Raw genomic sequence first — 135,698 nt, 5'->3', positions numbered from 1 at the left:
CAGCCCAGCTTGCTCAAGGCCTCATCCAGCCTGACCTTGAGCACCTTCAGGGAGGGAGCAGCCACAGCCTCCCTGTGAAACCTGCCCCAAACCCTCTTGGGTGTTTCTGACAGGCAGGAAAGGAGCTTTGGCTGGATGCTGGGACCCACCAGAGAACAGGAGCTTCAACCCCAGTGTTCTGCTAGGGTCTGCTCAGCATGGGGTGATGCACAGCCCCCTGTTTCTGGACCCCTGGGTCAGCCAGACTGGTGAAAGTTCATCCCAATGCCCACACACAGCTGCCACGACTGGAGGCAGGAACGTGAGCAGAGCACCCAGCATCCCTCCTGCCTCCCCACATCCTCCTGCCTCCCCATTCCCTCCTGCCTCCCCATTCCCTCCAGCCTCCCCATTCCCTCCTGCCTCCCCACATCCTCCTGCCTCCCCATACCCTCCAGCCTCCCCATTCCCTCCAGCCTCCCCATTCCCTCCTGCCTCCCCACATCCTCCTGCCTCCCCATACCCTCCTGCCTCCCCATTCCCTCCTGCCTCCCCACATCCTCCTGCCTCCCCACATCCTCCTGCCTCCCCATACCCTCCAGCCTCCCCATTCCCTCCTGCCTCCCCACATCCTCCTGCCTCCCCACATCCTCCTGCCTCCCCATACCCTCCTGCCTCCCCATTCCCTCCTGCCTCCCCATTCCCTCCTGCCTCCCCACATCCTCCAGCCTCCCCATTCCCTCCTGCCTCCCCACATCCTCCTGCCTCCCCATTCCCTCCTGCCTCCCCATACCCTCCAGCCTCCCCATACCCTCCTGCCTCCCCATACCCTCCTGCCTCCCCATACCCTCCAGCCTCCCCATACCCTCCTGCCTCCCCATACCCTCCAGCCTCCCCATACCCTCCTGCCTCCCCATACCCTCCTGCCTCCCCATACCCTCCAGCCTCCCCATACCCTCCTGCCTCCCCATTCCCTCCTGCCTCCCCCTGTCCCTGTGGGCACCTCAGGACCATCCTGGCACCTTCTCCCTGCACGATGAGCTGGAGCAGAGTCCAGCTGAAGCGAGTCAGGCCATATGAACTCGTTCCTGGTTTAAGCCCAAAGAAGGCCTACATCTTGGAGGTGTTGAGAGCAAGCCATGCAAAACAGAGTGAGATTATCCAAACTCAAGGGAGCAGGCAGAGGAGGGAGGGAAGTCTGTCTGGAAAGCAGGTGTGATCTGTTCTGAGAATATGAAATTCAGCATTTCCATCAATTCTGCATCCCCAACTAGCTCAAGCTACCCAGAATCCAATCCACCAACCTGCCTGAGTGCCACTGGCCAGAGCCTGGCTGCTTTCCACTGGCTGTGCTTGAGCAGTTAGGGCAACAACCAGCATCAGAAAGCAAGGACCTGGCGGGGAGGGACCATGCCAAGCTTCACCCTCGTGGAGCAAAGAGGAAAAGCCCAGTTTGACTCAAGAGCTGGCAAAGCTCACATCATGTGCAGCCATCTGGAAGTGGAGCTGCACACAGCTCATGGCTTTAATACATTTTCCATGCAGTCCTGCTCCGAGGTACAAAGGATGCACGGCAGAGCTGGGAGCTCTCTCCTAGGCTGCTTTATTGCTTTCCCAAACAGTCAACATCCTGCAGGCAGCCAGCAAATGGATCTCCAAAGAGCTCCATGGGCCAGGTTGCTACCCTAGAGAGGACACCGTGTGCCTTTGCCCCAAGAGAGCTCTCAGCCAGCTGGCAGTCACCAAGGGCCCGGCTCAGCCCTGGGTGCTGCTGATGCATTTCCTTTCATCCCTGTTTGAAGAATTCATAATAATTGCTCTAAAGCCTCAGTGCTTCCCAAGCAGAGGTCCTCTGGAGTCTGAAACACAATCCACAGCCACTTTGATGCACGCTGTGCTGTCCCCATTGATCCCCTTTAAGCTTTTAATCTCATGAATTCAGGAACTTAATTCAGCAACCAAAGCAAACAAAGCCAGCAGAATGTGCCCTTTAATAACAGAAGTGGTGAGGACCAGGGCTGTCTTGGGGGATCTCTGCTGAGGCAGAGCCTCCCTTCTCAAGGGCTGATCTGAGACTTCATTAAGAGCTGAGGGAGCAGCACTTGGTCATCAGGCTCCTTCACCCACCTCCCCCGAGGGACAAACCCACTTCAAAGGTGATGAACAGCTTCACACAGACGTGGCAAGGCCCGTGGGATGTGTCTCTTAAACCAGGCAGGAGACACCTCCTCTAGTAGAGTCCTCCAGCTCTGAAGATCCAGACCCAAACCACCCTCAAATCAACAAGGAAGCTCCCTCAGCCTCAGCAAGGCTGGGCTCAGACCTCCAGAGCGGTGCAGAGCAGCAGGCTGCAGAGCAGCAGGCTGCAGAGCTCCCTCTCTAGAAGCCTGAACTGCACCAGATGCTGTCTCAGGAGAAAAGCAGCTCCCCAGGGCGTAACTGCTCTGCTGCCTCCTGCCCCAAGGCTCTGAGCTCTCCTTCCCCTCCCAGCCCCTGAGTGCATTGGCATAGGACTGAACAACTTGCCTTTGAACTCTGTGAGGAAGGAATTCCCCAGGACAGCTTTCCAGCAGGATCCCTGGAGCTGTGGGACTCCTCCAAGCTCACGCTTGAAATGCAGACACTGCAGGGGGGTGAGCAAGGCTCTGCTTTTCTCACCACACACCTCCTGCCCGTGGTGTTCCTGTGCATCAGTGACTGCATGGGGCACAGCATCCTGTGTGGTGGTGATTGCTTGTGGTCTGAGGGGAAACTGAGGCAGCTTCTCAGCTCCTTGTGGGTGTGATGCTGAGGGACATGGTTTAGTGGTCACCTGGCAGTGCTGGGTTAATGGTTGGACTTGATGAACTTGAAGGTGACTTCCAAGCAAAACACTTCTCTGATTCTGTGCTGTTAGCTGAGAAAATACCGTGCCAGAGACTGGAGGTGGCACAAAACTGCTCAGCTGCAACTGGACCAAGGAGCAAGCACCCTCTGTGATGGCCAGTGGGGAGCAAAATCATCCAGTGCAAGGCTCTAGACTGGATCTGAAGGCAACTGGTAACACATCCAGTGCAGGGGGAGCGTGGTGGAGAGCGAGGAGTTAAAGCTCTGGCTGCAGAGAGGGGCTGTGAAAGTAGACACCAGCCTGGCTGGGAAGCAGGCTCAGCACTGAGGACAAAGTGGCCTCTTTCCCACTCTGCAATGGCTGAGACATCAACCCCCCAACAGGACACGAAGCTGAGCAGCCAGGGCCTGACAGCTGCAGTGCTTGAGCAAGGTGTGGGCTGGGGAGGTTGGGGAAATCTTCCACCCCCCTCTGCAGCAGGGGAGCTGCAGCTCCTCCTGGCTCCTCTGCCTTCGTTTTCCCCAGACGGTGGAGTCACCATCAGCATGTGGGGTGAGTGTGGGTCCCATTGCAGAGGGGAAAGCAGAGGGAAGCAGCCCAGCAATCCCAGAATCCCAGCAAGGGGGGGGTTGGAAGGGGCCTCTGGGCAACATCCAGACCAAGTGCCCTGCTGAAGCAGGTCCATCTAGATCAGCCTGCACAGGAATGCAGCCAGGGGGGTTGAAAGTCTGCAGAGAAGGAGACTCCACAACCAGCCAGTGCTCCAGCACCCTCAACGGGAAGGTCTTCCTCAAGCCCAGGGGAGACCTCCTGTGGCCTGGTTTGTGCCCACTGCAGGCAGAAGTGCTGCAGTGCCACCAGCTGAGATCTTGCCCCAGCTCCTCCTGTCCCACCATATCTTCCCAGAGACCCATCCCACAGCCACAGGACTTTGGATTCCCCCCCCAAGCACGGCTCACCTCGCAGCAGGGAGCTTGCTGCTGCTTTTGAAGCCCTCCTCCTCTGACAGCAGCCTCGCAAATGCCTGCCTAGGTCAGGCTTTGGCGTCTCCCTCCGGGCAGCTGCCCCTTTAGCACCTGGTGCTGGCTAAGGATAATGATCAATGAACCTGAATCTTTCTGTCACAGCTCCCTGGCAGCAGTGTTTCTACGTGGCAGATGCACCCCCAAGGGGGGACTGGAATTGCTGAGGCTCACTCTGCTACCTACAGCTGGATTCCCCTGCAGCGGCTCCGAGGACCTTCGCAGCAGCGCAGCAGTAAGTGCAGCTCTGTTCCCAACTCATTGCTAATGCTCTCACGTGTCAGCCTAGAGAAGAATGTTTATTTTAGGCCCCCTCACCAGCAAGGAAAAACTCCTTTAAATACCAAGTTCCTCAGGAAGAAAGGGGCTGAGATAAAAGCAAGGATCACACACTTCAGCTGGCATCCCCCCGGGGGTCGGGCTCAGCTACGGACACAGCTCGGAGCCTCCTGCTTACCACAGGCTGTAACTTAAGGCATCCCAGCAGCCAAGGATCTTAGCTGTGTGCCACCTGCCTGTCAGATGTGTGTGCTTCAGCTGCTGTCTTGTGCAGCACTCCTGGAAGAGCAAACATTTAATTAAGTGATCCAGTCCTTGGAATTGGGCTGAAGCCTGGTTAGAACTAATTAGCAATACAGCGTCATGAGACAAATGATTAATGGCTAATTACCCTATGAAAACAAATTCATCACTCTGCTTCCCAAACCACCATCCTCTCTCTGCACCACAGCAAACCACTTGGCACTGGTTTATGACTGCCTTGGTTTATTTCTAGGTATCCATCCCTGCCTATTAGGTGGGGAGGAATCTCCTCCCGCTCTGGGCAGCGCTCTGCCAGCTGCAGCAACAGGCAGCATGCAAAACCTGTTCCATTTCCCCCCCCTGTTTTATTGCCCTCCCCAGACATGCCTGGACCCTGGCTGGGTGGATGTTTCTTTGCTTGTGCTCTCACTTGAAAGCAGGAGCATGAATCATGCCATTATGTTCATGTGGAGGCTGAGCAGCCCAGCAGATGAGGAGGTGAAGTGTGCTCAGCCTCTGTGCCTGAAACGTTCCCCAGCCTCCAAGGGCCTCAGCCTTAGGGGCAGACTTTGCAAACCCAGTTGTTAAGCCCTGTGGGCATAGAGGGAGCACGGCAGGCTCTCTGTGAAAACAAACTCTGTCCACCCTAAATCTCCCTCTTCCTATTCAATCCACCCTCCCCTTGCCCTGTCTCAGTAAGTCCTGCTAAAAACTCAGTCCCCAGCTTTCTCATCAGCCCCTTGAAGGTCTCCCTGCAGCCTTCTCCTCTCCAGGTTGACCAAGCTCAGCTCTCTCAGCCTGGTCTCACAGCAGAGGGCTTCCTGTGGCATCTGATGGCATTGCTGTGGCCTCCTCTGGCCCTGCTCCAGCAGGTCCCTGTCTGTGCTGAGCACTCCAGAGCTGCCCCAGCACTGCAGGGAGGTCTCAGCAGAGCACAGCAGAGGGGCAGAATCCCCTCCCTGCCCCTGCTGCCCACACTGCTGGGGATCAGCCCAGGACAGGCTGGTGCTGGGCTGGCAGTGCTCAGTGCCAGCTCATGTCCAGCTTTTCATGCCCAGTGCCTGGGAGAACACAACTGACCACAGCCAGCCCAGGGGGGTGGTGAGAAGGGCACTGAGTCCACTCTCCACCAGGGTCTGCAGCAGCCAACAACAAATCTGCTGTGGACAGCCATGGGCAGGGAAGGAGCTTCACAGTCAAAGCAGCCTCAAAATTAAAGACTAGCAATGAAAAATGAAACCTTGAGATGGCCTCTAAACACATTTGTTTCTGCTTGTACCCCCAGAGAGATGGAGAACCAGAGACTCTTTAGGAGAGAATGGGCTGGCAGGAGGGGGAGGGGAGCTCTCAGGAGCATGCTGGTCACCTGGAGAAGCATGAAGCCACGAGGCACCAGCAGGCAGAACAGAAACCCCTGGAGCCCACCAGTACCGAGGGTTGCTCTGGATTTCCTGAGAGAAGACTGCAAAGGGCATGCTTCAGTGATCCCAGCAGGCAGGTGAGCTGCAGGGTCACCCATGGGTGGTGGTTGGCTCAGAGGGATCAGACACATCCCAGCAGTGCCCCGCTCAGCTTGCGCCTCCCGGGAAGCACCAAGCTGACTTCAGGCCCCTGGCTGGGATGGGCCAGGGAGCACAGCTGGCAAAACACTGCTGCCTGATGGGCAACTTGCAAACAGCTCCCAGTTCACCAGCACCAAATCCACCTGAAGCCCCTTGGCAATGAGACAGGAAGCACCAAGAGAAGCCTGCTGCTGGAGCTGGGTGCTGACACTACAACAGCACTGCCCTTGGACTAAACAGGGGGCTGACCTCCTTGGGTGAGACAGAAGACATCAGCTTCTTCTTGCTCTAGGTATGATTCATAGCAGCTTTAGTGCTTTAACAGAGCAAGTAGCTGCAGTGATGTGCTAGACATAAGGGTCGAGCCTGCTTTTCAGCTTGGCCGCCCCAGGGGCCCTGCACCATTGCCAGATTGCTTCCTGGATGAGAGTGACTCGGCCATCAAACATTTCTTTACCCTTTGTATTCAGCTTTATGTACCCAAAGCTGCTCCTGATGGGGTGCAGATGTTTCTCAGGCTGAGCTATCACAGAGCAGGGACAGGGGAAAGAACTACTGCAGGCTCTGGAGGAGCTGAAGGGAAATCAGTGCAGTGGTGAATCACCAGCTGGGCAGTGAAACACCCGTGCCTGGGGGCTTCCCAGCAGTTGTTGTCTCGGGGGAGAAAGAGAGGACAGAGGTGAGGGCGATGCTTCCTGTGGACCATTAAGGAGCTCTGAAGTTTAATCAGACTCAAAAAAACAGAAGGAAGAGGAAAGGAGATGACTCAGGCCAGGGCTCCAGCTGCTGGAGGTGAGCTGCAGCAGCTTGGGTGGCTCAACCCTGGCCCCAGTCTGTGTGTGCTAATGGCACTGATGCTGCTAATTGCAAACTGTGAGCCCTCATCCTATCACCACAGGCCCTTCTAAACAGTCCCTCCCCAGCCTTCCTGTAGGTCCCCTTCAGATATTGAAATGCTGCTCTAAGGTCTCCCTGGAGCCTTCTCTTCCCCAGGCTGAACAGCACAATTCCTTCATAGGAGAGGTGCTGCAGCCCTCTGATCATCTTTGTGGCCTCTTCTTGTGCTGAGGGCACCAGAGCTGGACACAGTGCCCCAGGTGAGGTCTCAGCAGAGCAGAGCTGCTCCCTGGAAGCATTCTTCTCCCTCTTGTCTTTCTTCTCTGCCCTTTCACAGTTGAAATGCTGGAGGGTGCTGGCAGGCTGACAAAACAGGTCACGACTGGTGCTCTCACGGGGAAGGAAATTCAGCTGTTGAGAAGGGACAAAGGACCCTTCTGATGGTGATAGAGGATTGTTTTGGTACTTCAGCGGTGCAGGGAGGCCAAGCCATGGCTTCCTCCTCATCAGATTGTAAAGAAACAGAGAGCTGCAAAGAGCATCCAGCTGCTGTGAAGCTCATCGCCCCTTCCAGCTCCAAACAATTAGCCTGGGCCCACCCAAGCCCCATGCTGGCTTTGTTCCCCCTCCAGCACAGCAGTCTGGGGACACCCAGGGGGTGCCAAGACCTGGCAGGGAGCTGCAAGATCCTGCCAGGCTCAACATCAAACCCGAGGAGAATGCAGTTTCCAGGACAGCAGCTGGAGGGGACGTGCCAGCAGGACTCAGCCTTTCCCTCTTATGTCGGATCGAGGCGTTCGGGGGCGGGGGGCTGGAGCCGGCAGGGCTGAGCAGAGCCTGAGCTGCCGCTCGGATGCTGGGATCACCCCGCGGGGGCAGCGCCGCTCCGTGCCGGCGTTCGCAGGGTAAGAGCACCCTCTGCAGCCGCCGCGGCAGCGCAAGCCGGGGCCCGCCTCGGGGCAGCGCTGCCGTCCGCCTCTCGCTCTCGCAGCCTGCCGTTCATCGGGGAGGAGCTCGCAGCTCTGCCCTCGGCCGGGTGGGAAGCATGTCAGACGTGGAGGTCCTCCACCCTGCCCAGAGCGTCCAGGCTTCCAGCTGCGCCTTCTCTGGGAGCAGCCCATGAAGTTCCAGTGGGTCCAGAGTCAGATCCCGGACCAGGACTGGGCTCAGCCTCTGAGCCACAGCCCAGAGTGAAGTCAGCTGCAGCACTGAGTGCCTTACAGATCCAGGCAAACCCCAGTGTGTCTCATTCCCTGTTGGCAGTGTCTGCTTGGAGACAAACTGAGAGCAGGATTCCAGCTCACTGCAAGCAAAGGCAGGTGTTGGTGTGCAGGGCAGAGGGTAGAGCACGTTAGCTGAAAACCATCCCTAAGGCTTCTCCATCTGTTGCACTTCAATATTGCAGCACTTTCAGGAGGTTGTGCTTTGCAAGGCTGGGGGGAGGAAAACCCAAACCACCTTTAGCTGCTTGGCTAAAAAGAACCTGAGCCTTGAGAGTCCCAGCTCAGGGGGGCTGGCTGTGCTTCTGAGGGGCAGGGGTGCAGGAAAGCATCACCTGAGGAGCTGGTGAGGGAGAGGCAGAGGTCTGTGGAGGGAGTGTGGCTGTGACAAGTGCTCAGAAAGCAGCAGCAGAGGGCATTTGGAGGCTGGCTGGTTGGTCCTGCTTCCTTTGGGTGGCACTGTCTGCACAAATATTCTCAAACCCTCAGCTGCTGTCCCAGGTGGAAATCTTCCTTTGGGGGTCTGGCTCCCTCCAGGCTGGGGGAGATCCATTGCTGCTGTGGCCTGCACAGGCTCTGGAGGAAAGCTGCTGGTCTGTGCAGTCAGGTAATTAGTCAGCATTGCTCCAGCAATTAATAGCTGCTGGGAAAACCAGAGAGCAGCTCCTAGCACCGGTCTGGGTCCTGAACTTTCTGTGGCTTACTTCCTTTTGGTAGTGGCCTCAGTGATGGGGAGCCTGGAATGACACCAAAGACAGCCAGGCATGAGCTGCTGGCACAAAGGGTAGGTTTGGAGAACAAGCATTGCCATGGGCTACGGAGAGCTGCTGCCAGAGCACCACCTGGAGCTCCTCTGAACCATTCCTAGAGGGAAGAGCATCCACACAGAGACCCAGAGCTTGCTGCTCTGCCTTCTGTGGAGCCAGCAAGGTCCTGTGCCCCGAGGCAGCACCAACCCCCAGTGTGAGGTGCTGCCATGCAGGGAGGTGACCCTTGGTGGCACTCAGGCTGCCTGCCTGCAGGGGAGACCATGTTGGGCTTGCCAGCTTTTTCCTGGCACTGCTTGGGCCAGCTTCATCCTGCCAGTGCTCAGCAGAAGGCTTGGCTCCAGGGTTTGCTTTCTCTGTTTCTGCAGGCAGCCAGAGGTGGGCAGCTCTGCATGTCACACTGGGCACCAGGGCAGGTGCCACAGGTGCCTGGGTGGAAGGGTGTCACTGCCTGAGGTGCTTCTCATGGATCCTCAATGCACAAGGATGCAGCCAGCCCCAGCCAGGGCTGCAGCACTCTTCCCTGCCTTACTGGCCCTCCAGGAGCCTCCAGAGGAGCCTTCTAGGAGTCCTGATTCATAAGGTTGGATAACTGTCACAAAGAGGTTTCCAGAGGCTGAGTTCCTGCCTCAGGCATGACTCCAGGACTTGCTCAGCACGCCCAAGGCTCCTCTCTTCACTGTCAAGTTCTCATTCTGCTGATTTTTCACACCCAAGCCCTTCTCAGATGCTGTCTTGATGCTTCCTTTCCCTGCCAGTGATGCTGGGAGTCATTCCAGCAGGGATGAGCAGGAATTCTTCCTATAGGCTCCACAGTGAGTCAATGGAGCTTAAATAGGACACTGTGAGCAGGGCAGCAGTGGCACTGAACACAAACAAAGGATGCTGCTCCCCTGGCACAAGTGAGAAACTCTCTCCCTGTGCCTGTTGGATCCAAGCCTTGCCCACAGAGGAGTGGAGTCTGCTTCTCTCACATGAATTCTCCTGCAGCTTTCCAGCCAAGCACTCTGATCTGTGCTTGCAGCTTGGAAGATCTCCTCCTGACCATCCTGGGGCCCATTCTTCCTCCTCCTGTTATTGACTGCAGAGATGTCTCCATGCAAACTGGAGTGCTCACCCTGGAGAGTTAGCCTGCCCCTCCTTCCCCAGTGCTGAGCTGCTGCCCCAGCCCAGCTGGGCTTGGAGGCCAACCAAACCCCTTCCTACAAGAGAGCAAAGGCTGTCTGGAGGGGTAAGTGTGGAGCACCTTTAGCTGAAGCCCACAAGCACTCACCTAAACAAAACTCTAGGGCTAAACCCTTCCATGCTCACAACTACTGAGATTTCCAAGGCAAGGCACAAAAGACAAGCTCCAAACTTCTGCTCATGTTCCTGGGGAGTCAGGGGCCCAGCTCCCTGGGGCTGAGCAGAGTCCTTCAGGGCAGCTCTCAGCTGCAGGGGGGGCTGTGTGAGGAGCTGTGCACTCCCCTGCTGCCCTTGCAGATGTGCCCTCCACGTGTGCACAGGAGCAGGGGGGGGTTGGCCAGGTGAAGCTGGAGCTCAAGCAGCCTGAAGGCCAAGAGGAGGAATTATTTTGCCTAAATGAGGATTTCTGTGGTGAAAGTGTGTACATCTGAGCCTGGATCACAAGCCACAGCTCACCTTAGGGGCCTAAAGCTCCTGAGAAGTCCAGCTCAGGCAGGCTGCTGCAGAAGGGAAATGTCAAGTTCAGAGAGGAAAATCCTGTCCCAAATGTTGAGAAGTTCCTCTCCATCGCTGTTCCTTTCTCCAGGACCTTCTCACCTCTCAGCCCTGCAGGTCTGTGCCTTGCTTCCTGCTCCCACCTCCTTCTCCTCCCCTGTGCTTCCATGCCTGCCCACCCAGAGGGGCTCTGATTTACTCCAGTCCTTTCAGATCCCCTCCACCATCAGAAAAGGCAGGAGAGCCATCAGAGCTGGCAGGGATTTCCTAGGGTTAGACACTTCCTTCACAGCTTCTTCCACATTTCTGCTGCTGCTTCCCACCTGGCTGAGGCTCAGAGTTTCTCCTCCATGGCCAAAGCTCCTGGCTTTCTGTTGGAAACATTAACCACTGCCCAGGACATGAAAACACAGCGAGCCTGGGGAGCTCCCACAGGCCTTTCACAAGGACTTTTGTCCACCAGGAGGTCCCCCTCGGGGGGGCAACACGTGATGGTCATATTTGAGGTGTTTTGAGGCTGAGGAAGATAGTCTGGGCAGGGCTTTGCCTCCCAAGCCAGGGCAGATTGGAGGGCAGCAAACGCAGGCTCCCTCCTGCAGCTATTTGCAGTGTCAGTACCTCGGGGGGAGGCTGTGGCAGATGCTTGGCTGAGGGAGTGTGAAGCTCCCTGAGCTTGCAGCTTGCCTGCAGCCCCCAGAGACCTTCCTGTCTCTACCCTGGGAGAAAACTTCCTGCCCACTCAGCCACTCTTTCTACCCCGTTCCAGCTCCCTCTGTGAGAGTGTGGGGGGAGCAGGCCAGGGCAGTCAACGTTTCCTAGGGCTGGGAAGGTATTTTTCCCATGACTGTCACATTGCTGTTGCACAGCACAGCCTGCACTGCTGAATTCTGCCCTGGTTGAACATCAACCTGTCCCCTGACCCCCTCGGGGGCAGCTCTCCCTCTGCTCTGCCTGCAGCAGCAGCCACGGGACGGGGGTGCCGGCAGAAGCCTCCCTTTGCGTGTGAAGTGTGGTGGGGCCGGGTTGGGCTCCACCAGCAGGCTGCTGGTGCTGCTGGTGCAGCCAAAGCCTGGAAAGCTGTTGATGCCTTTGAGCAGAGTGCTCCAGTTAGGCTCATTAGCAGTACAACCACGCGTGGCTGCCAGGGCAACTTCCTGCTCTTTCAAGGTCTTATCAATAGCTACTGTGTGGAAAATGCACCCCCGGGGGATGGGAGAAGGGAGCCTGACTCACAGCTGCCTGTCTCCTCCTGCCAGGGCCAAGGAAAATGCCTCTCCTGCCATGCTGTAGCTGCCTGCTGCAGCACTGCTCTGCTCTCAGCTTCCAGCATGTCCCTGCTGGGCAGCCAAGAGCTCCTTGGCTTGCAGGAGGATCAAGCCTCGCCTGGGCTGCAGCTCACCAGGCTCCAGATGCTGCTGCTTCTCCTACTCTCTAGGAGTTATGGAAGAGGAAGGCCTCAGTGTGCTGGAGAGGGCTGTTCATGGCCTTCAGGAGTAGCTGCTGGATTGTGCCAGGGGCTGCTTGTGGAGCATTGCTCTGCCTGCTGCTCAGCCAGGCTGGGATCTGGTGGGACCTGTTGGATGCAACTGGGGAGTCTCCTGGTCCCTCAGGGCTGAGGGCAGCCTGTCCCAGGAGGTCTGCTCCAGCATTATGCAATGAACCAGCTGGTTCCTGTCCCTAGGTCTGGAAGTACATCATGGAGCATCAGCTGCTTCAGGCACATGCCAGAGCACAGGCAAACAGGGGATGACCAGGCCATGTCCCCCTCTGCCTGACCCCTGCTGGGCCACTGCTCCTCCACTAAACCCCAGCCACGTCCTGGGCAAAGAAGGGCAGAGAAGAGCTGTGCAGCTGCTCATAGTGGGGCTGACTTCTGGTATCTTCCTCGTCCCTGCTCCATCTTCCATGCACATTCCTGCAGAGAAAGCACTTCTGTTGTGCTGCTCACAGGCAGGAGCTCGTTGGGCAGCTTCTGGCAGGGACAGCTATTTCTGCTATGTGGCCCCTGCCATGTCCCCCCACTGCCTGGATCTGTCTGACTGCTGTAGCCCATAAAGTTCTCCTCTTATCACTGCTCACACATTGCTTCAGGGTGCCTGTGTACATCTAATCGACTGACCTCTGCTCAGGGTGCCTCAGAGAGACGCCAGGCATCAGATCCCGACGATAGACTCATCCAAGACGAGGTTGGAAGAGACCTCAAGGATCATCTGGTCCACCCTTTCCTGGGACAAGCCTGGTTTAGACAGGAAAAGCCTGGTCCAGAGAAGCTGGCCCAGCACCTTCTCCAGCTGAACCCCAAGAGTGCCCAGCGTTGGGAACTCCACCACTGCCCTGGGGAGGTTGCCCCAAGGGCTGATTGTTGTCATGGTGAAACATTTCCCTCTTGTGTCTAATCCTGATCCCCCCAGGAGCAGCGAGCACCCTTGATGACCAGGGACTGGCCTCAGGAGCAGCCTTTCATGCTGTTTTCAGAGTCACAGAATCAACCAGGTTGGAAAAGACCTTCAAGGTCATCCAGTCCAACCTATCCCCCACACCATCTAATCAACTAAACCATGGCTCCAAGTGCCTCATCCAATCCCTTTTTGAACACCTCCAGTGATGGTGACTCCACCACCTCCCTGGGCAGCACATTCTGATCCCTTTCTGGGAAGAATTTCTTCCTCACATCCAGCCTAAACTGCAAAATTGTTATAGAATTGTTGGGCTTGGAGAGGACCTCAAGGATCAGCCAGTTCCAACCCTCCTGCCATGGGCAGGGACACCTCACACTAGAGCAGGTTGCCCAGAGCCACATCCAGCCTGGCCTTAAAAACTCCCAGGGGTGAGGCTTCCACCACCTCCCTCTGGGCAACCTCTGCCAGTCTCTCACCAGCCTCATGGGGAAGAATTTTTTCCTAACATCCAATTTTTTTTCCTGTTCCCCCCAGTCCTATCACTCCCTGGCACCCCAAGAGTCCCTCCCCTGCCCTATTTCCCCCCTTTTCCCCTCAAACCCACAGCACCTGGGCTCTGGTGGGGTCTCCTCCCACCCCAGCTGTGGCCACTTGGCCCTCCCCACCCACTCCCCTATTTAATCCCCCCAGGAAGGGCAGCAGCCCCAAGCTGAGCCCATCTGGGCTGAGGATCCTCCTCTCGTCCCTGGTGAGTGCCCCTGCTGCACACTGGGTGATGGTGGTGGTGACTCCAAAGGCCGGGGGGCCTGCTGGCCCCCCGGTTGTTAGGGCCAACATTGCTGACTGCTCCAATCCCCTCCACGGGTGCTGGCTGGGGCTGAGCTCCTCTGGGTGCTGTCTTGGCTGCTGAGGGTCTTGCCCCTGGCTGTGGGCTGGGTGCAGGAGTGGTGGGGGAGCAGCAGGAGCTGTTTAGTCCTGGGATATGATGCTAATTACACTGCTTTGACCCAGAGGCAGTACAGCAACATTCAGCAAGCTTCTGGACACAGCTTTGACTTCAGTTTTATTTTTAAAGAGCATTCACAAAAACTGACTTGGCCCCAGAGTCTCTGTGGATACCAGAGCCCTTTCTTTCCTCAGAGTAGCATTAGGCATGCATCAAGAACAGCGTGGCCAGCAGGAGCAGGGAAGTCATTGTACCCTCTACTCAGCACTGGTCAAGCCACACCTTGAGTCCTGTGCCCAGTTCTGGGCTCCTCAGGTTAGGAAAGAGGTTGAGCTGCTGGAAGGTGTCCAGAGAAGGGCAACAAAGCTGGGGAGGGGTCTGGGGCACAGCCCTGTGAGGAGAGGCTGAGGGAGCTGGGGTTGCTTAGCCTGGAGAGGGGGAGGCTCAGGGGAGACCTTCTTGCTCTCTCCAACTCCCTGAAGGGAGGTTGTAGCCAGGTGGGGGTTGGTCTCTTGGATCTTGCTCAGCAGCCTAAACCCTCATATGTTATTAAAAGGTTAATAGTTAAAGGGAATTTATTCCTGGATCAGCTGTATTTCCAGTGAAATGCATCCTAGCCCAGAGATCTTTTACAGCTGGGTAAGTAATGTGTAACCTCATCTCCACCTTACTCTGCCCCTGCTGAGTCACTCTTCGGTTCCCAGAGGGGTTAAGTGTGAAGCTAGCAGGAGCTATGGAGCTTGGCCCAGCCCCTGCTCTGCAGGGCTTGCCCACAGGAAAGACACTGGGGTGCTGCTGAGGAGGTGGGAAACTGCCTCCCTTTCCCCATTCTGATTACAAACCTGCTGTGGCAAGAATGCAGGGTGGACACCAAGCATCAAGTGCTCGAGATGACACCATCCCTCTGTTCCCCCTCTTGGCAGCAGGAGGAGCATTCCTCATCCTCCCTAAAGGAAACCACGCTGCTCTCCCTCTGACCAACACTTGCAGTGAGTGGCTACAAGCCCAGGCTGGGATCCAGAGCAGCACAAGGGATGGATCCCTTCCCAGCTCTCCACAGGGCACTGCTGCCTCTTATCGGTGGGAGCTGCTCCCCTGTCAGCTGGGAGATGGAGCTGCATGCACAGGGCTCAGCGAACAGCAGCCTCCGACCCTGCCAGCTGCAGATAAGAGCCGGGAGCTTCTCAGCCGGGCTCGGCAGCCTGCTAGGCAGTGTAAGGATGCACTTCTGCTTCGCTTTGCTGGCTCCCAGTCCACTCCAGTACGACAGCAGCTCGGCAGGCAGACCCCCAGTGGCACAGGTGTGCTGGTGTGGAACCCTGAGAGGTGCTTCAGCCTGCGTGGGAATGGCTCCCTCCCTCCCAGCCCCCGGCTGCCACTCGGGGGAACGAAGCCTGTTGGGCTGCAGCCACACCAGGGGCAAGCAGCAGCCCACGACCACAGAGGGGCAGAGCACCCAGGGGCCAGGTGAGTCTGAACTGCTCCCAGCTTGAGCACAGCTCTCTGCCTGTGCTGGGGCTGGCTTGCAGGTTTGTGGCCACTGCCGACAGCAGCAAGAGCCACAAGTGTCCTGCACGCTGGGGTGCTGCTGGGGTGCTGCCCTGGGGTGAGTGTGTGCACAGCTACAGCTACAAGGTCATCTCCATTCCCCTTCTGTGTCCACCACAGGCTCCCTGCCTTCCTCTTCTAGGCTAGGAGTTCACAGTCACAGCATCCCAGCAGGGAGGTGTTGGAAGGGACCTCTGGAGCTCACCCAGTCCAACCCTCTGCTCCAGCAGGGCACCCACAGCAGCTTGCCCAGGAGCACAATGGCCAGGGGGGGTTGGAAGCTCTGCAGAGGAGGAGACTCCACAGCCTCTCTGGGCAGCCTGCTCCAGGGCTCAGCACCCTCACACCAAAGCAGTTTCTCCTCATGTTTAGGTGGAACCTCCTGGGTTCCAGTTTGTGCCCACTGCTCCTTGCCCTGTCACTGGGCACCACTGAAGAGCCTGGCTCCATCCTCCTGACCCCTTCAGCTCTTGCTGAGCACTGCTCAGCTCCCCTCTGGGGCTGCTCTTCTCCAGGCTCTCAGCCCCAGGGCTCTCAGCCTTTGCTCCTCACAGAGCTGCTCTCCACCTTTCAGCTATTCACAACCACCAAGAGCTGTGTAGGATGAAGCCTCCATGACATTCCCTTTCAGTCCTTGGTTCAGTGTGGCTCAAAGACCATGTGCAGCCATTTCCCTGAGTGAGCAGATGTTGAGGGTTTGGCATGGCAGTGTGTTGCTCACAGCAGAGGAGAACTCATGGGGTTAATGATTAATGCTGCTACCTGCAGCATTCCCTCACACAGAGAGATCTTCTGGCTGTGCAAGAGCACAGGTGAGACAAGTGAGGACAGCAGCATCTCCCTGCAGAGCTGTAGATATGGAATCACAGGCCTTCCAAAGAGGAGGAAGCAAATTTATCTCAACCCCTGCAATTAACTGATGGACTTCCATACAGAGACACGTTGCCTCCAACACTCACCCAGGACCACTGAAACTCACCCTCAGAGCTGTGGCTCCTGAGGAGAACCCTCCCATGGAGATTGTGCATAGCTGTAGACACTGGAAGCTCTGCAGGTGAGGTGAGCTGACAGCCATGCACCTCCTATCAAATACCTATAAGCAATCTCCAGACAAAAGCTGCCTTGGTGCCAGAGCTTCTGCTGTGTTTGCACCCACCAAAGGGGACATGCTTTTGAGGAGAAAGATTCACTTCCTCACAGGCATTAAAATAGTCAATATTTAAGCCAGGACCTTAAACTCTCCTGTTCTCAGGCAGCACTTTGGTGATCAGGGTTCCTTGTTTATGAACTGCCAATGCTTCCCCTAGTAAGCAGACTACACAGGCAAAATACCTCCCAGCATCACCCAATCTGCTGTGGCAGGAGGGCAAACCTGGTGCCCATCTTTGTAGAATGTCTCCATGAGTGCTCCAAGGAACTGCTGTCTGCAGAGAGCAGAATGCTCTTTGGGCTGCAGCAAAGCACAGCCAGATGAGCCAGATGTGTATTTCCAGTGGTGAAGAGCCAGTGCAGCTTCTGCAGAGGAAAGTCACACAGTGACAGAAGGGTAGGGGTTGGAAGGGACCTCTGGAGATCATCCAGTCCAACCCCCATGCCAGAGCAGGCTGCACAGGATGGTGTCCAGCTGGGGTTTGAATGACTCCAGAAAGGAAGACTCCATCACTTCTCTGGGCAGCCTATTCCAGGGTTCCACCACCCTCAAAGTAAAGAAGTTCCTCTTCATGCTCAGATGGCACTTCCTATGCTCAAGTTTGTGCCTGTTACCCCTTGTCCTGTCACTGGGCACCACTGGCCCCATCCTCCTGGCACCCACCCTCAAGGTATCTATAAGCATTGAGAAGATTCCCCCTGAGCCTTCCCTTCTCCAGGCTGAAGCACCCTGGGTCCCTCAGCCTTTCTTCCTAAGGCAATGCTCGAGTCCCTTAATTATCTTTGTAGCCCTTCACCCCCCTGAAGTCCCAGAGGAGTTTTCTGGGTGGTGAGTGGTGTGGTTAGGAGCCAGAAGGATGCTGCTGGGTGCCACTCAGGTGTGAGCCAGGCTGGGCTCAGCATCAGGTATCCACCATCCCAGAGAGAGAGGGAGCCCAGTCCTCAGTGTGAATCAGAAAGGCATGCTAGGAATTGCCAGAAAATGCTTTGAGATCAGAGACAGAAGAGATCTCTATGCTCTGTGTGCCTGGCCCCTTCTGTCCCTCGTGGTCCTGGCTGCCCAGCTCAAAGCCTGTGGCTCAGGAGGGTGACAAGGAGCACCTGGCATGGAAGGGGAACTCAACAGGGAAACAGGGCTGAGGAAGAGGCAGATAAGAGAGGTACAGGGAAAGAGTGAAGGCTGTGGAGAAGGAAGGGGACAGGTTCAGTGCTTGCCAGAGTACTGCATTTGGGAATGCCTCCTGAAGAGACAATCCAGAGGTCCCTGAAAAGATGATAGACAAATGTGGGATGCCCCTTGAAAAGACAGTATGGAAACTGGGGCTGTGCCCTGAAAAGAGGACACAAACTGGAGGCACCTCCTGGGAAGTTAACACAGAACTTTGGGGTATCAGCTGAAAAGACAACACAGAAACTGGGGACACCTCCTGAAAAGAGAGCACTGGCATTGGGGGTGCCCTGGGAAGAAATGCCACAGAAACTGAGGGTACCTCCTGAAGAGATTATTCCAGTGAAGCAAATGGAGATGTTTTCAAGCTGGGTGAGGCTGGCTGAGGCACAGGCTTTACCCTTGGACTTTAATTTAAGACTTTATAGCCCCCAAATCCCTGTTTTTTCCCCCTCCATACAGACCCCCTTTCCCCGTTGCCTGGCTGCCAAGCAGCCGGGTCTGCCCCCGCTACCTGCCAGCGGGCAGCATCGGTCCCACGTGGAACACCCTCGCTGCCCCCCGTGTCTTCCCCGCCTGCCCGGGACCCTCCCCGCCGCCGCCGGCCCCTGCGCGGCTCCTTTAAGGCCGGTGCGTGATGTCACCGGGGCCCGGAGACACTGGGCGGACGGCGGGGCTGCGGCGGGGAGAGTGCCGGGGGGACCCCTGCGCTGAGGTGACCCTCTGCCCGCTGAGGGACCCCTGCCCGGCGGGGACCGGCGGCCGCCGCGCCCGGCTGGGACCTACTTACTCTGCGGCGGAGATTCTCTCCACGGCCGGGACGGCTGCCCGGAGGGGACTCCCTGCCCCGTGGGGACCCCCTGCCTGGCAGGGAGGTCCTGCCTGGCGTGACACCCTCGCCGGTGGGACCTCCTCCCCCGTGGGAACCCCTGCCCGGCTGAAGATCCTCTGCCCCCGGAGGGACTCTCTGCCCGGAGGGCTCCCCCGTGCCCTGTGGGGACCCCCGCCCGGTGGGACGGGCTCGGCGGCTCAGGATGGGCAGCCTCCAGCTGCAGGACTTCGCTGCGGGCTGGGTGGGCGGTAAGCGGCTGCGGGGGCTCGGGGTGTTGGGGGCAAGAAGGCAGCGGTAGAGTTGGGGGGACAGGAGTATGGATGGGAATAAGACCCCTCCGTGTCACCTAGGGTCCGTGTGTCACCGAGCGGCGCGCTGGCAGCAGCGGGTGCGCGGGGTGCTGGGCTCCGCTTCGGCTCAGCAGGGCACTTTTAATCCGGTTTCCACGGGCGGGATAATCAAAACTTGTGTCTCGGTAGGGCTGCTGCTGCTGTGCTGGGAGCTGGGAGGCGGCTGCCGGAGTCCCCCCCGCACGCCCCCGGCCGGGCTGCGAGGGCAGCAGCCGGGGCTGGCAGCGGCCGAAGCGGGGTGCCCTCCCCCCTCAAAGCCGCACACGCCCCCGAGGGGAGGCAGCCTCCGGCTTGACCCCGCGGTCCCGACTCGGCAAACAGGGAGGGAATCGATGCGGGCTGCGGGAAATGCTGACTGCAAACACCGGGGAAAGAGACAGCAGGGAGAGAAGGAGGCACCACCGCTGCGGCGTGTCCCGCGGAGCTGGGGGCTCCAGACCGCCCAGAAGGTGCAGGGCCGAGCTGCTCGGCTCCTACGATGGGCAGAGAGGCAGTGGTGGCGCTGGCCACCGCCACAGCACCGCTCTGCCCGGGCTCACCCCAAGGCTCAGAAGGGAGTGGGATGCAGACCAGCCAGTGGGATGCAGAAGGGAGTGGTCTCTGGGTGCAGACCAGCCAGATGAGGTTAACTGGCTCTAAAAACACCCCAGAAGCTCTGGCAAAAGGTTAGGCCAGCAGCTGATTTGGGGTCTCTGTGGGAAGCTGTGCAGCACACAGTGCTGCCTCTGCCCCGCTGACCCCTAACTCCTGGGACTGGAGCAGGATGTCTGGGGGGTGAACAGCCACCTGTGCTTGGTGTTGATGGCAGTGGTCAGCTTGCATGCACAGCCCCGGGCCTCTGCTGGTCTCAGGTGAAGGTTTAGAAGGACAGGGGGCATTTCACCAGAGGTTTTTGTGTAGAGTCATGGTGTGCTGACCGAGGACATTAGGCTCTTTTCAGTCCTAACCCACTGCCAGTGAGACACTCCATGTAGTCTCCAAAGCACCTGGGGACACTGCTTTGCACAAACCTCTACAGACACCCTGCAAACTGCTGCTCTTGTTTGCAACAAGCACCCAAAAATGCATCCTGGCACGGCACATGGATTGCTCTGCCCTCCTGGAGAGGGGGGAAACCAAGTCACCCTGTGCCCTGCCACGGGGAGTCCTGGCAGTGAGCAGTGTGGGCAGGATGCTAAGGGGGACTGAGGAACCATGGAGAATGAGGCTGGATGGAGCTGCAGGGAGTGATGCAGAGCAGGATCCTCTTCTGTTTTAAACTGAATCACCCCTGAAAGGCATCTCTGTAAACTGCCCTTACAAGAGCAAAGGATGGGGGTTCACAGCCCCCATCAGCACTCAGCTCTGGGGCACCTCTGAGTGAGCCAGGAGAAAGCACTTGCTTGTGTCTAACCTGAATCGCTTCAGTTGGAGGCCAAATGCTTGCATGAGAGTGCAAGAGGGGTTGGTTCAAGGACAGGACATACAAACACAACTCCTCCTCTTCCTCCTCCTGCTCAGATGTAAAGTTGGTGGAGTCCAGGGAAGTAGTCAAGGTTAGCTGTGCTGATGTTTCTGCCCAGCTTTTACCTGTTGGGCACTGCAGGGAGCCTTGCTCTAGCTTGGTCCAGCACAGCTGTTCCTCCTGCCCTGTACCCCCACTGCTTCCTGCCCTGTCACAGCAGCTCTTCAATGCCTTGTGCAACGCTTTGCTTTCTCCCCCAGGGGCTGTCAGCGTGTTTGTGGGGCACCCCCTGGACACCATCAAGGTAAGGCCCTTTGAACCACACTCTCACATCACCACCCAAGACCCCCCTGACGGGCAAGGAGGCCTCTCTGAGGGGCAGCTCAGCCTGGGTAGGAATCTCAGAGGCTTTCCTCCTCTCCAAAGCAGGTTTTGAAGGAGGAACTCAAGGACATGGCTGATAGGTAGGAGTTCCTCCAGTGAGGAAGACTCCTGCTGAACATTAAACCTGGCCTTACCTAATGTGTGGCTCACCAAACAGTTCTGCCAAGGCTTTATTGAACTTTGCCACAGAGGAGCATTCAAAGGGCAGCAGGGGAACTGTATTTGCTTTGCTGCAGGCACGTTTTTATGTGTTTTCCTAGTGCTGACGAGGCTGAGAGGGCAGAGTGCTGAAATTTCATCCCAAGGCTATGGGATGCAATATTTGCTATCCCTGCAAGACAATTATTCCTCAGAGGGAAAGATCTAGAGATGCAAGGAGATATGTGCTGGCATGATGCAGGCAAGCCCATGCACACACCAGCACAGCCTGCCCCAGCCCAGCTGGCCAGCCCTGCTGCTGCATCCATGGGGATGGGGGATCCTTCCCTAGGGCCAGGAGGGAACAGGACTGGAAGCAAGGCTGGGAGGGGTATGTGGCACCCACACCACAGTTCCCACCAAGCAGACCCCTTCCCTCAGCCTGGCCCCTTCCCAGCATCACTGGGTTGGAAGGGACCCTCAAAAGTCATCTTGTCCAAGCCCTCTGCAGCAAGCAGGGACACCTCCAACTAGATCAGGATTCTCAGGGCCCCATCAAGTTTGACCTTGAGTGTCTCCAGGGGTGGGGCCTCCACCACATTTCTGGGCAACTTGTTGTGGTATTTCACCACACTGCAACTTCCACCAGACCCAGGCAGCTGTTTTGTTCTAGTCCATGGTGCTGCAAGCCTCTGAGCAGTTTTCCATTTAATCCCTTTTTCATGCTCCACACTGCAGTAATTTCCCCAGGACCCTCTGCAGTGCCTGGGTGTCACCCACGAGCCCTGCTGTGCTCATTGACACGCCACAGAAAGAAGCCTCCCGAGGGGTACCTCTGCTGGTGGAAGTTGACAAAGATGTCAGCAGGGATCTCAGTGCTGGATGTGAGGAGCTTAGCTAAGGGCCATGTGCATGAGGGGCAGCTTGTGAGGACACTCAGCTGCCCTCAGTTACTCAAGGCTTGTATTAACTTGACCCTCTGAAGACCTGGTTACTGTGTAAAGGGAAACAAAACCCCAAGCCCGTGGAGCCAGAATGGAAATGTCTGGGCTGAGTGTGCAAATGAAGCCAGGAGGGAACACAGGGCTGTGCACTGCAGTTGTCCTGTCCTGGGCTGCCCAGCCTTCAGCCAACCTCCTGTCTGGTCCTGCCTGACCCCATCACCTCCAGCGTGAGCCACGGCACACACTGCTCTGCACCCCCTGCCTGGCCTGCCTGCATTGCACAAGGAGTGCTGCAGCTGCCAGCTTGCCTGCAGGGCTCACTGGGTGGCCTGCTCCGGCTGTTGCCTTCTCCACAGGCTCTGGCCAGGCTGGGAGCTCTGATGGCTGTGAGCAGATGGATGCATGGAGCAGCCCCTGGCTGAGGGACGAGCCTGGGGTTTGGTCCTTCCCACTCTCCAGCCAGGGTCCCACCACGACATCCCACCAGGGAGCCTCTTACAGGGCTCTGGGCTAAGTGGTTGTGCCACTGAAGCTTCTATTTGCTGCGCTAAAGCTCTCCTCAGGCACAGACTCCAGAGGACACAATCTCCTTTGGGCTTTAAATCCTCAAATAGACTCCCTGCTTCACTCTGATTAAGTTAGGGCTGAGCCATGGCAGGGCCTGGGCACTGTCCCTCGAGCAGAGGTGGGCACTGTTCCCTCCAGGCTTCATTTCAGCCCTCCTCCTAGCAGCAGTGCTGGTGGATGTCACCACTTATGCTGTTCCCATGCCCTAAAACCATCACAGACAGAGCACATGTGAAGGTCTTCCTGTAAAAAATGAGCTCTGGCCTCAACCAGGGTTGGTTCACAGCATCCCACCATGGTGAGGGCTGGAAGGGACCTCTGGAGCTCACCCAGTCCAACCTCCCTGCTCCAGGGGGGCACCCACAGCAGCTTGCCCAGGATCACAGTGTCCAGGTGGGGTTGGAATCTCTCCAGAGGAGGAGACTCCACAACCTCTCTGGGCAGCCTGCTCCAAGGCTCCAGCACCCTCAAGCTGCTGAAGCTCTAGGTCCTGTGGAGAGAGGAACCTTTCCAACTCCTCACAGACCTCCAAGGCCAAGAAGTGCATCCCTTGGTAGGATGCTCTGAGCAGCTGGGCTGGCAGATGGTCCCAGCAGCCCCGGGGGTGTGCTGTGTTTACCTCTGTGTGCCTGGTGAGGAGGGGGAGGTGTGCTGGCTCACACAGGCTCGGTCCTGCCTTACACCTCCTTGCTTCCAGCTGTGGCAGGCACTTTCTGGAAGGCATGCAGCCACTGCTTTCCAGAGACAAGCTGTCTGTGCTGGCAGCCATGGGAGGATGTTGTTTATTTCAGTGAGGAAGGGAGAATTTCTCAGAGGGAGCTGAGTTACTGTGTCTCCATTTAAACATTTCCATGGCTTAAAGTCCACCTTGGATCTGAAAGGGGCTGGAAGGCTCCGGGACAGCTTTCCTCTCCATCCCAACCTCCACTGAGATTCCCTAAGTGGAGGAGACCACATCACTCCAACTTCCACCTGAAGCAGGAGCTTGCCAGTGCCAGCAGCCTGCTGTGCTGGGCCAGGCTGGCTTCTCTGGGCTGGGGAGGGATCTGGCACTCCCCAGCTGCAGACGGTGCTGCCCTCGGAGGTGCTGGCTGCCCCACTGCCGGCAAAGGGCAGATGCAGGCTGGGGTTACTGCTCTGGGTCGGCTCTCCAAGCAAAGTGCACCTTGTTATGTCAGCAGGAGCCTTGCCTGGGCTGGAAGCATGCATCTGAGTGGCATTTGTTTTGCAGACCCGCCTGCAGGCCGGACAAGGCTACGGGAACACCCTCAGCTGCCTGCTCACTGTCTACAGGAACGAGTCTGTAAGTGCTCTGTCCTGCTGCCAGCCCGCTGGGGGAACGGGCAAGGAATGCATCGAGCAGCTGCACAAGGCCCCAGGCCACATCCCCAGCAGTGCTCTGGAGGCTTTCCACCTGGATGTGCTCCTGTGTGACCTGCTCTGGATGATCCTGCTCTGGCAGGAGGGTTGGACTCGATGATCTCCAGAGGTCCCTTCCAACCCTTAATGAGCTTCCACCAGAGCAGACTGCTCAGAGCCAATCCAGCTGACCCGGAATGTTTCCAGGCATGGGGCTTCTGCCACCCCTCTGGGCAGCCTCTGCCTCAGCACCCTCAGTGCAGGAAATCTCTTCCTTCTGCCCAAGGTTCCCGTGCCTTCAGCACAGCCTGAGCTCTGCACAGCCTTTACAAGCCCTGGGCAGTGGGCACTGATGTGCACTTGCTCAGGTGTGCAGGGGGCTGGTCCCAGCCGCTGCCTGGCTTTGCGCTCCTGGGCCGACAGCCCAGCCGGGGTGGACGCTGCCGGGTGCTGCCGGCCCTCCTAACTGCTGCTCCCCTCCCCGGGCAGGTGGCTGGCTTCTTCAAGGGCATGTCCTTCCCCCTGGCCAGCGTGGCTGTCTACAGCTCCGTGGTGTTTGGAGTCTTCAGCAACACCCAGCGGCTGCTGGGGCAGCTGCGCCACGGCGACCCCGCGCAGCCCCCGGCCCTGCCCGACATGCTGCTGGCCAGCACCCTGGCAGGGTTTGTCTCCGTGGGCATTGGCACCCCTGTGGATCTGGTGAAGATAAGGCTGCAGATGCAGACACAGCCACGCACCGCAGGTAGGCAGCAAGAGTTTCTTCCTCCTCCCTCTGCCGGTCCTTGCTGCTCGCCCACAGCTTCAGGACAGCTTTGCTTCAAAGCCCAGCTCTGTGCTGCAGCTGAGCTGGAACTGCTTCCCTCTGCCTCGGGCTGGGGCCCGTCCTGCTCAGCTCAATGTGATTGATCAGACCTCTGTTGGCATTTCCACCTGACTGGGATCAATAATGGACGCAGGGGCAGGTCTGCTCAGGCCCAGGAGCTGTGGAGCAGCAGCCAGGTCCCCTGGAGATCCCAGCAGCAGCTCCACAGCTGCCAGTGCTAATGCCAGCTCCCCACCTTCAGCTGCACACTCTCAGCCCCACAGACACTGCTCCATAAACCCCTCTCCGTTGTTGCCCACTCCTCTGTCCCAAGCCACAATGACACAGGGACACTGGAACGCTGCTGGCAGATTCGGGGCAGGGTCACAGGTACCCAGGTCAGGAGGGGATGCTGGCAGCTGAAGCTCTCCAGGAGCGGCAGGCAGCAGGAGCTGCTCCTGCTGGAGAGCTACCAGCAGGGAGCAAACTCCACCAGAGCAGGGGCAGGGCTGAAGGAAGAGCCTGCAGGGTTGTGGAGCGGAGCAGCCTGGATGGCAGCAGCCCCACAGCTCTCTGGTGATTGCAGCTGTGCTGTGTCACTGTGCAGCGCTGAGAGCCCTGCATGGCTTTGAGACAATGTCAGCATGGGCAGCTTTGGAAGCCTCCATTGGCTTACCAACCTAAGGGCCTTTCCAGAAGTGACTTGGTCTGCCTGGGAAGGGCCAGGCTCTGGAGATGTCAGAGCTTTCAGAGCTGCAGCTTGGCACCAGCAGTGGTTGAAATCCAGGGAAAACTGGGCACGTAGCCTTAAACTGATTTGGAAACCTCACTGGGCACCTAGTGCCTGGCAGGCATGCAATGAACTGGGGCAAATCCACCCTGAGCTGTCTAAACACCTTGCAGAATGGACCCAAATCCTCTTTTTTGTCCCCATGCTCCTCAGTGACCCCAGCAAAGGCAAATGGGTGGCAGTGATTCCTGCTGGGTGGTGGTGGGCTCTGGAGAGGGGCTCTGTGGCAGTGTGTCTGCTCTAATGGTTGGATCTTATTGGTTTATCTGTTGCAGCAGACCCCAAGCTCAAGCCTGCAGTTCCTGGGTTCCCTGTGTACAGAGGCCCAGTGCACTGCTTCAGGACAGTCCTGCAGAAAGAGGGGCTGCCAGGAATATACCGAGGTGCTGGAGCAATGCTCCTGAGGGATGTGCCTGGCTACTGCCTCTACTTCATCCCCTACACATTGCTCTGTGACTGGAGCACCCCTGAAGGAGGCCTTTCCCCCAGCCCCTCCTCGGTGTGGCTGGCTGGGGGTGCAGCAGGTAAGCAGCACTGGCAAAACACGGACAGGAAGGTTCCCAGGGCAGATAACAGGAGTGACTCAGGGGCCACCAACCTCTGGTGACCAGGAGAGGACATGGGGATGAACCTCCCCCAGGGCCAGGTCCCCTGGCAGCACAGCTGTGCTTTATGACTTGACAAACTTTACGGAAGCGTTATCAGACCTCCATCGGAGGATAACAGCCAGGACCTTCCTCTCCCTGGATGCCTGGCAGCAGCCTGCCTGTCACACTGCCAGAGAGTGCGACACAAGGCAGCCAGGATGCCTCCAGCAGAGGACTTCACCCTGTTGGCTTCCCACCAGCAGGGTGTGCAGCCTGCCTGCAGCAGAAGCAGAGCTGGCTGCTGCTGCCCTGCACGCCTGCCGTGGAGACTGACACGTGTGTGTGTGCCCCCCAGGGCTGCATGTGTCAGGCCAGCCCTGCACCCACTCCCCATGCCTTGGCCATTTCTACAGGGCAGACCCCCAAGTGCAGGTCAAGCTTTAGCTCAGCTCCTGGTTACAAAACCACAGAAGGGGTTGGGTCAAAAGGAACTTAAAGCTCATCCAGTTCCAGCCCTCTGCTATGGGCAGGGACACCTCCTGCTAAACCTCATCCAGCCTGGCCTTGAACATCTCCAGGGAGGGGTCAGCCACAGCCTCCCTGGGCAACCTGTGCCAGTGTCTCCCCACCCTCACTGGAAAGAATTTCTTCCTCATCTCCAGTCTAAATCTGCCCTCTTCCAGTTCCAATCCACTCCCTCTGGTGCTGCCACTCCAAGCCCTTCTGAAGAGTCCCTGCCCAGCCCTTCTTAGCCCCTTCAGGCACTGGGAGGCTGCTCTAAGGTGTCCCCAGAGCCCTCTCTTCTCCAGGCTGAACTCTCCCAGCCTGTCCTCACGGGGGAGGGACTGCAGCCCTCTGATCACCTCTGTGGCCTCCTCTGGACTGGTTCCACCAGTTCCAAGAGAAGTGCCCTGTCTGTTCCTCTTGCCAACAAACAGAGCCCTGGCCCATCCAGACAGGTTCTCTGGTCTGCTCCAGCCCTCACACAGACCCAGACAACCTCTTCTCTGTCCAGCTGGGCCATGACAGCGTATCACAGCTGTCTGGAGCCTCCTCCTGGCTGCAGGAGGTGACCCTGCCTCTTGTTTACCTTCTGAGCTCAGACTTTGCTTTCCCCCAGCATTATCTGAGGACTCCACCGCTCCTGAAACCATCCCGGGGGCAGCTGCCTGCAGCACCGCACGTCCCTGCTGCCCCAGCAGCCTGGCAGGAGATGGATTGGCACATCTGGGGAGCACCTTCTGGGTTGCCTGCCTTTGATCAGCACCAATAACCCCCCCAGATCTCAGTGGTTCTTCCAGAAGCAGGGAGCTTTGCTGCGTGCCTGTGCCTGACACGGACAGCCCCGCAGGAAGGATGTGGTAGATGCAGGATGAGTTTCTCGGCTTGCTGACCTGGGCACACAGAGAAGAGGTGGTTCAAATACCTCTGCATTTCCCTAGGAGCCATTTCCTGGGCAGTTGCCACTCCAATGGATGTTGTGAAAAGTCGAATCCAGGCAGATGGAGTTTATCTAAACAAGTACAGAGGCACCCTGGACTGCATCCTGCAGAGCTACCACAGCGAGGGCTTCAAAGTAAGTGATGCTCCAAGTCCAGCCTGGGTGTGAGGCGTCTGAAAATCAGCAAAGGCTGCTCCCAAGCTGCCTGTGGGGTGTCAGAGGAATGATCACTGATGAATTAGGATCGTGGCAGTAGGTAATTACAGTGCAGAGAGAGCAACAATGTGCCCTGCAGCAGTGCAGAAGTGACTGACGGGGGGTGGGGGGGTCACAGTCTGCTGGGGGGATTAACTTAGAGCACCACTTCATGTCCCTGCATTTAATGGGGGCTGTGGTTTGACTCAGCATAAATTAGCAGCCCTTGCCTCTGTGATTGCTCCTGCAACATGCAGAGGTCAGATGGTTCCCCTTGGGAAAGCCTCTGGTGTCTCTGGGCAGTGCTTTGGTGCTGCAGGCTGAGGGTGCCCACCCTGCCTGTGCACCAAGGGAGAGCCTTCTGAACCTGCTCTGAGGGCAGGACTGCTTAGGTTTCAAAGGGGAAGATGGGCTGCCTGCCAGCATCAAGGCTTATCTTCCTTGTCTGGCTGTGGCTGTCAGTCCTGTGAGAGGTGTTTGCTTTCCCTTTGCCTCGCTCAGATGTGAATGGCAGAGCAGCAGGGCTTGCAGCTTGGCTGTGCTGCCGGCCCACGGTGAGGGGAAGTGAATGATTCTGACACAGAAGTAAGCCTGTGGGGAGGGGGCTCCCAGACCCTCGTGTGGCCTTTGAGCTCTGAAGTGTTCATCTGCACACTCTGAGGGGGGAAAGTCATGAGGTGCACAAAGAGGAACACCCTGCAAAGTCACAAGCCAGCATGGCTTAAACAGCTGCCAAGCAGCCACTATGCTACGGTCAAGGAGCTTCCAGTCTGGCTCTGCTTTTGCTGGTGAGGGAGGGAAGTCACAGCCACCCGAAGCACAGCTCCCTGCAGAGATGCTGAAGGCCATGCTGGGTTGGCCAGAGCAGGGTCAGGATGCCCAGGCTCTATGCAGGCTACACATTCAGACTCAGGGGCCTGCCAAGGGAACGTCCAGGGATTTTCCCTTCTCTCCCCACCCTCATCCTCATCCTCAGCCCCTGCCCTCCTTGTCCTGCCTGGGTATGAACAGCTCTTTCAGGCACTTTGTTTTGCTGGAGCTCCAAGCTGCTTGCTGGCAGTGTTTCTGTCATGCTTGGCAACCAGACCACAGCCAGCAACATAGGATTGAGTAAGAGCTGGTGATAAGACACAGGACCCTTCTTTCATGAGGAAAAGCCTTTCAGGTGTTGGGAGACACTCAAGTGGTAACTGGCAAGCTCAGGTCTGGCTGTTGTCACCCTGGAACTGGCTGGGACTAACTGCCTGGTGTGAGTGCAGCCCTCTTCCTTCTGCACAGGCAAAATCTGTGCCCCTGTGCTCTTCTTCATCATCTTCAGGGTCTACCTCAGCTCTGCTGTTTTATGGACACTGCAAAAGCCTTCATTTCCTCCCAGGACATTTCCTCTTTCCCAGCCAAGCACAACACCCCAAGGAATCAATGCCCCAAGGGTGCCCACACTGCAGCTCCATGTTGCAGGCTCCATCCTGCACTCTGTGAGTGTGCTTTGGCTCTGTACCAGGCAGCATCATGCCCTGCATTCACTGGGTATGAGAGGTGGTGGTGGTCAGCTGAGGGCTAATACTGCTCAGACACTGAGCTCCTGGTTGTGGAGCTGAGACCTTCCAGGCTTTGTTGCAGTGGCTGTGGCAGCTTTGCCTTTGCTTTCTTCTTCTTCTCAAAGCAGCCAGCATGTTCCTGCAGTGCCAACATGTGCTCTAACCTTTCTCCATCCCCAACAGGTCTTTTTTAGGGGCATCACGGTCAATACAGTGAGAGGATTCCCAGTGAGTTCAGCCACATTTCTTGGCTATGAACTTTCCCTCAAAGCAATGAGGAGAGGCCAAACTGAGACCAGTCCTTAACTTCCAGGTCAGCACATAAAGCCCCTCTAGCTTTGTTCAAACTAGAGAATCAATCTTTGAATCAAACAGAGCTGCAATTGCATTGAGCCCCTGAAAGTCAGACAGCTTCCAGGGGTACCAAGCCCTGAGCAGCCAAATGCACTTCCCAGCTGGGTGTGTGGGGCTTGGAGCAGGCAACAGAAGTGCTGATGGCTTTTTACTTCATTCCAGAGCTCCTGGAATCTCACTGCAGTCTGCTCTGCTGCTTGTGATTGTGGTGATTAGGATGAATCAGAAAAGGAAAACCTGAAGCAAGAACCTTCCCTAACACTCTCTCAGTTTTGAGACCTCATCCCCACCGCAGTCCCTGCACAGGGTCCTTGATCCCTCCACAAGGAGCTGAAACGAAGCCCTTTCCAAGTGCCTTGGCTCTCAACCCACAGCTTGACTCTTCCCCTCCTAAACCCAGGGCTGCATTAAAAATACCTGCTTCAAGAGCCCTTGTTAGCAGTCAGATGCTGAGGATGATTCTGGGCAGCCTTTGCTGTTGTCTGCAGTGCTTCATAAACCTCCTTCTCTTATTTCAAAAGTGTTGCCAGGAGGACCTGAAAGTCTCCAACTTTCCTGAGCCCAGCCAGCAGTGTGGTGCTGGTGAGGGCTCAGCTGCTCTGAGAGAAGCCTCCTGTCCTGCTCTTCTGCCATGACCTGTGCTCTTGGAGGACCCTGTACACTGCACCAGCTCCATCACATCCAAAGATTCTTACTGAGTCTTTTGCTCCGGTGCCTAAGAGCACCGTTCTCATGCCCATGGTGGTGTTGGGCTTCTTCACCCAGGACATTTCTCCTACTGAACTGAGAGAACAACTTCCTTCCCTTCCCCACACCACTGAGATGTGCCCCAGCCCCAGCCCAGGGAGCCTCTCTTGCACAGCCCTGCACAGGATGCTCTTCTGGTTTGTGCCTAAGGAAAGAAGGAGGAGCAAGGGCTGAGCAAGGGCTGAGCAAGGGCTGAGGAAGGGCTTTCGGTGCAGGAAGGTCTGGATTCCCACCAGATCCCAGCTTGCTTTCAGGATCAAGGCAATGGATGACTCCACCTGTTCCAGGGGATCCCCAGTTTCCACATCAGAGAGCTCTGCAGTTTGCCACCCTCCAGCACTTACCAGGAAACAATGCAAAGGGCTTCAGCAGCTCCAGGTTGTCTTCCAAGGTAGACACTGAGCCAGGAGATGGGAGGATGTTAAACTCAGAGGCTCAGCTGCTCCTCCTCTTCAGAACACAACAAATCAAGTCCCCATGTCATGTAGGAGGCTGCCTGTGACTTCACCTAACTCACTGCTGTGAGGCCAGGGAGCTGCAAGAGCTGTTTCATGAGACCCTCTGATCACCCTGACGTGAAGATCCAGCTTGCAAGCTGCCAAGTCCTGCAGGCTTCAGCCTGGAGAGGCCACCACCAAAGCAAGTCTGGTTAAGGGATGCAGAGCTCATCCCAAGCTGTACCTCCAGCTCGTTGCTGCAATCCCAGTGAGCCAGCTGGGGCAGACCCAGGTCTCTTTGGCCTACCTCAGCCTTTCAGTTACTCCAAGGTTAGTTGTGTTTGTGCTGTCAAATACCTCCATGCTTCATTTTGTAAGCATGGAGCTTCTTATGCCAAACCGCAGCCAGACCCAGTTCTGCTGGGCCCAGGGGACTCTGGGGGCACTGGCAGGAGAGGCAGAGGGGGCAGCGCTTGCAGAGGGACATGTGGCACGGGGCAGCAGCCTGGGACAGCACTGTCCTCTGGGCAGTGTATGGCAACCCCTCTCCCTCTGCAGAAGGGCTCTGGGGACAGAGCCCAGGGAGGTCAGTCCCTCTGCCAAGGTTCCTGAGACAGCCTGGAGCAGCTGCCCAGCCTCCCTCCAGAGAAGGGAAGAGGAACTCCTGTGTGAAGGGAGGAGCTGGTGACACGACTGGAAGACCCCAGCAGAAAGTGCCCAAAACCTGAAGGCTGGAGCCAGTACTCACACAGGGGGTGCCTGCAGTGGGGCCTGACTTCACACCTGCAGGGTGGCTTCCCCCCAGCCTGGCCTGCACAGGGCACAGTCGGTGCTGCTTCATCTCAGGACTTGCAGGCGAGGAGGCTCCCGGTGCCTCCCAGCTTGGCAAGGGCACAGGGAGCTGGCTTGGATAAACACTGTGGGTGCAATTGATGAGCCTTCACACAGGCATTTGGTGCTGGCTCTGCCTGAGGATTCTCCCTTCCCATGTGGCCTGTTTTTATGCCTACAAGTAAAACGTGCTCCTGAGGTGCAGCACAGCTCTCATCTCCAGGGGTGACGCTGGTTTCGGTGCAAATAAAGGCTGATGCTTAGCTGCCTGCAGTATGGAAAGTGGAGCCTGAGTGAATTAAACTGAAGTGGTTCACACCAAGCTGGGCAGCTGGAGGATCCTGCTCCCAGGTGCTCTGGCTGGTGCCTTGCTGGGTTCAGTGGCACCCTGGGCGGCATCCAAAGCAGCACTGCCAGCGGAGCCAGAGAGGGGATTCTGCCGCTGCGCTCTGCCCTGCTGAGACCTCACCTGCAGGGCTGTGTCCAGCTCTGCAGCCCTCAGCACAAGGACCTGATGAAGAGGGTCCAGAGGAAGGCTAGGGGGTTGGAGCACCTCTGCTGTGAGGACAGGCTGAGGGAGCTGGGGGGGTTCAGCCTGCAGAAGAGGAGGATCTGGGGGGATCCTGAAGGGGCTGCAGGAAGGCTGCAGAGAGGCTGTTTGCAAAGGCCTGCAGGGACAGGGACAGGGCAATGGCTTCAAGCTAGAGCAGGGCAGACTGAGACTAGATGTGAGGAACAAGTTCTGCACCACGAGGGTGGTGGGACAGTGGAACAGGTTGCCCAGGGAGGTGGTTGAGGCCCTAGGGCTCTGGGCAACCTGATCCAGTGCAGGATGTCCCTGCTGGCTGCAGGGGTTTGGACTGCACCTTTGGAGGTCCCTTCCAACCCAACCCATTCTGTGATGCTGTGTAAAGCCCTGAGCCCCATGCTGGAGCTGCAGAGGGATTGGTCCTGAGATCCTTCATCTAGTTAGACCAGACTTGAGATGGATGTTGAGGATTTACCCAGACACAGCTCTTGTGCAACACACACCTGCCAGGAGCTGCTGCCAGGGAGAGCTGTGGGCTGCCAGGTGTGAGAAGAGAGCAGAGGGCAGGAAGCTTTTCCTGTAAAGCAGTGAAAAGTGGGATGGGAATGAAAAGCTTTGGCCACATGATGGCAACCTTGGCCGTGGCAGGGCACGGTCCTAGCTGGAGCTGCCAGGCAATCTCCTGTCCTGCTCCCCTCACAGAATCCCAGAATCCCAGCAGGGACCTCTGGGCATCACCCAGTCCAACCCCCTGCTCCAGCAGGGCACCACAGCAGCTTGCCAGGATCACAGTGGCCAGGGGGAGTTGGAGCCTCTCCAGAGGAGGAGACTCCACAACCTCTCTGGGCAGCCTGCTCCAGAACCTTCACAGCAAAGTTTAAGGGCTCTTGTGTTTAAGCAGAACCTCCTGGGTTCCAGTTTGTGCCCACTGCTCCTTGTCCTGTCCCTGGGCACCACTGACAAGAGCCTTGCCTCATCCAGGCTTGCCCCCCAGCCTTTAGCCCCTCTGGGGCTGCTCTTTTCCAGGCTCTCAGCCTTTGCTCCTTGTAGATGATTCAGCCCCAGGCCAGGGCTCGCTGCCAGACCAGCACAAGCTCCCTTCCCACCAGACACCCTCTCTCTGGGCAGTTTGCAGGTGATTTTGGGGTGACCTTGCCCTGCCTGTGGCTTCCCTATCCCAGCAGCATGGGAGGCAAGCCCTGGATGTTCTGCTTAATCAATGCACAGGCAGAGCACCAGTGAAAGAGAGCAGCAGGCAGGAGGTTGGGCAGACAGTGGGTCAGGCACAGCAGGGCTGGGACAAGAGGCTTTTGAGGCTCAGCACTTGGTGATGTGGTTGTACCTACTGCTGTGATCAGTCCCAGAGCAGCCCTGCACACAGAGCCCCATCAAAAACTTAAGTCTTGCTTTTGAGGTTGTGTGTGTGGCTGTCACCAGGGCAAGAGGCCCAGAGGTGGGGCTGGGTGAAGCCATGGGGGTCAGTCCCACATCTCAGAGACAAGGGCTGCCAGCTGCCCTCTGTGCACACAGAGAGCTGGCAGGTCTGTGTCCTGTGAATGATATATGAAACAGATTGGATTCCAGAGAGAGCATCAACAGCTCTGCCCATCAACAGCTCTGCCCATGGGCAGAAATGGGGAACCTTAAGGGATCCTTTCTGGGGTCCTGGCACTGGGGATTTGAAGCTGTGCAAACAGCTGCTTCAAATCCCTCCTGGTGGGCACTGATTTTGTCCCTGTCCCTGTGAGTGAGGCCAGGCTGCTCTTACTCACACAACGAGGTGGGAACCAGCAGCCCTGCTGACTGCACCAGTAAATGGTGACTGCTGTGCTTCCCTCCAGCAGGATGCAGGTGGGCTGTCAATGCTTCCAGCATAAAAAGCCACCTGTGAGCAGGGGCTGGCTGGAGTGAATGCCTCATCCTGGCTGCCTGTCCTGCATGCTCAACCTTCCTCTCCATGCTGCTCTGAGAGGCAAACCCAGCACCTGGGGCCACCTGACAGTGGGACAGCAAGGAAGGGTGAGTGGACTTCTGACCTGAGAGCTCTGCAGTGTTTCTCTGTGCTGGAGTGACCACAGCCAGGCCCCCAGAGCCCCCGCAGCAAGAGCAGTGGCATCAGGAGAGCCTCAAAATGCAAGAGCACCTCTGATCTTTGGAGCCAGCTCTTGCTTTCCTCTATTTAGCCCTGGAGAGAGCTGGCTGTGAGGTGCCCCTGCAGCGTGCTCTGCCCAGCGTGGCTGGCAGGCTGCTGTCTGTTTTGACACACCTCAGCTCTTGCCACAGGGCATTGCAACACAGCAAGCCTGCCTCACCTGCTGCACAGCCCAGGAAGGCTCTGCTGACTGCAGCAAACGAGGGCAGCCTGCAGCTCTGCAGCTCCCTCACCTCACAGCTCCCCAGCAGCAACAGTTGGGGTCAGTGAGCTTCAACGGTTCCAAGTCACTTCTGGAAGTGATGAGACCCCCCATTACCTACAGAAGGGTGCTGAGGACACCTGCTAGGCCAGAGCAGAGTGTCTGGCTGCCAGGAGGTGCCACTGTCCTCTCCAGTTCTGCAGCTGAGATGTTCCTTGAGGTCATCTGGACTTTACACCTCTGTCACAGGCAATCTTGCTATTACTGTGCCATGGTTTACCCTTTGGTGGAGCAGCCAGAATCAGCCTGCTTCCCTTTCTTTCTGCACTAGCTTCTGTCATCATTAGCTAAAGGAAAGGGGTGGTGGTGGGGGGAATTATCCCCAAGCCAGCTTATCTCTGGAAACTGAAACTGCCAGCAGCCTTTCTTGTGGTCTCTGCGAGCTCTGACATCTCGATCGGCGCTCGGAGCAGATGTAAAACCAGTGGCTGTCTTATCTTGATGGCTTTCTTCTACAGGGAATCTTTTCTCCTACATGAAAGGAAACCCCAAAGTGTGCAGAGTTTCTTGGAAACACTGCAGGGGGATGCAAATGAAACTGCTGAGTGCGTTCAGCACCCGAATGACAAAGGGCTTGTGAACGTCCCCTGCTGCGGCTGGTCATCAAGTGGAAGACTTCTCAGGCACCCAAACCAGGTGTCTGAGGATGAGATCCACAGGCTGGTGTTCTTGGTGGGGTGGCAGCAAACATTACGTTTCCATGGTCTTTGGATCAGCATCTGAACGCTGGCACAAAGCCTGAGCTCCGAAGAGAAGCCAGGAGAGACCTTCCCTGCCCCATCCGCTGCCGCTCCAACCAGTACAGGGAAAGTGCTTCCCCTGCCAGGCTGACTTCTGGGAATTTCTGATTTACTGCAAACTGGATACAGCTTCTCTGGTGACCTATTTGCCCTGGAGCAACAACAGCAGGAGACAGATCTCAGTGAGCAATCAAATAGAAATGAAAATACACGGCGATGGCACTGGCACCGCTGGCAGCTAGACACTGCCAGGAGGAACCGCAGCCTCAGCTCTGCAGTTCTGACTTTCAGCTAGTAACAAAAACACACATCTTGTCCTTTTGGGCTGTAGAGCAGGGAAGGAGTTATCTCATCTGCCAATGGTCCAGTGAACATAATTCCAGCTCCTCTAGGGCAAGGTCCTGATGATGCCTCTTGCGTGCACCTTCTGGCACCGATGGCTTCCACTGAGAGCACAGCAGCTGCAGTGAGCCATCCTTGCTCAGGTGAAGGGGCCCCACAGACCCTCCTGAGCACATCAGATTTTGGCAAGTCCTTGCCAAGGCAGAGTGCAGCAGCTGCAGGGCAAAATGTGGTTTCTAATGAGCGTGCTCCCCTTCAAAGCAAGCAGCAGCACAAACTCCTGGCCACCGCCAAGAGCCCTTTGCCCCTCTCTCCCCCTCGCTCGTTGCCATAATCCTTGCCCAGCCCTGGCTAAACCAAAGATGTTTGTGAGTTCTTGCCCTGAAACCCATGTCAAGCCAAGTGTTCCACCACTGCCACACATCTTTCATTGCCCTCACAGATGTATGCTTTGAACTAATTGCTCCAGCTCCTGCCGTGGGGCTCAGCTGGCTGAGGCAGCAGGGTGCAGCAGCACGCCTGTGGCTCTGCACGAGCAGCGAGCTGGCTCTTCAAGGCAGACCTACCGCTCCTGGAAGCCTCTCTGCTGCTTTTCAGGGAACCATGGGGTCTCCATCAGAGGCCAGTGATTTTAGCCCTTCTCTACCAGCCCAGTGCCTTGAAAGATCCCAGTGCCTGGCACACGAATGCCACCCCTCCCTCCCCGTGGTGTGCTTTGTGTGCCTGTCGAGCCGAGCACAGCCTGCTGCCAGCTTTAACTTGCCAAGGGAGGGTCTCTGGCTGCTTCTAGGTATTCCCTGGAGCCTGTGTGAAAGCCGTAGCTGCCTCATGGGATGTTCACTTCCCAACCCGAAACACCTGAGCACGACCTTCAGAGCAAGGCAGGGAGCACCCGCCCCAGCCTAGAGCTGCTGCTGGGTGTGAAGGCAGCAAAGCAGGGGCAGGAGCAGGGGCAGGTCCCCTCTGCTTCCCGGGGCACACAGGAGGAAACCAGCAAACTGCAATCCAATGTTTTCTCTTTCCAGGACAGCTTCCAGAGGGATCGTGCTCATCCCCCCGACAGGCTGGCCGGCAGCTGCTGCAGAGGACCCCGAGGGGATTTAAGGCGCAACAGGAGGGAAGCTTAACAGTCAGCCCTGGGGATCTGAAGGAACAGCTCAGCCCTAAGGTGTGCAGCTTGGGAAAAGGAAACCTGTGGCCAGAGGAAGCTCCAGCAGATGTTCAAGCTGATTTGAAGACTCCATCTGAAAGGGCTGCCAAGCTAATACCCTTTGGGTCACTTCTTAGGACTATTTTTGCATCCACTCCTTTCTGCTTGCAAGGGGTGGCTGGGATGGGACACCGCAGTCAGCTTTGGCACCCTGAGGACCCAGTCCCTGCGCGCACGCTCGCAGCCAAGGGCTATGGGATCTCTCTCTGGATGCAGCAGCTGTAGTTCAGCCTGACAGCTTCTCCAGGCACCGCTCCACCTCTCCATCCCTTTGGCTGCCTGCTCAGCAGGCTCCCGCAGCATTCCCAGCCTCCCCGGAGGAAAGGTCCTGCTGCAAATCCAGCGGGAAGCCGGCTTGCAGCCCGTCGGCGTGCTCTCAGGAGCCTGGGCAATGCTGAACATCATTGCCTGCCGGCTTTCACGGAACAGCCATTTGCATAAGCGCGGGAGACAGAGCCCCCGGCTGGGGCAGAAAAGCCTTCGCAGACTGGCAACCAGCGCTTCCTGTGGGGCTGAGATAGCGCAGTGCTCAGCTTCATCGCTTCTGAGGGAGCAGTTGTGAATTTCCAGAGTGCTACAGAAGAGTCACTGCAGTAGGTGACTCAATTCCACGTTTGGGTGCTCTATCATGCTGTCCAAGCTGGCGGGGGAAGAGCAGTGGGCACCTGGTATCGGTTTCCTAAGAGGGTTTTTCCATACTAGAATGGGAATTTTGTGAAGACTCAATTAAAAGGAGTTGCCCTCCCCTGCTCTGTCAGCCACCAGCCCGAGCTGCACACGAATGCCAGCATGCTGTCATACATACTCCTCTCTGGTTTGCTGCTCTCTGTGCAAGCACAGAACTGCACTGTCAGGGAAGTTATCCGCTTTACAAACCATCTGCTTGTAAGTGGCTGCTGGGCACCTCAACTCTGCCAAGGAATGGGCTGCTCGAGCAGCTGACAGCACACCCTGACCGCTCGCTTCTTTTTCTTGCAGAAGGAAGGTTCTCTGAGCTGCCCATGTGGAGGGACAGCTGCCAGTGTGAGTACCATGCCCCCGAGACCCCCTGGGGACTTGGGTGCTGGCTGGTGGCAGTGTGGATTCTAACGCTCACTCTTTCCATTTGCAGTCCTGTTCTTGCCTTCCCATTCCTGAGGTAAGTGCTCAAGCTCCTGCAGGTGTTAAAGAAGTTTGCTATTAACTGAGTCTGTTCCCTTTGCTCCTTGTGCAACTTTTGCTTATGAGGAAGATTCTGATGCACGAGCAGCAGCAAAGCCGAGCCCGAGGAACAGGGGTGGGGAAGGAGGCAGAAGTCTTCCCATTATCAGTGCAGTTATAACCAAGGCCAGAGCCAGGTAAAAGTCCTCTGTGGGCTTGACTTTCAAAGCAGAAGATGCAGGCTCTTGCTTTGAAAACCTCTGCAAGCCCTTCTTCAATGGGCAGTGCCTAAGCGTTGAGTGACTCTGGCCCCGAGAGGTCAAGCCTCAGAGGCTGAGCTCAGCAGCCAACACCATTTCCCTTTTGTAAGCCTCCTCAGATATGGTGAAACCCAGCAGCAGCTGAAGCTGCTCTTCCAAGAGCCTCCTTTCACAGCTGGAGCCTTTCTGAGAGCTGTGGCAGGTGTTTGCTGTGGCTCACAGGATGAGCTGCTGGTTCACAGCCCCCCAAAGCCCTTGTGGCAGAGCTCAGTAGGCTGCAGTATGCGTTGGGTTTCCTTGGGACCTGCTGCCCCGTGCAGGGCTTTGCCTTTCTTCCTTCTGTGGATGAATCCCAACCTGCAGCTGAGCTTTTTCTACTGCCTTCCCCACTGAACAGCCTGGCCACGAGCTGCCCTGCTTTGTGGAAGGCACTGAATACCTGCTGAGAAACAACTTCACCTCCAGCACAGTTGTTGAGTGGCTAAACCTCACCTTCCAGATCCAGCTGGACAGAAACCTCTGTGAAGTAAGACTTCTGCTTTTTCTATTGACCTTTCTCCACCTTTTGCAGAAGACAGGGATTTTTGAATGATGATTGTGCAAACATGTGTAGCCAAGTGCTTGAATGCTGTCAAAGGGGTTTTGAACACTCTTCTGCTGGAGTCAGAAATGGTGACTGTGACAAGCCTGGGGCAACAGGCAGCTCCTAAAATCAGCAGAGCAAGCCTGGAGATGGGTTCTGCCCCACTGTGCCCTTTGCTCTCTCCCAACTCCTCCAGCATGAGGCTCCCTGAGAGGAGCTTTATTGAAATGCCTTTCCTCTCTTTCTGCCTCAAACTGTGTTTCTACACTAAAAACCAGTGAGATGAGGCCCCAGAGGAGATGTGCAGGAGGCAGTGGCTGGGGACACCCAGGCAGGGACATCCTTCTCTTGGGAGCATTAATGCTACCTAAGCTGCACTTTCTTCAAGGATGCTTGGGCATGAGACACTGCTGTGACCTGCAGCATCTCCAGACCTGTGAGGATGCTCAGGGGGGTTCCTTGATCCCCAGATGCCTTTTGTCAGGGTTGTGAAACATCCTTCCTTGCCACACTGAGCAGAACTGCTGTGCAGCTCAAGGAGATGCTGTGGTGTCTCCAGCTCCATCACACCAGCTGCAAAGTGGCTAAGGGAATGACACCTTCCCCACTGAAACAGCATGGTTTCAGTTATTTGGGTACATTAGGAGGTTCTTCTCTCCTTCTACTCTGCACTAGGGAGGCCACATCTGGAGTACTGGGCCCAGTTCTGGGCTCCTCAGCTCAAGAGAGACAAGGAACTGCTGGAGAGAGTCCAGCACAGGCTAGAGAGATGCTGAGGGGCCTGGAGCAGCTCTGTGAGGAGCAAAGGCTGAGAGCCCTGAGGCTGAGAGCCTGCAGAAGAGCAGCCCCAGAGGGGAGCTGAGCAATGCTCACAAAGAGCTGAAGGACCTGTGAGGGGCAAGAGGATGGAGCCAGGCTCTTGTCAGTGGTGCCCAGGGACAGGCCAAGGGGCAGTGGGCACAAACTAGAACCCAGGAGGTTCTGCTTAAACACAAGAGCCCTTAAACTTTGCTGTGAAGGTTCTGGAGCCCTGGAGCAGGCTGCCCAGAGAGGTTGTGGAGTCTCCTCCTCTGGAGAGGCTCCAACTCCCCCTGGCCATTGTGCTCCTGGGCGAGCTGCTGTGGGTGTCCTGCTGGAGCAGGGGGTTGGACTGGGTGATGCCCAGAGCTCCCTGCCAGCTGCCAGCACTCTGTGATTTCAGCTGTAACTATAGGACAGACCAGCTGTCACCCTCTTGAGTCCCCCTGGGAAGCCACTCTCACACTCACTGCCAAGGAGCAGCTCGTTAGGGGCTGTTTCTGCACTCCTTGCTCAGTCCCAGAGCTGTTTGCTTCCATTGCTTCCTCCAAGGCCTTTGTTTCTTACAGCATCGTTGGTAACCATTTGTTCTTCCTTCCCTCCCAGAGCCTGGCCCGTGGGGATCAATGCCAGTACAAGACCAAGGGAAATGTGAAGGCATTTTTGGATAGAATCCTGACAGCCTACCAAGGGATCAACAAATCTAAAGATTACAAAAGGCTTTTTCAAAGCCCCAGAACCCTTCAGTAAGAAATGGGAGCAGAGAAGTTATTTATTGTATTTATTGCCCACCTGAAGCAGCAGAGGCAGAGACCACTCCTGCTGAGCCAATAAAGGCATCGCTCACCCGAGCACCCAAAGCACTCCAGAGTCTTCATTCGAGGTGGCTTGTGCTTGGCCAAGGGGGTTGAGCCAGGGGCTGCCACCATGCTGCTGCAAAGCTCTGCCCCTGCAGCCCCACTCGCAGGGGATGCTGCAGCCCCCAGCACGCTCCCTGGCCACTCTCCGGCAGGAGAGCTGAGAGTGGAGCAGATCTCTCGAGTTCTCTTTCTGCAGGGTTTCCATTGTTTGATAACATCTACACCCCATCAAGAAGCTGCTTAGCTTCCTTCTTGCAAGGTTGCAGATTTTCCTGCCCATAGCCACTGGTTTTTCTTCTCAATATTCAGTAGCAGAGAGCTCAGGAGCATCTTAGCACACAAAAGCAAGGCCAGGCCCAGGGCTCACTGGGAGCTCTTCCTGGTCCTGTGTGTTTGGAAGGTGTGCTGGGACGATGGTTTCCTTCTCAGGCTCTCAAGATCTTTCTGTAGTGTCATGAATCACAGAATTATCTCCTTTTCTTCTCAGGCTCTGAAGATCTTTCTGTAGTGTCATGATTCACAGAATTATCTCCTTTTCTTCTCAGGCTCTGAAGCTCTTTCTGTAGTGTCATGAACCACAGAGCTGTCTTCCTCTTCTCTTTCTCAGGATTTGAAGACCTTTCTGTAGTGCCATGAGCTCAGATGTGCTTCTCCATCACTTCTCTACTCAGCTCAGCAGAAACAAAAGACACAAAAGGAGACAGTTGCTGGGGGGGGGAAGCCAACCTAGAAGGGGAGATGTTTATCTCAGCCACCTATTCCAGTAGCAGTTTCTTAGATCTGTTTGCACAAGGGAAAAGCCCAAACAGGTTACAGAAGGTCAGGTTTCATCTCCTTTGTGCCTCAGAGAGGAACAAAAGCAATGAGAAATGGCAGCAGGGGAGATGGAGGATCTTAGGAGGCCTCCAGCCAGACATCATCTCTTCACCACCTCCACTGGAGTGTGGTAGATTTGTCTGCAAGGGCCAGACCCAGGCACGTCATTCCCAGTCCCATCCAGGACTGGATGACCTTTGGAGGTCCCTTCCAGCCCAGACCATTCTGTGATTCCATGATATTAGCAACCCCTGGTTTAGAAGGGGTGTTTGGAGGGACCAGGAGTGTCCCAGTGCCTCTGGCATGTCTCCAGCACCTCTGTGAGAACAAGTCTGGTATCCACCATGGGAAGGAGAGGCACTGGGCTGCCATTCAAATGCTTCCCAGCTGTAAATCACATTTAGAAGCACATTGACATATTTGTAGAAGGCAGCTGATCTTATCTGGCTAATCCTCACAACACCCTCCTGAGGCATGTGGACAAGCCTCACTCACCTGGTTTTAGAGAAGAGACAGAAACAAGAGCTTGGGGAGACACAGAGCTCACTGCTCTGCCTGTCACAGCTGCCTGGAGCCCAGCAGCCTCTGCCTGCAGAGCTCAGCACACAGCAGGGTTTGACATCACTGAGACCCAAATGACACCATCCAGAGCACCAGGAGAGGCTAAACCCAAAGTGGAGAGGCTAAACCCAAAGTAAGTACCATTCCCACTCTGGTTTGGCCCCCAGCTGAGCCTGTCCCTGCCCACAGCTGGGCACTCAGGGCAGCCTCATCTAGGTGAGGGTGCTCCTGCTTGCTGCAGAGGGGGCTGGACTGGATGACCTTTGGAGGGCCCTTCCAACCCAGACCCTTCTGTGACTCTATGAGAGCTCCCTTCCCATCTTGTCTACTGCTTTCCCACTCTGATTCAATCCAGTAAACATCCACCAGTTAGAAGTGAAAATTCCCAGGAGTTTTATGTGCACCTCTGATGGAAGCAGCCTCGGTGCTCTCTGGGCTGCTGCAGCCTCTGCAGGGTGAGCTGCACCCAGCACCACTTCACACTGCAGCCTTTTGTTGGGGACCTCTGTAAATAATCCTGAGTGTCCTCACCACTGCTGGGAGGCTCAGGGTAGATGTTGGGAGACAGAATGCATTGGGGCTCAGCAGCAAAAGGGCTGGAAAGGGAAGGCAAAGCTCCTCACTGACAGGAGCCCAGCACTGCCCTGTTGGTCTTTGTGCCTGACTCACATATGGGCTTCAAAAGCCAAAGATGTTTCTACATGAGCAGGGTGTCTGAGTTACTTCTGCTGGCTTAAACCTACTTGTGTAGGAAGACCTGAATTAATCCTGAGCTTGTCTCAGGCTGTCATTAAAACCAGTAAGTGCTGGGAAGCAGGAAACTGCAGGAGGAGACTGCTCCATGGAAAATCACAGAATGGCTTGGGTCGGAAGGGACCTTCAAGATCACCTAGCTCCAAACCCCCTGCTCTGGGCAGGGACACCTCCCCCTAGCCCAGGCTGCTCAAAGCCTCCTCCAGCCTGGCCTTGAACACTTCCAGGGACGAGAAATCCACAGCTTCTCTGGGCAGCCCCTTCCAGTTTCTCACCACCCTCACAGCAAGGAACTTCTTCTCAATGTCTAATCCAAACCTAAACTCTCCCAGTTTAAAGCCATCACCCCCTGTGCTGTCCCTGCATGTCCTTGTGCAAAGGGCATCCCTCTCCACCCTTCTTACAGGCTCTGTTTCAGTATTGAAAGCTCTCAACAAGGTCTCCCTGCAGCCTTCTCCTCTCCAGGCTGCACAGCCCCAGCTCTCTCAGCCTGGCCTCACAGCAGAGGGCTTCCAGCCCTGCCAGCATTGCTGTGGCTTCCTCTGGCCCTGCTCCAACGGGTCCAGGTCCAGGTCCTGCTGTGGCCCCCAGGCTGGATGCAGTGCTCCAAGTGAGGTTTGCTGAGGGAGGCAATCACCTCCCTGTCAGTGAGGTTTCTTCTCCCTCACATCAGAGCCAGCATCACCAGCAGGCCTCACATGAAGAGAGATGCCCCTGATTGTCCATGGAGTTCATTTGGCTGGGGCTTCATGTGATAACCTTCAGACTAAGCAGATACTTTCCAGGGGTAATAGGTCAACAAAAAGCCCAGGAGTGAGGGGAGTTCCCCCCCAGCTCCCCACGCCCTTGGGATTGCAAAAGAGCAAAATGAAGGAAATCATGAGTGAGAAGGTGCAGATAATGATCAGCTCACTTCTGCCTTTGCAAGCAGCCTGGGGCAGAGATGTGCTGTGCCACACCGACTTCAGGCAGGATATCAGTCAGCCATAGAGGCATGAGATTGTTCCATGGTGGCAGAAAAAGCTGCTCACTTCCATTGTGCTGGGCTCCCACATACCTGACAGCAGACTCTGCAGGACAGGGCACCAGGAAGGCAGGCAGGAAGGCAGGCAGGAAAGAAGGAAGGGAGGCAGGAAGGGAAGCAGGAAAGAAGGAAGGGAGGCAGGAAAGAAGGAAGGGAGGCAGGAAAGAAGGAAGGCAGGCAGGAAGGGAGGCAGGAAAGAAGGAAGGAAGGCAGGCAGGAAAGAAGGAAGGCAGGCAGGAAGGGAGGCAGGAAAGAAGGAAGGGAGGCAGGAAAGAAGGAAGGGAGGCAGGAAAGAAGGAAGGCAGGCAGGAAGGGAGGCAGGAAAGAAGGAAGGAAGGCAGGAAAGAAGGAAGGCAGGCAGGAAGGGAGGCAGGAAAGAAGGAAGGCAGGCAGGAAGGGAGGCAGGAAAGAAGGAAGGCAGGCAGGAAAGAAGGAAGGGAGGCAGGAAGGGAAGCAGGAAAGAAGGAAGGGAGGCAGGAAAGAAGGAAGGCAGGCAGGAAGGCAGGCAGGAAGGCAGGCCTGAGGGCTCAGAGAGCCCCACTGCCCACAAGGGATTTTCAGCAACACCATGTGAATAGAAATCACAGGATCAGAGAAGGCTCTGGGTTGGAAAGGATCTCCAAAGCTCATCCAGTCCAACCCCATTGCACTCAGCAGGGACATCCTGCACTGGATCAGGTTGCCCAGAGCCCTGTTGTACCTCACCTTGAACATCCCCAGGGATGGGGCCCCAACCACCTCCCTGGGCAGCCTGCTCCAGTGTCCCAGCAGCCTTGTGTGATGGGACACAGGCACGGCTCTCACCATCCTGTACCAGAACAGAGCCAAGCAAGGGAAGCTGTGCCAGCTTTGGGTGGGGAGAGATACAGAGGATGCTCTTCATGAGGTGCAAGCCACCTGTGGCTCACCTGTCTGGGCTCACTTGCAAGCTCTCTGGACTGCCTGAGTGTACCAAGCTGCCCAGGACAATGGTGCAGAGCAGCAGGGCTGTGGTGCTCCCAGGGGAGGAGCAGTGCACAACTGCAGCTAATTGCTGTCACTTCTTTAGAAGCAGGCAGCCCTAGGATGAGTTGATTCAGCACATCTCACAGTGATGAGAGGAAAGAAGCAAGGACCCAGGGATCCCCCTCAGTGGCTGGGGCAGCAAAAGGTGTGGAGCAGTTGGGGGGAAGAGGGAAGGGAAAGTGAGGTAGCTGAAAGCATGGCCTCCCTGCTCCTTACTGATGGGCCAGGAGGGCATGTGAGCAAACAGGCTCTGGCCACTCTCCTCCCTATGGCTTGGCCTTCCAGCATGATCTGGAAGGTTGGCAGGAGTGACTGCCAGTGCCTGAGTTACCAAAGGGTGAAGCAAAACCCAGCTGTGATAGCTCACAATGGGCCCACAGGAGTGCCAGCAGCAGCAGCCTGTCCCAGGGGTTGGTTGGATCCAAGACTGAGGCCAAATCAAAAGGGAACAACAACCCCCCCGGAAGCCCAACCCAGCCAGCCCAGGCTCCTTCCCTCACAGCACCTCTTTCAAAGCCAGGAGGGTTCCCTTGGCTTCCAGCTGCTGGAAACAAAAGCCAGTCCCAGAGGGAATGTGAGCATGAGGAGTGGGGGCTGGCTGGGGGTATTTCAGTGTGGGGGACAGGAGCAGCTGGACTTGGTGGTCCTGGAGGTCCTTTTGGGCCTGGCCCAGAGGTCCTGCTGGTTGGACTCGATGACCTCCGAGGTCTTTCTCAACCCAAACAACTCCCTGGGTCTGCTGCCTCTTCGACTGCCTTCAGTGTGACAAGCATTCCACTGAGTGCTCTCCAGACTGCACACGAGACCCAGCCAGATCCTGTAAAAACTCCTTTTGAATCCAGCTGTGGTGTTCTCCTTGCCACACAAGGCTTGTGAGGAGGCACAGCCATGCCAGCTTTCCTCTCAGTATTGATAAACCTCAGGAGGGTGAAGCATGTTGCCACAAGAGCTTCTCTGGGTGCTGAGTGACAAGATGCCTCTAATGACTGCACTTGGAACTGGTCTTGGTGAGCAGAACTGTGGGCTGGCACACATCCCTCTCCTTCTTCATCCTCTCCCAGATGAGTGAGGCTGGAAAATGAAGGAGGATTTTTAGGTTGGCCAGGTTTCCATCCCACACAGCCCCATGCTTCCTGCCTAGGAAGGTGCTCAGGCTGTCCCCAGGCCCCAGGAGCGTGCTCCATGGTCCATATTTTCTAGTCACTGACCCGCTCCTGGGGACAGCAGGCAGCAAGGTTGTCAGCTCTGGCCAGGGTCTCCTGCCCAGCACTTCCCTGCAGAATCTTTGCACCTTCTGGTGATATTTTAGTCAGTCTCAAGGTGTGTCTAGGGCAGGCACTCTGTGGTTTGGGTCAGCACATTTGAAATGGCTTCCTAAGGAGTTTGTGCTCAGGGGAATGACCTCTTCTGGGCCAGGTGATTGTAACAGATATCTCCAGTCCCAAAGAAGGATCAGACTGGGCTGCCATACGCCTCTGCTGCTGCTCTGCTTCACTCTGTGGAGTGCAGTACTGCCTCCAGCTTTGGGTCCCTCAGCAGAAGAGGGACATGGACCTGCTGGGGGAGGTCCAGGGGAGGTCACAAATAATGATCTGAGGGCTGGAACCCTTCTGCTGCAAGGCCAGGCTGAGAGCCTTGGGGGTGTGCAGCCTGGAGAAGAGAAGGCTCCAGGGAGACCTTACTGAAAGGTGAGGACAGGACAGGTTGTGACAGGACAGGGGGTGATGGTTGAACTAAAAGAGGGAGATTCAGCCTGGAGAGAAGGCAGACATTTTCCCTCTGAGGATGCTGAAGCCCAGGCTGCCCAGAGAGGTGGAGATGCTCCACCTCTGGGCTCTGAGCACCCTGCAGGAGCTGCAGGTGGCCATGGTCACTGCAAGGAACTTGGAGTAGATGACCTCCAAAAGTCCCTTCCAAGCCATCCTGTGGTCTCTCCTGTGTACAGCCAGCCAGGGATGCTCTTCATCCTTCTTTCATTCATTCTTCCTTGTATCAAATAAATGTCAAACAAGAGGGAGGTGGAAGTCTCTCTTCAGTTCTGCAGCTGGCATTGCCTTGCTCTCTGCTGCACCACTTGCTCCTGCTCCACTGGCCTCATGCAAAGGGAATCCTCACTTTACTACCTGGGAAACTCTGCTTCCCCATAAGCAAGACCCAAACCCAGTCCAGAACCAGCACCAGCACGTGAGAACAAACCACTTGTGGACCTGGGGGGGTCTTCACCTTCCTGAGAGTGCTTGTGCCTACATCCAGGCTGTGGTGCCAGAGGGTAAGTCCCAACAGCATGAGACTTGTCCAGGACTGTACTCCTGGCTTGAGGTCTGAACTGATGAGTTAGAGTTTGCTTGGCCTCCGTCCCAGACTTTTAACATCTCCACCAGCAGATTGTGCAAACCTTCTCAGCCCATCAAATCAGGCAAACAGAACAATAATGGTATGCAGGTGTGGTGCAGTTAAATTAATAATTGGCTTGGTTAATAACTCAGATGTGCAGACTAGAGGTAATTATTAGTTCCATGTAAGCTCCTCTTAGAAGTTTTAAGACCAGCAGCCCCTATCTACCAAGCCCATCTATCAAACTGACAGCCAGCCATGGGATCTGTGTTTCAGTGAGCCAGCTTGGGGTAGGACAGCTGCTCCCTCCTATCTGCACTGCATAAACAAGAATCATCTTCCCTGAACCTGCCCTTGGCTTCTGGAAACATCTCCAAACACCTGCAGCCAGCTCCCAAACAAAACACCTCACCGTTCTTCTAGGAATCAGCCCCGTGGCACAGGGCACCTTCCCCTGCTCCCAAGGGCCTCCAGCTCCTTGTGACACATCACTGCTCCATCTGCACCTGGGGCAGGGCCCCCAGCCGCGGGGGGATGTGCTCCATGCTGCTCTGCTGGAAGGGTAGAGGCTGTGCAGCAGGAAAAGCTGCAGGGAGCTAAGGAACTCACAAGGTCAGAGGACAGAATGCAAACTGTGCCAAATGGGCAAGACAGAGGTGAGAGGGAAACCAAGCAGGGCTGCATGCTGCAGCCCTTACCTGTGGTACAGCTCATGCAGGGGGGCTGCAAGAGCTTCACAGCCCTGGCACAGGCTGAAGAACCACAACAAGCAGTGCTTAATGAACCTGTGCTGGTCCAGTGGAGGATGTCCCTGCTGAAGGGGCTGGACTGGATGACCTCTGAAAGTCCCTTCCCACCCAGATCAATCTGTGATTCTATGATTCCATGACTGTTCCTTGGTCCTATGAATGGTTTCTCTCCCTTGGCTACTAAAAGGCCTGGCTGTATAAACATATCTAGACTCATACCTGCACAAGTGCATGCCCCTCTCACACATATCCCAACAGAGCCTCTGCATCACTCTGCAGAGTCCTCACTTTGAGTAGATAAGATAAATAACTACGAATATACGAATGTAAATAACATGGAGCTACAGAGATGGCTGTCCAGAACGGAGTATCGATAGCGAGAGCCATCGATCGATAGCGAGAGCCATCGATCGATAGCGAGAGCCATCGATCGCCAGCTCCTGAGCCGGCCGCGCCCTCTGGTGGCCAGGCTGTGCCACGGCAGCAACCCCCAAATCTATGCCTCACCCCAAGACCTTTAAAGGGGTCTCAGACCTCAGAGACCCTCTCCCCCAGTTCTGCACCCCTGTGGTGCCTGGCCAAGCGAGCTAACGTTTCAAAGAGAGAGCTTTACAGCAGCTGTGCGTGGTGCAGCCAAGAGTTAACAGAAATGTGTCTCTGGGAAAGGTTTGTCACAGGCACAGGTCAAAAGAGGAAGAGAAAGTTGTTTAAGCTAAAAGGTGAGAGGACTTCAGGGGGACCTTAGAGCTGCCTTCCAGTACCTGAAGGGAGCCTGCAGGAAAGCTGGGGAAGGACTTTTCACGAGGGTGTCTAGCAACAGGACAAGGGGGAAGGGTTTGAAGCTGAGGCAGAGCAGGGTTAGAGTGGAGCTGAGGAAGAAGCTCTTCAGTAGGAGGGTGGTGAGACTCTGGCACAGGCTGCCCAGGGAGGCTGTGGATGCCTTCTCCCTGTGGGAGGCCAGGCTGGATGAGGCCTTGGGCAACCCATCCCAGCTGAGAAGTGTCCCTGCCCATGGCAGGGGGGTTGGAGTAGATGATCTCTGAGATCCCTTCCAACCTGAGCCATCCTAGGACTATGTTGTCTGTTCATGAAACCCAGGGTCCACAGCCAAAATCAAGAGAGTGGAGGAAACTGCTCACCCCCCCTTTTACACTGGTCAAAACTGGCCAAAATCCCTCTGTCATTGTTAGAGTTTTCCTTCCTGGCAGAGGAACTTTCCCCTCCCACCAAGTGGGTGAATAGCTTTTCTCAACTCTGTGGAAAAAGTGGGCACTTGCCAGCAGCAGAAAGAGGAGACACAGACAGGGCATGAATGGCTGAGCCATGGGGCTGAAGGGCAACTCCAATAGTCACTGAAGCCCTCTGAAGCAGAGTCTGGTAGGTCTAGACCATCCTTGACCAACATTTTGCTTGCTGCTCTGAAATCTTCCAGAGCCCTGCAGCCTCCCCAGGCAGCCTGAGCTACAGCTCAGCTATAAGACTACAAAGCTGCTTCTAGTATTGACACTCCAAATGTCAGCAGCTACTTCAGCTGCCACCTTCTTATCAGTTCTTTTTATTGGCAGCTGTCTCTCTGATCAAATCCTCAGCTGCCTAGGCTGGACAGCCTCAGTCCTGTGGGGCTGGTGTGGATCAGTGTGGAGGGCTCCTCTGTGTTAAAGCAGGCTGTTATGGATGGCAGTTTGTTGTGTGCTCAACTCAAAGGCACTCATCAGAACCAAAGCACACAGAAGGTTCTGAGGTTTTCATCACTCCATGATTTCCCAGAGAGCCAACAACACAAAGAAAACCTGAGTCAGAGAATCTTTGTTTTTTCCCAGCAATGACAACCATCAACACCCAGAAACAGCACTCAAATGAGCTGGCAGTTTGGGTTTGATGCTGCTGAGATGCCATTCAGAGGATCGAATAGCCTGTGTTTGAGGGATTAGTGGGCAGCCTCCTAGGGAAAGTGTCAGGGCACTAACACATTAATCCCCTGCTCAGCATTAATGGCCCTCAGCAGCCTCACCTGGGCCCTCACCCACACCCTTGTCCCAAGGGCCCATTTAATCCCTTCCTGAGCAAGGCTGCAGGAGTGCTGGTCTGCAGACGCTGCAGGCACCCTTGTGCCCAGCCTGGCCAGGGATCTTCACCTTGGACCTGCTCCATCACCATGGACTTGCCCCATGGTGTAGGCTCTTGGTTGAGCCTGGCTGCCTTCTCCACACTTGGCTGGTGATTCCCTGGCCAGCAGGCTGTGGTACCCCTGGCTCCCAGCCAGCCCTTCTGATGCCCTGCCTGAGAACTTCCTCAAACAGGTAATGATTGGACAACTGCTCTCTGCTGCTTAGGGATGACACCTATATATATATCTATATTTCCACATTTAGAGATTGAATCCTGTTGGTCTAATGAGATTTGACTCCCTGTCTCCTACCACAGGACTACAGTGCCATGGTTTAGTTGATTAGCTGCTGTTGGGTGGTAGTTTGGACTCCATGGTCTTGAAGGTCTTTTCCAACCTGGTTAATTCTGTATTCAGCCACCTCCACTCTTCAGAACTTTATTTTCAGACAGGTTAAAGACCATTAATTTGTCTTTGTGGTGGCTCTTTCCAGGGCAGCAGCATCTGTATCAACAATTCCCTTACCCTTGCTTTGCACTTAGGCACTGCTCACTGCAGCTGTTGTCAGCTCTGTCCCAAAGAGGTCTCTAGCCTATCAATATATAAAGCAACTGTAACAGCCTCACACCATCAAACCCAAGGACAGGTTTGCAATATGCCAGGAGCTGCTCCTTCTCATGATTCCTATTGATTTCTGAGGAGATAATGTTAGCCTGTTGCTCTGTTTCTGAAGGCTTGATATAGTCTCACAAAGACCTGTCCATAAACACTCAGGCCTGGACTCTGCTATAAAGGAAGGCATTTGCCAAAGGGAACATGAACCAGGCATGGATGTCTCTAATTTTGTGTCAGTATGGATTGCAGAAAGGTTCACAAAAGAAGGTGGATGATTTCTACCCCTTGGGTGGTTTCTTGCTGCCTGCCTGTGCAGCAGCTGGTGTCCACCAGAGCACCTCCAAGGCTCCAGCAGGCATAACACACTTCCCTGCTTTCTGGGCATGGTCACCACTTGCTGTTCCAGTCTGCTCAGCTCAGTCTCAGACAGAGCTGCAGTGTCTGATCACAGAGCTTGAGTAATGAGTTTGGAACCCACAATGACAGCCTGGCACTGTCCCCTTTGTGAAATGCATGTTCCTTGCTGCAAATCAAGCTGGTAAAAGGCAAAGCTGCCACGCTTGCTGCTCTGAGCACAGCAGTACAAACACAGCAGCTTCCAGGGAGAGGCTGGACTGGCTCTGAGGATTGCTCAGCACGGCAGGGATGGTGCCAGTGAGAAACTTCAGCCAAAGCCCAGCACCAAGCTCTCTTCCAGGAGCTCAAGGTGGCAAGTGTACAACCACTCTTTGGTTGTGTGCATTTGCTGGGATGGTGGTGGTGACAAAAATGAAGCAGGGCTTGCAGCAGGGCCTCGAAGCCCTGCTATGGAACTCAGCCATGCTGGTTAGCACAGCGGGAGAGAGCTGGCAGAGGTTGGCTTGGGTGAGAGCTGTTTGTATGAGGGGGTGCTGCACAGCACAAACACTGCACCACTTCCTATCTGCTCTGACAGCAAACTGCCTTGACTTTATTGCCTGCATTTTGTTTTTCCTCCCCCAACTCTCTCCAACCACTTCTGGACTCCTCCTGCTGAGAAATGGTCACTAATCTGAAGAGGCTTCTCTTCAACTTCCCACACAGCTGTGGTGACTCTTCCCAGTGCATGCCCTGCTGATTGTGAACAGATACATGGCCATTCTTTGCCCTCAGCAAACTTCTGACTTCCTGGAAGCTTTCCTGCTGGTGAACTCAGGGGTTACTCAAACTCTGTTTCTTTATTACTATTTCAAAGCCCAGCCACTAAAAAAAAATACAAATTTCGCTGCTGACCAAAGTTCAGAACCACTGCATTAAGAAATACCCTGCAAAATATTCCTGTAGCCACCACAAACATGAGATGTGAGTGGAGTATCTCTAAAGCTGTCCCCAGGAGGAGGGCTAAGCTTGACTTTGGAGTGCTGCATGCCCTGGGCAGCCCATGGAAAGGGGTTAGACAGGGAGGGCCTGTGTCCAGCGCTGCACTTGGCCTTCAGCTTCTTGCATCTTGTGTGAGCTGAAGGACCTGGAGCCATGGGCAGCAGATCTGTGCCAGGCACCTGTTTGATCCACAGCGACCTGAAGGGAGCTTGTAGCCAGGAGGGGGTTGGTCTCTTCTCCCAGGCAACCAGCACCAGAACAAGAGGACACAGTCTCAAGCTGTGCCAGGGGGGTTTTAGGCTGGAGAGGAGGCGAAAGCTCTTCACAGAGAGAGTTGTTAGCTGTTGGAATGGGCTGCCCGGGGAGGTGGTGGAGTCACTGACTCTGGAGGTGTTCAAGAGGAGATTGGATGTGGCACTTGGAGCCATGGTTTAGTAGTCCTGAGGTGTTGGGTGACAGCTTGCACTTGATGATCCTTGAGCTCTTTTCCAACCTTATTGATTCTATGATTCTAGATGTTAGGAAAAAGTTCTATACAGAGAGAGTGATTGCCCATTGGAATGGGCTGCCTGGGGAGGTGGTGGAGTCACTGTCACTGGAGGCTTTCAGGAGAAGACTTGATGGGGTGCTTGGTGCCGTGGGTTAGTTGTTTGGGCGGTGTTGGGTTGGTTGATGGGTTGGACGCGATGATCTTGAAGGTCTCTTCCAACCTGGTTTATTCTATGTATGTATGCATTCTATTCTATTCTATGTATGTATGATACCTGAAAGAGAAGTGGACGGTAGGAGCTGCTGGTGTGTGCCCACGTTTGTGCTCATTTCCTTCCAGTGCCGACAAATCTGCAGCTGTTTGTTCTGCTCACATGAACCTGTGAGCCTTTCAGGTCTGTGTGCTGCTCTTCCCTTTCTTTTAGTCAGCTGCACAATCTCTGACTGATTAGATCCAAAGAGGAAACTCATCTACACAGAAAGCCCCAGAGATGACTCTCTATGAATCTTTCTCAAGTACATTTGAACCTGCTGCTGTGCAGCAGCCCAAAGGTTGTTGGCAATGCCCCAGAGATTTAGATGCTGGCTGCAAATCTGCATTAATCTCTGTTTACAATCTGCCCTCTCCTACTGCCTACAGATAGTGCCTCCTGAGACAAGGGTGCTTTCTGGGGCAGCATTTACTGAAAGTATCCCTTGAGAAACATCGACTTAAAATTACCTGGAACTTAACCTCCTACTTCCTTTGAGGTCTGAATAAAACAGTCAAGAACCATAGGGGTTTGTTGGTTGGGGGGTTTTTGGTGGGGTTTTTTTTGGGGGGGGGGTGGGAGCTCTAAAACCTAAACTGATTTAGTGTGCAGTGTGTTTTGTGAATGTGCTGGAGCAAATGGTGTCATCTGCATGATAAATACTCCTTCCAATCCGTTTCATTAGCCCTCCAACAGGCTCATGTTCCAGTTTGTCAGATCTGGGTGAAGAAAAACGGTATTTTTGACTTCACACAAATAGCTGCACCTTGCCAGCTTTAGCTTTTATGTAGGGCAGATATAATCTCCCACTCCAGTGGCTCATGTGTTTAATATTAGCTTTTCATTAAAACTAAAAGAGATGATGTTCTAGAGGCTTGCAGTTGGCTAATTATTGCTCCATGCAGCTCTGCCCCCCTCTGCCCCCGCTGCAGTCGCTGCTCCCTCTCTCAGGTTAGCAGGGCTGGGCTGAGAGGGAATGGCCTCCAGGTGCAGCAGGGGAGGTTTGGATTGGGTTTTGGGTTGTATTTATTTCCTGAAGCAGTGAGCAGGCTGCCCGGGGAAGCGGCGGATCCCTGTCCCTGAGCAGCTGTGTGGCCGCGGCCCTTGGGCACAGGGCCGGGCGGCTGCGGGGGCGCAGGGCTGGTGGTTGGACTCCACGGGCTGAGGCCTTTCCCAACTCCAATGGTGCTGCGCTTCTCCTCGGGGACGCAAAAGCCAGCGGGCAGGAAACAGGCACAGAGAGAGCCTGAGCAGGGGCAGGCTGCCTCCGGGGCCAGCCCCGGGGCCACCCCCGGGCCGGCCACCCCCGGGCCGGCCGGCCCCCCCCATCTTAGCGCGCGGGCGAGGCTCCGCGGGCGCGAAATGGCGGCGGCCGTCACATGGGGCTGGCGCGGCGGGGCGCCTGCGCGCGGCGGGGCCGGGGCCGCCGGCTCCTCCCCTCCGCGGGCGCTGGCGTGGTCAGGACGCTCGGCGGCCCGGCAGGCTTCGGGGCTCTTCGCGGCTGTCGCCCCCTGCTCTGCGGTCGGCCTTGGCCCTGCCACTGCGAGGGAAGCGGCGGTGAGCGGTGGGGCGGCGCGGGGGGAGCCCGGCCGGGCGCCGGGCGGGGAGAGGCCGCGGGGTTCCCGCCGGCGGAGGGGCCGGGAGGGCGGTCGCACGCAGAGCCTGAAGACCTTAATTCTCCCTGAGCCTTGGGGGAGCCTGACCTCAGCAGGCATCCCGCGTGCGTGTGGCCTTCGTAAAGCCTCAGCCCGAGGGGAGGTCACCGCCGCGGGCCGCGCTCGGGGCCGGCCGCGCTGCCCTCCCCCGGGGAGAGCTGCGGAGACGTCTCCGGGAGAGGCAATGCGCTGCGCCGGGCTGGCAGCCGCCTTCTGCCGAGACCCCAGGTGCAACGGGAGCTCGGCGCCTCGCGGGGTTTGGTGCGCTTCACGGCCGGCGTGTGCCCGCTCTGCGGCGGCTTGCTCCTGGCGAGGAGGACACCCGGCGGGAGCAGGGTGCTGGGGATGCTTGGAGCTGTCGGCTGGGGAATAAAGGTGGTACCCCCACCACCAAGCTCTTCACATGAAGAGCTTGAATGGCTTGGAAATCGGGTTGAGCTATGTCGAGAAATCCTGTAGAAATAATGGTTTAGGGTTGTTGGGTTTTTTTCTGCCATCTAAAGTTTGGGTAAGCCTCCCGGAGAAGAGCTGCGGAGCCTGGGATGTGTCGCTTAGCAGAACAGGCAGAGCCTTGGGTGTCGCTGGTGGTCCAGAAGCTGTTCAGCTGGGGCTGGCTTGCTCTGAAGGCAGTGCATCAGCAGGACAGCGAAATCTCGCCTAAGTGAGGCCGAGAGCGGCAGCGTGTTGGTGTTGGTCGGTTAGGACTGTTGCAGTCATTAGGATGTTCAGCCCAGTGCTACCTTTCTGAGCTTTTGTCTCGGGCGTTAGAAATGTGCCAGAGCCCTCCAGAGACGCGAAGGGAAAGCTTCATCTTGGAGCTGATCGCACTGATGGGCTAGATCTTCCGAGGCTGAAGATTAACATGCCTGCTCGAGTCGTGTTTTGAAACATGCTCTGCAATTGCATTGGAGGCTTGCATCAACAGTTGCAACAGCTTCCCGGCGCTGCCTTCCTCCTGTGCGGGGTCTGCTGCCCTCATTCCCCAGACGGACTCTGAGTGCCTTAAGGTTGTGGCCGTCGCTGAGCTGTGATCTCCTCAAGGCACTGCGATTAGTGTGAAACAGCTGTTAAAGGCGGATCCGTAAACCTTGTCTTCCAAGTGTTAGAAAGTTAAACGATCCCGGTGCCTGCTTTATCCCAGTGGATTCCCAACCTTAGTTATCTGACAGGGTCTTTTAATTTCTCGGGAGCTCCATTTCTGCTGGGTCCAGGGGGTTGTTGGTTTTCTCCTCTGTCGACTGGAAACCTGGGTTTACAGTGTTTTGTTTCATTAATTGCTGCTGGGTCCTGGTGCTGAGAACAGAGAGGCACGTCCAGATGGGAGGAAGCAGTTGTTTCTTTGTGGCTGAAGCGTGTGGTAGGTTGGGTTGTAGGAATGAAACCTCTGGTTTTGTTGTGTTTGCAGCGTGGGAAGGAGTGAGCAGCTGCCAGCTTCGCTCAGCTGCTGCTGACCACTTCTCAGAATCCCCTGCTGAGACCCCGTGTGCTGGGGGAGGTTTGAATGTCTTCCTTCTAGCAGAAGTTTCTGGTGGTGTTACCAGGGGAAGCTGCAGAAGCAATTATTTGACTGGATGTTTTTATTTGTTTTCCTGGATCCCTGTTGGGTGTTTTTTTGGTGGATCTGGGGTTGGTTTTTGTTTGGAGTAGAATAAATGTGCAGCTGTGCAGGATACTTCAGCAGAGGAGGCTGAAGGGTTTCTAGAGGGAAGCAGCTATGTAGCTCCAATGTTTGCTGCTTTGCACTGCTGAGGGTGTGTGAGCTCCCGAGTTACCAAAGTGTTTCCTTTCGAAGGGCTCTGCTGCTGCTGTTGGGTAACACTTTGGGTGACTCCCCAAGACTGCTGAACTGTTATTTGCACGACAAGCTTGTCTTTGGCTGCATCTCTGAACATCTCTGCTTCCATGAGCTGTGGTTTAAGCTGCTTGGAATGGTTCTGGAGACCTTAGACACTTGAAGGAAGAAGCATCCTTAGCCTGGGGGGCTAATTTAGCTGGGGCACCGATTGAGCTGGGGTGCTGCAGGAACACTCCTGCCTAATTGTTGTTTTGCTTGCAGGAACTTCCAGTGACTTTTAAACTCCAACAGCTACAATTTTGCTGCTTTCACCTGCAGTGTGGAAGTAGAAACTTCCTTCTGCGCTGCAGGGTTGTAGGCCAGGGCCCTGCGGGAGGAGCTCACCTCAGCAGGAGGTGCTCCGTGGGTAGCAGAGAGTATTCAGCTCTTGCAGGTAACCACCCCACACCTTCAGAAGCCTGCTGATGATTGTAGCTAGCCTTGAGGAGCAGCACTAATAGGCCTGTTGATGCAGTTCTTGCTACAAAAGGGTGTTCCTGTGCTTTGCTTGATTTGCAGGTGTACTGTTGGCAGTTACTTTGCAGCCACAGTGAGAAGTGTTGGGAAGGATACTGAAATCCTGAGGTTAGAAGAGCTGCCAGGGTGTGCTGTGCCCCTCTGGCCATGACAGTTTGTCATGAAGAAGAGTTCAGTAGCGTGGTGTGGTTTTTAAGAGTGATGTTTTTGGGAGGTAAAGGTTTGAGTGGTTGCTTAGGATGGGGGAAAGTGAAACACAGACTGAGCTGTAAGGCAATATTGGAAGAAGGCAGGTAGGGGACTTGTGATGTGAGCCTCCTAGATGTGGTTCGTGATGCACACACCAGGCTTCCCAGGCTGTCATCTGCCTTCTGGGAGCTCATAATGAGGGAGGAGGCTGCAGGCTGGGTGGTTTGTTGTTGCTGAGCCGCAGCTCCTGTCTCGCTCCTTGCCCTGCGAGGGTGCAGCCAGGGCTGTGCCGGGTGGGGACTCGGTGGGTGGTAGCAGGCTTTGCCATGTGGCCTCTCTGTTTTCTTCATTCTCAGGTAGCTCCCTAGGCCAAGAGCCAGCCTGGCCAGTGAAGGGAGAAAAACATTCTGGTGTGTTTTTGTTCCCCACGTTTTCCATGGCTCTTGGACTGCTTTGGTGTTTGCAGAGACTGTTGTTTACCCGAAGTTTGCTGCTCGTGGTAACGATTGAGACTGCAAATATTGACTGACTTACTGTTTGCACTGTGCTGCTGGCCAGTGCACTGCAATTGCAGCTGCAGCCCTTGCTTGCTGCCCAGCAGTGTGGTGTTTCATCTGAGCTCACCTTTGGGTGGCTGGGGTGGTACTGCAGCGTGGGATGAGCCACCTGGTGCTAGGATGGTGCCTTCAGGCTGCAGCTGTGTGAACTGTTGCCACCCTGTTGTCCTGGTGTTTTCCCATGGCTTGTTCTTCTCAAAACTAATCAAGCTTCTTGTGGCATTTTACCCGGACAGGAGGGGAAGTCAGACAGATGCTCGTGAGTGCCCCATGGCTGCAGCTGCCTCGGTTCATTCCTTTGTTGCCCAGTGTAACTTGGAAGCGTTCGTTAGGTAAGGAAGCTGCTTCAAAGTGTCTCTTGGAGTTTATAAACTTGCACTGAATATGCTTGTGTTGAACCTTGGAGTTGCGTGGCAGTGTTTCCTGCTCTGTTACAGTGTTGTTTGTGTTTTCTGTCTGTGTGTCCTTACAAACCTGCCCTCTGTGCCTTGGAAACTGACAGTGCTGCAAATGAATCTGGTGTGCCTCGCAGAGGTAGCGACGGGGCGGTCTGCTGGCCTGGCAGCAGCAGACGTGATGCTGCCAACTGTCTCTGCAGTAAAAGGCCACCATAAATTACAGGCTGCTGAGTGTCTAAGAATAGATCAAGCATGACTACTCAGCTCTTAAATTTTGGTGTCTGAGCTGAGCCACAGCATTGCTGGCACCGATTTCGGGCCTTGGGTTGGGTTTTGGCTTAGGAGGTGGGGGCCTGCTTCTCTTGTGTTGCTAGTGCACACATGTGCTGCACCTCTGGTACACTTCATACCTGATACTAACAGGAAGGTTCTTCACATGACCTCAGAGAACCTAAAGCCTCCTGTCTCCCATCTTGTAAAGAAAAAGAGAAGCTCAGTGTTAGGAGGTTTTGGGAGACGTTCTTGCTGGCTGAGCACAGTACCTTGCCAACCCCTGCAGGTCCCAGCTCTGCTTGCCACTTCAAACCTGCCATGCTTCCCTGAGGTGGATTTTGCTGCTGCTCTAGCTTTCTGTTAAACCACCTTCAAAGCCTGTAAAATGGGGAACAGAGTTTGGAGGCTTGGGGTGTGCTTTCCTGCAGCAGGCCAAGATACTCTGTCATACTTAAGAACAGAGCAGCTTTCAGTAGTGCTGAAAACTGCCATGAGTATGTGGGAGGATCTTTGTGCAGCATTACAGACGGAGCTTAATTAGCCCAAATGGCTTGTGTCCTGTCGTGATAATCACAACACTCAGCTTACTCCACAGGGGTGGTCCCTGGCATGTGTAGAGCCAAGATTCCTTCCTTTGTAAAATGTTCAAAGTCCTGTCTTTAAGCCTTAGCCCTTCTAATTCAGGTGCTTTTGGTTCATGCTTCTTGTCCAGCTTAGTCACTTCTTTGGGTAAGCTTGAACGAGGCAGAGGTTTCTCTCTGCTGCTTGAGAGCACTGTCGTGACAAAAATGGTTCAGAATGCAAAACAACCCCAAAGCAGGTTTATGCCAGACTAGGGCACCTTCCTGTTAGTTAAATGATGCCTTTCAGGGCAGGTTTGGTAAGACTGGCTGCTGTGCTTGTCGCTTCCACGACTGCCTTGCAGTTCAGAGCGTGCTGCTCCTCCCAGGCTGTCCCAGAAGCCAGGTCAGTGCCTCCCGTGGGGCTCCCAGACCTTGCAGAGCACTGCTAATGTGGTCTGTGGCTTCACAGGTCAGTTCATCTTCTGGGATCCATCCCTGCCTTCTGGTTAAGGAAGCCAGGCACACATACAGGATGACTCAACAGTGGGATGGATGTTCAGATGCCAGAAAGGTGCTGGTGACTTGACAGGAACTTCCACATTCTTTGGAGGTATGTGTGCATGTAAAGCTCTCACTGAATACTGCCTGCATTGTGTCCCATGAAATAATCATTGCTTCAGCTGTGTTTTACAGTAGATACTGTTTGGAGTTGGAGTGTTCAGAGCAAAATGCTCTAGTTTTTCCTTCATGGTTGGTAAAACCACTGTGGAATCTCTTTTCTCTGGCTTCACATCCCACAGTGAATATAGCACAGTGTTGCTAGGTTTAAAGCAGTGCAATACAGAGTACTGAACACAGGAACTCTGGAGTTAACCTGGCAGCAAGAGAAAGTTCCCTCCATCTTCCATCAGAAAGAGCACAGACACCATGGATGTGCCCCTCCTGCTTCGTCACCTCTCCTCATCCCTCCCTGCACTGGGGATGCTGCATCTGCCCTGCAGCCTGGCTTGTGGTTCAGGGCAATGCCCTCTCTGGTGGTACTTACCTGCCAGAATTTCCTTGTGGGAGCCAAAGCAACACCCTTGAAGCTCAAGTTAGCTTCAAATAAGAAAATGGCAGTGTGTTGGGTTTTTCCCTCAGGAACTTTATTTCTTCCTGAGATGGTGCAGCTTTGCAGGGGCCTAGAAAAGCACAGAGAAGCTTCTCAGGCAGAGGGATTGGGTTATTTTCAGTTCTTGCCTTAGGAAACAGCTACATTTATAATGGCTCCCAGGGAAGAGAGGGGATAAAAACAACCCAGCAGATACTTGACTGGCAAGGTTTGTAGCCTTTGCTAAATTTAGCAAGGCTGTGAGCAAGTGGGAGAGAGAGTTATGTAATGGCTAATTGCTGCATCCAGGCAGGATGCTCTGGAAGGTCCATTCCTGGTGTGACTTAAAGCCCACAGAAGCCATAAAATGTGCTTGTGTGGGTGATAATGTGATGACACGGGCTGGTAGCAGGATATTTAGTCCTGCTGAGCTTGCATCTTCATCACATTAGTAGCACAGCTCTGTTTTGGAGCAGGGTGTTCTCCCTCCTGCTTGGCTTGCTGCCTGTGTGTGTTGGTGTAAGGCACAGGAGTCTGGCCGGGGGAGAAGAGCTTCTCCAGTATCACTCAGTGTTTCTTGTTTATCTTCCTGCATATACTGCCTGTCCCTGTCAGGAACAGAACTTGGGTGAAGTGACCTTTAAAGAGACTGAGAGAAGATTTCTGGTGACTGCTGGAGCAAATTCCTTGCTGTTGAGCTGGTTTGTGAGGAGGACAAAGCGCAGTGAAGCTGCTCATGGGAGCAGCTCTTGATTGACTGGCTGGGCTGTTCTTTCCCATGTGCCTTCTTGTAATGCAAATGGAGTGGAACTTGCATGTCAGACCCCTCATCAGCCACACAGATCAGGGTTTATGCATTGGGGGAAATGCCAGATGCATTCTTGCTGGGGCAGTCTGTGTCCTGGCAGCTGTTTCTGGGTTTGGGGTGGGGTTTTTCATGTGCATAATGGAGGTACCATGGAAAAGTCTCAGTCCAGAAAAAGCCATGCTGTGAGGCTTGCTGGGGAAGATTGTTCAGTAAAGACAGACAGCAAGGTCTGCTTGTTCTTGAAGAATGCATGGGTGCACTGAAAATTCAGCTTCAGGCTGGCTGGGAAGGGATGAAGGTCTGGCTGAACAGCTAATTAGTAGGCTGTTTGAGAAGGGGCCTGCTCCTGCTGTCAGATGAAGGAAATGGCATTGGAAACAGTTAAGGCTTGCTGAGAACTGCCTGAGCTGCACTGCTCCAGCATGTGGAAGTAGAGCTTTTCCTTGTGCTGCTCTTACCTCAGCTCTGCTGCACACAGCAAATGCTTCTCCGTGAAAGAGCTTGATGCAGTTTGCTGGGTGCCCCTGGGCATTCCAGGGGTGCTGTCCTCTTCCCCTGCTGAAAAACAGCAGGTGAACTGTACTCACTGTGCCCTGCTTTGATAAGTGCTCCTGAAGCTTTTTGTTGTTACTTGCACAAACATTTTCCCTCTGCCTGGCAGGGTTTAAAACCAAACCACAAAGGCACCGAAGCAAAGCAGTGGGGGAGATGAGCAAAGCTTTTGGTTCTGACTCTTGTGAACACCTGATCTAAGCTGAGTGGTGTGTGAAAGGAGTTTGTGTTGGGGTCTGTAGCTGACAAAATTCTTCCAGAGATCACATAGGTTGAGACTGAACTGCTGTGAAATGCTGTTGAACCTTACAGAGTGCTTTGTGTGTGTGGAATGCAGTAGAGTCAAACCAAGCACAGGGTGAGAGGCACTGAGCAAACGGCTCCTGGCTCGTGTCTGTGCGCTGGAGATTGCCATAGGGACCTATCTTTTGTCATAGTAACGTGCTAGATTTAATTTCTACTACCTTGTCATCTCCTGCTGTGTTTCCTCTGCCTTCTCTCCCTCCCTCCCCTAACCTTGTGTCTCTTTCCAGAGCCCTGCTGCAGGTGAGCCCTGGTGGGGAGCGGTGCAGCGGGAATACATCCCATCCTTCCAGGGGCTGAAAACTCCACCATGAAGAGAGCTAGGCAGAAGCCTGAGGTGGAAAATGAAGCTCCCCAAACATCACAGAAAAGCAAAAAACAGAAAACTTCTTTATGTGGCTCAGTGCTTGGTGGCTCTGCCCTGCACAGCTCTCTGGACTGGGGCAGCCTCCCCCACCACGTCATCCTGCGCGTCTTCCAGTTCCTGCCCTTAGTCGACCGGGCCAGGGCTTCTTCTGTCTGTCGAAGGTGGAACGAGGTTTTCCACATCCCAGACCTCTGGAGGAGATTTGAGTTTGAACTGAACCAGCCAGCTACTTCTTACTTAAAGTCTACCCACCCTGATCTCATTCAGCAGATTATCAAGAGGCACGCGGATCATCTGCAGTACGTCAGCTTCAAGGTAAGCCTGGGATGAATGGAGGCCGCTGCTGTCGCCTTACTCTGCTTGCTGTCTGCAGTCCCTCTAGGTCACTTGGCTCGAGTCTTCAACCTGGCATGTCCTGGGTTTCAAAAGGCATCTCCTGCAGCAGCTGATTTCCATGCATGTACATAGCTTGCTTCAATTCTCTCCACCCCAATCCCAATTCATTAAAGAGCTGAAGCCATGCTGTCCAGCTCAGGACATCTGGGAAGTGCAGCTTTGGGAATCTCTGCCAGTGGCACTCTGCCTGCTCCAGCAGGTTGTTGTGCCAGGAAATGCTTCTCACACAAGAAATAAAGTGTGTGTGTAATTCATTTGCAGAACAGGGCACTCCAGTGAGCAATGACTGACAATTCAGATCCATGCTTTGGACAAGTCTGAGTAAGGGAGGAACCTGCTGTGGCTGTATTCATGCTTCACACAGAAGGACATAATGAAGTGCCAAGGAACTTGCTTTCAGTATGGGCTGTGTTTGCAGTCTCAGGATTCCATAAATACAGATTGCTTTCACTGGAATACTTGGTGCAGTTCAGGCTCTCTGAGAAAATCATAGCTGGAGCTACAGGTGATGTGTTCCCTGGTTTGCACTCACTTCTCCTTAGAGGAGGTCACAGCTCTGAGCTGTGAAGGAAAAGCAGCAGAGAAAATGGATGTTGAAGCTAGGATGAAAACCACAAACGTCTTTCTCAGCCCTGGGAGCAGTTTTGCACTTGGAGGCATTGGGATTTGGTTGTGCAGCAGTTCCTGGTATTTAGGAGCTGCTGATCCTTCAGCTCCTGCACCTCATACATCACTTACACACACACATTGCTTACTCTGCTGGCAATAAATTGCCTTTCTAATGTCTTCATGCAACTTCATGCTTTTTCAGCTGCTTCTTTATCATGCCAGCTGCCAGAGGGGAGATGGTCAGATGAAATAGTGATTGGTCATGAGTTAGCTGTCAGGTTTACAGGTGAGCTCAGTTCACTATTCAAGATGCACAGGGGGAGCCCCTGCAGGTACAATGGATGAGTTTGCTGCAGTAGGTCTGGGCTGTCTCAGGTGGGGATTTTCAGTTCTAGGAGGCTGGAGTTGGCCTTTTAAATAAGGTGCATCCATCCAGTGTCCTCACACCAGCACCAGCTGCAGTTCTTCAGGAAGCCATGAGGCTCTTGGAAGAGACAGCTCAGCTCTCTCTGTACCCAGCAGTCCTGCTCAGGAACATTTCCTGATAGCAACTCTCCTGATCCCTTTCTTGTCTCTTTCTTATCAGTGTTGCTCTTTGTCCTCTGGGTAAATGAAGGCTGCTGCAGTACAGCTGCCTGGGTGTGCAGCTTGCAGCCTTGGCTGTCCACATGCTGCTTTTTCAAGAGTGATAAAGAATGACTTAGTGATTTTTAAATTGCCTTTGTAGGTTGATAGCAGTACTGAGTCAGCAGAGGCAGCCTGCAACATCCTCTCTCAGTTGGTAAACTGCTCCATCAAGACACTGGGTTTGATTTCTACAGCAAAACCAAGCTTCATGAATGTCTCCAAGGTAATCTTCTACCACCTGTAACTAGGGCAACTTAATTAACCCTTAAACCACTTCAGCTTTGCAGAGTCATGGAATCATAGACTGGTGGGGTTGGAAAAGCCTCTTGAGGTGAGTTTTGTACTTTCTGTGCATGCAGAGCCTGGGGTTCTTTTAGTCTGGCAATTAAAGATCCACATCCTAAAGTTTGTGAAGCCTTTTAATAAGGTGGTTTCCCCCCTCTTCTGCTTCCTCCAAACAGGCTCATTTTGCTTCAGCACTGACAGTAGTGTTTGTGAACTCCAAGTCACTGTCATCAATCAAGGTAGATGACACACCCCTGGATGATCCTTCCTTGAAGGTTCTTGTTGCTAACAATAGTGATACTCTGAAACTGCTGAAGATGAGCAGCTGTCCTCATGTGTCCCCTGCTGGTGAGTAGTCAGTGTACCTGAAAAATGCAGCAGTAAAGTGTCATGAAAGCACAGTCAGTGTGTAGTCTGAAACAAGTTACTTCTCAAACTTGTAGTACCCTTCTGGGTCTCTTAGCAGAGGCCTCTTGTTGGGGTAGCCTTGGCTTTGGGCAGTTGGAAGGTGAAGAAGGTCTTTGTGTTGTGGAGGGGGCTGGATTACTGAAGGTGGAGATCCTCCTTGCTTGACTGCATCTGCTGGGCATTGCATTTACATTCTTCTCAGCTGCTTCAGTGCTTCTGACAGGCCTTGAGAAGGAGCAGCCTCCAAAATCAGTGCAGGCCTTCTGCATGCATTCCAAGGAGCTGATGTTCATTGCAGGTTCTGTGTCAGGGGGACCACGCATGAGCAGCTTAACAGGTGTGGCTTGGGGACTTAGCTGCCTGGTGTTGTGTGGGAGCACTCAGCCTCCCTGAGCTGTGAATCAGCTGCTGCTTGATGGGTAAAGGACATGGAAGCAGTTGTCAGTAACTGGTTTGCAAGGTGCTGTGAGCTTAAATTTAGGAGCACCAGTGTTAATCATTCCAAGCTGGATTCACAAACACAGGGAGTGTGTGGGAGTAGCACGAGATTGAGCCTCTCAGCTCCTGCAGTGCCCTCCTGTGTCCGGGTCTGGTGGGATCAGCTTGCTTATTTCAGCACTATTGAAGGCCTCACTGCCTTTGAGATGCAGGCTTGTAGGTTGCTCCTTGCTTACCTTCCTCCTCAAACCCAGGTGTCAGGGAGAGGGAGTCTGGATCTGGCCTCTTTGCTGTGTTCTTTTCCAGAGGCCACCCATGGTGGTTTGATCTGTGTGCTTTGTGCTGCAGCAGGCCAGGAGCAGCTGTGTTGCTTAGCTCTGTGTTCAGGGAAGGAGCTCTTCTAGCATAGCTCTTCAACCAGGTTGCTGTTGGTCACTCAGAGTGCTTGGATAAATGCTGAGGGAAGGAGCAGCAGGGAAGGGAAGAGCAGCGATTTCAGCTCAATCTTGACCTGTTTGCAGTTGCTTCCTCACAGCTTGAGGAAGTTCTGCACAGGTGAAGGGCAAAGAGGAGTCAAGATAGGCAGGCCCGAGAGGAATGCAGCTACTTAGATTTGCCTTTTTTGCTGACATGTATTTGTGGCCAAAGCCTCATAAAGGGATGTGGCTATCTAAGCCTTTACAGCCTCTGATGGGTTTGGCTGTAGGCACGGCCATTCAGGCCGGCAGAGCTCGTCCTCCAGTGGCCTGTGCAGCCAAAGGCCAGGCCCAGGTTCCCTTTTCTTCTCGCAGAGCCATTCCTTTTGCTCCCCAGGGATCCTCTGCGTCGCTGACCAGTGCCACGGGCTGAAGGAGCTGGCTCTGAACTACTACATCCTAAGCGACGAGCTGCTGCTGGCGCTGTCCAGCGAGAAGCACGTGGACCTGGAGCACCTGCGCATCGACGTGGTGAGCGAGAACCCCGGGCAGGCGCGGTTCCACACCATCAAGAAGCAGAGCTGGGACGCGCTGCTGAGGCACTCCCCCAAGGTCAGCATCGTGATGTACTTCTTCCTGTACGAGGAGGAGTTCGACGCCTTCTTCGGCGAGGAGACGCCGGTGACGCACCTCTACTTCGGGCGCGCCGTCAGCAAGGCGCTGCTGGGCCGCGTCGGCCTGCACTGCCCCCGCCTGGTGGAGCTGGTGGTGTGCGCCAACGGCCTGCAGCCGCTCGACGAGGAGCTGCTGCGCATCGCCCAGCGCTGCAAGCACCTCACCGCCATGGGGCTGGGCGAGTGCGAGGTCACCTGCAGGGGCTTCCTGGAGTTCGTCAAGATGTGCGGGGGCAGGCTCGCCCAGCTCTCCATCATGGAGGAGGTGCTGATCCCGGACAGCGACTACACCTTGGACCGCCTCCGCCTGGAGGTCTCCCAGCACCTCGGCAGGATGTGGTTCCCTGACATGATGCCCACCTGGTGACCCCGGGGCTGGGGCGCTCGGGGGTGTTGCTTTCTATGCAAACAAAGAGCTTGAAAAGGCAAGGTGCTTCCCAGATGTGTGGGTTTCCACCTTGAGGAGGCAATGGCAAAGCCGTGCTGGAGCCTTGAGGCTGTGCTCAACCAGAAGAGAGCTGAAGCGTGCTCCTGCCAGGATGCCTGTGGTCTGCTGGTGCTTCACACCTCAGTGAACTTGGGCTTCTCTGAGCTTCAGCTTCCATGTCCCACGCACATGAAAGTTTGGGGGGCTCTCGTGTCTCTCTTTAGTCTTTTGACCTAGGCAGAAGGGGGCTAGAGAAACTTTCCTTTAGCAGATGCATCTTTGCAGGCAGCTGGGATCCACCTTGGAATTCAGTATTATTTGTCAGGCTGGGGGTTTTGTGCAGCTGTCTTTCAAAGTCTGTAAAAGCTTGTACATGAAAACACCCAGAGCAGCTCAACTCCAGCCTAGCTGAAGCTGCTGCCAGTGGATCAAAATGCTGTGGTAAATAAGCTCCTGCTTGCAACAAGCTTCCCAGCTTCCAGTAGCACTTTAATTTTGTCCCACTAGCTGAGCTGCAAAGACTGTGGTGTTGTACAGCGTGTTGGGTTTTGTCTTCTGGGCCAGGAAAGGATGTTGAAGTGAATGAATTGAAAAGCTGCAGTTCCAGGCTGGTTGCTGAGTGACAAAGCACTTTGGAAACCACCAAAGAGTATTGGGAAATAGCTCCTGGATTCGGGGAGAGTTCAGAGCTTGGAGTGACACAGGTTGATGTCTGAATGCCATTCCATGCTCCATTGCTAAGAGAGAAGGAGAATCTGAAGTGGATGGAGAGAAGGAAGGGTCAAGCTGCATGCAGTTGTGTTTGAGCACTTCCTGTCTGTACTCAGAGATTTGAAGCACTTCAATCATTTGCCAGTTAGAGGCCCAAAGGGCCTTGCAGCAAGCTTGCCTGTGTCCAGCAGAGCCCCCAGTTTCTAGAGTGAGGGCTGCAGGAGAGGACCCTGGGACTTCTCTTGTTGAATGTTTGTTGCTACTACTTTTGGGGGTTTTGAGGCAGAAGATTTTTATTTTACTTCTTAATTTTCCTGGAAGGGGGAGGGGGAGTTGATACCAACTGGAGGATGTACTTTTGCATTGCCCTTTTGCACACTGTAGACTGGACTGCATTCTGGACTAATCTTGCTGCCATTATTTCCATGCTGCACCTGTTTCATCTTCCTCTTCATCATGAGAAGTCTGCATTTGGTCTGCTGCTGGGGTTTGTCCCCTCAGACAGAGCAGCAGTTTCTTCCACACTTCTCCACTGCTCAAACAGCAGCTGCAGAGTTAAACCACCATTGTCTTGGAGAGATTTATCCCAGTGGCAAGCTAAAGGCTCTAAGGTAACATAGAATGCTGCTCTGCATCAGTGATGTTGTTGCCTGCTGCACAGTGAAGAAGCATCTGGCTAGTACTTGAGACCCAAGCACTTGCTTCCATAATCAAGAGGATTCCAATTCTCTCTTACACAACAGACTGAAGTGTTTCTGAACAGTGTTTGGGTTGAGAGGTGTGGTTTGCTTTACATGTCAGCAAATAAAGTGATTGTTACCTGCACTGACACCAGCCTGGTCTCTGTGTTGTACCCTGTTAGGCTGGGGTCTGCCCTGTCGGCAGCTGTATGCCTGCTAGGGGGGCAGGAGAAATGTTCTACTCCTGCACTTACAGCAAATGAGTCACTGCCACTTCGTGCTTGTGCTCCAGAGGGTCTGCTGAAAGAGTGTGGACAGATCCTGGCTGGTAAGTCTTGGAGTCCTTTGTGTCTCTTCAGCACAGAGTGCCAAACACTAGGGGCTGTGTGCAGAAACACAGCTCGGGAGGAAACTTCAGATGCTGCCTTGTCCCTGTTTCTGTCCTAACTAAAGCAGCTTTCCTGTGGATCCTTGGATGCTGGCTTGCTCCAGCTCCCAGCTGCAGTTATTAATGGTGCTACCTGATCTTCACAAGTAAGCTGAGATCAATTGGCACTGGAGTTTAAATGCCAACAAACTCCAGACCTCAGCCTCCATGTTCAGTACTGATTCTTCACAGGTAGTGTGGGAAGCTGTGTTAGCTGCAGGGTAACTCCCAGTGCTGGATTTGATCATTCTGGTGTTAGATTTGCTCCATGTTGGTGCTAGGGGAGATGCACTTGTGCCTTGGGGAATGATGGAAAACACTGCCCTGTTTGTAGCAGCATTAAAGGATTATTTCCTGACCTGGCATGGACCTGGAGACAGCTGCCTTTACTTCCTGCTGCCCCAGGAGCAGCCTGAACTTCATCCCTCGGCCTGCCTAAGGCACCTTTTGTCTGGCTGATTGGCTTTTCCTCGACGTGCTGCCCTGCCGAGGTGTTCTAAAACATCATCTCTGAGGCGTGGGAGGCAGCGGTAGAGAGTAGCAAAACCTCTCGAAGTAGGGCTAGGCTGAGGCGGTTTGCAGGAGCGCTCCAAGCCCTAGTGAGGAGCTGCCGGCAATGTGCCGCCTCCGCCACAGGAGGGCGTGAGCGAGCCCCGGCGTGCCAGGCTCCCGCAGAACGCTGCTAATTAGTCACCGCTAATTTCCTGCTGCTCTTGTAAAGCAAATCCCTGCAAAAGCTCGGATCTTTTGCCCCCTGCGCCGAGCCGCTTGGGCCAGCCAACAGAGACACCAGTCGTTCTGGCCTGACAACTCTTAGGCAGCTGCTTTTATGCCCTGTGGAGTTGCAATTAGTTTCTCCCTCATTTTCCTCAGCTCAGGTGTCTCCAAGATCTCAGGTGGGGGTTTGCTGAGGGGTAGGTGAGTTTGTCAGATAGCTGAGACGTAATCACAGGTGCTTAAGAGTAATCGGTGCCTGGGAGGTAAATGTAGTAGGCTATAAGGCTCAGAGTATTGAATCAGTAGGAATATAAACTGTGGCTGTGCAGGAGAAGGAAAACCAACCAAAGACAACCCAGCCACAGCCTGCAGCAAGCAGCTTTTGGATGCTGAGAGGAATTTATTTGGGCTTTACCCCAGTTCCACTTCACTCCCTTCGCCCTTGCCCTTTCCCCCGCTCGAGGTTGCCGGTAGGATCCGAGTGGTCACAGTTCTCCACGTGGATGTGAGATGTGATCCCAGGGAAGACTCTTTGCATGGGCAGCATCTTGCCAAGGACCTGCCCCCTAGAAATTCTGCCACTGTATCTGATGGGATGGATGCAGACCAGCTTGACACAGAAGCCTGGGAATGAGAGGAGAGAGGGCATCAGATGCCTGGTGGAAGAGCGAGTGCTGCTGGACCAGCTCTGCCTCACAAATATTTCTGGTGTCTTGTCCTTTCCCCTGCAGTGCCAACAGTGGAAGAGCCAAAACCAACCAAGCCCCTGTGGGCACCAAAAGTAGGGAGAGTGGAGCTGTTGGCCTGCTGGAGGGGGGCACTGGGAGGCAGAGGGAGGTGGGGTCTCTTCAGTGAAGAGCGTAGTGAAGTGCCACAGAGCTCAGCTCTTTGCAGCGTCTCCGAACGCATCCCTGCGAGGTGGTGTGTGCTGCGTGACCTCAGGACACGAGCACCCAGCCAAGCCCAGCTGCTTACCTTGCCCCGTGATCTGCACCCCATCATCGATGGCGTTCCCGTTGTGGAAGAACTTGACCGGCCCCGAGAGCTCTCCGGAGAAGGGAGCGTACACGGTGGCTCCGTCGGCACAGATGACGTCCACCCCCGTGTGCTCGTGCCTGGCCTTCCCATCTTGCCTGAAAGCAAACAGAGGAGTCTGCTGCCAGGCCTGGCCTGGGTGAGTCAGCACGCTGCCAGAGCCGGGCATGGGGGTGCAGTGCTGGGACAGTGCTGCCAGGGCTGGCTGGGGAAGGGTCTGGGGAGTTTGTCTGGGGTAGGTGGTGTAAGGCCACGGAGGGTGCATGCTCTGTTGGGGTCAGAGAGAACAAATGCCTTTCTTCAGGCCTTTCAATGGCATGGCTGGGTGGCAGGTACCTGTGGAGGGCATCAGGTCCAACCTTCCCCTTAAGCCCTTTGGCCAGCCTGAGGTTAGGCACAGCTTAATCTGGGGCATAAAAAGCTCCAAACACGAAGGTGAACCATGTGGGCAACCTGCTCTGGGGCTCCATTCCCCCTGCAGTGAAAATGTTACCTCCTGTCCAACCCAAACCTTCAAAGCTGTAAAGCTTAAACAGCTCAAGTCCATTGCTCTCTTCAGTGGCACCCAGTAGAGGACAAGGAGCAATGGATGTAAGCTGGAACCCAGGAGGTTCCACTTCGACATGAGAACCTTCTTTACTGTGTGAGTGTTGGGGCCCTGGGGCAGGCTGCCCAGAGAGGTTGTGGTCTCCTTCTCTGGAGGCTTTCAAAGCCTGCCTGAAGGTGTTGCTGTGTGGCCTGCCCTGGCTGATCCTGCTCTGGCCAGGGGCCTGGACTGGATGATCTCCAGGCGTCCCTTCCAACCCCTAGCACGCTGTGATTTCAGTGGAGGAGCAATCAACCTCCTACCTGTGCCGGTCACACAGTACCTTGGGGCTTTGAAGTATCCACAGCCGTACTTATCACAGCCTCTTATCTCGTTGGTAGGGTTCCCAGAGCATATTGTGGCCCAGTGCCTGTCTTGCTGAGGGAATGGTGGCACATCTGGAACACAGGAACACAGCACATCCAAGCTCACTTCCAGGCTCCAGGTGCAGCATGTTTGTAACTGCTCTTAGCTGTCATTGGGTAGGGAGGTACTGGAACACATCCCACACCTCTACCTGGGTGTCTCCTCCCTACAGTGTATCCTGCTTTAGAAATGCAAAGAGAATGTCCACCTAAGAGTGGGGCAGGATGGTGCTAGGCTGGGCTGCTCTCACATGGAACCTGCTTTGAGGGCAAAAACTCAACCAGGCTGTCATAGCTACTCAGGCCTGGGAAAAGACTCAGCTTTGCTACCTACTCTTCCCCAGGCTGGTGGCCCTGGACTCCTCAAGTCCTCTTCTCCATCATTACCACTTTGGTGGTTTGTATTCACAAAGAATCATCCCAAAGATGCATTGCTGGAAGCACTGCTGGCAGCTGAGGAGCTGCCTGCCTGGGGTCACTGCTGAGCCTGGCTGCTGCTCGGTCGTTGTAGGGGGTGTGAAACAGGGGCTAGAAATCAGAGTCAGGAAGCTGAACTGTTCCCCCTCCTGTCACACTGCCTGCAGTCCTGTGGTGCTGAATTTGTCATGCATGCTTTTCTTTCTTCCTGATTTTGCTTCAGGGAGAACCTAAGATGCAGAGGACTCGCTGTTTGATACTGGCTGAGGCCCCATCCCTGGAGATACTCAAGGTGAGGCTCAACAGGGCTCTGGGCAACCTGCTCTAGTGGAGGATGTCCCTGCTGACTGCAGAGGGGGTTGGATCGGATGACCTTCGGAGGTCCCTTCCAGCCCAGCCCATTCTCTGATTCCCTGATGGAGTCTCTGGCTGTCTTTATTCGGGATCAATTGCTAATTGAACTTGAATTCCTCGCACTCCCTGCTCTGGAGGGGGCTTGTCGTTTGGGGGGGGGTTTTTACCAGGTCTAAGCAGATCAGTAGGATCAGAGTGGTCACAGTTCTCCACGTGGATGTGAGAGATAATGCCAGGAAACACCTTCTGCATGGGCAGCATTCTGCCCAGCAGTTGCCCTCTGCGGATCTGGCCGTGGTACCGGGTGGGGTGGATGCAGACCAGCTTCACACAGAACCCTGGAAGAGACAAGAGAGGAAGGCAGGTCAGAAAGCATCAGCTGCAGCTGCTCTTGGGGTGAGCCAGAAACCTTCCATGCTGGCCTGGAATGAGGAAGCTGAAATGTAGTCAAGGTACCAAGAATGGTACCTTGGAATCAGAATTGCTTGGATTGCCCTGGAAAACAGGGACAAGAAAGCAGCCTCTCAGCAGAGCTGAGGGCATGGGGCTGAAACCTGAGTTTTACTGTTTCCTTTGTTGATTTCCTGCTGCCTGGGTTTCAACTCCCTTCTTCCCTCCTCTTTGAGAAAAGCAGAGAGAGAGGACTGCATCCTGCCTCTCATATTCTGGAGCAGCAGCCCAGTGCCTCAGTGTAGGATTTAGAGAATCACAGAATTACTGAGGCTGGAAGAGACTCTGAGATCACCAAGCCCAGCCTGCGACCTAACACCACCACATCAGCTAAACCCTGCCACCAAGTGCCACATGGAGTCACAGCATTGTCAGGGTTGGAAGGGACCTCAAGCATCATCCAGTTCCAATCCCCCTGCCATGGGCAGGGACACCTCACACCGCAGCAGGTTGCTCACAGCCACCTCCAGCCTGGCTGCAAACACCTCCAGGGATGAGGCTTCCACCACCTCCCTGGGCAACCTGTGCCAGGCTCTCACCACCCTCATGGGGAAGAACTTCTTCCTACCATCCAATCTGAATCTCTTCACTTCTAGTTTTGCTCCATCCCCCCCAGCCCCATCCCTCCCTGACACCCTAAAAAGTCCCTGCCCAGCTTTCCTGTGGCCCCCTTCAGATAAAGACCTCCAGTGACAGCGACTGCGCCGCCTGCCCGGGCAGTCCGTTCTGGAGAGGTTTCGAGCTCAACCAAGGCTTCACCTGGAACTGAAGAGCTGCACAAAGCTCACCCCACGAGGTGTGCAGAGCTGGCAGCACTTGCCTTCTCCCTTGATCTGGACGCCGTCATCGATGGCGTTGCCGTTGTGGAAGAAGCGGATGGGTCCGGAGAGCTGGCCGCCGAAGGGAGCGTACACCGCCGCGCCGTCCGCGCACACCACGTCCACCCCGCTGTGCGTCTCCTTGCCCCCGTGCCTGCAACCGCCAGCGCGCGCCTCAGGGAAGCCTGCCGGGCTCGCCGGCGCCTCCAGGTAGGTCACACAGTGCAGCAGTTCACAGAGTCAGAGAACTGGTTGGGTTGGAAAAGCCCTCAGGGATAATCACAGAGCTGGCAGGGCTGGAAGGGACCTCAAGGCTCAGCCAGTCCCAACCCCCCTGCCATGGGCAGGGACACCTCACACCACAGCAGGTTGCTCACAGCCACCTCCAGCCTGGCTGCAAACACCTCCAGGGATGAGGCTTCCACCACCTCCCTGGGCAACCTCTGCCAGTCTCTCACCACCCTCATGGGGAATTCTTCCTAACATCTAATCTAAATCATCCCCCCAGTCCTATCACTCCCTGACACCCTCAAAAGTCCCTCCCCAGCTTTCTCGTAGCCTCCTTCAGATGCTGGAAGGCCACAATAAGGTCTCCTCAGAATCTTCTCCAGACTGAACAACCCCAACTCTCAGCCTGCCCTCACAGGAGAGGAGCTCCAGCCCTCTGCTCGTGGCCAGAGATCACTGAGTCCACCCACCCACCCAAGGCCACCATGGCCATTAGGCCATGTCCTGAAGTGCCATGGCCACACATTTGTTGAAGCTTGTCCAACTAAATTTTTGCAGCTGCAATGAAATTGGAAAGAAACTGTGCTTTGAAACCTCTTTTTTCCTCTGGTCTAGTGGAAGATGTCCCTGCCCATGGCAGGGGGCTGGAACTGGGTGATCTTTAAGGGCCCTTCTGTGAATCTATGATTTCTTCCATTCCTTTCACCCCAACCTGCTTTAAAAGCACTGTGAGGTCCTTCTAACTGTCCCAGGTTCATGAGGTACTTCAAGCTGTTAGAGCAAACTGCCCCTCTCCTGCCCCAAAGTAGATCTGTGCAGGAACAAAAGAGAGTTTGATGTTTGCCATCTTCTCCTTTTAAAACTCCGAAGCTGTATGATGAGATGGATGCTTCCCGTCAGAGGAGCTGGGAGCAGGGAGAGGAGATGGCAGGAAAAGGCAGGGGGGGCAGGAGCCATTCCAGCTGTGAAAGCATTTCCCAGGGAAATGAAACCTGCCCTGTTACAAGTGGCCTGTTTGAAGGGAACGCTGCTGGCAGACCTTTAGCTTCTGTCATTTAATCTTCTGAGCTCCCCCAAAGCTGCTGCTGGATGTTAGCTCAATATCTGCAGGCAACAGAAGTGAGTGGCACAGATCCCTGAGCTGTGTCCCATTCCCTGGCAGGTCGTGCAACGCTCTCACTCCTTCCCCCAGTGCACCAGCAGCAGCAGTGGTACCAATGCACACTGATGAGATGGGCAAGTGGTGTCCCCAAAACGGGCAAGAGATCCACTGACAAGAGTGTTCTCTCGTCCCAGTGTCAGCTGTGGCTGAGCTCTGCTCCTTCTCCTGTGGGAACTTTTCCTTGAGGAGAAGTGAAGCCCAGAGAGGTGGTGGAGTCTGCTCCTTGCGAGAGCTTCCAACCCCCACCCCGGCCATCGTGCTCCCGGGCAAGCTGCTGTGGGTGCCCTGCTTTGGCAGGGGGTGGGCTGGACGGTCCCCTCCAGCCCCAGCAGGCTGCGGTTCCGTGCGAGCCGCAGCGCCGCGCTGCGGGCTCCTGCCGTGCTCGCTCTCACCTGTGGGCGCCGAAGCGGCCGCAGCCGTAGCGATCGCAGCCCCGGATGGCGTTGTTGGGGTTCCCGCTGCAGATCTGTGCCCAGTGCTTGCGGTGCTGCTGCTGGGGGGGGTGGGCGGCCAGCTGCCCGGCGAAAACTTCTCGTGCAAAGAGGAGAGCAGGGAACGCGCAGTGAGTGCCAGCAAAACCCAGCAGGAGGTGCTGGGGTGTGGAGCGGTGGAGTGGTTTCAGCTGGCAAAGCCCTCTCTCAGATCAAGTCCAAATGGCAACCCCACATCACCAGGGCCACCAAACCCTGTCCCAGAGTGCTGTGGCCACACGTTTTTGAACACCTCCAGGGGTGGTGACTCCACCACCTCCCTGGGCAGCCTGTGCCACTGCCTGACCACTCCTGCAGCAAAGAAATTGTTCCTAATCTCCAACCACAGCCTCCCCTGACCCAATCTGAGGCCATTTCCTCTTGTTCTGTCCCTTGATACTCAAGAAACCAACCCCTGCCTCCCTGCAGCCTCCTTTCAGGTAGATAAGTAGGGGTTTGGAAGTGGAAGATTTGATCTGTACTAAACCATTGTACAACCTGCTGTAGGAATCTGATGTCTCTCTCCTCAGGCCTTACTTGAAGGCACACAGACCACAGCACAGCTACAGAGAGGGTTTTTTAATCTTCATTTCTGAAATAAACTTTTCTCCATCAACCTGCTAAACATTTCAGTCCATGACTCTAATACTTCAATCTATGACCTTAACATTCCATCTTTCATCTCATTCCATCTCTTCCAGCAGCCCTAACTCTGCACAGCGCCAGGATCCTGCAGCAGCCTCGACTGAAAACAACCCTCAACATTATTTACAGCTGAGCAAACTCCAATGGTTTCTTGCCTGCCTCAAACCAGCCCCAGCCCAGCCTGCAGCACAGCAATCCCCACTCACCAGTGGACACCACGCTGACCAGAGCCACCAGGCTGAGGGCTGGCATCTTGTGGCTGTTCCCTTGGTGTTCTTTGATGGGATCAAAGACACTGAGCAGCAGCTGCCTTGGAGTATTTATGGGCTTGGGAAAGTCCAAGAGTGTTGGCTTGGCCAATCAAGTCTTGAGCAAAGTTAACAGCTGCCTGCTGCTGGTGTTGCCACATGAGGCACTGAGGATGTCTGACAGAGCTGTCTGTTAGAGCTAGTTGGGAAAGATGGATCAGGCAGTTGGGTCTCTTAGCACACAGGAAGAGATGGAAAAGAGCAGTCCCACATTGCAGGAAGCTCTGCTTGAACCATTTCTTAACACCTTTTCTTCTCCCTCCTGCAGCAAGGGCACACTGTGGCCAAGAATGTGGCCCAGAGGATTGAAGTGAAGAGAAGGGAAGTGCAGAAGTCCATGGTGGATGTACCCAGTCTGGCCTTTGCTGCACTCCCCATGCCTCCTCCCCAGGTCTAGAAACCCCTTAGAGCTGTCTGACCAAGACAGACAACCCCTGACCACGGAATGGTTGATGTAGCAGAAGGATTCCCTTAGGCTCAGACACACAGAGGCTTTTCCTTCCTGTTCAGCTGCAATTATCACCTAGCCTGGACTCTAACCCCCTGAGCCTTTTCACTGACAGCCTGGCTCTTGACAGCTAAATCCATATCAAAACACCTCCAAGCTCTGAAGCAGCTGCAGAGCCAGCTCCTCAGCATCCCTTCCAGTCCTTCACTTTGTTCCTTCTATGTGGCTTAGAGAGAAGGATTTAGGTTTTCTCTACAGCCATGGCATATCAGTAGGGAACTGAACTGGTGGTGCTCTCACTTGGACCAGCTGGTATGCCAAGCGACAGAAACCGCTGGAAGTCCTGCAGGTTGTGCTCAGAGGAGGAACATTTGTCTCCCTGCCCCACTTCTGGTTGACAAAGAGCCTCTGAACATTGTGTTTTCTGCAAACTCGCCAGAGCAAGCAGCTGGAGGCAAATTTCTCACTTGTGCTTCCAAGCTCTCTTCACAGCCAGCATTTAGCTGCCAAACAAGGCTGCAGCCCTCCCCAGGGTTAGTACAAGTGGCTTTGCTGGGTTTACCCTCGCTGCTTTCTCTCCCATCCTGCCAAAAAGCACTGCTGGCTCTCACCCTTGCAGCCACCAACCAAGTGTTTAAATGCTATAATCAGAGAGAGAATCAAAGAATGGTTTCAGCTGGAAAAGACCTCTAAGGCCAGGGAGCCCAGCCAGCCATCACCTAACCTTACCCAGCCTGCTGCTAAACCCTGGCCTGTAGCACCACATCCATGCATCTCTCAAACCCCTCCAGGGATGGGCATTCAACCACCTCCTGGAGGAGACTAGTCCAGTGTTTGAGAGCCCTTTCAGTCCAGGACTTTCTCCTAATATCCACTCTCAACCTCCCCTGGTGCAACCTGAAACCATCTTCCCTCATCCTAGCGCTCGTTACTAGTGGTGTCCCCTCAGACTGCTGTTGATGCACTCAGTATGGTGGAGTCTGGGCTTACACAGGAGGGATACTGCAGCTGGTACTTCTCAGTCTGTTCCTCCTCTTTTGCAGGTGGGCTGGGAGGTGCAGACCTCGAGGGAGCTCCAGGGGAAGCTCTGAACCAAGGCCGGGGAGCGTTGCTGCGTTGGGCAATGGAGCTGCTCCTGTAACGGCTGGTAGGGAGGGGCAGTTGTGAAAGACACCAACTGGCTGCTTGGCACATGCCAACAGAAGGGTGTGGGACAACTGGCAGCAGTTGCACAGCCCCTGGGAGCCCCACTTGAACTGTTTCCTTCCCTGTGGTGAGGAGAAGGCCTGGGGTAGCTGTGAGGAGCACAGGGAGGAGCACACCGAGGGCAGGTGAGCTGGCCTGGGAGTGCTGGCTTCCTTCTCTGGCATGGACAGTGAGGGTCTCCACTTTGCCACTTTTCATAGAATCATAGCATCATTGGTTGGAAGAGACCTTGAAGATCACCAAGTCCAACCCTTAACCCAGCACTGCCAGGGCACCACCAAACTACCTCCCTCAGCACCACGTCTCCACAGCTCTCAAACCCCTCCAGGGATGAGGACCCCACCACTGCCCTGGGCAGCCTGGGCCAGGGCTTGGCATCCTGCAAGGGGAAGAAATAGTTCCTCATGTCCAACCTAAACCTCCCCTGGGGCAACCTGAGGCCATTTCTTCTTGTCCTGTTTTATGTCAGTAGTGAGTTCCCTGTGAGATCTTCTTATGGAGCAGGCAAGAGTGCAGCAGTGTTTGTGCTGATGCCAGCAGGCAGGGGATGAGTTGAGCCTGATGGTGTCCAGGACAAATCCCTACTTTGCTGTTCAGCCTTTCCAGAGAGACTAAACCTCTGCTGTATGAAGTCTGTGGTGTTTCAGGAGGCTTGCCAGGGCTGCTGGATCCATGGCACCTGCTGTGCCTGTGTCCATACAGCTTGCAGAGTTAGACTGGTCCTTGACACAGTCATTGTCTTGTCTCTTAATGAGAGAAGTCAGGTGCTAGCACAATGGAATCTGGGCTTTGGAGGAAGAGAGCCATAGAACTGAGACATGCCTGGCTGAGGGTGGTGCACCCCTTGAGCAGAACCAGCAGCAAAGCCCTGAGCCAGAGCAAGTCCAACCCCCAGCCAAGGCCTGTGCTTCCCTCCCGGCCGAGCTGCCATCCTCCCTCAGCTGCCCACAACCGAAGGCTGCTTTCTCCATCCTTCCCTTTGCACACTTCAGCTCAGTGGGACCCAGCCAATGTCCCAAACCCGACCATGTGGTGCATGAAGGAAGCCATCACTCCTCACAAGCCCCATGGGGCTGCAGCCCCAGTGAGTGGGCCGAGTGAGAGCTGCACAGCTTGGTGGTGTCACGGTGCCTGGAGGCTGGCCAGGCTTCTTAGCAGGCAGCTGGGGAAATGCAAACCCTCTGCCTGGATGAATCTTTGCAAATATACCTTAAAATTGGCTTTGTCCTTCTTGGCTAGCCCAGAGTGCTCAGCATGGGAGCAAGCCAGGGCTGAGCACTCCCCTCCCAGCTGGCCTGTGTGCTGACCCTGTGTCCTGTGTGCTGTTAAGGAACCTTACCACCTGAAAGATAATCTTCAGTGTGCTTAGAAGTGAAAACCAAAGCATGATTTACAAACTCACCAGGGAGGAACTCCCCTGGGCAAGGAGCAGCACAGGCTCCCAGGGTGAAAACCAGGCTGGCACAGTGAGAACAAAGCACACTGCCTGTTTAGTCAGGCTCCTGAGCCCTCGAGGAGGCCCAGAGCAGAGGGATTTGGCTTTGTGTACAGAGCTGATCCTGCAGTATCGCTGGGAAGGCAGCAGGTTGTGCTCAGTGATCAGCCAAAAGGCACAGATGGGCTCCTCACCTCCAGCAGGTAACAGGCTGGAGGAGATCTGAGCATGATCTTAGAGGTCTTCTCCAGCTGAAACAATCCTGTGAGTCTCTAAAAGAGGGAGGTCTAGATCTAGGAGCTAAGGAAGGAATTTTTTACCCTGAGGGCAGAAAAACCCTGGCCCAGGTTGCTCAGAGCTGTGGGAGCTGCCCCGTCCCTAGAAACCATTCCAGGCCAGGTTGTTTGGGGCTCTGAGCATCCTGCTCTAGGTGCAGCTGTCCCTGCTCACTGCAGGGGCTGGACTGGATGAGCTTCAGAGGTCCCTTCCAACCCAACCCATTCTGTGTTGCCTCTCTGCCTTGCTAAGTGTGAGCTGCAGTGCTGCTGGTGCACAAGTCCGGCCGCAGAGCCTTCATTAACACTCCTGCTGAGGCAGAGTTAGCAGAGCTGGCTCAGCTGCTCCTCAGGAAGCCCTGAGCTCAGGAGCTGCCTTTCTGTAGCTTCTTAGCAGGAACAACTCTGCTGACAGCACAAACACAGCTCCCTCGAAGCAGCCTCCCTGCTCGCCTGCAGTTGTGTTAGTGCAGGAGCCTGCAGCGCTTGCGGAGCCCTTTGGCCCCGAGACTCCCGGTAGCAGGTCAGTAGCCTTGGCCTGAGGAGCCCTGTCCTGTTGACAAGGGCTGGCTGTCCTGGGAAGGGCTTCAGCTGATTCACTAATGGAAAGAAATGTCTCACTTGGACCAGAAGCAGCCTGGGTGTGCCAAGGCAGTCCTGAGCAGGGCCTGGGGGAAAGGAATGAGTTACTTCACGAGGTTGGGTTGTGTTTGTGGTGACAGGCCCCAGAAGGAGCTTCATCTTCATTCAAGGCTTTGTTGGTTTGGCTTCTTTTCCTCCCCAGCCACAGCAAAAAGCAGAACCCAGCCCCAACCCTGTGACAGCAGCAAAGACATTCAAAGCACTTTGCAGTGAGGCAGACTTTTAATGCTGTGATTTTCCATATGCAAGCACAAGTGACATTCCCGGCCTCTGGAAGGGATTTTTGTGTTTGGCTGCAAAGGGAGCAGGGAAGGCCAAGAGGAGAGAGCTGAGCATGGAGGACTCGCCCTCCCCTGGCCCTCACTTGCTCCCCACTGCTTCAGCCTTCAGCTATGAGAGCAGTGCTGTGCAGGGTGTGTGTAAGACACGAGTTATGCCTTGCTCTGAGCCTGCTTGTGTTCAGATCCCCACCAGCATCTCCTTCAGGGATGCTTTCTGGGTGGAACAACCGTTGGAGGCTCAGTGGCTTCTGCTGTGCTAGCGTGGCTACCTGTGCCCAAGCAGCTTAATGAAGGCTTTGCTGTGGATGTGCAGCCCCCCATCTACAGGTAGGGAGTAGGATCTGTCAGGTCACAGTTCTGGATGTGGACGTGGGATATGATTCCTCTGTAGACCTTTTGCAGGGGCAGCAGGACGCCGATTTTCTCTCCCTTCTTGATGGAGCCACTGTACTTGACAGGTTTGATGTAGAACATCTTGATGCAGAATCCTGTCAGCAGGGGAGAGAAGAGAGGAGAAGGAAGCTGTTGCACTGTGGCTTGGTTTGAGAGCCTGGCAAAGCCAGAACCTTCAGCAGCAAAATGCAGGTGGTTGGAGTGAGCAGTCACAGAGCACGTCGGGAGGAGAGGACAGGGCAACAGATCAGCTAGCGGTGGGGGAGGTGGAGAAGGGGATTAAGGTGGATACAGCTGGGTGAGCTGCTCCTTTCATTACCCAGAAGGTGCAAAGGGACCCTTTGATGTGTTTCAGAGAGGTGAAAGGCTGCAATCCCTTCAGCCCCTGTGCTTGCAGGAGCAGCCCCTGGGCTTCCAGGCTGCAGCAGTCACTTGGGCTCACCGGCGGACGCCCTGCACCCTGGCTTGGGCTCGCGACTCGTTGGCTCAGTTTAAAGCTCTCTAACCACAGTGGAGCATTTTGCAGTCAGGCCCTGCAAGCCCCAGGCCCTGCAAGCCCCAGGCCCTGCACCTCTGCTACCTGAGCCTGCGAGCTGGACTCCGTTGTCGATGGCGTTGCCGTTGCCGTAGGGCTTGGCCTGCTTGACGACCCTGCCGGTGAAGGGGGCGAACACCTCGGCGCCGTCCCGGCACACCACGTCCACTCCCTTGTGCTTCCTCCCTCCCCTGGGTGCACAGAAAACACAACCATTGAGCCTGGAACACCCCTCTGAGATCCTCCAGTCCAGCTGTCAGCCCAACCCCACCATGGCCACCAAACCCTGTCCCCAGGTGCCGTGGCCACAAGGTTCTGGAGCACCCTGGGGATGGGGACTGCACCGCCTCCCTGGGCAGCCTGTGCCACTGCCTGACCACTCCTGCAGCAAAGAAATTGTTCCTAGTCTCCAACCTAAACCTCCCCTGACCCAATTTGAGGCCATTTCCCTTGACACTCAAGAGAAGAGACCAACCCCCAGCTCCCTGCAGCCTCCTTTCAGAGAGAGAAGGTTGGAAGGGGAAGACTTGATCTGTACTAAACCATTGTACAACCTGCTGTAGGAATCTGATGTCTCTCTCCTCAGGCCTTACTTGAAGGCACACAGACCACAGCACAGCTACAGAGAGGCTTTTTTATCTTCAGTTCTGCAATAAGTCAAACTTTTCTCCATCAACCTTCTAAGCATTTCAGTCCATGACTCTAATACTTCAGTCTGTGACTCTAGTACTTCAGTCTGTGACTCTAATACTTCAGTCTGTGACTCTAGTACTTCAATACTTGCAGCAAAGAACTGTTTCTCATGTCCAACCTAAGCCTCCCCTGGTGCATCCTGACTCCATTTCTCTTTTCCTACCACTTCTTGCTAGAGAGAAGACACCAACCCCCACCTCACTCAGCCTCCTTTCAGGGAGCTGGGAGGGAGCAATGAGGTCTCCCCTCAGCCTCCTCCTCTCTAGGCTATGCAACTCCAGTTCCCTCAGCTGCTCCTCACAAGACTTTGCTGCCCTTCTCTGGACATACTCCAGTACCTCCCTGTCCTTTTCTCAGTGAGGAGCTCAAACCTGAACCCAATATTTGAGGTGTGGCCTCATCAGTGCTGATTAGAGGGGCACAACCACTGCCCTGGTCCTGCTGGCCACACAGCTGCTGACACAGGCCAGGAGAAGAAGGGGAGCAAGGAGGGTCAGCCTGCAGCAGAGCCCCTCTCCAGCTAGAGACCCTGCCCTGGCTGTTTTTTTCCTGAGCCCCCAGCCCAGCCATGCCCCAGCCCAGCCATCCCCCAGCCACCCCCAGCCCAGCCATCCCCCAGCCCAGCCATGCCCCAGCCCAGCTCAGCCATGCCCCAGCCCAGCCATGCCCCAGCCCAGCCATCCCCCAGCCACCCCCAGCCACCCCCAGCCCAGCCATCCCCCAGCCCAGCCATGCCCCAGCCCAGCTCAGCCATGCCCCAGCCCAGCCATGCCCCAGCCCAGCCATCCCCCAGCCCAGCTCAGCCATGCCCCAGCCCAGCCATCCCCCAGCCACCCCAAGCCCAGCCATCCCCCAGCCATCCCCCAGCCACCCCCAGCCCAGGCATCCCCCAGCCCAGGCATCCCCCAGCCATCCCCCAGCCATCCCCCAGCCATCCCCCAGCCACCCACAGCCCAGCCACCCCCAGCCCAGCCATCCCCCAGCCATCCCCCAGCCCAGCCATCCCCCAGCCCAGCCATCTCCCAGCCACCCCCAGCCCAGCACCTGGGGTAGTTGTATCCCCCGCAGCCCTGGGAGTCGCAGCCTCTGACTTTGTTTGCTGACTCACTTGAGCAGATCTTGGCCCATTGTGCTGCAGCAGCTGGAAGAAGAGAAGGACAGAGGGTGGCATCCACCAGCTAGAAAGGGGAATTGCCAGCCCCTGCTGGTTAATCAATAGCAAGGTCCCTTTGAACTCTGCTGGAGCCACGGAGCAGGCTGCAGGGGTCTAGACAGTTGTTGTAGTGCAGTTGGATTTGAGGGCTGCAAGGAACCAGCATTTCCTTGCTTTATGCTTTGTCCAGAGAGGCTTGAGGGCACCTGAAGCAGTGGCTTCAAATCAAAGCTCCAGAACAGGAGCTGGAAGGACTCTCCCAGTGCCCAGATGTGCTGACTTTGCACCACAGAGGGGCTCCAGACCCCTCAGCACCTTTGTCGCTTCCCCTGGGCTCTCTCCAGTGCTTCCCAGGAGTTACTTCCAACAGCAAAAACTGCCAGAGAACAAATCAGTTCCTAACCCCTACAGAAACACTTCATTAACCAAACCAACAAACCAACCCCACTGCCAAGCAAGCCCCCCAGCAACCCAGGAGAGAAGCAAAGGAGGGCAGGGGAGAGGGAGCGGTGCCCCTGGAGCTGAGCTGGCTCACCACTGGAGATGACAAGGGCGAGGATGACTGCTGTGACCCTCTGCATCCTCCTGTGCCTGGAGAGCTCTGCTGCCCCAGTGAAGGGGCTGAGGGGCCTTGCTCTCTATTTATACATCCCAACAAGAGGCTGGAGCCAGAGGTTTTGCCCAGCCAGCCAGAAAATGTGTGGCCTTGCTTCTTTTGCTTGGGGATTCAGGCCACCAGCCTGGCTGAGTGCTGGTGGGGAGGCTCCAGCTTGTTGAGCAAGAGTGGCTCCACGGTTTGCCTTGGCTTGGCTCACGATGGACCCATCCATATCAACCCCAGACTGTAAGGACAGCTTTGTGCTTCTGCCTCTTGCACAATCCTTGAAGCTTAGCAAGATGGCTTGGGTGGAGAAAGGGAAAAGAGTTCAAAGGAACTTAAAGAGCTCGCTGGGACCCCTTGCTTCCCACCAGGGCTGCCTCATGGGAAGAAGTTCAGCCAGGAGGACACAGCCCTGTGCCACACATCACACCCAGCCTCATGCTGGGAAGCTCTGATTAGGCAACCTGAGCTGTGAGGCCCTGATTTGCCTCTGCCTTAATGCTTCCCAGACACTGCCACGGTGCTGCTGCCGAGCCTGCAGCCCTGAGAGCGGCAGGGACACGTGTTTCCAGCCTTCCCTGGGCCTGCCTGGGAGCTGCTACAAACCCTGCAAGCCTGTGGCCGAGCCAGATTACAGGAACCCGAAGGAGAGAACACTGGAGCAGGAAGGAGGCCACCTCCAGTGCTGTTTCTGGGAAGGGAGGGAATGTCATGCCCTGGTTTGCAGCCAGGAGCTGAAAGCTGTTTGTCTTCTTGGCTCTTTGGCTGCCTGCTCTCTGCTGCTGGGAGCCACTGGACCACTTTGCTTCTCTCTGCAATCAAAACCCAAGAACCCAGGTGAGAGCTGGCTTCAGGTGGGGGCTCTCAGGCAGGATGTGTGCCCTCACTGTCTCTGTGCCATGGCACTAAGTGGGTGAAGAGTGGCCTGGCATTGGAACCAGGAGCAGGCTTAAAGGGTAAAGACTCAATTGTTTGCTGGCATTTTTCACTCTCCCCTGAGACAGAGACCAGGAAGGTAAGGAGTGACTCCTGCAGTCACTGTGTGAGCTGTGTGAGAGCAGCAGATGCTTTGCTCACCTCCTCTGTGCCCAACATGTGGCATTTCATGGGGGTCACAGCCTTAGCCTGGTCTGAACAGCATTCCAGAGACTGAAGCATGAATGCAACCTCCCAATTCCTTCACATTCTGGGTGCTGCTGGCTGCAGCCCAAGGTGGAGAGCTGTCCTTTCTGCCCTTTGCAGCAAAGCCAGTTGCAGGCAGGTGACAGCAGTTGGTACTCAGGTTTGCACTGGCAGCTGGTGTGTGGAAGGGTTAAAGCAGGGCAGAAGTGAAGCCAAGAGCAGAGCCTGTGGGATGCAGGTAATGAAGGGCTCCTTCACTGGGGGAGGCTCTTGGGGGGCAGGAGGGAGGCAGGACAGGGCTTTCCCTCATCTCATCTGGTGCTGGGAGCCCCTGGTAAGATGGGAGTGCAGGGAAGGCAAAGCTGTGTAGCTGCAGAGCCTAGGTAGAGTCCCAGAATGGGCTGGGTTGGAAGGGACCTCAAAGCTCAGCCAGTTCCAAGCCCCTGCCATGGGCAGGGACACCAGCCCAGGCTGCTCCAGGCCTCATCCAGCCTGGTCTTGAACACCTCCAGGGAGGGGCCATCCACAGCCTCCCTGGGCAGCCTGTGCCAGAGTCTCCCCACTCTCCCTGGAAAGACTTTCTTCCCAGCCTCCAGTCTCAATCTGCCCTCTTGCAGCTTCAGTCCCTCCCCTCCCATCCTATCACAGCAAACCCTTGTCAAGAGTCCCTGCCCAGCTTTCTTGTGGCTCCCTTCAAGTACTGCAAGGCTGCTACTCTCCCAGCCTGTCCCCACAGGGAAGCTGTTCCAGCCCTCTGGTCCTCCTCTGGACCTGCTCCAGCAGCTCAATGTCCTTCCTGTGCCTGACATCATGTAGGAGAAAAAAGCCCAAGCCCCCCAGTGTAGGCTTTGCAGGGCAGCCTGTGCTCCATGGCTGCCCACCGTGCCTGGGGTGACCCCAGCAGGGGCTGGAGCCTTGCCTGGAACGGGCTGGGCAAGCAGAGGGATGGTGAGCTGCCTCCATGGCACCAGCCAGTTAAATGCCCTTGGGATAAGGGCAGGTGTAAAAGACACTGGCAGCAAATGTGAGCTCCCAAGCTCAGCACACTCCCTGCTCAGCTGTCCCTGCCTAAGCTGTCAGCGTGCTGGGACCCACTGACGGTTTCAGTGCATGGAAGTGCTTGGCTCAGCTGTCACTGAGCAGGATGAAGTGCTCTGCTGGGGAAGGGATGCAAAGAGCTGCAGCAGCTCCCTTGCTGCCTTCCCCAGCACCGAGGCAGGCCTGGGCTCACTGGCAGTGCCCTGCAGGCTGGCAGTGCCCAGCTAGCTCCTGCCCCCAATGCTCTTTGCTCCTTCCCCCACCCCTTCCCTCCTGAGCTTTTGCTGCCCCAGGTGTGCTGAGGCTCCCAGCTCCCTCTGGCTCTTGCTCTGCTGGCAGTCACCTAACAGAAAACCCTTCTCAGTCCCTCTGCTCACCAGCCAGTGTCTCAGAATCAGAGTGGCCTGGGGTGGGAGGGACCCTAAAGGTCATCTGGTTGCAGCCCCTCTGCCACGGGCAGCACTCCTGTGTCCACAAGCAGCTGTTCCACCTCCCTGCCCTGCTCTGCCCTGCTCACCTCTGGGGACTTTACAGAAACAGGAACTCTTTCATCACCCAAAAGGCTCTTTGCTTATTGTTTCTCTTTCTTTAGGTGGAAATATTTTTGTTCTTAGCACATAACAGACTGCTGAGGCACAGCATCCAGCTGGTGTAACAGGCACTCAGGGCAAGGATGCCAATGAAGCCTAATTTAACTAATGAGTGCAATTTAGAGAGAGGCTTTATTGCAGAGCTGTGGGGGAAAGGCTTTAGAAATGCTCAGCTTGTGGGGAAAAAAGAAAAGGAAGGGGGGAGGAGGTTGTGGTTCCTTGCTTCAATCTGTAGAAACACACTGTGGTTTTTATCTGTTGCTGTGGCAGAGGCTATGGGCAGCTGCAGGGGCTGTGGGCAAGCACAGCCATGCTCAAGGCCTCATCCAGCCTCACCTTGAACCCCTCCAGGCAAGGGGCAGCCACAGCCTCCCTGGGCAGCCTGTGCCAGGCTCTCCCCACCCTCACCACCAAGAATTTCTTCCTACTAATGTGCTGTGGATGCCCCTCCAAAGCCAGGCCAGGGGCAAGCTGTGAGCTTTGCACACAGTCCTTGATTCAGCCTCTTGATCATAGGGTCCCAGCATGGGCTGCAAGGGACCTTAAGGACCACCTAGCCCAATGCCTGCTGCGTGGGCAGGGACAGCTCCCACGGGAGCAGGCTGCTGGCTGTTAGCATCAGCTGTGAAGCCTGCAGCTCGCTGAGCAAAGCTGCCTGCTGGACCCTGCAGAGAGACTTTGTCTCTGGGCTTGCTGCTGACTTCCCTGCGTGGCTGCTCCAGGAGAAACGCCTTTGCTGGTAAGATTGCCTTCCTCTGGCACACGAGGGTTAATCAAACTCTCCCTGGGATTCAGTGCACTGAGGGCTGGGGAAGCTGTTCTGTCCTTGTAGGAGACAATCAAGTGGCTGCAGGGAGTCTGCACGCTCCTGCAGCTCTGAGGAGAGATCCCTGCCTGTTCAAAAGGTCCTGCTTGGACACACAGCTCTGGCTGAGTTGGCTGTGTCACGGGATGGGGGAGCCCTGTGGCCCTGCAAGACCTCATGGAGTAGTGGCTTGCTGTGGAAAGCTCAGAGCCCTTGGGCTCAGGCAGTGATTATCCAGCTGAGGAGCTGCAGGAAGCCTCTCAGCTTTGCCCCATCGCCCCTCAGCAGTCGCTTGTGTCCCACCAGGAGCCCTGGGGTGAGTCCTGCTCACACCTGGCTGTGGATGGCCAACACCTGGTGCAGGGAGGACCCTGTTGCATGACAGCTCCCTGCAGGGGGTGGTGCCTTCATTAACTGCTTCTGCTGCCTGAGAGCCATTGTCATGGTCCAGGATCCAAACTGGAAGGGAAAATGGTCAGAGGAAGGCTTTCCCTGAGACCTGAGCCAAGAGAGCAGAGAGCCCTGTGCTGGCTCAGCTGGCTGCTGGCTTCTCCTCCAGCAGAGAGGATTGCTTGGCCCCTCTCTGGAGCTGCTGACCCAGGACCTCTGGCTGCATCTCCTCCATTTCTCCTGGGCAAGCTGTGAGGCTGTCTCCTGGGCATGAGTAGGCTACCAGCTGTTTCATTCTGGTCACTGCTGGATCAAACTTGCCAGCTGCCCATGGCTGGTGCTGGGTTCACCACTCCTGGTACCCAGGGCAGGATTTGCACCACCGATCATCTCTGCCTGGGCTGAGAGCTGCTTCGAGCCCTGCTGCGGCTTCCTGTGTGCTGTGCGACTGGAAAGGCATCGCCAGGGGGAGGGAATTCCTCTGGCACAGGACAAGGCAGGGTGCATGGAGCTCGTCTGAAGGGCTCCTGTGGGCAGTGCCCAGCAGAGGGTGCAGGAGGCTTTCAGATCTGGCTGTCAGGGACAGGATGACCTCAGCCCTCAGCTCTGGCTCTCGGTGCTTTGTTTGCTCTGGGTATTTTGGTTTGGTTTTCGGAGGGGTTGAGGGGTTTGGGTGGGTTGGTTGGTTGGTTTCTGTTTGGTTTGGGTTGGTTTGGTTGGTTGGTTTTTAAGGGGGAAAATACTGTAGGACTTGATTTTTGCCCCTGCCTGAAAACCAAACTAATCTAGGGCCCATATGAAAAACAACCAAACCCATTCCTCCTTGATTTTAGAGCAAAGTGCAGTGTGTGAGAGCCAGCAGTGAGCCCTCACAGCTCTGACCCCAGCCTGTCCTGGGCTGGTCCCCAGCAGTGTGGGCAGCAGGGGCAGGGAGGGGATTCTGCCCCTCTGCTGTGCTCTGCTGAGACCTCCCTGCAGTGCTGGGGCAGCTCTGGAGTGCTCAGCACAGACAGGGACCAGGGGAGGCCACAGCAATGCTGCTGTGAGCCAGGCTGGGAGAGTTGGGCTTGGGCAGCCTGGAGAGGAGAAGGCTGCAGGGAGACCTTCTGGTGGCCTCTGAGTGCTTCAAGGGACTGAGCAGAAAGCTGGGGACAGAGTTTTGAGCAGGGTCTGCTGTGGCAGGACAAGGGGGGGATGGGTTTAAGCTAAAAGAGGAACATTCCTATGTCTCACCTAAATGTCCCCTGGCACAACTCGAGGCCATTTCCTCGTGATTGACAGAGACTGGCAAGGGGATAATGAGGACTGCTGCAAAAATCATCTGAGGGTTTGTGAGCTCTGCTCCTTGCATGGAAGCTGAGCATCTCAAGTGGGAGCTGGGGGCTTCCCGGCCTTGTGAGGACCTGGAGCGCTGCAATTCGGTGCAGCCTAATTGGACTCAGCCTCCTAAGTCTCTGTTCTCCTTGTAATGAGCTGCAGATCTTAGAGAGATTACTGACAGGGTATTTGTTGGTGAGTGTGCTGTGAGCAAGGCACCACATTTACTCCTCTTGCAAAGGAAGAGAGGGCCAGGACCTGGACAACGCTGCCTGTGGGCTGCACCCAGGCAGAGCGCTCCTCAGCACCTCTGCTGCCCCAGCAGCCGTGGCCACGGATCTAAGGAGGACCCAAAAGTGATCTAAGGCCTTCAGGACCTTCATGGAGCAACTCAGCTCCCATATCCAGACCTCTTAGGGCCATGCCGAGGACCTCAGCTCAGGTCTGGGCTGAGAAGAAGGATGGGGACAGCTTTTAGCAGGGCCTGTCGTGACAGGCCGAGGGGTGATGGTTGAAGCTGAAGGAGGCAGATTCAGACTGGAGAGAAGGATGACATTCCTGACAAGCACTGGCCCAGGCTGCCCATGGTGGTGGTAGCTGCTCCATTCCTGGAGCCATCCCAGGTCAGGTTGTTTGGGGCTCAGGGCAACCTGATGTAGTTGCAGATGTCCCTGCTGACTGCCGTGGAGTTGGACTAGAGGACCTCTAAAGGTCTTCTCAAGCCAAGCCACTGCTGGTTCTGTGATAATGAATGCTCACAGGCTGCAGTCAAGAGGGTTTCTGCAGTGAGCAAAGCAAGCTGAGCTGTAGCACTGTGCAAGCACAGTGACTGAGCTGCACCCTGCACTCTCCAGCCCTTCAGGGAAGGAAGCCTCACTCCACTGGCTCGCTCTGCCTCCTGGCCCAAGGCTCCTCTGCCCTAGCTGCATCCAGTTCCTTCACAAGTGCTGAAGCAATGCTTTCCTACTGGAAGGTTATTCCACTCCTCCCTTCCTTTTCATTCCCTTTTGAGAAGCACACCTCTGGGCTCGGCTCTTCCTCTCTCCTGCTCTCCATCTTCTGCATTTGCAGCTCATTTCCTCCTTCAAAGCAAACCTTTGCTTCACCAGGTTGGCTACACTCAGTATCTTTCCCAGAAACAGTGGCTCAGTGTTTCCTCACAAGAAGCTCAAACCCTTTGCCTGATACAACTTCCTCACTTCTGACACTCACCAAAACCAGGGCATTGCACCCAGGCCTGTCTCCCCGTGGCAAGCTTAGCATCAGCTGCAGCCCACTTTAACCAACCCTTCTCTTTGCCACCCAGTGTCCTGGAGCTGCCAGGGCTGCCTGGGGACCCCCCCAGCAGGCACAGTTGGACACCTCCATCCAGTGTGGGTGATGAGATCACTTCCAGTAAACTCTTGAAGCTCAGCAATGTGAAAGCCATCTGGCTGTTGTGTGCTTGGGCTAAGGCTGGAACCTTGGACGAGGAGGCTTTACATTCATTAGTGAGCTCTGTGCTTCACCGAGCCTTCCCCTGCAATTTGCTCATTAGGCTCCACAAGCAGGAAGCTCTACCAGCTCTTGATTGCAATTAGCTCATTAGATGTCAGGAGCAGGCAAATAGACAGCCTCTTGGTGGGACTGCATCGAGGGGGTTCTGATGCAAGCCTGAGCTTGCCTCCTGTCAGCCCCCCACACACACAACCTGCATGTGAGTCTGTGCACATGGGTGCCAGAAACAGAGCGTGGCCAGCAGGGCCAGGCAGCTTCTCCTCCCCCTCTGCTTTGCCCTGGTCAGACCACAGCTGGAGTGCCATGTCCAGTTCTGGGCTCCCCAGTCAGAGGCAGGGAACTACTGGAGAGAGGCTATGAGGGCGATGAAGGGCCTGGAGCATCTCTCTGAGGAGGAAAGGCTGAGAGACCTGGGGTTGATCAGCCCTGAGAAGAGCAGCCCCAGTGGGGATCTGCTCAGTGCTGATCAACAGCTAAAGGGTGGGGGGCAAGAGGAAGGGGCCAGTCTCTTTTCAGTGGTGCCCTGTGACAGGATGAGGACAATTGGCACAACCTGGAACCCAGCAAGTTCCAGCCCAGGTCAGGAAAAGCCTCCCTCTTGTGAAGGTGCTGAGCCCTGGAGCAGGCTGCCCAGAGAGGCTGTGGAGCCTCCTCTGGAGACTTTCAGAGCCTCCCTGGACACGTGTGGCCTGCCCTGGGTGATCCTGCTCTGGCAGGGGGGGGTTGGACTGGATGATCTCCAGAGGTCTCTTCCAGCCTCTCTTATTCTGTGATTCTACATCTGTTGGGAGCTGGCCACAGCAAGCCTTGCAGATTCCCTTGCTGGAGGTCCTGGTGTGTGCACAAGGGGTAAGGCCAGCAGAGGGAACCCAGGGGCACAGTCCTCTGGTCCTTGCCAAGCGTTTGAAGCCGTGTGGAGGGGCTGCGTGATGTCCCTTCCCCAGAGCATGGGTGAGGCACCACCTCCCCCATCACCCACCCCCCGGGCTAGTCCCTGCCGCCAGCTTTGTGCCATCAGCAGGGAGCAGTGTGGGGCTCAGCTGTGGAGGAGCAGCTTGGTGTCTGCATCTCCCCCTGCAACGTGCTGGAGGCAGCGCAGCGCTGAGCCCTGGTAACCATGGAAATCCAGCTGTGGAGCAAACCGGAGAGAGGGAGGTGCACCAGGGGATGAATTAGAGCTGCCCCTTGCCAAGCCTGGTGTAGAAGCCTGTGAGGGCTTGCTTTCTTTTGGTCCTCACAAATCAAAAGCAAGAGCACAGCTGAGATGCCTTAGTTCTCATTCATTGCTGACTGCCTGCTCCCAGATGTGGGAAATGTTTGTGGGGTGCTGTGATGCCTCCCGTGGTTCACATCCTGCTGAGATGGCCTCTCCTTGCACCGTGGTGGGGTGTCCCCTGCTCCTCCTCTCTTGCAGAAATGTGCTCTTGGCAGCCCCAACCCCCCTTGTCCTGAGGGCAGACCCCCAGCTATGGGGACAGGGATGCTGGAAACGCTGCCGAGGGGCAGAGCAAGAGGCGGGGAGGGGCTGGGGGGCTGAGCCTCCTCTCTCTGCCCACCACGACTGGGCCCCTTCCCCCTGCAGAAATCTTTGCAGCTGACCTCTCTCTCGACCTCCCACCACAGCACCCGGGTGTCACCCAGGGTGGGAGCTGTGGTGGCAGAGGAGCAGAGATGTGGGATGTGAGCGCTGTTGCTGTTCCAGAAATGGTTTCTGGCCCCTGCCCTCTGTCCTCTTCCCTCTGTCCTCTTCCCTCTGGTGCTGCTGCAGGGGGCATTTGGCTCTGCCTTTGGTTTTTTGCTGCATCAATCCTTAGTTCCTCATGAGCTGCTGTGTGTTTATGCAGGGTGCCAGGATCCTAATCCCTATACCCTCTGCTGCAGGGTGAGAGTGCTGCCGAAGTGACACAGCTCTGCAGCAGTCCCTTCATCACCCTTACAAACCTGAGAGGCCACCCAAGCATTAGTGAAGCGATTTATTCTGAACAAAAGGTAATTTTGATCTTCCCTCAGGCCTCCTGGTGGGGACACAGAGGCATAAATCCCTTGGCTCAGGCACAGCAGGGATAAATAGAGAAGGTGTGAAGGCTCTGACCCAGGAAGTGTTCAAGGCCAGGTGGGATGAGGCTTTGAGCAACCTGATCTAGTGCAAGGTGTCCCTGCCCATGGCCATGGACTAAATGATCTTCAAGGTCCCTTCCAACCCCAGCTGCTCTGTGACTCCATGGACTAGGACCAGTGAGGACAAACAGAACCAGTCCTTCACCAGAACATGATGTCAGACTCAGGAGTTCCTAAGACCCTTTCCCTGAGCTGTCATTTCTAACCCAGTCTGCTCTGCCTTTCAGTCTCTCTGGGTCCAGCAGGGTTTCAGCTGTGGCTGAGGTTTGACTCACTGTGTCCTCATGCATGGGCTGGGGAAAACCTGCCCTGAGGATGTGCAGACAATTGCAAACCACCAGTTACAGGGAAATGCTCTTCCAGTGAAACCTTCTGTGTGCAGTCTGACTCACCCAAGAGCAGAGCAAGAAGACAAGTCACCTCTCATGTTTAAAGCAGCTTGGTTAGCCCCATGCATAAATATCCTTCCCAAGCAGCCCCATTACTGTAGACATCAGGCATGCTCTGCTGAGCCCACTGTGGATGGCTTCCCAGGAGAGCACAGCCAAGGACAGTCCCAGCTTGGGCAGAACATCTGCTCTGTGCTTACACATGATTCATGGTCACAAACTGCAAACAGGCAGGCAGAGGAAAGAATAATACCTCAGCACTGCCCCAAACTCCTGCTGCCAGCAAGCCCAGGCCTTACCTTTCTCAGACCATTTCTTGTCCACATCCCTACGTGGCATCCCTTGAAGGGTGAAGCAGGAGCACAGCAGCTCCACTGAGCTTCTTCAAAACCAACTGCACTTTGGTTTTCTCCATGGAAAGGTTTACAGACAGCATTTCTGTACCCCTACAGTAACCCAGGACTAAGGGGCTTAGCAGGACTGTGGAACAGCTTTGGGCTGTGTGGACTCATTTATCTTCCTGTAGTACCAATGGAGGTCTATTAATTATTGAAGAGCTTAGAGGATTTGCAGTGTTAGCTCAAATTCCTCACAATAGGCTCCTCATTTGCTTTTCATGCTGGAAAATGTGATAGCCCTTGGAAGAAAGGGATCTGTTTGTTTATTCCTAGATAAAAGAAATCTCAGCTATGACTTCAGCAGGAAATTCTCTTAATGAGTGTCTTAGTAACTACATTTCACCATTTCTATGCTTTTCCCCCCCTCTCTTCTTTTTTCCCCCCCTCTCTTCTTTTTTCCCCCCCTCTCTTCTTTTTTCCCCCCCTCTCTTCTTTTTTCCCCCCCTCTCTTCTTTTTTCCCCCCCTCTCTTCTTTTTTCCCCCCCTCTCTTCTTTTTTCCCCCTCTCTTCTTTTTTCCCCCCCTCTCTTCTTTTTTCCCCCCTCTCTTCTTTTTTCCCCCCTCTCTTCTTTTTTCCCCCTCTCTTCTTTTTTCCCCCCCTCTCTTCTTTTTTCCCCCCTCTCTTCTTTTTTCCCCCCTCTCTTCTTTTTTCCCCCCTCTCTTCTTTTTCCCCCCCTCTCTTCTTTTTCCCCCCCTCTATTTTTTTTTCCCCCCACTCTTCTTTTTTCCCCCCTCTCTTCTTTTTCCCCCCCCCTCTTCTTTTTTCCCCCCCTCTCTTCTTTTTTCCCCCCTCTCTTCTTTTTTCCCCCCCTCTCTTCTTTTTTCCCCCCCTCTCTTCTTTTTTCCCCCCCTCTCTTCTTTTTTCCCCCCCTCTCTTCTTTTTTCCCCCCCTCTCTTCTTTTTCCCCCCCTCTCTTCTTTTTTCCCCCCCCCTCTTTCTTTTTCCCCCCCTCTCTTCTTTTTTCCCCCCCTCTCTTCTTTTTTCCCCCCCCCTCTTCTTTTTTCCCCCCCCCTCTTCTTTTTTCCCCCCCTCTCTTCTTTTTTCCCCCCCTCTCTTCTTTTTTCCCCCCCTCTCTTCTTTTTTCCCCCCCTCTCTTCTTTTTTCCCCCCCCTCTTCTTTTTTCCCCCCCCTCTTCTTTTTTCCCCCCCTCTCTTCTTTTTTCCCCCCCTCTCTTATTTTTTTCCCCCCCCTCTTCTTTTCCCCCCCCCCCTCTTCTTTTCCCCCCCCCCCTCTTCTTTTCCCCCCCCCCCCTTCTTTTCCCCCCCCCCTCTTCTTTTCCCCCCCCCTCCCTTTTCTTTTCCCCCTCTCTCTTTTCTTTTCCCCCCCTCTCTTTTCTTTTCCCCCCCCCCTTTTCTTTCCCCCCATCTCTCTTTTCTTTCCCCCCCCTCTCTCTTTTCCCCCCCCCCCTCTTCTTTTCCCCCCCCCCCTCTTCTTTTCCCCCCCCCCTCTTCTTTTTTCCCCCCCCCCCCTCTTCTTTTTCCCCCCCCCCCCTCTTCTTTTTCCCCCCCCCCCTCTTCTTTTTCCCCCCCCCCCTCTTCTTTTTCCCCCCCCCTCTTCGGAAGGATTTTCCCTTCCTCCTCTTCTGCCTTTTCACAGCCTAAGCAGAGCATGAGGCAATAGCACCAGGGGCTCAGGTTAGTGCCCTTGGGCAGGCAGAATTACAAAGTCAAGTTTTAACACTTAAAAAACCCAATGAAAAGCCCTCAATGCAGACACCTAAGGAAGGGCCTGTGGCAGTGCTTGGGCCGGGTAGGTGGCTCCCATCAGTTCATGTGGGCCGGTGAGCAGCAGCGAGCCAGCTCTGCTCACTGCTGCCTTGGTGCCGCTGGGGCTGCTGCAGGACCTGCCCGTGGTGGGGAGCAGGGGTCGGCCAGAGCTTGCAGGGGGCAATGTGCCGTGTCACTTTAACCCCAGACACGGCATGGCAGCAAGCAGCTGTGATGATTTCCCTCCCTCTCTGCTCTCACCATCCGTGCTAACCGGGATGACTTCATCCTCCCACACGTGAGACCCAGAGCCGCAGCCTCGGTCCCCTCCCCGCCTCCGCCGGCGGCAGGCAATGAGGAGCAGCCCTCGGCAGCAGCAAGGAGCCTACGGTGGGTACTGGGACGAGGATGAATCACGGCCGGCAGGCTCCACAATCTGTTTCTTATTTGCTGAAGTCAGGCTTTTGTGAGCCAGCAGTGCAGCGTGCTGTGGGAAAGCCAAGAGAGCTGAAGGCTGGTGGTGGGGAAGGCAGAGCAGCAAGAGATAAACAGCCCCTGGTGGGCAAGGACTCTGCTTCCTATTCTCATTTGTAGTTCACATTCAGTCACTTAAATCACAGAACCATTTCACTTGGAAAAGACCTTTAGGATCATCCAGTCCAAGCATCCTCTGGCTCCCCAGGCTGGGGCTAAACCACGTCCTGCAGCACCACATCTCTGGGTCTTCCAAACACCTCCAGGGATGGGGATTCAGCCACCTCCCTGGGCAGCCTGTGCCAATCTTCCTGAACCCTTCCAGGGAAGAAGTTTGTTCTCATATCCAACCTAAACCTCCCCTGGTGTAACTTGAGGCCATCTCCTCTCACTCTCTCGCTGGTTACTCCAAAGACCTTCCAGTCCAACCTCCCTGGGTGTGATGTGAGCCATCCTCTGCAAAACTGCTGGGCTTGACCTCAAATGAGGAGCTGATGTCTTTGAGGAGCTATCTGTGTGTTCTTGGACAGCACCCAGCTGTGCTGGTTTGCAACCAAAACTCTGTTTGGGATTTCTGCCGAGTTGCTCTGGCTCCTGCTTTGCCTCTCTGTGCTGTGGAGCTGCTGTGCAAGTGATGTTGATGCTGAAGCTGCAGCTGGTTTCACACCAGGTAGAACATCAACACACAACAGTTCTGCAGCAGCAGGAGGTGAGCAAGGGCCTTCCTGGGCTGTCCAGCCACTGCCTGGTGCTTCTTGTGAGGCTGCACAGTTCCAGAGCTGTTGGTTGACCTTCCCCAGTGCCCTAGGTGTCCAGATCAGGCACCTCACACCTGATCACTGAGGCTCCCACTGAGCAGACACAGGAGGCTCCAGGCTAGGCTGTGGGCTGAATCCCAGCTCAGTGTTGAGCCCATAAAGGGGGAGTAAAGCTCCAGGAGTCAAACCTTTCATCCTGTCAACCTGGGAGAGCTTTGCCCAGATGACTTCCATTAATGTTAATGGAAACTCTGTGTGGAAATCACAAGCTTGGATCGAGAAGATTGTGTCAAGAGAGCAGACTTGGGGTTCCTGGATCCAAATGACAGGCTCCAAGTGGGTTTTGCTGCTTGCTGCAGAGAACCCATCTCTATTTTCAGCTCCCTGAAGCTGACACAATGCCCAGCCTTCGTGGGGATCAAGTTCTGGAGTGGTTTTCATAATTCAAAGGATAAAGGCAGACATCTCCCCAAGCAGGGTTGTGGTAATAAGCAGCTACCCTGAAAGTGGTTCTCGGAGGCTTCAGCACAAGCTCTGGCTTGGCACCATCGCTGCAGCCCTGTGCCAAGGTAGGATGAGCTGCTGGATAGCATTTCCTTGCGGTGGGGTGGTTGGGAGCATGGCAAAGGATGTTGCATCAGTCCATCCCACCCACCCCAGCAAGCAGACTGGCACTTTCCATGGAAGAAACAGCCCTTCCTGGCCAGCTGCACCTTTCAAGCTCTGCCCATGAGCTGAGGTGGAAGGAGAGCAAAATGCAAGCACCAGGAATCTCCAGGATGGACGGTGCTGATTTTCCTGGGGATCCTGGTATCTCAGAAAAGCACCTCCTGAGCTTGTGAGGAGGGCACAGGACAAAGCCAGCACAGCTGCCACAGACTGACCAAGACCTGGAGAAGGGTTTGAACTGCAGTGTGTTTTAAAAGCCATTCTGTGTGGTTTTGGGCAAGCAGAAAGGAAAAGCCCTGGCTGTCAGGCTGGGAGCCAAAGTCCTGCTGCATCCTGTGCTTCAGAGAGCCCCTGGACACACAGTCCCTGGCCCTCTCCCTTAGCAGGCACATCACCACGTGGCTGCCCTTGCTTAGGAGCCAGAGGATTTCCTTCTCTTCCATCCTGAGCTGCTCCCAGAAAGTCCTCTTACTTGCTTGCTGTTTTCCAAAGCTATCCTGAGCTTGGTGCCTGCTCAGGTTCATCCCTGGCACTGCCACTCTCTGATGCCACCAAACTTCTGGAGAACCTCAGGCCTGGGCTCTGCCAGCCCCCCCAGCTGCATCCAGGCCTGGGCTCTGCCAACCCCCCCAGCTGCATCCAGGCCTGGGCTCTGCCAGCCCCCCCAGCTGCATCCAGGCCTGGGCTCTGCCAGCCCCCCCAGCTGCATCCAGGCCTGGGCTCTGCCAGCCCCCCCAGCTGCCTCCAGGCCTGGGCTCTGCCAACCCCCCCAGCTGCATCCAGGCCTGGCACTTGTTCATTCTCTGCAGACCCTAAAGTGCCTCTGAGCTGTGGTGCCTTGTGCTTGGCTTTTGAGTGGCAGCACGAGGGGAGCTGAGGGCAGCTCCTGATGTCACCTGGGGCAGGGAGCATCTCATGGGCTATCAGATAGGAGCTCTGCTCCTGGGGAAGGAAAAAGAAGAAAACCTCCTTGCAAAACCTGCTCTGAGCCTTCTGGCAGGGTGAGAGAAAGCTTTTCTGGCAGGAAACAGTAGCCATGGCTAATGAACAGGGAGCAGCTCATCATTAAGCTCTTGTCAATGACTGACACTTTTGTGGCTCTGGACATCTGGAAGGGATTTAGCAGAAAGGTCTGGCTCCTGTGGCACTGCTAATCTGCCTGTCTGATGGATGCAGAAGGAATGAGGCTGAAGGAGGAAAGAAAACTCAAGATGCAAGGGCTGATTCTTGCCATGTGTGAGATAAAGACCTGCTCAGAAAGAGAGTAAACAGCCCAGCCCTGCAGCATCAACACCTCTCTTGCTGCTCCCTTCTCCTCCTGCTTATCAGAGGTGGCTACAGTGTGCTGAAATCAGAACATGCTCAGCCCTGCAGGCTCTGGGTTTCTGCAGGGTGGTGCTGGGGACAGGGACTCTCCCCCATGCTGGCTCTGTGGCTGCCTTCCCTTCCTGGCCTGGGGCTCGGCGGTGCTTGTCCCAGAGCGGTGGTGAGTAGAGCTTGAGCTAACCCCCAGCCCAACTCATGATGCCAGCTTTCATTTGAGCTTTGTATTTGAGGCTTAGCCTGGGAGCCTGCCTTTGGCCCAGCAAGCTTCTGAACCTGCCCAAGAGCAGGAGCCAGGCAGAGCCCAGCACTGGCCTGAGACAAAGGTGGGAGCTCTCCTGCGCCAGCAGACATTGGCAACCCAGAGGTTTGAACTGTTGGTTCCACTTTAGCGTGATATAAACCCCAAGACTTTAGCATGATATAAACCCCAAGACTTCTGGAGAAGAAAGGAAAAAATCTGTGCAGAGAGAGGTTTCCCAGAGCCAAGTCTGCTGCTTAGTGGCTGGGGCTCACCTGGGCTGTGGGATATCCAAGGTGCCCACTGGGGAAGCAGTTGGCTGCAGGGGAATGAGCTGCTCTGGGTTAGTCATGCTCAGGAATTGCTCAGTCCTGCACAGCATTGCAAAGCCAAAGTCTGGTTCAAAGGGGTAGACATGACCTGGCTTTCCAAGCCCCTTGGTTACTTGGCTGCCAGGTGCTGCTGGGAGAGGCCCAAGCTGCATCTTCTCTGAGGTTTGGGAAACCTTCCAGCTGCAAACACAACACAGAAGGCGCTGGTTGTGCTCTCTCGGTGCAGTCCTGCTCCAGATGGCCTCCTCCCCGGACACAGAGCTGCTCTGCAGTGTGTGCTGAGGAGAGACATGTTTTGAGTTGCTCCACTTCAGTATCTCACAATATTTGGAATATTATGGGATGCATGGCAGGAGAAAACTGAAGGGATATAGATGGGCTCTGGGCTCAACAGGCAGTCCTAAAATAGGCCACTGAATGTCTCATGGCTTCGAGAAGGCCTTTTTTTAGGACCATCTGGGCTAAAATAACAAAGGTCTGCTGGGGAGCTGTGAGCCAGGCTGTCTGCTCAGACCTCAGCAGCATTCAGCTACAGCTCCTAATTTGGACAATTCCTGGTCCTAACAAGCCCTGGAGGGAAACAGCCAGGGAACTCTCTGGTTCCTGAGTTTGAAGTGTAAATCATCAGAGGTCAGCAAAAGCCAGAGATGCCTCAACCACCTAAAGATCCTGAAGATGCCTCCCTGCCTAGGGAAGTGCTCCGAGCAGTGATCACCTTGGGGGCTCTTCTGATAAGCTTTCAAAAAGGTGTTGTTTAGTTTGGGTTGGGTTTTTCTTGGGGGGGTGGGGTGGGAGGTTTGTTCTTTTCTGTTGCTGTTTTCCCACATTTGAGAATGGTTTCAATTCAAGAGGTTTTGGGGAGTCTGAGCATTGGATTCCGACAAGCTGTGCAAACTCAGAGCAGCAAGTGTCTGCTGGTGGTGCTGGAAAGGGAATGCTGCCTGCTGGCAGCCCTGTTGTGCTCTGGGGCAAACCTGTGTGGTGTTCATGCAGGGGTGTCTGCACCTCTTGTTCCTAAAGCCCTCTGCTTTGCTCTCAGTGAGCTCCAGGCGGGGGAAGGAGCAGGTTCCATCTCCTACCTGCCTGACCTGGCTGAGAGAAGAAACAAACCCACACCACAGTTTGGGATTTAAACAGCCATGACCTCATCCTGGGAGTCTCAGGTTGCTGTGAGGATTAGGAGCATATGACTGGAAAGCCTCTCTGATAAATGTTTGTTCCTGCTGGTGGAGGAAGCCTCTCCGCTGCAGCAGCCGGAGCGAGGCAGCAGCCTGCCCAGCCCCGCAGCCGCCCCGGGCTCCCGCGGGCGATTATCCCTCCCTGTGCTCTAGCAAAGGGAGAAAGTAAGGATGTCCACCTGCCAGCCCCAGAGCCAGGCAGGGCTGAGCGCTGGGCGCTGCCAAGCCATTGTGGAAAGCAGACTTAGAAGAATTAAAGCCTAACAACGCAGAAATGAGTCTGGCTTGCTCGTGCCGCGGCTGCCAGACTAATCCTGCTGGAGCCCTCCCCGGCCAAGCTTCGCTCAGCCGCCTCCCCGGCAGCTGGCAGCGCTGCTTTTTCAAGGCACTGATGGAAACAACATGGGTTTGAAGAAGCTCTTTACTTGGAGTGAGGCTTTGCTTCGTTTGGAGCCCAGATCCCCGGGCACCTGGGGCTAATGCCGATCCAAGGTCCTGCTGCGTCCCTGCTTTGGCTCTCCCCGTCCAGGCCCGAAGCTGCGTGCCTGTTCACCTTGCCTGAGTGAGCAGCACCACTGAAAGCAAGAGGTCACTTTGGCTAAGCGAGAGCAGAGCTGGCTCTGGCTCAAGATGTCAAAACCCTGGAGGTTTTTAAGGCCAGGCTGGATGTGGCTGTGAGCAACCTGATCTAGTGTGAGGGGTCCCTGCCCATGGCAGGGGGGTTGGAACTGGATGAGCCTTGAGGTCCCCTCCAACCCTAACAATGCTGTGATTCTATGTCTGCTCTGCACTGTCCTGTACCTTCTATAAACTCCACCCTCCAGCTTCTCTCTGCTTCGAGATGCCAAAGCCCTGCTGGTGTGTGTGCAGACATCCCCTGTGGGACCTCACCCCACACCTGCATCTCTCCTGGAAAGCAATAGGCTTCTGTGCATGGGAGCCTCAGAGCTGTGCTGGATCAAACAGCAAAGCCTCTTCCTGACACAGACTCACAGGAGCATTCAGCTTGGCAAAGACCCTCGGGATCATCAAGTCCAACCATTAACTCTGCTGTGCCAAGTTCACCCCTAGACCACATCCCCAAGCACCAAAGACATGTGGGGCTGGTGAGTCAACCCCCTCCCTGAGCAGCACATTCCACACTTGCCTGAAACCTGCAGGAAATGCTGCTCCTGACACTGCATGGAAAATCAGCTACGTGGACCTGGCTGCTTGTGGCAGTGTTTGCTCCAGGAACATGTGTCTGTACCTTGAGCTTGCATACTGCAGGCAATTATTTTCCATCCCACCCTCCTGACACATATTGCAAGGGTGAGGAAATGAATCCAAGCTCTTCCAGCTCTGCCTGGCCCTTTATCAAGGAGCCTTTACAAGCTCTCCAGATTACATCCCTAAATCATTCCCTCTGAGAAACGATTGCCAGCCTTGTCTTGTTATCTGCTCAGCTGTAACTGCAGACCCACTGCAGCCTCACTGAGCCATGAGCCCCTCTGGATGCTGATGGGCTTGCAGTACCTGCTGGAGGAGCACAGTGAGTCTGTGTGTGCCCTTCTGGCCAAGAAGGCCACTGCTGTCCTGGGCTGCCTTGAGAAGAGTGTGGCCAGCAGGTCAAGGGAGCTTCTCCTCTCCCTGTACTCTGCCCTGGTGAGTATTGTGTGCAGCCTGGGTTCCCAGTTCCAGAGGGACAGGGGTGTTGGGGGAGAGTGTCCCACAGAGGGCTACAAGGGTGCTGAAGGCGGTGGAACATCTCTCACACGAGGAAAGGCTGAGAGACCTGGGGCTGACCCCTGGGAGAGTGAGGAGCATCCCCTGTGGAGAAAGTCAGGCATGATGTTGAACTCTGCCCAGCACAAACCAGTCCAGGAGTGTCAGCAGGTGTGATCCACACTGCCAGCTCAGGTCATCTCGTCCCCCTCCCCGTCCCAGGGCTGGCTCAGCACCAGCTCTGCCCTCCCAGCAGACATCTCTCTGAGCTCTTGCAGAAAGCCAGCGGGGAGGCTGCTCAGCCTCCTCCCTGCCAGCCTCCCAGCCCCTCTCTGATCTCAGCTCTGTGTTCACACAGCAGGGTGGTGGTAGGGTCTGAGTGCTGGCTCTGAGGCATGGTGGGAGAGGGCAGGAGTGGTGGCCTGGCACGAGTCATGGCTGGGTGTCTTGTGAGCTGTCCTTCTACTCTCATCAAAGTTTGTTCTCCCTTCATTAAAAAGGGCAACTTTTCTTTACTAACACCTTGATTGCCTAAGGTTTATTGCTGCTTGTGTGGTCTCCTGGCCTGTGCTTTGTTTGGTACCTGCTGCACCTTGGTGCTTGAAGAGGCTGCTGCCTGATAATGGAGTAGCCAGGAAGAAAACCTGCAGCACTTAGAATAACAGCATCATAGAACTGTTTTGGTTGGAAGAGGCCTTTCAGATCATCCAGGCCAACCATTAGCCCAGCACTGCCAGGTCACCACTAAACCATGTCCCTCAGCACCACATCTCCAGGGCTTTCCAGCCCCTCCAGGGGTGCTGACTCCAGCACTGCCCTGGGCAGCTCGTGCAGGGCTGGGGTATCAGTGATGTGCAGCTGCTGTGTGAAACAGCCACCAATCATTTTTACAGCACCATTATTAACATTTAAGGCTCTTTCTCCTCTTAGAGCTGCCATCCCTTCCTGCTGCTGAGGCTGTGAATCAGAGAAGGCATGGCAGCCTTCACAAATGCTCTGCTGTCCTCCACTTTCTTGGCTTCCCAGTGCTTTGTGATTCATAATGTATTTTAATATGCTCCCCACTGCAGCAGCAGTTGGGATAAATGCTTGGGTTTGCTTCAGAGATTTGGAAAGCAGGCAGCAGGGAGCATGCCTGCACTTTCATGCTCCAAAGTCTCTTTTCCTTTGCCTCATTAAGACCATATGGAATGTATTGAGAGATGGTGGTGCAGGGGGCCTGTGATCATGAGCTGGTGACCACCTTGGATGCAGCACGTTCAAATCTTCCCAGAACATCGACGTGGTGGCATTGGAAGGGACCTCTGGAGATCATCCAGTCCAAGCCCCACAGCAGCCTGGCCAGGATTGCAGTGTCCAGGTGAGTTTGGAATGTCCCACAGCTCTCTGGGCAGCCTGGCACACTCACAGGAAAGCTCTTCCTCACCTTCATATGGAACCTCCTGGGCTCCAGTTTGCGGCCATTGCCCCTTGTCCTGTCACTGTACACCACTGAAGAGTCTGGGCCCCATCCTCTTGCTCCCTGCCTTGTAGCTATTGATCAGCACTGAGCAGATCTCCTCCCAGTCTGCTCTTTTCCAGGCTCAACAGTCCCAGGGCTCTCAGCCTTTCCTTCTAAGAGGTGCCTCAAGCCCTTCTAATCTCACTGGAGAAATGATTGTGCTGAGCCACCCAGGGGCTTCTTGATGCTGGTCTTGAGGTCAAGAGTTTTGTCCTGCTTTCAGTGAGCTGAACTTCACCCAGAGTCTGTAAGCTACCAGGAGCAGCCTTCTGGCTGCAGATGTTCAGCTGTGAGGTGGTCTACTGACCTCATGCAGTTTGTGTCTCTTTTTGGCAGGCACTGGTTTCTCCTGCCTGCTCCCCTCAGCTGCACTTGATGAGTGCCTTGGTTCGGAGGGGGTTTTTTGGTTGCTTTTTGCTGTTGGTTGCTGCTTTCTTTTTTTTCTTCTTTTTTTTAGGAAGTTCCAATAGATCATCATAACCTAAATGAATTCAGATTTCAAAGCTTTAGCATCCCAAAATAACAGTCTGTTGTCATTTGGCTCAGGGTGCTCCAACGTTTGCTCTCCTCCTGCGTTACCGCATGGCCTGCAGCCAGCCCCAGCGGATCCCCGCGCCGGGGCCGGGCGCCTATCAGGCCTCGAAATCAGCCCAAGCAGGCCAGGAAAAGCTTTGCTTTCATCCATTTTCAGGTCTGCAGGCTCTGCTTGTCGAGGGGCTCGCTCTGCAGTGATGGCACAGCCTCTTCCATGGCTCGTGCAGCGCAGTGTGGAAATGAATACTCCCAGCAAGCTGTGTCTGAGTAAGCTTGCCGAGGGCTTTGCCGCTCCGTCGCTGGCTTGCTGAGAATGAGAAGATGAATTGCAGGATAAGGAATGAAGTGAGAGCATTCAGGGGCTAGAAATGCCTTGTGGGAGCTGCTTTCTCTTCTCTCTCTTTTTTTTTTCCTTCTTCATATAGGGGTGATGTGAGTAAGTGACACTGAATTATTCCCTGACAGTGGAGCTGCTCCTCCTTGTGCCGTCCTGCTCTGCGGTGTTACCGTATCAGGTATCTGCAAGATGGGCTGGGGGGGAGGAGGGGGAAATAGAAACCAGATGAGAGGGATACCAGCTTGGCCCCACAGCACTGCTCCTGAGCTCCAAGGGGTTTATCTTGTGTGTGTGCCTGTCAGTGAACAGGAGAGAAGCAGTGAGGGAGAGGTGTGCTTAAAGAGATTTATCTCCGAGCATCTACTGTGGGAAGATAATAACAAGCTCGTAGGATGAGGTAAGAGCATTGGTTTGTTTATAGCAGAGGAGATAAAGCACACACTGCTTCCATCACAGTGATCTATTCCCAGGAAGCAGAAAATGGTCTGTAATTGCCTTCTTGGCTAGCACTTCCCAAGGCCCCTAAGGCCAGGATGACAGGGTGCCTTTGAAAGCTTGAAGCTCACTCAGGGCAGCCACCCTGCAGAGGAGGTTGTGGCCAGGCAGCTTAGCATCCAGCCCAGCTCTCCCTGCACTCAGCAGGGACATCTCCAGCAGGAGCAGGTTGCTCAGAGCCTCAAACCACCTCACCTGGAATGGTTCCAGGGATGGGGCAGCTCCCACCTCTCTGGGCAGCCTGGGCCAGGCTCTCACCAGCCTCAGCATAAAAAATGCCTTCCTTCTATCCAGCCTAAATCTCCCTCTTTTAGTTCAAACCAGCCCCCCTTGTCCTGTCACAACAGGCTCAAAACTCTGTCCCCAGCTTTCTGATCAGTCCCTTTAAGCATTGAAAGGCCACCAGAAGGTCTCCCTGGAGCCTTCTCTTCTCCAGACTGGGAGCTCACACTGCTTCTTTCTGTTCTTCCCCACTCTGCCTCCCCAAAACCTTACCCTGATTTTCACTCTGGATTTCTACCACATGTCAGCTCTAAAGGGCTGGACAGGTTCTTCTGAGGGTTCAGAGCCAGCTCCCACTGCTGCTGTTCCCTCAGGTGCTGACCCAGATGTTGCTGTCCATGCTGACAGCACTTCACACATACCCAGGGCCTTCTGGACATGGTTTTGAACAGAGCTGGAGCACAAACTCGGTGAATTCCCTGCTGTGTGCCACCGAGGCGAGCAGGATTAGTTCCCTTCCTTTTCCAGCAGGCTCTGGACACATCAGCTGGAGCTGTCTGCAAAGGGAAACAGAGGAAGGTGTGATCCTGATTGGGGTCTTTGCCCAAGACTGATGTGTGGAAGCAAGAGCAGAGGGTGTGAAGGTGCCTCTGCCACCTTCTTAAAACATGGGAAGGAGACCCAAAAGGCAAGGGCAGGAGCATTTGGGGTGAAGAAGTGATTCAGGGAAGACCTCAAGGGACACAGAAGGGATTTCTTGTCTCTTGACCTCAGTACTGGCAGTGAAAAGGGTAACAAAGCAGCAGTGTGGGATGAGATGGGATGTGCTTTGTGCAGTTCATTAACAGGCTATTAATGGCCTCATTGACATCAGTATTGGTAGTGAAAAGGAACAGCACAGTGTCAGTGTGAGGTGAGATGGGAGCTATCCTGTACAGTGTATTAACAGGCTGTCAGCTGGCTCCTGGTTAAGGTCATCTGGCTGCTCCCTGCCCAAGCCAGGCTGTTGGTGCTGCTGTCACCAGGGCAAGCTGTGTAGGTGTGGTGTGAGGGATGTGGTTTAGTGGTGACCTGGCAGTGTTAGTGCTTGGACTTGAGGATCTTAAAGGTCTCTTCTGTACAAAATGATTCTTTGATGCTGGTTCTGCCTGTTTGGGTCACTTTTGTGTTTGCTTCAGCCCCTTTTTTGTGCTGGAGCTGCTGGGGTGCTGCCACACGGAATGAATGAAGGCTCATTTATTTGAAGGCTCATTTATTTATCCTGCTGAATAAATTCTGCTGAGCTTAAAGGATGCTCAGAGGTTATTTCCAGAGCCTTTGGCTCTGAGGCTGTGCAAATGAGAGCAGAGGCTAGTCTGGTGAAAACAAAACTCCAACCTGAACTCCCCATGAATGAGGGCTCCAAACGAAAGAAGAGATGCAGCCCCTCGCAGGGCTGTGGCTTTCCCCAGCTGTCACCAGCGTTTGCTATCATAAGGGTTATTGCTCAGACTGTTAGGAGGACAGGAGAAGCTGGGCATGGCTGGGGGGGTTGCACTGGATGACCTTTAAAGGTCCCTTCCAACCCAAACTGCTCTATGATTCTGTGAAATCCAAACCCCCTTTTAACTCTGTGCTGTTGATGGTTTCTCCTGAAAGTGTTCCTAGAGAGTTGGGAGGTGGATTTTCTCTGGGTGTTCTCCTCCTGGCCTTCCTGGGCAGCTCACAGAACAAAGAGGGGGGGAGGGCAAATTATGCTCTTAATGATTCAATAATTTCACCCTTCAGAGCTGTTTACAGAGGAAAAGCTTTTTGGATCAGGGATGTTTGTTGCTGCTGAGGATTTCTCTGCTTTGGCTGAGGGCATCCCTTGCCATTCCTCCCTTTTTGGTGGAGCAGCTGTTAACTGCTGCCTGCTCTGAGATGTGCACAGAAGTGTCTGCCTGTGCCAGGGCAATGTTCTGCGTGGCTGCTTTGAGGGTGTTTGTGTGGCTGTGCAGAGAGCCCCCTGCCCCTGGATCTGACGGCAAACCCAACATCCCCCTGCAGGCAGAGGTTAAAACGAGTGCGGAGCAAAGCGGTGGTGGTTCACAAATGGGTTTGTCACAGTCTGATGCCCTGGGGGAGGTGGAACCGCTCTGGGACGGATTCACAGAAGCTAATTGAAAGCTCAGGCAGTACAGAGAGTCCCACTGGAAGGGGAGAATGAATGAGGATGCACTGGAGAAGAACGAGGAGGCAGCAGGACCAGGAGGGAAGGGATAAGGAGGAAGGAAAGCAGCAGTGGTAGATAAAAAACAGTGAACTTGCCCACAGGGTTTGCAGCAGATGCTTTCCCCTGGGTTGCCCCACAAATGGCAAGAGCAGTGGCTCTGCCCACCCAGAGCTCTCCTGTCCTGCCCCTGCCCTGCTCTGTGCATCTGCACACAACCACCCCAGACTCCTTGGTGCAGGAGAAGCAGTGTGTCACTCGGGGCACCCTGGATGCAGGCCAGAGCTGGGCACAGAAAGGTGCTGGGGCTGCCTCATCCTTCCCTGCTCTCAGCCCTGAGCCTGTTTGCTCACACTCTGGGAAAACACTTCCCTGGGAACAATCTTTGCCAAGCTCATGTCCAGCATTTGGGGGTCAACAAACTTCTGCTGAGTGCAGTGCAGGGTTTGGTGTCTCAAGGACATCAACCCCTCATTCTGAAAGGTCATAGCAGGGTGAGCCTGGTGAGCTCAGCCCAGGACAGGCAGCCCTGCTCTCCTGGGGGAAGATGTTCTTCTGAGGATCTGGGGCTCCTGCTCCTTGAGGCTGAGCAGAAGAGAAGCTCAGAGGTCTACTAACCAGCTGCCAGTCTAGCACAGGGGAAACAAGGCAGGAGCTCATGCCCAGGTGGTTGGCCCTGCCACCATATGGGATCTTCACTGTTCTTTGCAGGGAAATTGCAACCAGCTGCTGCTTTCAGAGGACTCAGCAGTTGGCACTGCCCTTGCAGTGATCTCCCTCCTCTTTTTACTTCACTTTTTAGGAGCTTTAAGCCTTTCCCTGGCAGTAAATTATGATAGCTGGTAGAGGAGGAGTGAATTTTTAAGGCTTGTTCCCTTCTGGGGCCACAGAGTCTAACTCTGGCCTGGAAAAATGCACATCCATCAGATCAGACTTCACAGCCCTGAATCTTTTCCCAGAGTCACCCCTTTCTGGGGAGAGCACAGATCACTGCTGCCTTTTAAACACAGCAGTGGAGGCACTCATCAAATATCTGCATTTCAGAGAGGTGCAGCTGAGAAAGGGTTGGGTTGGGTGATGCCTGAGAGGGTTCAAACCCTCACCTTTTCCTCAGGAAGACCTGAAACTCTCCCTTCTTGTGGTTTAGGCTGGTAAGGCTTCAGGGCTGACCTACTGAGGTGGAGGTGAGGTGAGGCACTGCTGGAGGAGAGGAATCTCGACTGAGGACTGGGTTTGTGTATCTGATGCCAGAAGCTGTTTACACTCTTCAGATTTATTTACTGGGGAGGAGGGGGAATGTTTGTAAATTCAAAGTGTTTATTATTGCTAAAGACTTCTTCTGTTTGGCTGGGTGGCTGCAGGCTGGACATGTTTCAGTTCCCACCCTTTGCTGAGCAGCTGCCCTTCTGGCCACTGCCCAGCCTGGAAAGCCTCACTGCAGAAGTCTGTCCTTGAGCACGAGTGGCCACACAGGACCCCTTCTGCTTCCCTGGAAGATTGGACTCAAGGACCTTAAAGGTCATTTTCAACCTAAATGAATCTCTAATTCTATACAATGCTGTGATTTAGGAGCCTTTCCAATTTGGGGTCAGTTCAGTTAGAGCAAATCCACAGAACCACAGAACTGTGAGTTTGGAAGAGACCTTTGAGATCACCAAGGCCAACTGAACTGCTCCCAACACTGTGGTGAGTCAAGCTGGGGAAACAAGAGGCCAGATGGCTCGAGTCTTTGCTGTGCCTTTGTGCATGGCATTGCACAGGGAACCTCAGTTCCTTGCCATCTCTACGTGTTTTGGCCTCTTTCTGTCTGACAGTGCCGTGGTGATGAGCACAGAGACAGCCTCCAGTGAGGGTCTGACATCTCTGCTGCCATTATCTTTACAAGCACCAAACACCACTCGCTGCCCTTGGATGGAATGGAGGTTTCTGTGAGGGTCACAGAGCCCTGGAGCAGGCTGCCCAGAGAGGTTGTGGAGTCTCCTTCTCTGGAGCCTTTCCAGCCCTGTCTGGATGTGTTCCTGTGTGACCTGTGCTGGATTCTATGCTCCTGCTCTGGAAGGAGGGTTTGACTCGATGGTCTTTGAAGGTCCCTTCCAACCCCTAACACCCTCTGATCCTATAATCTGAGCTGACAGGATGGCTGTGAGGAGGCCAGGATTGGCTTCTAGGGGGCTGCCCCACTGTCCCCCTTTGTGTCTGTGACCCTTCAGAGCCATGGGCTGGCAGGTAGCTCACTGCAAAGCTCACCCCTGGGCTGTATGCTGACCATGGGGGCACGGAGAAACGAAAATCCATAAGGAGAGAAAGCGATTGTGGATGAAACGCTGAGCTGGAGGGGAGCGTGGAGAACATCCCAGCGGATGGATGCATGGATGGGTGGATGAATGGACGGTGGACGGGTAGGCAGACGGATGTTCCCGGGGCAGCGGCTCCTTCCATCTCCCCTCTCCTCCCTCCCCTCCCTCCCTGCCGGGCCGGGCCGGGCCGGGCGGCGGCTCCTCACTCTCCCCCCGCGGGGCCGCCCCGCCGCTCCCCGCCCCCGCGCCGCCGCCGCATTTAACGGGACGCGCGGCCGCCGCCGGCCCGTCCCGTCGCTTCCCGTGGCTTCCCCGGCCGTGGCTTCCCCGGCCATGGCTTCCCCGCCGCTGCTGCTGCTGGCCCTGGCGCTGGGCCTGGCCGCCGCCGCCAAATCCCCGTACCAGCAGGTCCTGCAGCACAGCCGGCTCCGCGGCCGGCAGCACGGGTAAGCGGCTCTCCGCCCCGCCCCGGGGACAAACGGCAGGGGAAGGGGTACGAAGCACTTTCTCCCCCTGCTTTCGCACGAATCCCGGTGGGAAAGAGTGGCCCCGGGAGAGGGGGCGGCTCCGTGGCTGTCTCGCCGATCTCTGGGAACCGCCGTCGGGGTCTTTGTGCGGGTGCGGAGCCGCCGCCGAGCCTGGGAGTGGTGCGGAGCACCCGGGGGGCTCCGGCTGGGTCCTGGCTTCCTCGGGTGCCGTCTTGGGCTTTCTGCCCGGGATTACGACTTTATCTTTCTTCCTCGAAGAACATTTCTTACTTCCATCTCCAAACAACTTTTTCCCCGTCTCGCTCAAATAACTTTTTAATCTCAGCCTTAATTCATCCCCGAAGAGGTTTTGTTTTTTTTCTCTGAAGGCTGGACTCGATGATCTGAAAGGTCTCTTCCAATCAAAACAATCCTAGGATTCTGGCATTCTCTTTCATCCCCAAATAACTTTTTGCTTTCTTCCTCAAACTTTTTCATTTCATCCTCAAATAACTTTTTCTTTCATCCCCGAATGGCTTTTTTTTTTTTCTTCCCTCCTCAAACAACTTTTTTATCTTTCTTTCTTCTTTTCATGACTTCCCTCTTTTCTTTCAGGATGCTTAATACTTCAGAGGTCATTATAGACCCCTCAGGGAGTCTTTATCAGAGGGGAAAAAAGGGGGGGGGGGGGGGAGAAAAGGGGGACGGGGAAAGTCATGAGGACTCTTGCTGGATGGACAAAGTGCTGTGGGCATTGGTAAGCAGAAAACTAAGCCAGTGTTCAGTTGTTCCCGCTGTTGTTAAAACTTACTGGGGATTAGGGAGGGTGAAAAGGTGCCAGACCTCTCTGCTGGCTTCTGCTTCTCGGGGTGGTGACACTGATTGAGCTGCAGCTTCCAGTGAAACTGAGGGCAGGGTTGTGAAATGCTCTTAAACCCGCGAGCCTTAAATGCTGCCATTTGATACGGCATCTGGCAGGGATCCAGGCCAGGCTTTGCGAAAAGGGGTTTGCTGTTTGTGTGCGATCAGGTACAGAGTCCTGCAGGCAATCCTGAGCTGATGCCTGGTTGTGAAATCTGCAAAGCGAGCGAGTTGCAGCGACAGATGCACAAACACTGCGAGCCCTGCTCCGGCCCTGAGCTGACACTAAGCAAACAGCCGGCGCTGCCGGGAGCCCTGCGGCAGCAGCTTGCGCCGGGTGGGTGAGCGGGGGCACTCCTGGTGTGAATCAGTGCATTCCTCTGCAGAGAGAAGCCTGTTGTTACTCCCTGCACAATCCACAGAGGCACAGGGGCAGACGTGACCGTGGTCCAGTGCCTGGGATCTTTGGGAGATGCAAGGAGTCAGCATGCCAGGGCTTCCAGGGGAAGGGAAGTTCCGCCGGGAAGAGCCCAGCGCAGCTCGGCACAGCCGCGCGGCTCACTGGTCCCTTTCTGATGGAGAGGGCAATTTACACCGAGCTAATTTCCATACATCGACTGGATTCTGACCCTTGATTAATGACCTGCCAGAGAGATAGGGCGGCACAAAACCAGCCCCAAAGCTCTTGGATGTGAGGAGGGCTGTTTGGCTTGCAGGAGGGAGCTCCGGAGGGATGTGCAACCAGGGCCGCCACACTCTCTGCTGCAAGCATCCCCCCACACCATCAATGCTCCTATTGAGCCGAGGGCGAGCTGGGTGGCAGGCTTGGCTCTGCAGCAAGCCTTCTATGTCTTCATTAACTTTTTATGTTTGAGCTGAGTGAATCAGCTCAAATCAGGGAGAGGAGCTGAGAGGTGTGTGAGAAACACTAGCATTTGAAGGTGAAAACCTAGGAGTGCTCTTTCAGAGCCCACCTGGCTTGGCGGGCATTATGCCACGCTGGGGAGCTTCGGGAGTGCCGTCAGGGCAGGTAGCTGAGGCCATGCTGTGGATGCTGCACTTCCCTGCCCCTTCTCCAAAGGGCAGCCCCTGCCCCGGCAGCTCCCAGCTGCTGCCTGCCAAGTGGAAGGCTTCAGCTGAAAGGGAACAATAGGCAGTTTTATCCTTGAGTCAGCGCGGCTGGCTGGGAACGGCATGGCAGAGGTGATGAACTCCAACGAGGAGAGGGGAGAGTGTTGACAAATTCATTTTAAGCCAGACTGGGCGAAGAACCAGAACAGGCACTGCGGGGAGCCGCTACTACAGCCTGCCTGTGGGAATCATTGATAACACCGCTCAACGGGGGGATTTCTCCACCCCGAGGTAAAGCTGGGAAGAATTCCCCTCCCCATAAGTCAAGGAGGAAGCAGCAGCCCCGCAGAGCCGCGGTCGTAGGTCGGGAGGAGGGAGCAAGGCAGCGCCAGGTTCGACGCTGTGCCGCGAGGGTTTTCTTGGCAGGCTGCTCCTGGGGATACAGGGGAAATGATCAAACAAGTCCTGCAGTAGCCAGGCTTGTCAAGATGAATATTAGAGGGATTGTCCACTGCCGTCAGCCAGACGCTGAAATTGAGGCAGGGTTTGGAATTTCGATGTAATTGGAAGCAGATTTTGGCGCGGCGGGGCCGGGGTAGCCGAGGTGGGCTGAGTCAGAGCACAGACGTCTCTCTAAGGGAGGATTTGGCTTGGAGCAGACTGAGCCTGGGCCAGTTTGCACCAGCTGAACGTTTGGCTTTCTGATTGCTAACTTTTTTCCCCCCCCAGTGGCTTCTTTCTCCTTGTCCTTCTTATACATAGAAAAAGAAATACCTGAGAAACAAACTGCCTGGATGTGGCAGTGAGGAGGCAAATGGTGAGCCCAGGTCCTCGCTTTATCCCTCGGGGCAGGATGAAGGTGCCAGGGCCACAGCTGGGTCAGATCTTGCCTCCACAGAGCCCTGGGGCAGCCACATCAACAAAGGCTCATTGAAGGCAAGCCAAGCTCCTGCTGAGGCTGGCGCTGGAGTTAGCCAACATATAGGAGACCTTTAATTCATGCTAATGATGGGCAGGCTGGCCCATTTTGGAGCTGAATTTGGGACGCTGGTGAAAAGCAAGGCTGACCACGGGAGGACTTGGTGATCGAGCTGCAAGCTCTGCCTTTGTTCATTTTGGTACTCAAGTGGGCAGTGTCTTGGTCAGACCCGGTGTGAAACAGGCTGCTGCCTGCTCTTCCTAACAAATCAACAACCTTCACATCAGCATCTCCAGACCCCATCCTGAGCTGCTTTTGTGCAAATGAAGACTCTGCCCTGGATGATGCAGAGTGCTTCTGATGGGCTGAAGTGATGAGTTCTGTGTTTGGCTTCATTATTTGCTGTCCTGGCAGCCAATACTGTGCATACTTCTGGTGCTGCTGCCACAGGCTGGTGCTGAGGACCACGGTTAGTGGTGCCCTGGCAGTGCTGGGTTAACAGTTGGGCTTGATGACCTTAAAGGTCTTTTCCAACCCAAATGATTCTATGGTGTTGGTGTTGGGAACCCAGTCTCGGCTGGGCTGAGCAGCCTCATCTTGCCTGGGCTACATCTCTGGCTGAAGCCCAGAGGCAGCCTCTGGTCTTGCAACACAAATCCATAAATCATAGCTCATGCATTGACTATGCATTGCCCACAGCTGTGGTCAGGGCTGCTGGCCACAAGTCAGACTGCTGGTGAGCCAGGCTGAGCAGGGAAACGCTGTGCTGGCCAGGCCAGCAGCAAGTAAACTCCCAGCTCCTGCTTGACCACATCTTTGGTACCACTTCTTAGAAAGCTGAAAAGCTGCAGTCAGCTCTCGGTGCACTTAGGCACATTTGCCATGCCAGCCATCTGCTCTTCTGGTTGGGAAGGAACTGGTTGGGAGAGCACCTCGTGGGCTGTCAGCCTGTGTTGCCAGGCCTGGTGTGTTGAAACCAGAGTGGGCAGAGCCTGGCCCAAACCAGGCCCCAGCACTCCAGCTGCAGCCACACCAGCGCCGAGTTCAGGGGGGGAGAGTCACTGCGTGCTGTGTGCTCAGGCCGAGCAAGCTGCCTTGCAGCTCTCAAGGGTTCCTCTCTGGCAGCTCCTGCAGGGGGTTCTGGGTGGTGTCAGGTGGGCTCTGGCTCTGTGCTGGGGCTCAGCACCACGAGCTGAGAGGCTTACCAGCCCCTCTTGTGCTTTCCCCTGCAGCCCCAACGTGTGCGCGGTGCAGAAGCTGATCGGCACGAACAGGAAATACTTCACCAACTGCAAGCAGTGGTACCAGAGGAAGATCTGTGGCAAGTCAACGTAAGTACCCTCGTGCCAGCAGCACAGCCCTGGAGACCCTGCCGTGGAGGTGGGTCTGGCTGGGGGCCAGGCTGCTTTCAGTGGTGCCCAGTGGCAGGACAAGAGGGCACCAGCTGGAACGCAGGAAGCTCCATCCCAACGGGAGGAGGAACTTCTTTATTGGAGGGTGGTGGAGCCCTGGAGCAGGCTGCCCAGGGGGGTTGTGGAGTCTCCATCTCTGGAGTCACTCCAAACCCACCTGGATGCCATCCTGTGCAAGCTGCTCTGGCAGGGAGGTTGGACTGGGTGATCTGAAGAGGTGACTGCCAGCCCCTATCATTCCATGCTCTGTGTGACAAACATGGTGGAGCATCACAGCCCAGGGCCTTTTGGCCTTTTACTCCCCAGGAATTGTTTTGGCCTTTTGCTCCCCAGGCAACCTTTGTGATGCTCTCAACTGGCAGTCCAGATCCCAAGACATGTAGATGTTAAGAATGGAAAGTCCCACACGAATCCAGCCCCTGGTGGTTTATTCTAATTGCATCTCTATCTGTACTTGCAGAGCTCTCAGCACTGTGATGAAGTGTCTGCCAGATGTTCCCTAGCACTCAGCTGTGTCTCTCTCTCCATGCTAGGCTCAGGGCTGCCCAGCTGAAATAAAACAAAAAGCAGGAAAAAAAGACCAAGAAATAGCAACCCAGAGCTGATGGATGTTGGAGAGAACATAAAACTCATCTGCATGAGTTTGCTTTGGAAGGGAGAAGAGAAGGACAGGGCAAGAGGTGTCAGTTTTAGCCAGGGCTCTCTGAAGACTCCACCAGGAAAGTTAATCAGAGTTGCAGAGCAGTTGCACGTTTAGGGCTGCAAACGATGATGCTCAAGTGGCTGTTGCACGGAGTCTGTGTGAGCAGCCTGGGGACGTTCTTTTGAGCGCTGCAGTCAGCAGGTAATTGAGGGGATGCTGTGCTTGACTGGCTGCCAGGCTCTAGATCAGGGGCAGAGAAGCTTTTTCCTTGGTGTAAACCAAACTGGGCTTTCAGACACATCTGCTGCCCCCTGCTTTCTTTATCCCAGTATCAGTGCAGAGGTGCTGGCTGTGGGAGCTGTGAGCCAGGGCTGGGGCCTGGATCTGCAAGGTCTAGAGGAGCACAGAGCAGAAACTCATCTCCTGTGCTTGTGCCACGGTCCAGTGTCAGCTGTGATCAGCTCCTGAGTTCTTTACTGCAGAGTAACTCACTCCTGTTTCTGCAGGCTGAGATCTGGAGCTGTGATAAGCTTTTCTTTTGGTTGCCTTCACTGGTTTAGGTATGCTGGCTGGCCACCAGGACTGGGGGGGAGTGTGTCTGGTGTTGGTATGGTGAGCAGGGAGACCAGCCAGGAGCTGTGCACAGCTTTTGGCCTTTCAACCTGCTGCTCATGAATTCATCTGGAAGAGAGCAATTCTGCACTTCAGGAGGATGTGCCACACAGTCAGCATGTGTAGTGGTGTCCCTGCTGTCCTCTTGTCCTTCCAGCCAAGAGAGAAAAGCACAGAGCACAGCACCCACACCTCCCCCTTAGTTCTACAAAGCCACCAAACCTGGGAAGGCTTCATCTGGGTGATTAGAGGTCAGGCTCTGTCCTTGGCCAAGGAGTGGCTTTTCCTGACATCAGATGGGCAAGGCTGTGGCATGCCAATGTGATACCATCACTGCCTCTTCTGATAACAGAGGAGCTTAGTGGGTCTCCAAAAGCCCATGCCTCAGCTGTGGATGTGGGACAGCTTTGCTGTAACAGTCCCTGAGGGGCCACAGGTTCCATCAGCTCTGACCCCATGAAAGCCAGGGGTGCAGCTGTGTTTGGCAGAGACAAACTCATCCACTGCTCTGCAGGAAGAGGTGGCACAGCTGGCACCTGGCAGTGCTTCCTGAGTCCCTAGGAGGAGAGGGGGTGATCCCTTCTAACCTCCTTGTCTCTGCTTTTACCCAAGTGTCTAAGCCAGTGGTGCAGTGCTGAGGAGAAAGCCCTCAGAGCATCACCCTGCCTGTGAGCCCAGGAGACCCTGCTCCCAGCTCTCACGAGTGGCTCCCTGCCCTTGGCAGCATCTCCACAGTGCCTCTTACTGTCTTCTGCTCTCCCCCTAGTCACTTGTGAGCCTGGGCCCTGCTTCCCCCTTCAGCAGCGCTTGTGCACAACAAAAGGCATGAGCCTTGACTCAGATTTTCCAGAGGACCCCGAGACAGCTCTGATTACAAACGCTTGCCGGTGATGGCTCCCACCGGAGGCGTATGGAAGCAATCAGCAGTCGTTCGGGCCATAAAGGACATGATGCATTATCCTCTGGCCCTCAGATTGCTAAGCCGGTGCCAGGGCCCTGGAGCTGTGCTGTGCTCAGCACATCAGTGGGCACAGGTGGTGGTGCTCAGCAGGAAGCCTTGAAACTGGCCTGTGGTGAGAGGTTTTACCAATAGCAGATGCCTCTAAATCCTGGAAAGAGGCAGGATTTGGCACACTCAGCACCCTACCCAGATGGAGCCAGCCTTTGCTTGGGAGCTGTCGTCAAAAGACCTCTCCTGAAGCTGTGTGCTTGGTCCTGCTGTTGCCAAGGGAAGATGCCCAGGGAGGATGGTGGAGCTGGCTAAGCATGGCCATTTCTCTCCTCCTCCACAAAGGTTTTCCCACCTGTAACAGTCCTGGGTTAGGAGAAGCTTGGCCTCTTTCACCTGCTTCACATTAGACCTGGCTGTTCATTTCACAGAGTGGCAGAGGTTGGCAGGGACCTCTGGAGATATCTAGTCCAAGGCCCTGCCAGAGCAGGTTAACCTACAGCAGGCTGCACAGGACTGTGCCTGGGTGCAACCCCCTGGCTCTAGGTAGGTACTTTGGACTCCTTTGATGTCCTTTCCTCCTCTGAGCACGGTTTCAAACAGATAGTAAGGAGGGAGGTGACCTCCTCACCAGGTACTGCATAGAAGCAAAGCTGCTGAGCTCCTGCAGAGCTAACTCAGAGCACAGCAATTCAGCCCTGAGTGAGGAAGGCAGGAAAATTGCTGCAGGTCTGTGGTATGACTTCATTCCTCCTTGGGTGATCACATCCTGCATCAGGAGATGCAGAGCAGCTGGAGCAGCAGGGAGAGCCAGCTCCAGAAACATGTCCTGTCTCCAGGTGCATCACCTCTTGACCACTGCTCCAGGCTGCTCCTGGCTGGGAGCACTCACAGGCACCCCGGGGTGTAGCAGCCCCTCTGAGCTGCTCCATAGCTCTTACCAGTAACAGTAAGGCAGAAAGTTGTTGGGGAGGCTTTGCAGGCTTGCCTCTTGAGCAGCATCTTTACCAGGGGGGTGCTGGAACACTGGAACAGGTTGTGCAGGGAGGTGGTTGTGGCCCCATCCCTGGAGATATTCAAGGTGAGGCTCAACAGGGCTCTGGGTGACCTGATCTAGTGGAGGATGTCCCTGCTGGCTGCAGGGGGTGGAGTAGATGACCTTTGGAGGTCCCTTCCAGCCTGGGTGATTCTATGATCTCCTGGCCCACAGAGGCTGAGTGCTGATTGTGCCTGATGCTCATTCAAGGCCAAACTTGAGGGACCCCTGAGCAAGATGATCTAGTTGGAGATGCCCCTGCTCCCTGCAGGGGGGTTGGGCCAGATGACCCTCGAGGGTCCCTTCCAACCTGATGCATTCTGTGACTCTGTGACAGAAATTTCAACTCCTGTCACCAGAAGACTGTTCCCTCTTTATCTGCTCCCCCTCTTCCTTCCCCCCCTTTGTTTTCCTTCTCTTTGCTGAAATAGGGAGCTAGGGAGAAATGAAATAGAGGCTTTATGTACATTTTTTTATCACTGCTGATGAAGTGAGATAAGACACTTGGCAAGGAGTCTGACACTGCTTTGATTTTAATGAGCACTGAAACGAGATTGTTTTGGTAATTAGGTCATTTTCCACTGTCAGTTATCCCAGAGCCACAGGCATGGTTTATTTAGTGTATTCTCATCGCTCTGCCTGGGGGGGTTCTACATTTCCCTACCCCCCTTAAGCGCTGGGCTCCTTCTCCTGCAGCAGCTGAATGCATCCCCAGGCACCTTTGTGTCTTGGGAATGGAGAGGCAGCTTGCACAGGCTGGGGGGTTGGTAATTTGTTGGGGAGTGCCTAGTGGCAGCGAGTTGCCCCTTCATCCATTACTTCCCCTCCCCCCTTTTAAATGAACTTCTGGTCTGATGCACTTTGCTCAGTTCAGGGGGAGGAGGAAGAGCAATGCCTCTCTGGCACTTATTGTACAACCCCCAAACATATGGGTTTTGTTACAGGAAATGATTACAAATGGCTCTTTATTCACTGCTGTATGCATAAGCTTATTTTTATTACCTTGGAAAATGCATTTAAAATTTAATTTAGGATCCTAAGGAGGCAGCAGCAGTGAAACAATGGCTGAGAGGGGGCAGGGAGCTTGCTCCTGCAGCCAGACCCAGAGAGGCCTTTCAGAACCGAGGGCTGGAAAGCTGCAGACAGGACTTGAAATGCCTGGGTGAGGAGGTCAGGGAGCCATGGTCAGGGGGCTTGCAGAGTGGCTGACAAATGCTCCTTGTAGGAGGGCATTGAAGCCACATCCCTGCCAGCCACTGTGCCCCAAGGCAGTGCTCTGCAGCTGCTGAGCAGACACCAGCAGGGATGGACTGGGCAGCTCCCAAAGGCTGTTGTGCACAACCTGTCCTGCCACAAACTGGAACACAGGAGCTTCCACCTCAGCATGAGGACAAACTCCTTTAGTGTGAGTGGCAGAGCCCTGGAGCAGGCTGCCCGGAGAGGTTGTGGAGTCTCCCTCGCTTCAAAACCCTCCTGGAGGTGTTCCTGTGTGGCCTGCCCTAGGGGATCCTGGCAGGGGCCCTAGGGGATCCTGGCAGGGGCCCTAGGGGATCCTGGCAGGGGCCCTAGGGGATCCTGCTTTGCCACAGAGGTCCCTCCCAACCCCTCCCATTCTACCACTGTGTGCTGCAGTGGCTGGCAGGTGCTGTGTTTTCTCCTGTGAGCTGTTTGCCCCTGGCCATGTTGTCCTTCCTGGGCAGCAGACTGTGGCTCTGACCCAGCTGGAGGCCCTGCTAAGGGAGCAGGGTGCTGTGGGTACTATGGGATGTGTGGGGTACCATAACATGGAGCTGTGAGCCCTACCAGCGGGGCAGAGCTTCAGCCAGGGTTGTGCTGCTCCTCCCTGAGGGCTGGAGCAGCTGCAGGAGCAGCTGGGAGCATGCCCTGTGCTGCTCTCCACGTGCCCCATTGACTGCTGCTGGGGAGCCTTTGGGTGGGCTGGGTGCTGTGGTGCTTCCACCCAGCCCACCGGCCATGGGAGGGCTGGAGCTGTGTTTTGACTCTCAGCTGTGGCTCCTTGTAGGTGCAAGTGCTTGGCTGAGCACCCCTGTGTTCACCTGGGAGGTTTTCTGGTCCTCAACCCAAACTGCTGGCATGCTAGATGCAGGTGGTGCTGGTAGGTCACCACCAGTGGGCAACTGAGCCTGGGGGCTTGAGGGTGCCCCTGCAGGAGCGGAGCTGGCCCCGTTGCTACCCACGGTGCTTCCCTCGTGGGGTGGTGCTGGAGATGCCTGTGAAAGCCAAGCAAAGCAGGGAGAGTGGTGCCTGCCCCCCTTCCCAGTGCCCTGCCCTGCTGGCAGGCTCCTGGGGCTCCCCTGCACTGCAGGCTGTGAGCATCGGCGTCCTGCCCCTCAGCCGCAGCTCCTCGTCTCTGGCCAGGCTCTAATGAGCCTTTGGGAGCCTACATCAGCACTCAGGAATTATTCATGCTGAACTTTGGTGTGATTTCTCTTTAATCAGCTCCTCATCTTTGACTACAGGTCTGAACCAAGGGAACTGTCTAGACTGGGTTTAGTTTCTAGGGTGAGAAAAAGGGAAAACTGGAGGTAGGGGAGGGAAGGGGGGGGGGAGAGAAAGTGTTTCTAATGACCATGAGACAGGGGGCTGGGGAGGGCAGAGCAGCAGGGTGTTAAGATCTCCAGTAGTCAAAGGAAGAGATTGCTCTAGGCAAACTCTTTCCCACATGGAATATATAGTGTCTAGACAATCAGTCTGGGTTTGCTTTGTCATTCTCTTAGGAAACCCTGACACAGAATTTATTTGCCTCTGTGACAGCAAGGCAGGTATTGGTTTCACTTACTGGCTCTTAATCACCCTGAAGAATTCCCTCTTAAACCCCAGGCATTTCCACTGTTTGTTAACAGTGTTCAAATGATGACAAATCTCTGAAGCTGGAGGATTTTCCTCTCTCTTTGCATGAGGGAGCTGAGGCTCAGCCACACAGCATCCTGCTCACCTCACATCCAGCCCGGAGCACAGAGGAGAGACCTGGCTGTAGGAGGAACAGCTCTCCCCTCGCTGCCTCAGCCCATCAGCCAGATGGCCTCGCTCCTTTCACACCCAGCAGAGGAGCAGTAGGTGAAGGAACTCCCTGTGAAACCAAAGGGGAAGCTTCTGGAGGACTTCTGTCTCTCTCTTTACTTCTTGTTCTCCCCCACCCCTGTTAATATCAGCACATCTTCCACTACATGGCCAGCTTGGAGGAGCAGATGGCTTTTATTTCCCATGGAGCTGCAAGTGGTGGGTGCCAACCAGAAGGGAATCAGTCCCTGGGGCTGGGAGGAGCTTTAGGATCACTGAGTGCAAGTTAGCTCAGCAGTGCCACCTCCGCCGTGCTGCACCGAGGCTGTTCCCGGTGCCAGCAGGGGTGGATGTGCTGCAGTGCTGCCCACTGTGCCCACAGCGGCACTTGCCACCACTGGGCAAGTTTGTCCTTGCAGGGCTTATCCCATGTGCCTCTGCACCCAAGCCCAGGGCTGCTCCATCCCCTTCAGGCTGCTGTTGTGGATTTTGCCAGAAGTAAGCAAATAACTTGTGATGGTGGACGAGAATGAGGTGAAATGATGGGGAGAAAAGAAGGCCCCAGGGAGACCTTACAGTGGCCTTCCAGTACCTACAGGGGGCCTACAGGAAAGCTGGAGAGGGACTTTCTGTAGGGGGCTGTGGTGATAGGACAAAGGGCAACGGTTTGAAGCTAGAGCAGGGGAGATTTAGATCAGACATCAGGAAGAAGCTCTTTACTGGGAGGGTGGTGAGACCCTGGAAGGGCTTGCCCAGAGAAGCTGTGGGTTTCTCATCCCTGGAAGTGTTTAAGACCAGGCTGGTCTTCAACTTCCAGCAATCTGGTCAGGTGGGAGGTGTCCCTGCCCATGGCAGGGGGGTTGGAACTCGATGATCTGTAAGGACCTCTCCAAGTCAGGCCATTCCGTGGCCCCACGACACGTGCACCGCTCGGCTGGGTTAAAGCAGCTGCAGCGGAGCCGCGTCCTGTCCCAGCAGTGACTGCATGTGACAGCTGCAGTCAGCTGAGGAGATCCCCACATCCTGTGGGAGAGGTGCCCACAGGGACCAGCACTTGCAGCAGGTTGTCTGCTGGGACTGTGAGCTCAGCTTCCATGCAGGGCTTGTCCAGCCTCCCGGGGAGCGCCGGCTTGGGACGGGGTTGCGTCTGCTGCTGTCCGGCCGAGCAGCTGGCGGTGTGCTGCCCTGGGGGAGATGACAACTGTGCTCTGTCCTGTTCTGCTCTCTGGGTCTGAGGGGAGGAGAGCCTGCTGAGAAACAGCACCAAATATGGGTGGACACAGAAGCGTGGAGCACAGAGGGAAAGCAGGGAGATGCCATCAGTTAATGTGCCCTCTGCCTCTCTCCTTCCAGAGTGATCAGCTACGAGTGCTGCCCTGGGTACGAAAAGGTTCCTGGAGAAAAAGGCTGCCCAGCTGGTAAAAACATCTTGGACTCTTTCTCTTCCCTGCCTTCCCCAAGTGACCCAGCTGCCTAGCAAAGGGAAATGTCAGAAATGTGCTCCAAGGGGATCAGGTTTCTGCAATTTAAGCACAATGTTGCCACGAAGGAGTCAGGAGAGGCCTGGGCAGAGCACCAGCCCAGTGCCAGAGCTGCTTCAATGCATGCAAAGCATCCCAGGCAGTGTGAGACTGGGGATGTAATGAAACTTAACCAGGCCTGGGAGGGCCAGAGAGAGCTGCTCATCCCAACCAGTCATCTAGCAGTATTGGGAAGGCAGCAAGAAAGGGCTGCTGGAGGAGCAGACAGCTCAGCTCAGTTTTCCTTTGGCAGGAAGAAGTTGAGCAAGAGTGCACTGAGAAGAAAATGCAGGCAGCCAGGGGTGGGGGGCAGGGAGCTGGGGCTGCTGGAGAGTGCCATCTGCTTTTGCTTTCTCAACACTTCCTTCTGCAAAAGTTGGATGCTGCCCACTTAGCCACATGGATGGCTCAGTGGAAACTGAGACCAGTGGTGAGCTGCCAGCTCTGAAAACCTGAAAGCAAGCAAGGGTGGGGTGAAAGCAGTGAATGTCTCTGCTGGCCACACTTCACCTCCCTGAAGGACAGAGCAGCTCCATCTGAACCTGCAGAGATGCAGCAGGTAATGGATTGTGCTGCTGCAGCTGGGGCTGGAGCTGGCAGCCTGTGGTTATTTGTTGCAGAGGGTCCAGAGGAGGGCCACGAAGATGGTCAGAGAGCTGCAGCACCTCTGCTAGGAGGACAGGCTCAGCAAGGTGGGGCTGTCCAGCCTGGAGAAAAGAAAGCTCCAGGGGGAGCTTCTAGCAGCCTTCCAGTACCTGAAGGAAAGGCTGCAGGAAAGCTGGAGAGGATGTTGATAAAGGCCTGTGGTGATAGGATGGGGGCAATGGTTTGAAACCAGGGCAGGGGAGATTTAGGTTGGACATCAGCAAGAAGCTCTTTGCTGTGAGGGTGGTGAGACACTGGAACAGCTTGCCCAGAGAAATTGTGGATGCCTCATCCCTGGAAGTGTTCAAGGCCAGGATGGAGGAAGATTTGAGCAACCTGGTGTAGTGAGAGGTGTCCCTGCCCATGGCAGGGGGTTGGAACTGGGTGATCCTTAAGGTGCCTTCCAACTGAAGCCACTCTGTGATGACCAGAGAGGTGTCCCCTGGCACGCTGTGTCCCCAGGTGTGCTCAGCAGCAGCAGAGCTGTGGGTCAGTGCAGTGTGGGAGGGCTGGGGGCTGTGCTGGGGTTGTAACCCTTCTCTCCTTGCAGCACTGCCACTTTCCAACATCTATGAAACCCTGGGAGTTGTTGGCTCTGCCACCACGCAGCTCTACTCCGACCGGTCCAACCTCAGGCCAGAAATCGAAGGACCTGGAAGCTTCACCATTTTTGCCCCCAGCAATGAAGCCTGGGCCTCCTTGTCTGCTGTAAGACAGCCTTCCTCCTCTTCCTCCTCTTCTCTGGCTTGCTCTAGCAGAGATCCAGCTCTGTAGGGGGCTGGATCCAGCCCTCCTAGTAGAGCAGACACCGTGCTGGTGTGGAAAGGACTGAGAGTTTCTGAGGTGGGAATCACTGCACTGCTCCACCAGCTCCAGAACTTGTGTCTGAACTCCAGCAGCAGATGGGTGTAAAAATCACCTCCTTCAGTTTTCTCTGCTTCTTACCATTAGAGACTGCAGTAAGACCTTCAGCAAGAGGCTCTCCATCCCTCTGGGGTTTTCTGGTTAACTCTTACCACTCTGCTTGTCCTTCATAGTCTGCACGAGTGGCCAGTCCCAGCTGGAGCCTCTGGACACTTGCAGCCTTTCTGCATCACTGTGTCCCTCTGCTCAATTACACCTGCACTGCCTTCATAGCTTCCACTCCTGACACTCACCACGGCCCTGCTGGAGCTCCAGTCCTCATGGAGCATCTCTGGACAGGGATGAGTCCTAACTGTACAACCCTTGTCCAGCTGCATCCCACATCTGAATCACCTGTCCACAAAGAAGCAAGGACAACTAACAAGGACACTGGGCAGTTTTAAGGCTCAGCTTGACAGGCTGCTGGGCCACCTCATCTAAACTCTACTATTACCTGGAAAGGTTGGGCCAGATGATCCCTGAGGTCCCTTCCAACCTGGCTCTATCATTCCATGATTCTAGCTACTGGGACAGGGAGGGGGCAAGGGCACCTTTTTGGCTGTCTCCATCAGCAAGCTGCTCCCCCAAACCTGCACCAGCAGAGCCCCTTGCAGGGAGGATGCTGCTGGGGAAGGTCTCCTGGTGTCATTGTCCTTGGTCCTGAGTGATGCCTTTTGTTGCCTTTGATGCAGCCATCCCACCCTGGAGCTCACTGCCACCATGCCTTTGTCTGCCAAGGCTGAGTGGTGCCAGGGCTGCTGTAAGGCAGGATAAAGACTGATGACAATTGAGCTCTTGATTCACACAGGTGGCTTAGGGCTGAACGCATCACCTCACACACACAGAGGCCTTGGGAGCAGCCTGGCTGCAGGCAGAGCTCCTGGCTCTCTCTAACAGCTACCTGGATTGCCTCCTTCAGAGCTGAAAAGGCTTTTCCCTGCTTTTCAGGAAACTCTGGACTCCCTCGTCAGCAACGTCAACATCGAGCTGCTGAATGCCCTCCGCTACCACATGGTGAACAAAAGGGTCCTGACTGATGACCTGAAACATGGCACCACGCTCAACTCCATGTACCAGGACCTGCCCATCCAGATCCACCACTATCCCAACGGGGTAAGGCAGCTCTCTTACCCTACCCGCCCCAGCCTTGCTCCTCTGCTGCCTTCCACCTCCTGCACTCTCCTTGGACCTCCAGCACTCTCCAGTGCTCAGGCTGACAGCTCTTGGTGTGGGATTCGTAATTAGAAGGAGCTTGGCAGGGATATTCCTGCAGGAGATGGCTCTGCCATGGTGCTGCAAGGAAGCTGCCCACGTTTCTCTATAGCTTGCCTGAGTGTTGGTGCCCTTGTGGGCAAGGAGACCAATGGGCTTCTGGGGTGCATCAAGAAGAACGTGGCAAGCGGGTCGAGGGAGGTGCTCCCCTTCTGCTCTGCCCTGCTGAGGCCTCATTGGAGTATTGTGTCCAGTTCTGGGCTCCCCAGCTCTAAGAGAGACAGGGAACTGCTTGAGAGGGTGCAGCAAATGGCTACAAAGATGATTAGGGGACTAAAACCTTTCTGTTAGGAAGAAAGGCTGAAGGACCCAGGGTGCTTCAGCCTGGAGAAGGGAAGGCTGCGGGGGAATCTTCTCAGTGCTTATAGACACCTTGAGGGTGGGTGTGAGGATGGGGCCAGGCTATTTCAGTGGTGCCCAGTGGGAAGGGATAAGAGGCACAAACCTGAGTGTAGCAAGTTCCATCTACACATGAGGAGGAGCTTCTTTGCTTTGAGGGTGGCAGAGCACTGGAACAGGCTGCCCAGAGAGGTGGTGGAGTCTCCATCTCCAGAGCCATTGCAAACCCAGCTGGACATTGTCTTGTGAAGCCTGCTCTGAGTGATCCTGCTCTGGCAAGGGGGTTGGACTCCCCAGAGGTTCCTCCCAACCTCTGTCATTCCATGGTTCTGTGCTGCTTAGTCTTTCTTCTGTGTTTCAGTCTTGCTGATGCAGAGCAGGCAAAACCCCCGAGAGCTTCCGGAGCCCTTTGAACAGGCAGCGTTTCAGCCGTCCCCGGGCAGCATCCTCACTCTTTTTGTGGCTTTTTATAAGGAAACCACACTCCTGCCCCTGCTGATTCAACATTCTGGGGCTGGCTGCCTTTGAAACAGGGCTGCTGTGCCCTGTGCTGGCGCTCACCACCCCTGTGGCTCTTTGCCCCTGCAGATCGTGACGGTGAACTGCGCCCGGCTGCTGAAAGCTGACCACCATGCCACCAACGGGGTGGTCCACGTCATCGACAAGGTCATTGCCACCACCACAAACACCATCCAGCAGGTCATTGAGACTGAGGACAGCCTGGAAACCCTTCGGGTGAGTCCTCCGAGGCTCCTCAGACCATCCCACTCCTAGTGAGGCCTCCTGGTGCTCTGGCCAAGTGCCTTGGTGCTGCGGCTCCGAAGCCGCTGGTAAAATCCTTGTCCCGGTGTGGCTTCTTTTGCCTCAGAAGAGGAGCAAGGTAGTGGTTTATAACTGTCACCCTGCCACTGCTGTCACTAGAGAGATGCAAACTGTCTCCTCCCTCTTCCATGCCAGTCTTAGCCTTAGGAGATGTTGACTGTTCACCTCTGATGAGTATCAATGTATTTGCCTTGCTCTTTGCCCGAGTTAAAGAGTAACTCACACGGCCAGCTGTGGGCTCTGCTCCGAGTTGCTCACTGGACCTGCCATGACCCTCTGCAGGCATACCAGGGTATTCAAACTAGCCCTCAGCCTTGCCAAGAAAGGCTCTTGTAGGCCAATTTCTGGAGCACAAGGGACCCAGGGGGCTGGGTCAGATGTGTGGAGGCAGCAAAGTGCTGAAAGAAGCCTTTGAGGAGTTTCTGTGACTCCTGTGAAGCTGCAGCACTCTCCCTGAGTCTGGCCATGGGGTGTGCCTGGGCAAAGCTGTGACCTTGGTCTTTTGGCTGAATGTGCTTTGTCCTCCCTCCTTTCCCTGAAGGCTGCTGTGGCTGCTTCTGACCTCAACAGCCTGCTGGAGAGCGATGGCCAATACACACTGCTGGCTCCTACCAACGAGGCCTTTGAGAAGATCCCTCGAGAAACACTGAACAGGATCCTGGGGGACCCAGAAGCCCTGAGGGGTGAGTGCTTGTTTACTGAGCCCACTGAGACACTCCAGAGTGCTTCTCAGTTCTTCTGAATTCCTTCTCAAGGACATCTGAATGGCTCCTTGATGCACTCTGGCAACAGCTGCACTGAGCAGATTTGGCTGAGTCCAGCTTCCCAAACGAACAGCCCAGCCTGCTCTGGGTGCAGACATGGCAGATGTGTAGGCACAGGGGAGAGAGTGGAGTCCAGAGAGGGAGGAGGGAGCTGAAGCAGTCCCTTTGCTGAGCTTCCCTTTAGCTCTCCTGTGGGTGATGGTGACTTCTGTCAGGCCAGTAGGATGCAGGAACACTGACACCTAATCAATACAGCTTCTGACAAGTGAGCCCAGTAACCACACAAAAACCTTCTGGAGTTGGCAGAGTGCATGCAAATGACTCTTTCTAGGCACTCCCTTTCCCAGGCTGATGAATTCAAGTCAGCACAGTTCCAGGTGACTCTACCTCTTCTGGGATGCCCTTGGTGCTGTCCAGGACCCTAAGAGCCGCAGTGACCTCCAAGCTCACTCAGACCTCCCTTACAGACCTGCTGAACCACCACATCCTGAAGTCAGCCATGTGTGCCGAGGCCATCATTGCTGGCCTGACCATGGAGACGCTGGAAGGAACCACTCTGGACGTGGGCTGCAGCGGGGAGGAGCTGACCCTCAACGGGAAGCCGATCATCGCCGCCAAGGACGTCCTGGCCACCAACGGGGTCGTGCACTTTGTCAACGAGCTGCTGATCCCAGACTCGGGTACTGCTGCCTCCCTGCACCTGGCTGCCTCTGCCCTTCCTCTGGGCTGTTTGCCAAGGAAGAGCTGGGTGGAAGGGCTGTGGCTGTGTGGCAGTGATGGGTGGGTTGCCTTCACAGGGAGGTTACTGAGTGCTGCCTTTCTTTTCAGCTAAGACTCTGTTTGAGCTGGCACAAGAATCTGAAGTTTCCAAGTCCACAGAGTTCTTCAGACAAGCTGGTCTCACTTCTCACCTCACTGGCAGCGAGAGAGTCACCCTCCTTGCCCCAGTGAATGATGTCTTCAAAGGTAAGCTGGGGAGTGAATCCCTTCCTTCCTTCAGAGTGGGCCACAGAGCACCCTCAAAGGGTCCCCAGGCAGGTTCAGTGCCCAGGGTGCAAACCCTCTCTCAGAGGCTGCTGGAACGCTGGAGCAGGCTGCCCAGGAGGTGGTTGTGGCCCCATCCCTGGAGATACTCCAGGTGAGGCTCAACAGGGCTCTGGGCAAGCTGATCCAGTGGAGGATGTCCCTGCTGACTGCAGAGGGGGTTGGACTGGATGAGCCTTGGAGGTCCCTTCCAACCAAACTATTCTGTGACTCTGTGTCCCAGCCACAGGCAGTGGCATCCAGCTGTACAGTTCAGAGCTGGTGTAGGAGGTGCTCTGTCCTGGGACAGGTTTCAGTGTCCCAGAGACCATTCCCAGTGCCTCACAGCAGCTTCCCACACGTTCTGCTGCAGATGGGCTCCCCCCTGTTGACAGCAACATGAAGAACTTGCTTCTGAACCACATTGTTAAGGACCAGCTCTCCTCTAAGTACCTCTACCACGGACAGAAGCTGCAGACCCTGGGGGACAAGGAGCTGCGAGTGTTTGTGTACCGCAATGTGAGCGCCCGCGGCGGGCACAGGCAGCCGGCTGGTGCCGGCTGGTGCCGGCTGGCTGCGGCTCTCTGACCCTCACCTGCACGGTGCTGGGGGGCACAGAGGCCTCTCTTGTGAAGCAGGTGCCCATAAAGCCCTTTCCTCTGCACTCCTGTTGGCAGAACCTGTGCATTGAGAACGCCTGCATCGCTGCCCACGACAAGAGAGGAAGGTTTGGGACCCTGTTTAGCGTGGACAAGATGCTGACCCCGCCGTCGGGCTCCGTGATGGACGTGCTCAAGGCAGACCACCGCTTCAGGTGACCTTCCTGCTCCTCCTCAGCCAGAGTGAGGAGCAGGAGAGCTGCCAAAGCAGTTCCTCTTTACTGTGGGTCGTTGCCATGGCTGTATGGCATTTATGCTAATGTAGAAGGAGCATCAAACCCCTGCTCTGGTCCCTAAATTATAAGGAGTGAGGCTTCAAAGAACTCTGGAAGGAATTGTGAGCCAAGAGTGTGTGGTCTCCCTTAATGCAGAAAGAATCTGGCTCTGAAGCCCTCTCTGCCCATCAGAGGCACTGTGGCCAGACCTCTCTGTCTCCTCACTACCATTTGGACCCTGAGGAGTCAGCGTTCCCAGGTTGCTTTGCCATTTCTGAGGTGTCCTGGTCGGAGCTCACAGGCTCATTGCCTACCTAATCAGCTCGATGGCTGATGGGTGTGCGGGAGCCCAGCAGGCTGCTGCACTTGTAGCTTTGTCTTGCCCTGAACACGGCGTGCAGGCTGCTCAGAGCCCCAGCCGAGCTCTTTGTGGTGAAGCTTCCTCTGTCTGCTTGCTCTGCAGCACCCTGGTGGCAGCCATCCAGTCCGCGGGGCTGACGGAGAACCTGAACAGGCCTGGCACCTTCACGGTGTTTGCTCCTACCAACGAAGCCTTCCGAGCCATGCCCCAGGGGGAGCTCAACAAGCTGATGGGTGAGTGCTCCTGGAGCCCCCAGGTGAACACCTGCCTGGGGCTGGTGCCCTGCTATGGGCAGGAATGGCCCAGCCTCCCTCACACAGCTCTCTCCTGTGAGGACAGGCTGAGAGAGTTGGGGCTGTTCAGTCTGGAGAGGAGAAGGCTCTGAGGAGATCTTCTTGTGGCCTTCCAGTATCTGAAGGGGGCTACAAGAAAGCTGGGGAGGGACTTTTGAGAGTATCAGGGAGTGATAGGACTGGGGGGAAAGGAGCAAAACTAGAAGTGGAGAGATTCAGATTGGATGTTAGGAAGTTCTTCCCCATGAGGGTGGTGAGAGACTGGCACAGGTTGCCCAGGGAGGTGGTGGAAGCCTCATCCCTGGGGGCTGGATGTAGCTGTGAGCAACCTGCTCTAGTGTGAGGTGTCCCTGCCCATGGCAGGGGGCTGGGGCTGGATGATGCTTGAGGTCCCTTCCAGCCCTGAGAGTTCTGTGATTCTTTGGCCCTGTCTGCTGGTGCATGGCTGAGGCTGTGCTCCTGTGTGAGCTGCTCTAGCAGGGAGGTTGGACTGAGTGGTCTTCAGAGCTCCTTTCCACACACCCCCCAGCATCCTGGGATTATGTGGTATACTGAACTCTCACACAAAGCCTGGCCATGGGTTTGTACTTCCCTTGTGCTTGGAGGATGTCTGTGGTGTGCTGCACACTTCCCATGACTTTAACTTGGCTGTGCCAGCTCCTGTGAGCAAGACAACTCAGGTGCCTGCAGAGGAACCCATGGGATCTCTGCCTTTCTCAGGGATGACAGTGAGGATGTGGCTGTCGAGCACACAGGGTCAGGGTGTCTCAAGGAAGTTTGGCAAGCAGCAAGCATGGTCCTCATCCAGCCTCAAGTTACACTGCAGGAACTCCAAGTAGGAGAAGGATGGAGTTGTTGCTCCACCTGTGTGTACCTGGAGAAGGCAGGAAGCCCAGGTGTGACCCTGAGAAGACAACATGTTGAGGAGCAGGGGCCAGGCTCTTCCCAGTGGTGTCCTGTGGCAGGACAAGGAGCAGTGGACACAAACTCGAGCACAGGAGGGTTCCACCTCAACATGAGGGAAAACTTCACTGTGAAGGTGACAGAGCCCTGGAGCAGGCTGCCCAGAGGGGTTGTGGAGTCTCTGTCTCTAGACACTTTCAGGACCCATCTGTCTGAGCTGTCCTGGGGGATCTTGCAGGAGGGTTGGACTCCACCTCCAGAGGTCCCTTCCAGCTGCTGCCACTCTGTGACTGTGGTCCCATGGATATTCCAGCCCAGCACAGGTGAAGAGCAGTATTCTGGGAAGCACAGACCTGCAGGCTGGCTGTGAAAAGAGAGCCTGGGAATGCTCAGGCAGAGCCTTCTGGAGGAGCAGCATGAGCTGCCCTTTTGTTCATGCTGGGAGCTGGCTGTGGTTGGAAACAATGTCAGGTATTGGAGTGTGGAGTCCTCACCTCATCAAACCCCAGCCAAACACTGACATCATCCCTTGGGAAGCATCTGCCCATGGGAGCTGCCTGCCCTTTGCAGGGCAGGGCTGGGGAGCTGGGGAGGTCAGGCTGCACAGCCAGGCTGCTGCTTCAGACATAAACATTGCAGAGCTGCTTTGCAGCTCTTGTAAACGGGCTGAGGTGTCCCAGATGTGCACACTGCAGATGTGCCTCTGCCTTTCCTTCTTTCTTTTTCCCCCCACACAAATATTTAGCTTACTCTCCTGACTGAAGGTGACTCATGCTGGTGGGGCTGTGCAGGCTGAGCTCTGGCCACCCTCTAGAAAAAGGAGGTGGAAATTAAGCAGGCTCCCAGTGAGCTCAGATCTGGGCACTGAAAGAGAATCCCCCTTGCTGAAGGGGCTGCTCCGGGCTGGTGGCTGCAGGCCACCTTGTGCCCTTGCTCTGCCTGTGGGGTTTGCCACTGACACTGCATCCTCTAGAGGAGGGGGGATGCTGGGCTGTGCTGGGCATGACACTGCCTCTTGTGGAAAACAGATGGTGAAGGAGAAGCAGCTTCTCTTCCTAAAGCCTGTTCCAAAGCCTGGCTAGAGCAGCAGAGCCTCGGTGGGGAGCAGGGGAGGCCAGGATGCCATAGGGCGAGTGTCAGCAGCGTGGAGCCAGGCTCTGCTCGGTCATGTCCAGCCACAGGACAAGGGGCAGTGGACACAAAGTGGAACACAGGAGGTTCAGTATGAACAGAAGGGGAAAAAATTCTTCACTGAGAGAGTGGCAGAGCTCCAGAGCAGAGCCCAGAGAGGTTGTGGAGCCTCCTTCTCTGGAGGCATTCCAAACCCACCTGGGTGATTTACTCTGGCTGGCCCTGCTTTAGCAGAGGGGTTGGGCTAGATGACCTCCAGAGGTCCTCTCCAAGCTCCCCCGTGCTGGGATTGTGTGGCATGTCTCCTGCTCTTCTCTCCTTCCCAGCCAGCAGTGCTGCAGCTTCAGCCATGCAGGTGAGTGCCAGGTGGCCCTGGCACTGCTGGCAGCACTGGCAAATACCAGAGCACTCTGTCTGCCTCCTGATTTCACCCTGGCCCAGACTTCCTTAGGATGTGAAAGCAGAACAGAAGCAGGTTCATGGTGTGGACAGTGAGACAACGAGGGGCTGAAACCCCAAGGGATAGGAGTTTAATGCACAGGGCAGGTTTGGTACACAGAAAGGTGGAGCACTGGGAGAGTGTCCTGCTGGACTCCCTGGAAGCCTGCCCTGCCTAACAGGAACGGCCTCCAAGTCCTGAGCAGCTGCAGGGGAGGTGCTTCTGCCCAGGCTTTTCACATCTCCCCTGTCTCCTTGCACTCTCAGGAGATGAGGATGGGCTTTCCCATGCAATTTCACTCCAGCACATGAAATATGGGCAGCAAGGGCTGCTGCTGCTGTTTGGCACATGGAAATGTTTCCTTCCCCCAGGTAATGCCAAGGAGCTTGCCAACCTCCTCAAGTTCCACGTGGCCGATGAGATCCTGGTGAGTGGTGCAGTTGGGGCCCTTGTGAGGCTGAAGTCCATGCAGGGAGACAAACTGGAAGTCAGCGTGGTGAGTGAGTCACCTTGGTGGGCTCTGTGGCCAGCAGGGCTCTGCTCTGTGCTTGCTGGCCATGATCAAAGGGTGTCTGTGCTTATCTGGGGGGTGTGGGAGCCCCTTCCCAGGCTTCCTGGCCTGAAGCAGGGGGACTGTTGCCATGTGTTTGAGCCAGCAAGCTGGCAGTCCTGGGATGTGGTTTGCTTCAGCTTGCTCCCCAGAAGACCAATTGTAAGTGATTTCCAGGAGCTGCTATAAATTGAATCCTGAGCCATGGGAGGGGAGGGAAAAGCATGAATAAATGAAAAGCATCACTTGTTCAGAGAGCACCTCTCTGTCAGTGCAGCCAAAGGCAGCCCTGCATGGGCTCCCTCCACACAGCAGGCTTTAGTTAGATGAATAATCTCATTTCAAAACTCTGCACTACAGTTAGAAAATGGCCAGTCCTCTGGTGAGGAAGAAAAACGTGCCTCAGAAAATAAACTCAAGAGCCACTCTGTGCACAAGGAAGAAAATGCAGGAGCAAGGTGGCAAGGCCAGGGTTTCCCAGGGCATGGTGTTGGCCAGCTGGCATGCTTGGCTCTTCCCATGTCCAGTCCTGAGCTCCCCTCTCCCTGGTCTGAAATTAGAGAAGAGTAGATCTGGATTGGGTGTTAGGAAAAAGTTCTTTACCATGAGGGTGGTTGAGCACTGGAACAGGCTGCCCAGGGAGGTGGCTGGGGCCCCATCCCTGGAGATAGTCAGTGTGAAGCTGGACAGGGCTCTGGGTGACAGCTGGGGATGTCCCTGCTGGCTGCAGGGGGGTTGGACTGGATGAGCTTTGGAGGTCCCTTCCAACCTGGGTGGTTCTATGAAGCCAGTGCCACAGCTCTGCTTGGTGTGAGCACAGGAGTGGTGTCTGTGCCCTGCTGCCACAGGACAGTGCCCCCAGCCTGCGCACCGAGAAGGTCCAAGCTCCAAAGGCACTCCAGAGGAATCTGCTCAGGCTACAACTTGGTTTTGTATTCCCCTTAAGGGGCAAGAGGACTGACAAGAGCCATGGCCAGCCAGGGGATGAGTGAACACAAAGGGAGGGCTTTGCTGAGAGCGCTGCAGACCTCTGCTGGCAAAGGTTTCTCATTCTCTGCTGCTTTCCCCTTCCCCTGAGCAGAAGAACAACATCATCCACATCAACAAGGAGCCCGTTGCTGAGAGTGACATCATGGCCACAAATGGTGTGATTTATGCCATCAGCTCTGTCCTGCAGCCTCAGGGTGAGTCCAGGGCTGGAAATGTGCTGGAGCCACGTTCCAGCAGAGCTGCTTGGGGAGGGAGCAGTGGCACCTGGCAATCCCTGCTGGCTGCTGGAGAGGGGCGGTCTGTCAACCCAAAACGATGGAAGGGAGCAGCTTGTGTGCTTGGAAGAGGATCTCAAAGCTATCTATGTCCCACCCTTAGCTTCAAGGCCACAAGAAAGAGGGGATGAGCCTGCAGACCCTGCCCTGGAGATCTTCAAACAGGCATCTGCCTTATCCAAGGTAAAGGACAAAAGATCTCTCACCGAGGAGCTACTGAAAATGCATTCTGGTGACAGTGACTGGGAGAGCTTCAGCTCCCCAGGAGAGTGAGCTGTGTTCGTGGGATGACAATGCCTACAAGGGGGTGTGGTGACAGGACAAGGGGTGATGGCTTCAAACTGGTTTAGATCAGCCCTTAGGAAGAAGTTCTTCCCTGTGAGGGTGGTGAGGCACTGGAACAGGATGCTCAGAGAAGTTGTGGAGGCTTCAACCCTGGCAGGGTTCAGAGCTGGGCTGGCTGGGGCCTTGAGCAACCTGGGCTAGTGCAAGGTGTCCCTGCTCATGGCAGGGGGCTGGAACTGGCTGAGCTTCAAGGTCCCTTCCAGCTCAACCCAGTCCCTGAAGGTGTGAGCAGTCCTCTCTTCTGGCTCTAGTGCGTTCTGCACCCTGGAGCCTGCGCTGTGCAGCACACTGTGGCTGCCCCCCTGGCATGGCCAGCTTCCAGCAATGAAACCTTCATCCATTGTTGTTTGAGTTTAGGGGTAGGTGGAGCAAGATGCAAACTGCCCCTGGGGCTTTCATGCCAACCTCCTCTTCTCCTTCCCTGCAGGTTTCTCAGAGGAATCCTCGACTAGGTAAAACCTCTCTGGCCTTGTCTGTCCCTGTCCCTCTCCCTTGTTGTCTTGCTGCAGGCAAGGTGTAGTCTAGCTGGAGGGGAGGGGGCAGGGAGGCTGTGTGTGTCTGTGTCCCACCTAACTCACCCTTCTCCTCGGCAGCTCCTGTCTACTCCCGGCTGCTGGCCCGGATGAAGAGCTCGGGGGGGCTCTGAGCCACGCCGTCAGCAGCCACAGTCACCATCTCCATCCCCTCCTCTCTGGCTGGCAGGGAGGGACTAAGTCCTTTTTGAAAAGCCAAATATCACCCTTAAATTTATTTTTGTCTCCAAGGGACTGGGTAGGCAGAGTGAAAAGCCATATATATATGTATATATTTTAAAACCATTTCTATTGGGGGTTGACCTTAACGTTCCCGGCCTGAGGACAGCCTCGGGGGGGGTCTGTGTCTCTTGAGTCTTTTCTTTCTTTCCTTTTGAAGGCAGTCACTACTTTGCCCTTCCTTACACCCCCAGTGCTGGGGGTGATGTGTCCATGTGAGGGCAGGTGCTTCATTCCACTCTGGTTCAGGAGCTCAGCAGGATGCTTGGAGCTCAGCTCGGTGCTGTTTCACTTGGGGAGACCAACAGGGGCTGACCTCAAGCCACCTTCCCAGGCTGCCAGCGGTACCCACGGGCACTGCAGACCCCAGGCTCCCAGAGCAGGAAGCCAGCTCTGATCTCACTGAAAACCCCCTCCCAACCAGGGCCAGAGCTGGGCCATTTGGGGCAGAATGCCTTGGCAGGAATTGTGTCTGCTCAGCTTTCTGAGCACTCCTGGGTAAGCTGCTTTGGAGGAAGGAAACTTATTAAACTCATTAACCATGACCCAAGCAATTTCTATTTTGGTTGGGGGTTTTGTGTCCTGGGGTTTGTTTCCAAACAAGCATGTGCTTCCTTCTTCCCCTGGCTTTTAAAAGCCCTCCATGGCATCCTGAGCTGAAGGCCTTTCACAAAAGCCTCTCTGTTGAGATAGGAGTAGCTCCACCACGATAAGCTGTGGTCTGAACTGGTCTCTTCTGGGGTTGGGGTTTGGTGTTGCCACGAGGTTGACAGGAGAGTTCTCCCTGGCTGAAGCCTTCCAGTCAATGATTCCTTTTTAATAATGGTTGGGGGGTTTTGTAATAAAAGAATGGAAAATAAACTCAGAAGTGCCAATCTGAGCAGTGGTGTGAGTGCTTCTCTGGGGGCTGTGCCCGGGGTGAGCCGCCCCAGGGCCCCCGCTGAGCCTGCAGCGCCGGCGAGGAGCCAGGCTGGGCTGGGAGCAGGGCTAACGGCAGAGCTGCAGTGGCAAAGCATTTCCCCTCTCTGGTGCTGGCCTCTCAGCTGTGGTGGGGGTGCTTTCACAGGCAGCTCCTCTCAGCACCCCAGGGAGCACGGGGCAGCCGTGCACGTCCCTCTCACTGCCTGCTCAGCCACCGCCAGTGGCAGCTGGAGCTCAGCACGCCGGGGCGCTGGCAGCGCTGGCTCACCCCCGTGGAGCTTGACAGTCCCTCCCTGGCCTGTTGCTGCCTTGGGGGAACACAGCGTGGTGAGGGAATGAAAACAGCAAATGGGCACCAAGTGCAGAATGCCAAACCCGAGGCTGTCTGGGCTGCCCTGGCAGAGAGTCCTGCACACCCTGGGGGCCTTTCTGCCATGGGAGCCTACGCTGCAATTCCCTCTGCAGAACTCCACTGGGGCAAAAGGAGCTCAGCTCTGCTCTTGGTGCCCTTCCCCAGCCTCCCAGCTCCTCTTCTTATTCTGCTGGCATAATGCAGCCCTCTCAGCTGAGGCTGGAGTGGTGATGGGGAGCCCTTAGAGCCACCTGTGGCCAGCAGCCCAAGGAAGAGGAGGCCAAGCAGCTGGCAGCAGGGGGGAGCTCAGAGCTCTGTGATTAGAATAATTAATCACTAACTCCTATAAATGCCTGAGAGAGAGGGAGGGGAGGACTGCTTTGCCTCTTGCTCAGTAGCAGCAAATGGAACTGCAAGGGCAGAGCTTGGCCCTTTTTGTTTCCCACTGCTGCTTGTGGGGTTTTTCCCTCTTGTTTTGCCTTTTCGTTTGTTGGCTTTGGGCTTTTTTGTTTGGTTTTGTTTTGTTTATCTTGTTGGTTTTGCTTTGCTGTTTCTGCCCCCTCTGATGCTTCATGGGTAAGTGACACAAAGCTTTTCAGAGCTTGGGAAGGGGGACTGCAGACCTGATCTGCACCTGGGGGACTGCCTCTTCCTGGCACTTTCTTCGTGTCTGGCTGGTGGCTAACTGATTGTCTCTCTGCAACATGAAGCCAGGGGAGTAGACAGAAGCAGGGGAAACCTTGCTGAGGTCTTCTTAGTAGCCAGAAGAAGCCCAATCTGCTGAGTGAGCAGCTCTCATCTCCTGGGAGTGCAGCTCTGGCTCCCACTGTGTGGCTCCCACTGTGTGGTTCCCAGGCAGGCGCTGGGGCCGGTGGTGCTGCAGTGATTATCCCCTCGGGGTTTTGGATGTGGCCTGGCTTTGCTGGGCTTGCTTTGAGGGGGA

At 55.3% G+C, this 135,698-nt stretch overlaps 6 protein-coding genes across 6 annotated transcripts; 4 read left to right on the top strand and 2 right to left on the bottom strand.

Annotated features, from left to right (window-relative positions):
* The first annotated feature begins 24,133 nt into the window (after positions 1–24,133).
* On the top strand, positions 24,134–29,600 carry SLC25A48 (solute carrier family 25 member 48). The gene is made up of 5 exons (XM_009911030.2): positions 24,134–24,386; positions 25,512–25,760; positions 27,266–27,399; positions 29,181–29,310; positions 29,514–29,600. Exons 1-4 carry the CDS (start codon positions 24,155–24,157, stop codon positions 29,301–29,303), a joined length of 738 nt encoding a protein of 245 aa, XP_009909332.2. The 5' UTR covers positions 24,134–24,154; the 3' UTR covers positions 29,304–29,310; positions 29,514–29,600.
* Positions 29,601–35,485: 5,885 nt separating this feature from the next.
* LOC104310226 (interleukin-9) lies at positions 35,486–52,419 on the top strand. The gene is made up of 7 exons (XM_009911642.2): positions 35,486–35,515; positions 37,304–37,486; positions 37,580–37,624; positions 37,713–37,739; positions 38,399–38,527; positions 39,989–40,128; positions 52,374–52,419. Exons 1-7 carry the CDS (start codon positions 35,486–35,488, stop codon positions 52,417–52,419), a joined length of 600 nt encoding a protein of 199 aa, XP_009909944.2.
* A 1,258-nt stretch (positions 52,420–53,677) lies between these two features.
* Positions 53,678–65,632, top strand: FBXL21P (Putative F-box/LRR-repeat protein 21). The gene is made up of 7 exons (XM_054168492.1): positions 53,678–53,841; positions 57,233–57,328; positions 58,700–58,840; positions 61,214–61,665; positions 63,083–63,205; positions 63,444–63,615; positions 64,927–65,632. The coding sequence occupies exons 4-7, from the start codon at positions 61,294–61,296 to the stop codon at positions 65,568–65,570; spliced, it is 1,311 nt and encodes a 436-aa protein (XP_054024467.1). The 5' UTR covers positions 53,678–53,841; positions 57,233–57,328; positions 58,700–58,840; positions 61,214–61,293; the 3' UTR covers positions 65,571–65,632.
* A 2,960-nt stretch (positions 65,633–68,592) lies between these two features.
* Positions 68,593–74,947, bottom strand: LOC104310237 (myeloid protein 1). The gene is made up of 7 exons (XM_009911653.2): positions 74,902–74,947; positions 73,973–74,108; positions 72,193–72,344; positions 71,090–71,260; positions 70,070–70,184; positions 69,141–69,298; positions 68,593–68,789 (listed from the first exon to the last, which is right to left on the bottom strand). Exons 1-7 carry the CDS (start codon positions 74,945–74,947, stop codon positions 68,593–68,595), a joined length of 975 nt encoding a protein of 324 aa, XP_009909955.1.
* Positions 74,948–79,229: 4,282 nt separating this feature from the next.
* Positions 79,230–108,625, bottom strand: LOC104310248 (leukocyte cell-derived chemotaxin-2-like). Its single transcript, XM_054168280.1, has 4 exons — positions 108,497–108,625; positions 81,956–82,089; positions 80,264–80,409; positions 79,230–79,778 (listed from the first exon to the last, which is right to left on the bottom strand). The coding sequence occupies exons 1-4, from the start codon at positions 108,623–108,625 to the stop codon at positions 79,612–79,614; spliced, it is 576 nt and encodes a 191-aa protein (XP_054024255.1). The 3' UTR covers positions 79,230–79,611.
* Positions 108,532–133,440, top strand: TGFBI (transforming growth factor beta induced). The gene is made up of 17 exons (XM_054168332.1): positions 108,532–108,736; positions 112,841–112,939; positions 120,635–120,699; positions 121,997–122,154; positions 123,298–123,462; positions 124,549–124,695; positions 125,324–125,465; positions 126,014–126,226; positions 126,375–126,512; positions 126,943–127,088; positions 127,247–127,383; positions 127,907–128,037; positions 130,942–131,066; positions 132,202–132,304; positions 132,489–132,568; positions 133,158–133,182; positions 133,324–133,440. Exons 1-17 carry the CDS (start codon positions 108,624–108,626, stop codon positions 133,374–133,376), a joined length of 2,040 nt encoding a protein of 679 aa, XP_054024307.1. The 5' UTR covers positions 108,532–108,623; the 3' UTR covers positions 133,377–133,440.
* Positions 133,441–135,698: the final 2,258 nt, after the last annotated feature.

This window comes from Dryobates pubescens, chromosome 16, assembly GCF_014839835.1.
Source record: "Dryobates pubescens isolate bDryPub1 chromosome 16, bDryPub1.pri, whole genome shotgun sequence".
Taxonomy (NCBI): domain Eukaryota; kingdom Metazoa; phylum Chordata; class Aves; order Piciformes; family Picidae; genus Dryobates; species Dryobates pubescens.
Note: the sequence above shows the minus strand (reverse complement) of the source record. Positions and strands in the feature narration are given on the sequence as shown.

What these genes read in the sequence shown, in the direction of transcription:
- FBXL21P (XM_054168492.1), top strand. Translation starts at nt 61,294, where the DNA reads ATGAAGAGAGCTAGGCAGAAGCCTGAGGTGGAAAATGAAGCTCCCCAA. An exon ending in GCTTCATGAATGTCTCCAAG is followed by an intron (nt 63,206 to 63,443) that starts GTAATCTTCTAC and finishes TCCTCCAAACAG; the next exon opens with GCTCATTTTGCTTCAGCACT. An exon ending in TCCTCATGTGTCCCCTGCTG is followed by an intron (nt 63,616 to 64,926) that starts GTGAGTAGTCAG and finishes TTTGCTCCCCAG; the next exon opens with GGATCCTCTGCGTCGCTGAC.
- LOC104310237 (XM_009911653.2), bottom strand. Translation starts at nt 74,947, where the DNA reads ATGCCAGCCCTCAGCCTGGTGGCTCTGGTCAGCGTGGTGTCCACTG. An exon ending in GGCCGCTTCGGCGCCCACAG is followed by an intron (nt 72,345 to 73,972) that starts GTGAGAGCGAGC and finishes TGGCGGTTGCAG; the next exon opens with GCACGGGGGCAAGGAGACGC. An exon ending in CGTCCAGATCAAGGGAGAAG is followed by an intron (nt 71,261 to 72,192) that starts GCAAGTGCTGCC and finishes TGTCTCTTCCAG; the next exon opens with GGTTCTGTGTGAAGCTGGTC.
- LOC104310226 (XM_009911642.2), top strand. Translation starts at nt 35,486, where the DNA reads ATGGCTTCCACTGAGAGCACAGCAGCTGCA. An exon ending in GTGGAGGGACAGCTGCCAGT is followed by an intron (nt 37,625 to 37,712) that starts GTGAGTACCATG and finishes TTCCATTTGCAG; the next exon opens with TCCTGTTCTTGCCTTCCCAT. An exon ending in CTTGCCTTCCCATTCCTGAG is followed by an intron (nt 37,740 to 38,398) that starts GTAAGTGCTCAA and finishes CCCACTGAACAG; the next exon opens with CCTGGCCACGAGCTGCCCTG.
- SLC25A48 (XM_009911030.2), top strand. Translation starts at nt 24,155, where the DNA reads ATGTCCTTCCCCCTGGCCAGCGTGGCTGTCTACAGCTCCGTGGTGTTT. An exon ending in GACACAGCCACGCACCGCAG is followed by an intron (nt 24,387 to 25,511) that starts GTAGGCAGCAAG and finishes TATCTGTTGCAG; the next exon opens with CAGACCCCAAGCTCAAGCCT. An exon ending in ACCACAGCGAGGGCTTCAAA is followed by an intron (nt 27,400 to 29,180) that starts GTAAGTGATGCT and finishes CATCCCCAACAG; the next exon opens with GTCTTTTTTAGGGGCATCAC.
- LOC104310248 (XM_054168280.1), bottom strand. Translation starts at nt 108,625, where the DNA reads ATGGCCGGGGAAGCCACGGCCGGGGAAGCCACGGGAAGCGACGGGACG. An exon ending in GGCGGCCCCGCGGGGGGAGA is followed by an intron (nt 82,090 to 108,496) that starts GTGAGGAGCCGC and finishes TCCCCTTTCTAG; the next exon opens with CTGGTGGATGCCACCCTCTG. An exon ending in AGTCCAGCTCGCAGGCTCAG is followed by an intron (nt 79,779 to 80,263) that starts GTAGCAGAGGTG and finishes CCCTGCTGACAG; the next exon opens with GATTCTGCATCAAGATGTTC.
- TGFBI (XM_054168332.1), top strand. Translation starts at nt 108,624, where the DNA reads ATGGCTTCCCCGCCGCTGCTGCTGCTGGCCCTGGCGCTGGGCCTGGCC. An exon ending in AAGATCTGTGGCAAGTCAAC is followed by an intron (nt 112,940 to 120,634) that starts GTAAGTACCCTC and finishes CTCTCCTTCCAG; the next exon opens with AGTGATCAGCTACGAGTGCT. An exon ending in AGGCATCTGCCTTATCCAAG is followed by an intron (nt 132,569 to 133,157) that starts GTAAAGGACAAA and finishes CCTTCCCTGCAG; the next exon opens with GTTTCTCAGAGGAATCCTCG.